This window comes from Mytilus trossulus, chromosome 3, assembly GCF_036588685.1.
Source record: "Mytilus trossulus isolate FHL-02 chromosome 3, PNRI_Mtr1.1.1.hap1, whole genome shotgun sequence".
Lineage (NCBI taxonomy): Eukaryota > Metazoa > Mollusca > Bivalvia > Mytilida > Mytilidae > Mytilus > Mytilus trossulus.
In genome coordinates this window covers 93,278,856-93,406,528 of record NC_086375.1, presented here as the reverse complement: position 1 = coordinate 93,406,528, position 127,673 = coordinate 93,278,856, and the positions used below count along the sequence as shown (strand labels likewise).

General features: G+C 31.5%; 2 protein-coding genes across 2 annotated transcripts; one reads left to right on the top strand and one right to left on the bottom strand.

Moving 5' to 3' along the window:
* Window positions 1-10,683: 10,683 nt before the first annotated feature.
* On the bottom strand, window positions 10,684-42,500 carry LOC134711160 (receptor for retinol uptake stra6-like). The gene is made up of 19 exons (XM_063571606.1): window positions 42,488-42,500; window positions 38,755-38,831; window positions 36,012-36,087; window positions 35,199-35,284; window positions 34,194-34,327; window positions 31,081-31,250; window positions 29,055-29,299; window positions 28,586-28,665; window positions 27,965-28,026; window positions 20,732-20,903; window positions 20,206-20,281; window positions 19,468-19,546; window positions 18,335-18,383; window positions 17,215-17,329; window positions 14,782-14,883; window positions 13,897-14,060; window positions 12,743-12,871; window positions 11,857-12,047; window positions 10,684-10,719 (listed from the first exon to the last, which is right to left on the bottom strand). The coding sequence occupies exons 2-19, from the start codon at window positions 38,829-38,831 to the stop codon at window positions 10,684-10,686; spliced, it is 2,043 nt and encodes a 680-aa protein (XP_063427676.1). The 5' UTR covers window positions 42,488-42,500.
* Window positions 42,501-49,069: 6,569 nt separating this feature from the next.
* Window positions 49,070-107,368, top strand: LOC134712879 (CD109 antigen-like). The gene is made up of 36 exons (XM_063574865.1): window positions 49,070-49,138; window positions 51,419-51,582; window positions 53,072-53,097; window positions 53,953-54,112; window positions 55,209-55,279; window positions 55,997-56,122; window positions 62,956-62,995; window positions 63,461-63,545; window positions 64,372-64,468; window positions 67,702-67,914; window positions 69,196-69,474; window positions 70,445-70,546; window positions 71,191-71,253; window positions 71,860-72,054; window positions 73,959-74,108; window positions 75,975-76,085; window positions 76,756-76,813; window positions 78,814-79,009; window positions 83,949-84,066; window positions 84,438-84,551; window positions 87,160-87,249; window positions 87,999-88,136; window positions 88,554-88,692; window positions 89,343-89,519; window positions 90,228-90,309; window positions 96,478-96,634; window positions 97,391-97,480; window positions 97,961-98,138; window positions 98,597-98,817; window positions 99,576-99,731; window positions 100,660-100,722; window positions 101,359-101,468; window positions 104,094-104,250; window positions 105,234-105,336; window positions 105,775-105,866; window positions 107,167-107,368. Exons 1-36 carry the CDS (start codon window positions 49,083-49,085, stop codon window positions 107,173-107,175), a joined length of 4,386 nt encoding a protein of 1,461 aa, XP_063430935.1. The 5' UTR covers window positions 49,070-49,082; the 3' UTR covers window positions 107,176-107,368.
* Window positions 107,369-127,673: the final 20,305 nt, after the last annotated feature.

The window sequence follows — 127,673 nt, the reverse complement described above, 5'->3', positions numbered from 1 at the left end:
ATCTGTACTAACCTGTCTTGAGTACTTGTGTTGTACTCTGTCGAGTTAATAGCTGACTCTAGTAGTACGGTGAGTATTGACAGAGAGATCTACACACAGAAATCTGTACTAACCTGTCTTGAGTACTTGTGTTGTACTCTGTCGAGTTAATAGCTGACTCAAGTAGTACGGCGAGTATTGACAGAGACATCTACAAACATAAAACATGTCTACGTAATTTGGTGTCTGGTGGATCTAAGCAATCAGAACATATCTTCTTTCAGGAACTAAAGATACCAAATATTTTAAACAAAGATACAAGCAATAATAGTATGTTGACTGTCACTGAAATTTTTTTTTTTTCAATTACTGTAGTTGTAATAATATTCGCGGTATATTTGTTTTCACGAATTTGTCGGTTCGTTTATTATCGCGAAAATAAATAAACGCAAATCTAAATCTCCCATCGCTGACATTACATATTTATAACCCTGTAAATGCGATTAATTAACAAACGGCAACAAAGTTTATCGACAGGTTGTAGGTATCCCCATGGGCAATAATTGTGCTCCTCCAAAAGCAGACTTTTTTGTACTGTTACGAATCACAGTTTATGACTAAATCAGTAAAGACCCGTCAAAATTGCATTTAATTGATAAATTTATCAATACTTACCGTTATCTTGATGATATTTTTTCGTTAAATAATCAAGAATTTTCTCAATGTACTGCTGAAATTTACCCCAAGGAACTTTCTTTAAATAAATCAAATTTATTCGGTAATAACTGTCCATTCCTGGATTTAGATATTACGGTTTTTAACGGGAAACTACACACTAAAATTTACGACAAAAGAGAACTTGTTCGTTATGCCCGTGTCTGTTGTGACGTTTTTGATTTTAACGACCGCAACCTATGTATTACTGGTAAATTATTAAACCAGAGATATCGTTACCATAAATTACTTTAAAAAACCTTTACTAAATTTTTCCATAGATATAAAGATTTGGTTTTGAAGTTTGGTTGTACCTGTAGAAAACTTATTTCAAACGAGATAGCACATCTTCATTTTTACGGAAATGTTGTTAACCGTGCCCGGAAATTTAGAAATGATCCATGTAAACTTGTTGCTCTTTTAAATAAACTTATTCTAAAAGGTTACCTATTCAACACTGTAATAAGATCATTGAATATTGTTTTTATTGGTATAAATATTGATTTTGTTATCAGTAGATTAAAAGCTAACTAAATATTACTAGTATGTTATATACATATACATATTCATGGATCTACAATCTGTCGACATCTGTAACTTGGCATTGCACAATGTCATGCTTTTCTCTGGCTGTTTATGACGTCTTTACACTAAATCCATTGGATGTGTACGGATTGATTGTTTAGTCTTAGATGCATGATTTTTTTTTATTAGTTGTTAGTGGCTTTGAATAGCTGTCAGATAACTGCGAGTACTCTCAGATCTGTTCATTGTGTCTTTAGTGTCGGGATGTATAAGTACCTGGCCACGTTCACTTGTATTTTTTGTCTATCTGATGAGTTAAGCCTTTTTCAACTGATTTTTATAGTTCGTTCTCATGTTGTACTGTTATACCACTGTCCCAATTTAGGGGAGGGTTGGGGTCCCGCTAACATGTTTAACCCCGCCACATTATCTATGTATGTGCCTGTCCCAAGTCAGGAGCCTGTAATTCAGTGGTTGTCGTTTGTTTATGTGTTACATATTTGTTTTTCGTTAATTTTTTTACATAAATAAGGCCGTTAGTTTTCTCGTTTGAATTGTTTTACATTGTTTTATCGGGGCCTTTTATAGCTGACTATGCGGTATGGGCTTTGCTCATTGTTGAAGGCCATACGGTTACCTATAGTTGTTAATGTTTGTGTCATTTTGGTCTTTTGTGGATAGTTGTCTCATTGGCAATCATACCATATCTTCTTTTTTTATAGATTGATATCAACAGGTGACAAGTAAAAACAATTAAAGATCAAAGAAACAATGATGACTCGAGATTACCTTGAACAATATGACTTTCTATTGTTGTTGTTATTAATTGATTTGCAAACTTGTGTGTATAAAAATCTATTTTAATCTCATTTAAAACTCACTACCGATGCCAAATTATTCTATAACTAATGCATTAATTAAATAAAGTAAATATAAAATATAAATATGTAAAAGGAAAGTTAGAAAAAAATCTTCACAGGTAACATCCCAAACCACCTTACTTAAATAGAAGTTTTCTTTTATTATTTTAAATTGTAATATTTTACTCTTATAAGTTCTATATAAATGGCTCACCAAATCCATTATGTATTTTAAATTAGAATGAAATTGCTACTTAATATATTATAACGGATTAAATCCAGTTTTTATCACATCTGATCATATTTTACTCAATTTTATCTCTTAACAATAACTGATTGACTTTTATTTTAGACTTATATAAAGCAATAATAACAGATTTTTAACACATACATGAGATAAGATAGTTTTAAAACAACACCCAAGTTCCTGTATATATGCCATGTAAAAAAAAACCCCAAAACTTTCTTTCTTTTATATGCATGTGCTGTACATATTTATAATGTGTTTACAAATTTAAATAAGACATTAAGAGTATATACTCCATTCGGAGGTGCTCTTACTTAAAGGAAGCTAATACACAGAAGAAGAAGTATAGTAGCAGACAATGTTTTGGAAGCTTTACTGTATTCATTTCATAACACACAAAATTGTAATTATAATTAGACTTTATGAAAATAAAACAAACACATACACACGAAGATTATTTACAAATAACCAAAGTTACTACAGTTTCATTTTTACCGAGTGCGACTCTTGCATTATTTACCGGTCTTCACCCAAACGTTTTTTCAAACTGTCATCTTTTATTAAAGTTTTGTCATTTAAAAACAATTTTGATAGTTATCAAATGTACCAGGCTTATAATTTAATACACCAAACGCGCTACGTGTACGCTCAGAAAAAGTACAAAGTTGAAGAGCATTGAGGACTTAAAACTCCAAAAAGTTGTTTGCCAAATACGGCTAAGATAATGTATGCCTGGGATATAAAGGTCCTTAGTATTTCGAAAAATTCATACAATAATAAACAGGAAATTTATAAAAATGACCATGTAAATAAATTGATATTCATGTTAACACCGAAGAGGTGACTACTGGGCTAGTGATATCATCGGAGACGAAACGTCCACCAGCAGTGGCATCGACCCAGTGGTGATAATTGTTATCAAACGTACCAATCTTATATAAATTTAATACACCAGACGCGCAGACGCTCAGATCAAAATAGTGAGGGATAAGAAATAAACTGCTAAAATGAATCATTCCATTAAAATGTTATTGATAAAGGACATCTGGAAACAATGTCTGTTGATTCTGCTGTGACGTTGTTTGCTGTCTACTTAGCATAAACTGACAACTAGGACAATCTCCGGATATATAATGTTACAGGGAATTTGTAAAATCAGGGAATTTGTAAAATCAGGGAATTTGTAAAATCAGGGAATTTGTAAAATCACTGAAATTTCAGGGAATTTGTAAAATCACTGAACTGATTAGTGATTTTATGAAATCCCTGATTTTGTGTAGTGACTTTATAAAATCCCTGAAATAAATAAGATCTTTGTTTCAGATTCACTGATTGAAATCAGGGAATTTGTAAAATAAATTCATTCACTTTTATAAGAATTTCTGTGAAAAAAAGACCATCTTGTTGTTACATAAAAAAGTGTTGTAATATCAAAATTTGCTGCCAACAAAATAACAATTACATTCACATTTAATAATAATATAAAAAGACAATAGAAAATATAGGTAAGAATACTTTGTTTTGTACTTGCAAGTTTATAAATAGGTTCTAACCAAGCAAAAATGAATTAAGTTTTACTTACTTTGGTCATATATCAGTTACATGTATTCTACCACAAAGTGAAATATCTGTTAATGAGTTTCTAAACTTTCTCAACTCTTTTAATCAAAGTAAAAGTTGATAATTTGGTAAATGTAGGTATGAAGTTCTTTCAATGTGGAAATTTGAAAAATCGTTAAAACGGTATAATTCGTTACAGAATAATGTCTGAAAAATATTATGTAAGTCTAGAAGTCTAGAAGTCTAGAAGGTCATGGTGGTAGGGACAAAATGTTATTGAAAGTACGCAAATAGAAAGTGTACAAATGTTTCAAACAAAGCTTGAGAACTCTTCAAAATTTGAAAGAAAAGCCAACTAAAAAACGTGTAGAGCTGCTACAGTAAAGTTATTGTCGTAAAGTCTATAATAAGCAAAGAGTTCAATTTTCTGAAGGACAGGTAGATTTGATACAGACATGCATCGAAAAGCAGAGCAATTATGTAACAGTAGATGTCATCCAAACTTGCCATGCATAAATAATTAAATTCACAGTGGTCTAAATATCCCGTGTATATGCCTTTTAGTCATTAGCATTACTCACTAGTTCTAGCTCACAGTGTTTATTAAACAAATATATTTCAAAATCATTAGTGATCATTAGTCTATTTTTATATTGAGAAAAACACATTTCTAAAAGAAAGTTATACTTAATTGTAATCAGGGATTTTACAAAATCCCTAGCCCTATTTTCAGTGATTTTGTAAAATCACTAACAATTTCAGAGATTTTACAAAACCACTGAAACTGTTAGTGAATTTACAAAATCACTAAATAGTCCAGTGATTTTACAAAATCCCTGGTTTTACAAATTCCCTGTAACATATCTACCTTAGATATAATTATATATAAGTTTATTAGATATTGACTTACCTCAAATGTTCAAGATAACGGGAAATGGTATCGTTTAAAACGAAACTAATGATGTGAAATTCAGTTTCAATTAAGTTTCCAATAGGAAAGGAAATTTAACCATTATTCATAAATACTTATTAGTTATTAGAAATAGGGACAGATATTATACTTTAAATCAATCTAAACTGTTAATGCGGATTAAATATTTGTTATTCATAATACATAATGACTAAAACATGCTAGTGAAATATAATGTTCTAGTTTTTGATCTTAAGTTCATGATCAATTAAAGTTTAGTTACACAATGTTTGTATATATCAAACAATAACAAATTTGGTTGACACATTCTACAATACCTACTGTTATCCTGATGATATGTTTTAGATAAATTTTCTAAATTCAGTACTGAAATTAATCCATTTAAAACTTATTTTTAATAAATCTGACATAAACAATATTTTTTTTTTTTTTAACAACATAATAATATTTATTCATCTAATCTTGCTTGTTACAAGTTTCACCAAGAGTCCAAGCTTCTCTTGATTTACCCTGTTACACTCCACTGATGATCCAGGGAAATAAACAGCTGATCAAACTTATTAAGTTATAAAAAATAATACAAAGTTGTATAGTTGTCTTATGCAGAGATTTATCAATGCTAAAAATTCTTTCTAATTGACAATAATATTGGACATCTTGATTTATATGCATCTATTCTTTTATTAAATTCATTTCCAAAAATGCTAAAGACATCAACAGTTTTTGTTCTCTGCTCGGATACATAGTATGACTTATATATAGAAAAACTTAATAAACAATAGTTAATGTAGTTGTTCTTTTCTAGATTTCGACATATTAATGGCAAAATGGAAACTTCATACTAATGATTACGGCAAAAAAGACGGTTTGTCATTCCTTCTTGTTAAGGAAATCCTTTTTTTTTTAACTTTTAGACGGCGATATTCATTTGGTTCCCTCATACTGTGTTAATATAACCCAACTCGTTCGTTATGCCCTTGTGTGAAGTTGTGTCATATATTTCAACGAACGTATAATCAATGCATCACTGTCAGGGATTTCGATACCATAAATTATTGAAAACATTTACTAAATTCTTTCATAGATACAAAGATTTGGTTCGTAAACTTGGCAGTACCTACAGCAAACTTATTAAATTGGGTATTTTTAATTCTAAATTGATCGGAAATGTGTTTTTGCTAAAATCGCTGGAAAAACTATGTTATCTGTGTAAATTCATCTAACCAAGGATTTGTACACTGACTATACAAATCCTTGATCGAACCTTTAAACACAATTATTTTGAGTTTGGATTTTCCTTTTTGAATTTTCCTCGGAGTTCGGTATTTCTGTGTTTTTTTTTTTTTATAACATATTATCTTTGAATAGTGTTTACATTGGCACAGATATCATGAAATTATAACATAACTTAATTTGTAATTTTTTTGAATTTTTTATTTTGGATGATAAAAAACCGACCGAATACATATCAACTTTTATTTTGTTTCTAGCGATTGCTTTATCTATGGTATATGACAGTCACCTGATATAAATTGATTATAACTTAAGGTTAAAGAATCAGAAACAGAATCATTTATTATAGTGCCACATACCAATATAACAGAATGAATACATAATGCATAATATGCAATTAAACAATTATTAAACTTTACAATTAAAATATTGGTACCCATCCAAATTAGTGACTTATGAGACACTTTAAAAAATATCACGTTATAAACCATTAAAACTTATGCACTAAAAATATCATAACTTACGTTACCTTCCCCGAAAAAAATTGCATCATTGAATTGACATAACGAAAACATTTGTTCTGTAAACCAAGTTAATTAAAAATCTTACAATAATCACCAGATTTATCATTTAATCATAATGTCTTAAATATGCAGAAAAATCGCACACTAACAAACAATAAGTTTTACCCCCAACACAATTAATTCTCTGAACAATATATATGAATATACAAATTCGCTTATTTTAAGGTTTATTCGGCTTGGTGTAACTACCCATTTCAGCTGCCATTGGTAAACACCACTTCTAAGATTTGACAAAATCCCTCAGAATGAGTGAATGCTGCCTATTGCGAACTAGATTTACATAAGAAATACATTCTTATCAGGGCCTTTTAAAGCTGACTATGCGGTATGGGCCTTGCTCATTGTTGAAGGCCGTACGGTGACCTATTGTTGTTAATGTTTGTGTCATTTTGGTCTTTGTGTGGGTAGTTGTCTCATTGGCAATTATACCACATCTTCTTTTTTATATTAAATATTTATATACTTCCTATAAAAAACATAGTTTATTACCATTACATTCATTAATGTCAATAAACAATTTTTCATCCCACCCATTTGATCTAATTAATGGAATTTGGAATTGATTTCTTGCATCTTATGTTTAATGGAAAAAAAGTATCAGTAATAAAAAAACCCAACATTTTCAATATTTTAAACTTATGCTTTCTTTATTCAGTTTTTATCCCATGACCTAGAACAATCCTTACTCCACACATGGACCTTATATATAAGTTTCGTATCGTAAATTTTGCTCACTTTAAAATACGGACGAAAAGTTTCTGAATGTCTGCTGATTACGTACATACAAATCTCATGTCACCCCGAATAGCTACATTTGACGTATTTTAAACACTTGAGGTTGAAAGCTGATCATCAGTAAACCCAACCAATAACTGAAGGTTAACGATGGTCCTCAATATCTGCGGTTGAATGGTGATTCTTAGAAAAATCACATAAAATTAAGGATGCAAGCTGGTTATTTGAAAAATCAATATATAACTGAGGTTGAATACTAGTCCTTAGAAAATTGTTGTTCGAACTACGATCGTATTATGAGTCTACTGCGATTGAACCACGATTCCACTACGTTGTCCGTACGCTCTTCGTGCATAACTATATCTTGACTTTTTATATGTTGATATTAGTTCCCTTTAGAAAACCATGCCACTAAAAGTATAAAAAAACACTTGTAGTTGTGCTAAAAGTTTAGGTTCTTAAAGAATTAGCGTCAACTATGCATCTTATGTTCAAAAACTCATTTGACTCTGTGCAATCTCCTATAGACTGGAAACATGCCAACATTGCTCCAGTTTTTAAAAGGGGGAGACAATCATGAATAAAGGTGACAGTTGTATACACGTGTTCAAAAGCAATGAATCGATTTAGAAAAAAAAAACAAATCTGAGTTACAAACCAAAACCGAGGGAAACACATTAACTATAAGAGGAAACAAAGGAACAAAAAGAACAACGAAGTGCAACAAAAACAAACGCCAACAAACACTGCAACGAACTATTTGATAACAACTGTCATATTCCTGACTTGGTACAATACATTTCAAGAAGAAAATGGTGGATTGAACCTGGTTTAATGGCATGCTTAGTTTTAATCATTAAAAAGCTGTTGATCATCTTTTTTGTCACTACTGAGAAATGAAAATTTAAATTTAGTCATTAGAAATTTAAAGAGAGAATTTAGTGGAAGTTTATCAAGAACAATTACGTGTTTTGAAATTACTTATAAGTCCCTAATACCTCAGACCAGGTAGTCATATATCGTAAGTGACCACCTATGGAACCGGTCAAGCTGTAGTTGACGTCATTTCCATCAATTCAGGCAACACCATTTGCAACAGATTATAACGGCTACAACGTCATTTTTTTTTTTTACCAAGTCGTTGATTGTCATGGCAGGTAGATTTACATCAGCAACGTGTCTCGTATGCATAAATGCCAGATTATCCCCTTTAGTATTGTTTATAATGATTTCAGTGTAACTATATTACTGCAAAAAAAAAACCCAGACTGATATTGGTGGAAATGGGAAAATCAGATAGTGAAAAAATTGACTCTCGGCTGGTCGTGAACCTGCAAGATCATTTAGACTTTGCACGTACTTACAATGATCTTTCAACGACTTCCAATGTTTTTTTCATAATTTATGAGGTCGTAGTGGCATCGTGGTTGAAGTGTGATATACTTCAATGAGACTGATTTTAAAAGGGACACTACTAAGGAAGAAAGAACAGAAGTAAGTAGTATTCTTTAACTTTGATTTCTGCTATATAGATACGAACCTAACACATCGCAACTGAGATAAAGGATACCGCAGATTCAGTTAAGTTTGCCTTATATCTTGAATAACATCTAGAAATTGACAATGCGGGTTAGCTGAAAACAAAACATTTTGACAAAAGAGATGATTTCAGCTTCCCATTTGTGAACTTTCTTTTTCTATGTAGCAACATTCCAGCAGCACATGCATACGTAGTACACATCTCCCAGTTGATACGATATTCTAGGGCTTGTATTATGCATATCATGATTTCCGTGATAGAGGGTTGCTGCATACAAGAAAGCTTTAAAACTAAGAGTTTCAAGTGGTGAAATATGATTCATCCATTCGTATGTTTTACGGACCCCATCACAAGTTGGTTTATTGTTAAAAAAATATCTGTTTTACGTGACTTACCGAATAAGACTTACATGTTGTCATTTTAATGTTATATTGACATAAAAGCAGAATGTTTTGCATGCCACAACACCAGGTTCAACTTACCATTTTGTTTCTTAAAATGTCCTGTACCAAGTTAGGAAAGTGGCTAGTGTTATATTATAGTGTAAGCGTGTGTTACATTTTAATGTTGTGTTTCTGTTGTGTCGTGGCTCTCCTCTTTTGTAACCCGGATTTGTTTTTTTCTCAATCGATTTATGAATTTCGAACAGTGTTATACTATTGTTGTCTTTATCTATTACCAGGACTGTAATAACATGAGCATTATGAACAACTCCACTAGTTGAGCAGGATATACATAACCGTCCGGAGCACCTGAGATCACTCCAAGTTTTCGATGGGATTCGTGTTGCTCAGTCTTTAGTTTTCTATGTTTTATTTTGTGTACATACTATTGTTTGTCTATTTGTCTTTTTTCTGTTTTAGCCAAAGCGATGTCTGTTTATTTTCGACATATAAGTTTGCGTGTCAATCTGGTATCTTTCGCCCCTCTTTTTATAATGTCAGTTTCAGAAATTGTTTGCATGTATCAGTTTGACTTTGTACTAAGCACGATTCATCACTCCCTAAGTAAATATACGTGTGTCTACATTGACCATTCTTTTGTATGAAACAAAGCGATATTCAAAACGGAAATTCCGTAGTCAAATAGCAAAATCAAAAGTTCAAACACATCGAACGAATGGATAACAACTGTCAAATTCCTGACTTGGTACAGGCATTTGCTTGGTTTTAAAATCTAGCTAAACATCTCACTGGTATGACAGTCGCATTGAATTTCATTATATTGACAACGATGTGCGAACAAAACAAACACACACAATAGGTAAAAACGCCATCGTAATTATTCGTTATTTCCAAAGTTCAGTCGTGTAACTATTTGTTATCCAAAGTTAAGTCGTGTAATTTTTCATTATCCAAAGTTCAGTCATGTAATTTTTCGTTTCTCCATGCTTCAGTCTTGTAATGTTTTGATAATTAGATGTTCGGTCATGCACTTTTCTATTTTAATGTTAAGCTATGTAATTATTCGGTATTTCAATGTTCATCCGTGTGATCATTCGTTATTCCAATGTCCATACGTGTAGTTTTTCGGTATTCCAATCCTGTGATTTATCGTTTTCAACGACAGTTCGATTTTTTTCGCGCCTTATGAAGTTATGATACTTTTACAACTTTTCTTTTCACTTATCTGGGACTATTAAACTAACTTTAGTATAATAGTCCCAGCATTGATATACAATTTTTTTTTTATTTTAATATGTTCACTAAATATTATATAAGTTTCAGTAAAAAGGCTGCTGATAGAAATGCATTTGTGATTTATTTTGTCTGGGTTCAAACTTTCATTTGCACATCTTTTTCTGGAATTGTCTGAAAGTAAAGTAAATAAAATAGATTAATGTCAATATGTTCAACACGTACTTCGACGAATATTTTAAAAGTTCAGTTAGTGACATAAAAATACATTCTATTTGGCGACATCTTTTCAATTGAGTTTTTCGGAAATTGTTAAACATATAACCCATTATTTTGTATTTACATTGTGTCATAGATAAGTGTATTTGTTCAGCATATGTTCACTTGTGTTAACATGTCGTTTGATTGAGTTTAGCCATTTCAATTGATATTTTATAGTTCGTCTTCTTTATATTGTAATGATATACTCTTTTTCAGATAAGGGCGAAGGTTGTTACATAGTTTATAATTATCAAAAATACCAGGATTATAATTTTATACGCCAGACGCGCGTTTCGTCTACATAAGACTCATCAGTGACGCTCAGATCAAAATAGTTAAAAAGCCAAACAAATACAAAGTTAAGAGCATTGAGGACCCAACATTCCAAAAAATTGTGCCAAATACGGTTAAGGTAATCTACTCCTGGGGTAAGAAAATCCTTATTTTTTCGAAAAATTCAAAGTTTTGTAAACAGAAAATTTATAAAAATGACCATATAAGTGATATTTCATGTCAACACCGAAGTGCTGACTACTGGGCTGGTGATACCCTCGGGGACGAAACGTCCACCAGCAGTGCCATCGACCCAGTGGTGTAAATAGTTATCAAAAGTACCAGGATTATAATTTTATACGCCAGACGCGCGTTTCGTCTACATTAGACTCTTTAATGACGCTCAGATCAAAATAGTTAAAACGCCAAACAAAGTTGAAAAGCATTGAGGACCCAAAATTCCAAAAAAATGTGCCAAATACGGCTAAGTTAATCTACTCCTGGGGGAAAGAAAATCCTTAGTTTTTCGAAAAATTCAAATTTTTGTAAACAGAAAATTTAGAAAAATGACCATACAATTGATAAGGGCGAAGGTTGGTACATGATAAAACGTTTAAACCCGCTGCATTTGTTTGCACCTATCCTAAATCAGGAATCTGATGTTCAGTAGTTATCTTTTGTTGATGGGGTTCATAAGTGTTTCTCGTTTTTCATATAGATTTTTTCATTTTTACATTTTCACTATAATTTCAAGACATTTAATACATTAATACATACCACTGACACAGAATGTTTGACTTGAGCTTTCGATGTAACATCATAAGTCTTGCTAGGTTGAAGTTTAGATAGATACTGTTTTCTCATTATGCGTAGTTGTGGATTATAATGCAACATACATGCAAGCTGCCATCTACGGATGGCTAATCTATGAGGGTAACCTTTCATGATGTATTTAACGTCATAAAGTTCTACAATACAAATTTGAAATTTGACAGATAAAACATACTAATTACCCACCCATATAAAACCACATCAAAATCTCCCTCCCCCAATACCCCGATTCCCCCCGAAAAAACCAATAAACATGTTTATTTCATTGATGTACTTGGTGTAATTCCGGTTAGAGTTTATTCACTACCAATTTCCTTGATGTCATACAGTTGCAAATTTCTCTGTTCATTCCTGGATACTATTTGTTCGGGCAGATTTCTCTGTTCAAACCTTGATACTATTTGTTCAAGCATGTTTTTTTCTGTTTGTAACTGGACCCTATTTGTTTGATAAAGGCAACAGTAGTATACCGCTGTTAAAAACTCATAAATCCATGGAAAAAAAATAAAAATCGGGAGAACAAACTAAAACCGAGGGAAACGCATTAAATATAAGAAGAGAACAACGACACAACACTAAAATGTAACGCACACAGAAACGGACTGAGCATTAAACAAAATCACACGAGAATAACAAATATAACATCATATTTGAGCAAGTTTCACTTTTCAAGTCTGGACAATATATTCTAAACTTGTTTCTTTATTCATACCTATACACTATTCGTTTGGGCATATTTGTTTCTGCTCAAATCTGGACACTATTCGTTTTACATACATCAGAACAACTGTATAAACCATGTTATATATGTATATAAATAGTAGAGGCTTACCATTGTCAATGTCCTTGTTATTTTTTGTGTCACTAGCTGTCTTCCTTTTCAAAAGAGACAGAAACGTCAGCACAATTGGATTGAAATGAGCGTTCTCCATATGCATGAATCCAACATAGGCGTCAAATCCTGATAAAAGTGCAGATATCTTTAAAACGACCCAATCCATTCCAATTATCAATCCATTCCAATTATCACAATATAGACGACCCAAATCTTGTGTCGTTATCGTATTTGATATTTACAGTTTCTCACTTTCCATTTAGTTTTAGAAAAATCTCCCATATTAATTTGCAAACAAAATCGTCTTTCAACTGCAGTAACTCCTATAAGGAGTCAATGTCGGATTTATTTATTTTCTTAATTGTTGAGGTGAGGATCATTGATGTGTATAGTTTCTCTTTATCTATTATTGTTTTAAAGATAATCGTCAAACTTTAAAAGTGTTGTCATTTCAGGAAAATAAGAAGTCGTCCTGACAGTTTTAGTCAAAATGGACGATATGTGGATGATTCAAAACATTTCTACTTTGTTATATATTCTTTTTCCTTGATGGTTTACAATTTTCTTTGTTTCCTTGTGTTTTATTTCTATCATTGATTGATATGTGCGATAAAAAAAGAGATCGTCAGACATAATCGTTCAACTAGATACTCCTTAGATGATTATGACTAAGTTTTGTTAAATTCGGCCCAGTAATTTTTTAGGAGATGATTTCTATAAAAGATAATTTACGGCGACATACGACATAAGACAGAGAAAGTGATGTAAGACGTATATGAATCAAACACAAACTCATCAAGTTCACGGTCTAGTACAATACTTCAGCGTCTTCAACTTGTTAAGCTTAAAGTAAAATGTAGTCATGGATTTAACCTAGACTAGATATGCAATCAACACCAAACTTCCTTAACTAAGACAAAATAAAGTAATCAAAAACATAAAGATAAGATAAAAGATAACTGAGAAGGAAAAGGTAAAATATATTGTTAAATGATCAGATTATTATATTTTATAACACACACAGACTATTTTTCATTTTTTTACAATAATTAAACAACTTTGGTTTACATACACGTTTTGTTTGAGACATTTACATATATCAGAAAATAGTTTACAGGGAGAAGATTTAATTCCATATATTATATTTTTACCTGGATCCATAAGTTGGAACCTTCGAGGTAATGTACTATGGTCAAGGCGTCCCAGAAATAATGCACCAATCACAATAGCTTTGATTATCCGAAGGAGACATGATATTACCCCCAAAAAGGTGTTGTAGAAGAAAACAAAATAGGTTAAAAAGAAAAATCCTCGTCTGAAATAGAAGTGAGTTCAAAGTGGTCGTTATTTTTGATTTTTTTAAATAACAAATAAACGCTAAGTCCTTTGCTACTTTTATCAATTTTTTTCGTTAATTGAGCATTAGAAGCCAAAAAAAAAGGCATATTGAATGACACAATTAAATCTGGATAATTATTCAGATACTTAAGAACCAATATTGATGGTATTTGATTGTCTTTCTTGCTATTTAGTGTAACCTACGTTACCATTTACGTTATAAACATGTATTTGCATAATCACATGTGTAGGTTTAATTTTAGTTTGTCTTGTTATATAAACACTTTTTGGAATTTTGGGTCCTCAATGCTCTTCAACTTTGTATTTGTTTGGCTTTTTAACTATTTTGATCTGAGCGTCACTGATGAGTCTTATGTAGACGGAACGCGCGTCTGGCGTTTAAAATTATAATCCTGGTACTTATGATAACTATTGAACTATATTTTCAATTTTTACTCTCAAAACTAAAATGTGTATGCCGTCATACCAATGTAGCATAACATTCAATAATAAAGTATATAAACACAGCCAAAAGAGTTTAAAATAAGATACTCCGTACTATCGCTATTGTAAGCCAATCCTACTCTGTCGAAAGATCAATATCTTTTTAAATAAAGTTGACCTAACTTGTCAAAGTTCCCCCATTGTATGTACATATATATCATCCTTATCCTATAATTATGTACATCATTCATTACCTATTATCTATTGCCAGAAGGTTTCCTCTTTCCTGTAAAAACACAAACTTTGCCAGGAGTATCTGGATCAAGTTTAATGCTAGAGCTGTTATTGGTGCAGGCCTAACAATAAAAATATGATGATATTACAGTGTTAAGTAGGAAGTTTTCTTCTAGATAAATTAAATTAAGGAATTTGGTAGCATATTTTCAGAAGTCGATGTTAAATTCATTTAAAACGTATCGAAGCTGTGGCGAGTAAGAGGTTGACATATGAAACGGACGATTGAAGTTACTTTATTTAGCGAAGACATTCCGATGTTTTAATCTACAGCGCCGTTTTTCGTTGATGTTTACCCAATTCCTTATCTGATAATTTTGTATGTTAGTGATCATTGTAATTATAATACCAGCATGTGTTCTTTTAGATTGCTTTCAATCTCCAAAACAACTCATTCACACGGTATTATCTTTTTGTTTGCCATTTGTTTTGTTGTTTGTTGAAGTCGAGCGTTTATTTTTTTCACGTTCCATGGACGTCCTTTCTTTTCGATATATTTTGAATCTGTTACACCTTTTTATACTGAGATAAATGTTCACCAATTACTGAAATGATGTAGTTTTCAATTCCTATACATATATTGCATCATATGCGGTACTAACTTGTTAGAGAATTGGTTTTCTAACTGACTGGTTTCCAGCACCCTTGATGTACAAGTTGTTGACAAAACATACGCATCGAACGCCTTGTATCTAATTTTATTTTCTACTTTTCATTTTATTTTTTGTATATTTTATAGGCATTGTAGAGGTAAAAGATTTAGTAATCATATTTCTATCTTGTAAGTATACGTTCTGCAAATGTTGAATTTCACATGATCAAGTATATAAAGGGAGGGTTAGGTTATTTTCTATTTATGAGTGTGTCTGTCCCTCTAGTATCTTTCGTCCCTCTTTTCTTAAAAGATATTTTAAACCCGTTACAAATAAAATAACAAAAATACAGAACTCCATGGAAATTCAAAGCAGAATGTCCCTTATCAAATCAGAAGCTCAAATGCGTCAAACAAAGGGGAAACATGATATATTCCTCACTTACGGTTGCTTATAATGACCAACATCCTCTCCATTTTTTTTTTAAATTTGTTGGAAAGTAGTCTCATTGGCAATCATATCATATATCTTCATAATTATTAAGATGCATGGGTAACTGTTCCTGTTTTTAGAGTATCTTTTTCCTGGAATACATCTCTGATAATAGGTATTTGGCTTCCTTTGAGAGAAAAACAAGCGTAGAGACCTTTGTTTTTTTTGTTGTTGTATTTTTGAATTCATCCTAAAAAAATCTACAAAATATGGGGAAAATAAAAATTATCTCACAAGGGTCTGTAGCGGGGTGAGCTCAAAATATAATCAAAGCCAAATGAATTCAGAACCTGTCATAGTTTATCGATTTTTTAGAGTATCATGTTTTAATTAACAATTTTGCTAGTAAGCACAAAATAAAAATGGGGTTTTGAACAAATATATCATCTAAAGGAGGGGTATTTGCAAAAAATACCAGTCGAGAGAATGTTAAATTTCGCGAGCTGTAAGGCGAGGGAAATTCATACTTAATAAAATTGAGAAAAGAAAGTGGGAATGTGTCAAAGCGACAACAACCCGACCATAGAGCGGACAACAGCCGAAGGCCACCAATGGGTCTGCAATGTAGCGAGAGACTCCCACACCCGCAGGCGTCCTTCAGCTGGACCATTAAAGATATGTATACTAGTACAGTGATAATGGATGTCATACCAAACTCCGAATTATCCACAAAAAACTAAAATTAATCAAAACTGGTATATTTCGCAAATACCCCTCAAGAACATGCTATATTTGTTTAATTACACTTAATGTTAACGTTCACAAACGCATTTATGATCGTAAAGATACAAGCGTCCAGTCGGATAGAGTAATTTTTGGTTCTTACCACGACAGAGAGGGTAAAGAAGCATATCCTTTTGGCATATACCAAAGCGGCGTTAAAAATGAATGATATTCATTTGATAACAGTAAATTGGTGAAAAATAAAATGGCTTAAAATTAATCAAAAACCAGGATTCTTACATAAGGTGTAATTAGGATTGTAACACAATGTTGACTGCTGTATTTTGACAGCTTTACCTATTATGTCTGTTAGTTTAGTTCACGTATCGTTGGCAATATAATGGAAATTGATGCGACTGTCATACAAGTGAGAGGTTGAGCTAGCTAAAAAAACAGGTTCAATTCACCATTTTCTACATCAGAAAATGACTGTACCAGGTCAGGCATATGACAGTTTTATCCTTTTTTGTATTTGTTTAAGCCTTTGATTTTGCCATTTGATAAGTGACTTTCCGTTTTGAATTTTCCTCGGAGTTCAGCATTTTTGTGATATTATTTTTTATAGTCATCTTCACACAATCTTACCATAACTGTTTGATAAGAATAGTTATGAAATCTGCAGATCCAACTCTGTATAAAGTAATTATTAAGGCGATGACGTTGAAAATCAGAAAGAATATTGACCACTGTATAAGATATCCTACAATATAAAGCACGAAAGAATATTGACTACAATATAAGATATATTAAACTACATAACACAAGAAAGAATATTGACCATTGCATAAGATATCCTACAAAACAATTCAAAGGGACGAACATATTTAGTTATGGTTACATTTCAATATAAATTATAAACATGTTAGTTAATGTGATACTTTGCACTCAGAGTCTTAGAGAAATATACAGTGGTGAAAAGTTAGGTAATTGTGGAGTTAAATTTGAACCGATTCAGTTCAGTGTTGTAAGCTATCTTTTGTATCATGCTTCATTCATCGTAAAAAAAGACAATATGATGTTTAAGCTTTAACTTTTATGTTGTGTTTTGTGTACTTTTGTTTGTTTATTTGTCTTTGTCTTTTTCTTTTGTTAGCCATGCCGTTGTCAGTTTGTTTTCGATTTGTGAGCTTGTGTCTCCTTCTGGTATCTCTCACCTCTTTTAAGTTGAAATCATGTCTTCGTAAATTCTACAGACGCCATCACCAGTTGGTTGACCGTCGTAACTATAATCCCCTTCTCTTTCATAAATGTTACCCACCGAATAAGACTATTTACCGAATATGATATATTCCAAGCAACACGACGGGGGCCACATTTGGAGCAGGTTCTGCTTATCCTTCCGGATTACATGTAATCACCCCTAGTTTTTTGTGGGGTTCGTGTTGTTTATTCATTCGTTTGCTATGTTGTGTCGTGTGTACTATTGATTGTCTGATTGTCCTTTTCATGTTTAGCCATTATCAGTTTATTTTCGATTTATGAGTTTAACTGTCCCTCTGGTATCTTTCGTCCCTCTTTTTAAGAATGTATAATGGATCAGGCCATATATAACAATGTAATAATACAATTGTTGTCTACTTGGTGTGTGTTCCTTTTCCTCCTTTCTTCGTATTAATTATTCTTTATAAATACTAGTTTTATCAGATCTTTTTTTTTAAATTTTTGCTGTTAAAATTTGAATATATTTTATTTTTGATGTACTAACCCCATAATATATACCCTACTTGATATCCTGTATACCTCATTGTTCCAACCTACAAAACATCCAATGCAAACAACAATTAGGAAATTGAAGTTAATTGATATAAGTTTTATTAATCCGAATGGATGATATTTCATTGTGTAGTATTTTTTTGTATACGTATCCTGTATCTTTAATGGAAAAAAAATATAATCAAAAGGATACCAGGCGAAAAAGTAAATACACATCTACAATAGCTATGCAATAAAAATGACAACTATAATCAATGTTATCTACTGTTGGTCTGAATGATTCTAATGCTTTTCGAAAGATTCGTTTATTATATAGTTTAATAGAGATCAAGCAAGCATAGCTACATCCAAAAAGTATTATTTCAGACCTAAACATACATTTAGTAAGGGTATTAGTACGTAACACATGTGCGAAAAAAATGTTCTTCTGTTAAATTAATCCATTTCTTAATCCAATCAGTTCATGTCTTAATGACAGATTTTGCGCATGCTGTGCGTGTGAATCAACAAAAATATTTTTTAATAGCTATTCCTAATATTTTGTAAATAGTTAACGCCCTGATCAAATTACATTTCACTGGATCAGACGGAAAATGATCTAAGACGTATAAAACCCGTCGTTACATCGTATCAGTATTCGCAATATCTTATAGTCTCTCCCTATACCCCTATTTTTGATATTTTATCTATAATTATGTCTGTTTTTTTGTTTACATATCGTGATGAACATGATGCAATTTTAGGCGTTTGTTACACAAGAGAGAGATTTAGCTAGCTATAAAACCAGGTTTAAACCATTATTTTCTACATTAAGTAAGAGCCTGTTCGAAGTTCGGAATATGACAGTAGTTATCCACTTATTTGATTCGTTTGTGCTTTTGATTTTGCCATTTGCTAAGGGTAATAGCTTTTAGAATTTTCGTCAGAGTTGTGTAATATTGTTATTCACTATTGTTCTAATATACAAGAAGAAGCTTGTGAAATCACGTTACAATTAAGGAAGAGTTGAAACAAATATGTTTAAAATTTTCTCGAGCAGTACTTCAACTAAGAAAATTAAAATAGAAATCCATGCCAATCCCTAGATTTGTATATTTTTAATTTCTAAATATACGTATATTTTACCATTATGCTAGGGTTACTTTTCTCCGATCGTGGAGGTATGTGTATTTGGGAGCCTTTATATAATCCAATAAGATTCTTCCTAAAGAAAACAAAATATTAAGTCAATCAATTCATTAAGGAAAACAGAAAGGGTACCTCAATATCATCGCATAACATTTCTCCGCCACGGATATGTGTAGACTTTAAATCGAATTCTTTACTCTCAAATTTCCTGACTATAGATTCTGATTTAAATAAAAAAGTAGATAATTGATCAACCTCTTGGCCTTGTTAAAAAAAACCCGAATAATTCAATAAATTGCGACACACATCCATTCACGATTTCTAAATATGTTTACAACTCATTTTATAAAGGTATGACTAGTAAACGGTCCTAAACTATTTTATTTATATTCAAATACACAATAATTAAATATATTAGATATCACAAACAGTAGCAGGGTATATACAAAAGTCTTAATGATTTTAAAACAGAAACTTCAAAACATGGGCTGAGATTTTTAGTATTTTGTAACGGATTTTAATTTTTTTTTATAATATTAATAATATTTTGGAAAATTGATATTTTGACGTAAATGTTCATTCCTAGACATAAGTTTTGTTTCAAATTAATGTATATGGTAGCTGATAATTTGAACACAAACATGCAGCACAGAAGAAAAAAAAACACGGTTTTAAACAAACCTGCAAATAAAAAATCATACAGAAAACTGTCACAATCAAAAGTAAAACCTTTACCTGTAAGAAGATATCATGTGGAAGATTATCAAACAAGACAGCATTACTTCAATGACACAGGCGCAAATAAAACATACTGAAAAAAGATAATCATACAAGTCACCATTACTTCAATGATACAGGCGCAATGAAACATACTGAAAAAAAGATAATCAAACAAGACAGCATTACTTCAATGACACAGGCGCAAATACAACATACTGAAAAACATTAAAATAAAAGCAGTTAAAGTCAGCAAATAACTGCTTTGAAGATTATTCCAATAATAATTGAATTTGTTGTTTAATAGAAATAAGTTGTAAACTACTGATAACTTACAATCGAATTCCCTTAATCATATTTGATTTTTTTTTATAGATAAACAAATTCTGTAGCAAAATAAGATAATTAAAACTTCAAAACTTCGCTCGTTTTTGTTTTACAAATATACACTACATATAGCAAAAAAATTAAATAAACCATGAACTGCGCTAAGGTATGAAAAATATTATTACTAAGTTTTATTTAAAAATTAAAATTGACGTACTTTTCATAGAGTCAACAGAATAGTATATAATATACAGGAGATTTCTTGCTGATTCTATATCTGGCGTGTCATAAATACTCGGGTACCATCCTATATACTCCATAATGGCTGCTATGTACAACAACAAATAATCAAACAGGGGAACCAGAAAAAAGAGAAACTCTGCAGATATCTACAATGAATGTGTATTGTTCAGTATAGGGATATCTTCAATGAATGTGTATTGTTCAGTATAGGGATATCTTCAATGAATGTGTATTGTTCAGTATAGGGATATCTACAATGAATGTGTATTGTTCAGTATAGGGATATCTTCAATGAATGTGTATTGTTCAGTATAGGGATATCTACAATGAATGTGTATTGTTCAGTATAGGGATATCTTCAATGAATGTGTATTGTTCAGTATAGGGATATCTACAATGAATGTGTATTGTTCAGTATAGGGATATCTTCAAAGATATGTATTATACAGTTTAATGTGTATTGTTCAGTATAGGGAAATCTTCAATACATATGTATTATACAGTTTAATGTGTATTGTTCAGTATAGGGAAATCTTCAATACATATGTATTATACAGTTTAATGTGTATTGTTCAGTATAGGGAAATCTTCAATACATATGTATTATACAGTTTAATGTGTATTGTTCAGTATAGGGAAATCTTCAATACATATGTATTATACAGTTTAATGTGTATTGTTCAGTATAGGGAAATCTTCAATACATGTGTATTATACAGTTTAATGTGTATTGTTCAGTATAGGGAAATCTTCAATAAATATGTATTATACAGTTTAATGTGTATTGTTCAGTATAGGGAAATCTTCAATACATATGTATTATACAGTTTAATGTGTATTGTTCAGTATAGGGAAATCTTCAATACATATGTATTATACAGTTTAATGTGTATTGTTCAGTATAGGGATATCTTCAAAGATATGTATTATACAGTTTAATGTGTATTGTTCAGTATAGGGAAATCTTCAATACATATGTATTATACAGTTTAATGTGTATTGTTCAGTATAGGGAAATCTTCAATACATATGTATTATACAGTTTAATGTGTATTGTTCAGTATAGGGAAATCTTCAATACATATGTATTATACAGTTTAATGTGTATTGTTCAGTATAGGGAAATCTTCAATAAATATGTATTATACAGTTTAATGTGTATTGTTCAGTATAGGGAAATCTTCAATAAATATGTATTATACAGTTTAATGTGTATTGTTCAGTATAGGGAAATCTACAATGAATGTGTATTGTTCAGTATAGGGATATCTTCAATAAATATGTATTATACAGTTTAATGTGTATTGTTCAGTATAGGGAAATCTTCAATACATATGTATTATACAGTTTAATGTGTATTGTTCAGTATAGGGAAATCTTCAATACATATGTATTATACAGTTTAATGTGTATTGTTCAGTATAGGGAAATCTTCAATACATATGTATTATACAGTTTAATGTGTATTGTTCAGTATAGGGAAATCTTCAATACATATGTATTATACAGTTTAATGTGTATTGTTCAGTATAGGGAAATCTTCAATACATATGTATTATACAGTTTAATGTGTATTGTTCAGTATAGGGAAATCTTCAATAAATATGTATTATACAGTTTAATGTGTATTGTTCAGTATAGGGAAATCTACAATGAATGTGTATTGTTCAGTATAGGGATATCTTCAATAAATATGTATTATACAGTTTAATGTGTATTGTTCAGTATAGGGAAATCTTCAATACATATGTATTATACAGTTTAATGTGTATTGTTCAGTATAGGGATATCTTCAATACATATGTATTATACAGTTTAATGTGTATTGTTCAGTATAGGGAAATCTTCAATACATATGTATTATACAGTTTAATGTGTATTGTTCAGTATAGGGAAATCTTCAATACATATGTATTATACAGTTTAATGTGTATTGTTCAGTATAGGGAAATCTTCAATACATATGTATTATACAGTTTAATGTGTATTGTTCAGTATAGGGAAATCTTCAATACATATGTATTATACAGTTTAATGTGTATTGTTCAGTATAGGGAAATCTTCAATACATATGTATTATACAGTTTAATGTGTATTGTTCAGTATAGGGAAATCTTCAATACATATGTATTATACAGTTTAATGTGTATTGTTCAGTATAGGGAAATCTTCAATAAATATGTATTATACAGTTTAATGTGTATTGTTCAGTATAGGGAAATCTTCAATACATATGTATTATACAGTTTAATGTGTATTGTTCAGTATAGGGAAATCTTCAATACATATGTATTATACAGTTTAATGTGTATTGTTCAGTATAGGGAAATCTTCAATACATATGTATTATACAGTTTAATGTGTATTGTTCAGTATAGGGAAATCTTCAATAAATATGTATTATACAGTTTAATGTGTATTGTTCAGTATAGGGAAATCTTCAATACATATGTATTATACAGTTTAATGTGTATTGTTCAGTATAGGGAAATCTTCAATAAATATGTATTATACAGTTTAATGTGTATTGTTCAGTATAGGGAAATCTACAATGAATGTGTATTGTTCAGAATAGGGATATCTTCAATAAATATGTATTATACAGTTTAATGTGTATTGTTCAGTATAGGGAAATCTTCAATACATATGTATTATACAGTTTAATGTGTATTGTTCAGTATAGGGAAATCTTCAATAAATATGTATTATACAGTTTAATGTGTATTGTTCAGTATAGGGAAATCTTCAATACATGTGTATTATACAGTTTAATGTGTATTGTTCAGTATAGGGATATCTACAATGAATGTGTATTGTTCAGTATAGGGATATCTTCAATGAATGTGTATTGTTCAGTATAGGGATATCTACAATGAATGTGTATTGTTCAGTATAGGGATATCTTCAAAGATATGTATTATACAGTTTAATGTGTATTGTTCAGTATAGGGAAATCTTCAATAAATATGTATTATACAGTTTAATGTGTATTGTTCAGTATAGGGAAATCTTCAATACATATGTATTATACAGTTTAATGTGTATTGTTCAGTATAGGGAAATCTTCAATAAATATGTATTATACAGTTTAATGTGTATTGTTCAGTATAGGGAAATCTTCAATACATATGTATTATACAGTTTAATGTGTATTGTTCAGTATAGGGAAATCTTCAATACATATGTATTATACAGTTTAATGTGTATTGTTCAGTATAGGGAAATCTTCAATACATATGTATTATACAGTTTAATGTGTATTGTTCAGTATAGGGAAATCTTCAATACATATGTATTATACAGTTTAATGTGTATTGTTCAGTATAGGGAAATCTTCAATACATATGTATTATACAGTTTAATGTGTATTGTTCAGTATAGGGAAATCTTCAATACATATGTATTATACAGTTTAATGTGTATTGTTCAGTATAGGGAAATCTTCAATACATGTGTATTATACAGTTTAATGTGTATTGTTCAGTATAGGGAAATCTTCAATACATATGTATTATACAGTTTAATGTGTATTGTTCAGTATAGGGAAATCTTCAATACATATGTATTATACAGTTTAATGTGTATTGTTCAGTATAGGGAAATCTTCAATACATATGTATTATACAGTTTAATGTGTATTGTTCAGTATAGGGAAATCTTCAATACATATGTATTATACAGTTTAATGTGTATTGTTCAGTATAGGGAAATCTTCAATACATATGTATTATACAGTTTAATGTGTATTGTTCAGTATAGGGAAATCTTCAATACATATGTATTATACAGTTTAATGTGTATTGTTCAGTATAGGGAAATCTTCAATAAATATGTATTATACAGTTTAATGTGTATTGTTCAGTATAGGGAAATCTTCAATAAATATGTATTATACAGTTTAATGTGTATTGTTCAGTATAGGGAAATCTTCAATAAATATGTATTATACAGTTTAATGTGTATTGTTCAGTATAGGGAAATCTTCAATACATATGTATTATACAGTTTAATGTGTATTGTTCAGTATAGGGAAATCTTCAATAAATATGTATTATACAGTTTAATGTGTATTGTTCAGTATAGGGAAATCTTCAATACATATGTATTATACAGTTTAATGTGTATTGTTCAGTATAGGGATATCTACAATGAATGTGTATTGTTCAGTATAGGGATATCTTCAATGAATGTGTATTGTTCAGTATAGGGATATCTACAATGAATGTGTATTGTTCAGTATAGGGATATCTTCAAAGATATGTATTATACAGTTTAATGTGTATTGTTCAGTATAGGGAAATCTTCAATAAATATGTATTATACAGTTTAATGTGTATTGTTCAGTATAGGGAAATCTTCAATACATATGTATTATACAGTTTAATGTGTATTGTTCAGTATAGGGATATCTACAATGAATGTGTATTGTTCAGTATAGGGATATCTTCAATGAATGTGTATTGTTCAGTATAGGGATATCTACAATGAATGTGTATTGTTCAGTATAGGGATATCTTCAAAGATATGTATTATACAGTTTAATGTGTATTGTTCAGTATAGGGAAATCTTCAATAAATATGTATTATACAGTTTAATGTGTATTGTTCAGTATAGGGAAATCTTCAATACATATGTATTATACAGTTTAATGTGTATTGTTCAGTATAGGGAAATCTTCAATACATATGTATTATACAGTTTAATGTGTATTGTTCAGTATAGGGAAATCTTCAATACATATGTATTATACAGTTTAATGTGTATTGTTCAGTATAGGGAAATCTTCAATAAATATGTATTATACAGTTTAATGTGTATTGTTCAGTATAGGGAAATCTTCAATACATATGTATTATACAGTTTAATGTGTATTGTTCAGTATAGGGATATCTACAATGAATGTGTATTGTTCAGTATAGGGATATCTTCAATGAATGTGTATTGTTCAGTATAGGGATATCTACAATGAATGTGTATTGTTCAGTATAGGGATATCTTCAAAGATATGTATTATACAGTTTAATGTGTATTGTTCAGTATAGGGAAATCTTCAATAAATATGTATTATACAGTTTAATGTGTATTGTTCAGTATAGGGAAATCTTCAATACATATGTATTATACAGTTTAATGTGTATTGTTCAGTATAGGGAAATCTTCAATACATATGTATTATACAGTTTAATGTGTATTGTTCAGTATAGGGAAATCTTCAATACATATGTATTATACAGTTTAATGTGTATTGTTCAGTATAGGGAAATCTTCAATACATGTGTATTATACAGTTTAATGTGTATTGTTCAGTATAGGGAAATCTTCAATACATATGTATTATACAGTTTAATGTGTATTGTTCAGTATAGGGAAATCTACAATGAATGTGTATTGTTCAGAATAGGGATATCTTCAATAAATATGTATTATACAGTTTAATGTGTATTGTTCAGTATAGGGAAATCTTCAATACATATGTATTATACAGTTTAATGTGTATTGTTCAGTATAGGGAAATCTTCAATACATGTGTATTATACAGTTTAATGTGTATTGTTCAGTATAGGGAAATCTTCAATACATATGTATTATACAGTTTAATGTGTATTGTTCAGTATAGGGAAATCTTCAATACATATGTATTATACAGTTTAATGTGTATTGTTCAGTATAGGGAAATCTTCAATACATATGTATTATACAGTTTAATGTGTATTGTTCAGTATAGGGAAATCTTCAATACATATGTATTATACAGTTTAATGTGTATTGTTCAGTATAGGGAAATCTTCAATACATATGTATTATACAGTTTAATGTGTATTGTTCAGTATAGGGAAATCTTCAATACATATGTATTATACAGTTGAATGTGTATTGTTCAGTATAGGGAAATCTTCAATAAATATGTATTATACAGTTTAATGTGTATTGTTCAGTATAGGGAAATCTTCAATACATATGTATTATACAGTTTAATGTGTATTGTTCAGTATAGGGAAATCTTCAATACATATGTATTATACAGTTTAATGTGTATTGTTCAGTATAGGGAAATCTTCAATACATATGTATTATACAGTTTAATGTGTATTGTTCAGTATAGGGAAATCTTCAATACATATGTATTATACAGTTTAATGTGTATTGTTCAGTATAGGGATATCTTCAAAGATATGTATTATACAGTTTAATGTGTATTGTTCAGTATAGGGAAATCTTCAATACATATGTATTATACAGTTTAATGTGTATTGTTCAGTATAGGGAAATCTTCAATACATATGTATTATACAGTTTAATGTGTATTGTTCAGTATAGGGAAATCTACAATACATATGTATTATACAGTTTAATGTGTATTGTTCAGTATAGGGAAATCTTCAATACATATGTATTATACAGTTTAATGTGTATTGTTCAGTATAGGGAAATCTTCAATACATATGTATTATACAGTTTAATGTGTATTGTTCAGTATAGGGAAATCTACAATACATATGTATTATACAGTTTAATGTGTATTGTTCAGTATAGGGATATCTTCAAAGATATGTATTATACAGTTTAATGTGTATTGTTCAGTATAGGGAAATCTTCAATACATATGTATTATACAGTTTAATGTGTATTGTTCAGTATAGGGAAATCTTCAATAAATATGTATTATACAGTTTAATGTGTATTGTTCAGTATAGGGAAATCTTCAATACATATGTATTATACAGTTTAATGTGTATTGTTCAGTATAGGGAAATCTTCAATACATATGTATTATACAGTTTAATGTGTATTGTTCAGTATAGGGAAATCTTCAATACATATGTATTATACAGTTTAATGTGTATTGTTCAGTATAGGGAAATCTTCAATACATATGTATTATACAGTTTAATGATAAATTATTTTAAGAATGATGATATCTACAGTAAATGACTTTTGTTCTATAATACTTGTGTAGTTTATGTTTTCAGAGGTTACCATACCGTAAAGTCTTTTTTCGATGAAAATTATGTGTGATAAAAAAACAAATTATTCGTAGACAATCAAAGGCTAAATTGCATCAACAAATATTCCAAATTTTCAATTGAGGCTTTGTAATAAAAAGAATACAACTTCAAAATACTGAATATAAAGATTCTCTCAATATTTTTTTAAATTAATCCACCTTTTAGTTATCCTTTCTCGCTGATATACAATGTTACATACCTTATAAATCAGAATAAAACATACAAAATAAACGGACAATATTCTTGCAGAGTATTTGAATTCTGAAAAAAATATTAATCAACATTATTCAAACGATGTATTACTATATTTGTATAACCCTATGTGAGCTGAACTATTGCATCTTTTATTAATATTGCGTCAGAAACTAAGGGGATGATTGCAAACATTAAACTACAAATGTTTAGCCTGTTATTTGCTATGTTAATTTTCAATAGACTTTGACTGATTGGAGACAGAACAGGACAAGACATTAACTATTAATTACTACATATAGATTCAATAGACTTCGACTGATTTGAGACAGGACAGGACAAGACATTGATTATAATTTACTATTTATAGATTCAATAGACTTTGACTGATTGGAGACAGGACAGGACAAGACATTGATTATAATTTACTGTATATAGTTATCAAAGGTACCAGGATTATAATTTAGTACGCCAGACGCGCGTCTACATAAGAATCATCAGTGACGCTAATATCACAATATTTATAAAGCTAAATAAGTACAAAGTTCAAGATCATTGTTTAGACTTTGACTAATTTGATGTTTACCTAACTGTAAGTATAACAACTCACTTCTTTTACCTTGCTTACCCGGATTATTTTTGTATATCCATGGCTTCATGAGATCTTTACAGCAACTTAACAACTTCCCTCTACAGCCATCAATAACTCTAAAAATAATGTTTTCATACAGTTATTTAATCAGTTTTTGTGATTTTAATCCTTTTTTATTGGAATTTATCCCTGAAGTTTATTATATATCAACTTAAAAGTCATTATTAATGAATGTGTTTCGTAAGAGTTTTGCTTTGATATTTAAATTGATAGTCTCTGTTAGATTTATTCAAAACTGATCTAGACCTCAGACGATTTGTCTTTTTCATTAATTCCATACTTTTAGCTCGTGTATCTATTTTTATAGCATAAGAAATTTCTGTTATATACTATATTGGTACCAATTCTGTACCCAGTGTGACTATATATGCCAATTAATTGTTTCCTATACTAAAATCGACCATTTGTAATAATAAAGACATACTCGAAACAAAAAAGGACTTACTTTTCTTCTTCAACAGTTTCTACCGGTTGATCTAGTATTTTACGAATATATCTGCCATGAATTGAACATCGAGTTTTCTCCAATTCATCTTTCATAGGTCCAACTGTATTTTCTCTTGGATTTATCATTGGTATGTGAGGGAACAATTTCATAGAAATTAAAAATCGAACAGGCATGGCGATTGCTAAATATGATATTGCAAGGAGTTTAGGCCAGTCTCTTAACACAACAAGAAACTGGTCCAACTGAAAAAGCGATATTTCTTATTTATCCTTTAGTTTCTAACATGGTATGCATACAGTATTACTCATTATTGTCCCGAATGTTGGCGTGTTATGTGTTGCTGAACACAAAACCTTATATACATCGGAATATCAATGTTGAAAATAATCGGAAATCTGATGAATCATAAAAACACAGCAGTGAAAAGTGATCGGAATGCCATACGCTTCTAACAGAGCGAGATCATGTGCGCAAACAGTAAGCTTGTAATGCTATGTGTAAATCACCTGTTATAGAAATCTAATGTTACACCCAGATGCAAGTGTCATATCCAGGACTACCCTACTGCTATAAAGGTTAGATGTCATAGTTAATATAGAAATAGAGAGTTGAGAAATAGACATACAATAACGGTCTACAAAAATTTATGAAGTGCGATTAAATTTTTTTATGAAAAAAAGAAGATGTGGTATGATTGCCAACTGTACACAAGAGACCTAAATGACACAGACATTAACAACCAAAGGTCTTAAACAATGAGCAAAGCGCATACCGCAAAATGTGGCGGGATTAAACATGTTAGCGAGATCCCAACCCTCCCCCTAATCTGGGACAGTGTTATAACTGTACAACATACTGTAAACCAACTTATTTTCGCGGATACTTTATTTCGCGTTCTACTCTTTATTGACCACTTCGCGCCTATTTTATTTCGCGATTTTCTTATTTACTTGAAGGAAAGATCTAAGTTTTACATGTTTGCGACGATTTATATTCGCGTTATTTTTCTACTCGCGAAAGTCGAGAAAATAAATCGCTCGCGAAAAAAAGTTGGTTTACAGTAATAACGAACTATAAAAATCAGTTGAAAAAGGCTTAACTCTTCAGATGGACAAAAGTACAAGTGGACGTGGCAGAGTACTTGTACTTCCCGACAACAAAAAGACACTAGGAACAGATCTGAGAGTACTAGCAGTTATCTGACAGCTAGTTCAAAGCCACTAACAACTAATAAAACAATCATGCATCTAAGACTGAACTTTCAATACGTACATTTTGATGAGGTGACAGCCAATATCCAATGAATTCAGTGAAAAGACGTCATAAACAGTCAGAAAAACATGACTATGTGCAATGCCAAGTTAAATGTATCGACAGATTGTTGATCAATAAATGTGTATATGTATAATTTTGTTTGGCTTTATTAAAATGTATGTTTTGTTTCTGCATGATTCTTTTGTTTTTGATACACTGTTCGAAAAGCTTACTATATGCTTTATACTATGTCAAATCAAATAAAGTTTTTTTTTTAGGTTTATCTCTATCACAATTCATTTCATTAAATCATTGAACATAACATTTATAAGTATGCACACCATGTTACAAACAAATTGTTTGGTTTGAAGTTGAAATCATCCACTCGTAAATTTTACATACGCCATTGCGAGTTGGTTGACCGTTATGGAATAACCGTATCACAGATAATATCGGATATGTTCCTTATGTCGTAATTACAACCCCCTTCCCTTTTATGAATGTGACTTACCGTATTAGACTTTTTACCGAACTTTTTATAACATGAGCAACACTACGGGTGCCACATGTGGAACAAGATCTGCTTACCCTTAGGTTCATGTTGCGTTTTCTTTAGTTTTCTATGTTGTGTCATGTGTACTTTTGTTTGTCTGTTTGCCTTCAAGTCAGTTTAATTTCGATTAATGAGTTTGACTGTCCCTCTGGTATCTTTCGTCCGTCTTTTATAATTTCTTTCCGTTTGATTTGAACTAAATCACTTCATACTTACACTGTTTATTTCGGAAGCACATCCAAATGTATCATCATAAGCTTTATATGTAAACACCCAAACATGTAATGATCCAATGGCGTATCCAATCGGGGATTTCAAGGTCAAGGCTGCAAATATTGGGAAATAGATGAATCCATAGCACACTACTGAGAATAATATCACAAAAACTAAAATACATAAAAAATACATGTTATTCAAAAATATACCTTAATATGCATTTATTGTTTAAAAAAGTACTATATTTAATAAACAAATTTCAATAAACATAATAACACAAAATATCAAATGCAAATGCCTAGATTTTGAGAACACTATGAAAAAGATTCCAACGACAAACACGCACACACATACCAGTGAACACACAAGCTTCTTAATGTCAACACACGGTCTTCGATATAACATTTTCAACGAATTTTTTTATTTGAATCTGAAATAAAGGACACATTAGATACAGTCAATCTTCCTCATATGCGTCAAAACAGAGACGAAAAACGTTCTGTTGAGAACAAAACTTAACTACAAATTGTGAACTGTTTATTTTTATGTAGCAACATTCTATCAACGCGACGGATGTAATTGACTTATGAGTTTGGATATTTCTTTGGTGTCATCTTTCTCAGTGATCTCTTTGAACAGCGATTTTACAAAACACTCGCCACCAAATATATACAACAGTTACAAACAATTAAAGGCATACATGTATATTTAGGACACATTATCAATGATCTTCCAGCAATACCACTTTCCCTCAAGGACAAAGACAGTGATAAAAATAACCAATTTCGATGTTTTTAACTAAGAACATTAACATGGAAACTGATTGTTAGAGCATTTTTAAGATCTTTTCGGTACCACGCATTTAATTGAACATTGATATACCAGACGAGATATTCAAACAAAAATCATCAAGCAGTGCTAACAACATCGGCTTGATGTGTGATTTCGTTTAGGATGTATACATACGCTTCAATAGTAAGCACCATAAATTCATAACACACACTACAAAAGTCTAAAAGACTGAAAAGACCAGTTTTTGTCTTGATTTGCATGAACTTTTACTTGACATTCTCAAAAAGTATGACATATGTCTTAATTTTTCTTGACAAATTTTCCTTTACATCAAATTTGTATGAAATTAGCTTGACATATTCTTGACATTCTGAATATAGTCTTAAAATTTCCTGACATTCTGAATATAGTCTTAAAATTTCTTGACATTCTGAATATAGTCTTAAAATTTCTTGACAAATTCTTGACATTTGAATACTGTCTTGAAATTTCTTGACATGTTCTCTACATTCTTATTTTTTCTCAGTATGGCTTGACATATTCTGAACATTTTGAATTGTGTCTTACATTTACTTGATAGTTCTGAGTTTTACAAATAATGACCAATATTCATGGTATAACTTTAATCTTTATACTGTTTCAAGTTACACTTCAAAGAAAAAGTTGGGCATGGATATCATTGAAAATTTTGGTATATAAATATTTTACAAATGCAAATTATGATGGCTATGAAATCTTATGTATGAAATAATTTAAATGTTGGTGTTGATATAAAACAATTTAAAATTGGGGTTTTAAATAACTACAAATTTTGAGTCCTAAATCTTATAAATTAAATGATTAAAACCAATCATACTGTAGACATAATTAATTCTATATTCATAATATTCAATGTTTATATGGTTAATAATTATTGTACCAAAATGTGGTTTATATAAATAGCAAATTATGATGATATACAAATCATTAATTTAACAGAAGTATTACACATGGACAGGATGTTCCCCATAAAATTAAGGTATTCCACACCCAAGAGTAAACACAACTGTACAATGGAAATTACTGCTTTACCTGTAATAAGCCATACAACTTATCAGTTAACCAACCCCGACCGACCATGCCATTACAATTTAAAAAGTTTGTTCATACATAAAAATGAAAATCATTATTTTGATGAGGAAAACAAATTAACTAAAATTTATTTTCTTCATCCAAATTATAAAATTAATTATTTAAACATAAACAAAATTTGAATATTTCCCAAAGATTAAAAGAAGAGTATTATCAACTCCAGGAATTATAAAAAATAGTATTTATAGTGGGTCCATTTTCTATACAAATCATTGTGAAATGGATCTCAAACAGACATGCATAATATAGATCTAAAAAAAAATCTTTTCCTGAAGGAGTTATCCCAAATATTTATTTTTGTTAAAAAATTATAAAATTCAACACCCAAAAGATACACATGGTCACATTTTGAAACTGCCTACAAGACACCTATTTTAGTAAAGCAAATTTGACTGGCAGTTTTGCAAACGGCAAAAATCTAAATGTTGTTTGTCAGTAATTTTAACTTAATATATTCCTAGTGAAAACAATTATTTAAACGTTTAATAAAAATGAATCATATTCAAATTACATCGAGGATTATTCAGGGTATTCCAACTTAGTTACACCAAAAGGATATCTTACTATACCAAATTAATCAAAGTTTAGATTAGTCATAAAAAGTATATAACAGCAATAGAATGTCATAAACAGTGCAGAATAAGTCTGTTCACATTTTAAGACCAAATTTATACTGTTGAGATAGTGACAAATCATATTTAAGACTGTCAAGAATGTGTCGAGACATATTCAGACATTATCTAGAATGTCAAGAATATGTCAAGACATAATCAGACATTATTAAGAATGTCAAGAATATGTCAAGACAGATCGAGACAAATTCAAGACAGTCAAGAATTGGTCGAGACTAATCTAGACTCTTATCAGATGATACAGGAAGTGTCGAGAAGTTTTAAGACAATGTTCATACTGTCAAGACACTTGTCAAGAAAAATCAAGAATCTTATAAGACACATTCATACTATGTCAAGAATTTTTAAAAGTTATTAAGACAACTTGAGAATGTCGAGTAAAAGTTCATGCAAATTCAGACAAAAACTGGTCTTTTCAGACTTTTTTACTTTTGTAGTGACATTTTCCATGAAACTGATGAAGGATAACTGTAATTCGACATATTTACTCCTACGGTTTATATTAATTTTTGTGTTGTATTATATATAAATAAAGATACGTTGATAGATGAAACTTACATCGTACACCCACATGTCCAGTAAAAGGGAAGATATATCTACTGTTCAATATAACTTCATAGAACAGAAAGGAAATAGCACCAAATGCAGCGATAAAGGATAGTCTGTTATTCATTTCGTATATATCCATTGGGCTGCAACGGAAAGGAAATACAAATTCACAGAATATTATAACAAGATGTAGGACATTGCATTGAAGGAAAAACATGATATATTAAAAATATTGAGTTAGTTTTTTCTTCTTCAAAATAGTGCAAACATTTCTGCAATGTTCGTTTTGACAGCAGATTTGTGTCTGATGAAAACTTATTTCAATCGGGGAAGCTCAGCCTTGATTTTTCAAAGATGCTGTTTTCCGAGTCCTGAAATTTTTAAACGATCCGGGTAAACTAATCTATCTTCTGAAAAAACTTCTCCGTAAAGGTTAACAATTTTTGCAATGTAATTATATCTTTCTATATTATTTCTATAGATATACACATTGATGTTGTTACCAGTTAATTAAAACTAAATTAATACTATTTTTATATACATTCTACAATCTGTCGATACCTGTATTTTGGTATTGCAAAAGGTCACTTGTTTTTCTTTCTGACCTTTAATGACGCCTTCACACTAAATCCATTGGATGGTGGATGTTTGTGTATTGTTACTTAAGTCCTAGTTCCATGATTTGTACTTTGTTATTATTGGCTTTGAACTACATGTAGCTGCCAGTATTTGCGGGCACATCTATGTCTGTTTTGTAATATGGATGTTTTAAATACCTTTCAACGTCCTATCTGTTACTTTGTGGTATGAGTTTTACTCATTGTTAAAGGCCGTTCGGGGATCTTTATTTATTAACATCTGTTTATTTATCTCTTGTCCTGACCATCATTTGTCCCAATAGACTTACTATTAAAACTTACTATAGTAAACCCTGTTCTTACCAACAATTATTTTACCATATAACTTACTCCAGTATATCTAGTATTGACCAACATTTATCTTCCAGATACTTACTACAATATACCAGGTCTTGACCAACATTTGTCTAGCCATTTCGTTTGTCTTGTAATCATGAAGGACAATAGTATGAACTCTAGAACCTAAAGATATATATTGACATCAGTCATTTAAAATTGATTGGGATGTCAAGTAAATGCAATGGAAACTATAGGATATAAGAAAACGATTCACAAAATAGTTCCAATATTGAAAGAAAAGATTGGATTTTTCGCTTTACATAATTAAAGTAAATTCACTGTCATAAAATATTCGGGTAAAGAAATGTCACAACGCAGACAAAAATTCAAAATGTTCCCTGTAATCAACAGGCACAGATTATGTGATAAATGTCTCCTGTGTAGTTGTTTTACTGTATATGATTATGTTAAAATCAAAATCCATACCATACAACTGGATAACTTTCCACACTTCTATGATTCATTGTTTGTCGTAGTAATTGGCTAAGACTTGAAAATACGACACGGATGATACAGGTTTAGCAGGATATGTTTTTATTTGCGATTCACATGTGTCTGTTCAAAGTCAGATTTATGAGATATCATAACATAAGTCGAGAATACTATGTTTGTTTTTACACCTTGAATGTCATAATATTTCACAGAAGCTATGAAAATAAAGAAGTTTTTCTAATAAATGAAAAACTTATCATATATATGAGAACAATACAAATTCATCTCAAAACGGTAACTTATAAAAAAGATACTCTAAACTAAGGTAATTGCTCGCTTTACTTACTGATGGTATAACTATTGATTGATAAAATGAATACACTGAATTAGAACTAAGGTCATTGTTCGCTGTACCTACCGATGGTATTACCATTAACTGATAAAATAAATACTCAGAATCAGAACTAAGGTCATCATACGCTGCACAACCTGTACTGTAAATGAAATAAATATATGCAACTGTAGTATACCACTGTTCGAAATTTATAAATCGATTGAGAAAAACAAACAAACCCGGGTTACAAACTAAAACTGAGGTAAACACATCAACTATAAGAGGAAAAATGTAAAATGTGTTCAGATTGGCAATTAAGTGTAAACAATATTTCATTATAAAACAAATACATCTCATACAAATCTAAAATAGGATTCGGAAACATAAAAAAAAGCGCTTATATTTATCTGTGTTGATGAAAAATTGAATGAGCAATCCTAATATACATAATAAGTTAATATGACAATAACTCGCATTCAGCAGCTTAAACTGTGTAAACAGACATGACAGAAAATCACCACATTCAAACAACTATACAAATAAATCTAGCAAATACGCCAACAAATAAGTTTTAATTAAATGAATAGTAAAAATAAAAAAAAAGCAGATACAAAGGTTTTCGTTGTTGAAAGTTCACACCTTAGAAAGTATACACTTTTTGATACATTTGAAGTTAGGTAGATATAAATACATGAATACAATTAACAGAAACAACATGGTGAGAACCTATACTTTCCGATGATACGTCCTGTTAGGTAGATATAAATACATGAATACAATGAACAGAAACAACATGGTGAGAACATATACTTTCCGATGATACGTCCTGTTAGGTAGATATAAATACATGAATACAATTAACAGAAACAACATGGTGAGAACATATACTTTCCGATGATACGTCCTGTTAGGTAGATATAAATACATGAATACAATGAACAGAAACAACATGGTGAGAACATATACTTTCCGATGATACGTCCTGTTAGGTAGATATAAATACATGAATACAATGAACAGAAACAATATGGTGAGAACATATACTTTCTGATGATACGTCCTACAGAAACAACATGGTGAGAACCTATACTTTCCGATGATACGTCCTTCAGAAACAACATGGTGAGAACCTATACTTTCCGATGATACGTCCTACAGAAACAACATGGTGAGAACCTATACTTTCCTATGATACGTCCTACAGAAACAACATGGTGAGAACCTATACTTTCCGATGATACGTCCTACAGAAACAACATGGTGAGAACCTATACTTTCCGATGATACGTCCTACAGAAACAACATGGTGAGAACCTATACTTTCCGATGATACGTCCTACAGAAACAACATGGTGAGAACCTATACTTTCCGATGATACGTCCTACAGAAACAACATGGTGAGAACATATACTTTCCGATGATACGTCCTGTTAGGTAGATATAAATACATGAATACAATGAACAGAAACAACATGGTGAGAACATATACTTTCCGATGATACGTCCTGTTAGGTAGATATAAATACATGAATACAATTAACAGAAACAACATGGTGAGAACATATACTTTCCGATGATACGTCCTGTTAGGTAGATATAAATACATGAATACAATGAACAGAAACAACATGGTGAGAACATATACTTTCCGATGATACGTCCTGTTAGGTAGATATAAATACATGAATACAATGAACAGAAACAACATGGTGAGAACATATACTTTCCAATGATACGTCCTGTTAGGTAGATATAAATACATGAATACAATGAACAGAAACAACATGGTGAGAACATATACTTTCCGATGATACGTCATGTTAGGTAGATATAAATACATGAATACAATGAACAGAAACAACATGGTGAGAACATATACTTTCCGATGATACGTCCTGTTAGGTAGATATAAATACATGAATACAATTAACAACATGGTGAGAATATATACTTTCCGATGATACGTCCTTCGACATTACTTTCATTCATTTATTTTTAGCTCAGACACAGATGGCGATTTATAAGTCTGAAAAAAAGCTGCAGTTAATTTTTGTATGAAGATTAGGGTGAGAAATTCTAAACTGACAACACTTACATTTTAAATGGAATTTTATTCAGAGAGAATCAAATGTGCTGCACTAATTCAATGTATTTATTTGTCACGTACTCGGTGTAGTGGCTGCTGAGTTTTAACCTGGATATTGGAAGATCCACTATTTCTTCAATATTTATCGTTTACTTGTTAGTTGTGCCTTTGCCTCCCGCTATCAATTTGAAGACGTATTCCTGGCTTTGCACAGCCAGTATGTGTCGTGCAGTGATCAGTTCAGTACATTCTCTGAATCATGGTTAACGTATGCACTATATTTTATGGTCGCCTATGTGCTCTAGCTATTCACCTATTACCAAGTGTCATATTATATACCAAACTACTTTCTGTAACTGTATTCTGATACGCAGAAAAATACGTGCTGTGTTTCTATTTGATAAGTTAATTCAATAATCACCTATTTCTTCTAATTTACGAGTTAAATATTGATTAAGAAACCCTTTTTATACAGTGCATCATATTTATACTGTGTACTGGACTATTACATTTACTTTGGACGATACCTTATATCTTATTTCTTTCAGTGTTTGTAGAATAACTAATTAAAACCATATTTTGCTAAAACGTTTGAATGACAACCCAAACTTTCAAATACCGAAAGAAATTTTTCGGGGTTTGCCCACACCAACCTATTAGTTCTTGATTCTAAGTATTATAAATCATAGATATATTGCATCAAAAGATGAGTTATGAAATATCTGTTTAACACTTCTTACCTCGAGTCCGGGTATGTTCCATCATAAGATGAGTTCTGTGCAGAATTTAGAAGGATCTCAATTATTGAAAGGGACATCTACAACAGAGATGAGACAGTGATATATAAGGACTACAAATGTTTTCTATGTAAGATGATTTTTTTATTTGGGAAAAATAAGGGCTAAACTAGAATGTAAGTACACTAAACAGAATGTGTTTGCAAATTTCAAAAAGGAATTTCTTAAACTGTACGAAACATTGATAAATAAAGAAGGCAATTGTGAAAACTTCCAAAGTTTGTTTGCAGAAAAAAATAAATCATTTTCTTGGACTAGAATTTATAAAATTTTATATTATTCAGTTGCATAATTTTAATAGCCAAATCATTATATATATATTGTGCATTAACGAGTACTAGCCTTACCACTGATATGCTATTTACTAACGTTAACGAGGTTGGAATAAGGTACCAGTACTTTATGTATCTCTAACAAATTTAAACTTCAAACAAAGTTATTTATCGTTTGAAAAAAATGGCAACATAAAAGAAATCCGACATTGTGAGAGAATCATTTGAATTTTAATAATTGTTAGTCTTGTTGTATTCGCATGCTTTTTCATTTATTTATAAAAGAAAACTTGATATATGAAGACATTTCCAATTGTTTCATTAGCAAAACAATAATGGTACTATTTTTAGGTTACTATATTATTCATTTTTTGTGATACTTGTATATGTCTTAAAATAATCATCAGTTAAAAATCGAAAACAAGATAAGAATTATAATAAAAAAAAATTTAACTTGGAGTTCATTATTTTTGTGGTTTATAACTTTTGTTACATATTAGGAACGAAAAAAATAAACCTTGATTTTGATAGGTAAGTTCTACAAGATTGACTTTGATAGGTAAGTTCTACAAGATTGATTTTGATAGGTAAGTTCTACAAGATTGATTTTGATAGGTAAGTTCTACAAGATTGGTTGATCACGACAAAGGTCAGCAAATGTGGGAAGCAATTGAAAAAGGAGAAAGCAACTTAAGATTCGGTGTCATGGTTGAGTCCATTAGGGGCATAGTTCAGTTCTATGATTCTTGTTGTGTATGATGGAAATATTGATAAACAAATATATTCGTCGATATTATTTTTCCGGGTTTAACCAGTTTTACTCTATTTTGGGGCAATATATTGTCGCGATTTTCTATTGTTGTAGTTCCAATAAGAGTAGATCTGACATATCAACGTTGATCTTCACATCGCTCGAGTGAATAAGCCGTCTACAGTAAATTTAAGATGGTACCACTATAGCTATCCCTATATAATACGCAAAAATGCGGCGTGGTTAAAGATGTTTTTGAGATATCTATATATCTAGCAAATGTAAAATTAACAAACACAGCAATACGAACGATAAAACTCAGTTTAAACGAAGTCCGAATCCTATGCCAGAAAAGGTAACAGAAGAAACTAAGCAAAATGATAATGAAACATAAAAAGAATAGTACAGGTACTCCTTCTCCCAAAGATCAACCAGCAATTGAAAGGATAAAGCCACAACATCAGCTACACTAGAAGAGTTGAGGGCCAGCCTAACCATCCTACCAGATACCTTGATAGGAGCTTTTAACACATATAACTTATTATATCCAAGATGCATATAGTTTTAATTTGTAAATAATTATTTCTGTAAATAGTGACTGCTTGTTTTGATAGTGGAGGAGAAAAGGCAGCATGGTTATACGAGCAAGAGTCAGTATACACTCTAGAAGAAGAGTCCTACTGAGTATTGAAAGAAGAAGAAGAACAAGGGCTTGCATCAGTAACTGACATGCTAGCTAAAGACTTCAATTAAATTCATTGAAAAAGTAATGCCTTCATTATCTTCAAATCAAGCACAGGTTAGTGTAAAGTTTGGCGCCTGTTAAAACATATCAATCCGCTTCATTTTATGCACCCCTCCTAAGTCAGAAATGTGTTGGTGTGTCTCAAAATTGTTTCATGTTTCTCCTTTTATATATTCGTGGGACCGTTGGTTGCTTTGTTTAAATTGTTTTTTTACTAATTATTTTTGGTGTTCTGAATAGTTTGCTTGTTTGTGTGAGCCAAGGCCCTGTGTTCAAGCCGTACTTTGACTTATAGTTATAAGGTTTTCATACATTGAGACTTTGATGGTGGTTTGTCTAACTGGTACTAATATTACATCTTGTAATATATATTATTGTATAGCAATATAATATTTCCCACAGAACGTAACCAAAAGTTAGCGTGCAATAAATTCTAATATTGCACTAGTGCAATAAATCTTCGAAATTCATGACGTCATCAACTTTTAAATCTTAGTTTAAGGGCATACGATACAGTTTTGATTCTAGTTCATGAAAATTTGCACAAAGGCTATTGTTTACCTGATTAAATCAAATATGTTATAAAAAAAATACCTTCATGTGCTACTTTTTGAGTAAAATGAGGTCGAAATTTTGTATATTTGCTCAAAATTCAGATTTGTGGCCGTTATTTCTTTTTTCGAAAGAAAGACATAACTTTTTTGTCATAAAAGATAAACACAAATTGTTTATTGTTAGATAATCGGTAATTTCTGTATTTTATAAATATCCTAAAAAAATATGCAATTTTTTAATCAGAAATAACGCATATTTATAAGGAAAAAACGTCATTTTTTACTGCATGTTTATCAAAATTAAAAAAAAATCCTCTATTTACAGTTTTATAAATTTTGGGTCACATAATCTCCCTGCAAAATGAAACAAAATGCCGTTTTGATAATAGAGGTCCATGAACTCGTTTTCAAATTAAATCAGTTTGAATGATAAAAATCAGTCGAAAAATGAATCTTTTCCCGATATGACACAGTTTGACGTCGCGAAAAGAACAAATTACGTTAGCAAACGTCATTAACTTCCCTGTAACTGTATCGTATGCCCTTAAACCAATTTTTACTTTCAAATATTATATTGCTATACAATAAAAGGGTTATTGCATGAATATTGGGAAATATTGTCCCTCGTAGAACATATATTGCACTCGCAAGCTCGTGCAATATAAAATTCTACTCGGGACAATATTCCCCAATGTTCATGCAATAACCCGATATTATTTATGAGGAAGTCAATATCAATCCCAAAATATGTAAATTCTAACGACAGTACTTCTAAATAAGTTTGATTAAGGGTATGGTGGGGTTTAGAGGCGCATGCCGAGATTGTTAAAAATATTGCCATAACAGCTAGATTAATGTGAAATACTTGAACGTAAAATATTTATACATGTTGATCATTATTTACGAATGATGTTACTCTACCGATGATAATCATACCAGATTCAACTTCAATTTGTCTCCAGGCTCAAAATATTTGTCTCCAAGCTCATTAACAATGCTCAGGGTTCAGTAATTAGCTAGAAGAAATAACTACACAAGATACATACAAAGGCAAACGGCGTCTAGTATCATTTACAAGCTTCCCTTGTTGTGTGAAACGATGACAACCCATTATGTTATAATTATTGCTATGAAATGATGCGTGAATCAGAATTGATTTTTGTGTCTCATAAAGGTTTATAATTCGATTTATCTCGGGATTTTGTTTCTCATAGCAGTATTCCACTTACGTTTTTTTTTTATTCGAAAAGATCCTGGAATAAAAATTAGAAGGAATCGATAAATGATTGTTTAATCTACCCAAGACAACTTTTTTTTTATCATAAATATAAAAATATCATAAATAACGACCTACCTTTTAACGTCACTCACACTTTTAAATACCTGGCCTCGTATTCAATTATGTTTAAATTTTTAATGTGTGTTGATCATAATAGAAGCAAACAAAACTGTATAATAATTATTTGCTATATAGAGAGTTAATACACATACTATTAAAATGTACACAATAATGACAATGTTCGTACAAGATAAAAATACAGCACACATATAAATTTTAACAATCAACATATTGTCTGATAATAAATTAACGAAAAAATAAACAAAGAAACACTCTCATTTAAATATAATCGCTTAATATTTATATGGCAACTGTTATATATTTTTTTGTACAAACCACTTTCAATATCAAGCACAAACTCGAGCTGAATTCCTCATTTGACTATTGACCCCTTCTTTAAGTAGACAATTTAGCAACAATTCTTTAAAAGCTTATACCTGAAACAGATTTAAAGACAAAAACATCCATTAACGCGAAATTATCATAATTAAATTTATGCTTTTATCTCTCCATAAAAATTAACATACCAAAAAGTGCAATAGTTGAAAAAAAGGCTAGCTTAAAAAAAAACTTATTAAAGTGTCTTTTAACGATATTTAATAAAATAAAAAACATATTTTGTATTATCCTAAAATTGGACCACTGTTAAAGATATTTCTTTTGAATCTACAATTAACTGTATACAAAAAGTGAGTGCGTATCTAAAGTATAGACTGTAGATTTTACTCAAATTATCAAATTTCATATGTTTTAAAGTTTTTATTGATAAGGTGAAACATAGACGGTTTATTTATTTTTATTTTTAAAGTCGTAGATGGCATAGACATATCGGAAGTTCTCAAATTTGAAGCGCATTAAACCCTACATTTGTTGTTGCTTGTGTTTGGAATATATATTTAAGATTTATTGATAGTAATTTTATTATGAAATTTTTTGAAAGAATCTAAAACTTATTGTATCTATTTCCAATTACCTGCAGACATAAAATGCGTGCATCGGAAGTTGTTTTTGTGTACATTACCTCAACCCCCTGTGACAATATATCATCTCCCTAACAATCCTAATAGTCTGATAAAAAGGACAGACATGTTCACGTCAGACATGTAGATGTCATAGACATCTGCACGTCATAGACATCTGCACGTCATAGACATCTGCACGTCATAGACATCTTCACGTCATAGACATTAACACGTTATCTATTGGTAGTGTACTGATTGATATTTCAGACATTTGTTTGTAAGTTACAGTTGGTTTTAAACTGTTTTTTGTAGTAGCTGTGAGTGATCTTTGATCTTTTTATAAGTTGTTTGTTATGCTTTCTATCAGTCGGATGCCTTATTCGACTGATGATACCAATTTAATCTGGCGTTGTGGTATAGTAACTCTGTCACTGAACGGAGGTTGAATCATTATGTGAAAGCTTGACCATGCCATATGCTTTATGTGTCTGGTCAAAGTTATGAGCCTGTGATTCGTTGGTTGTCATTTGTTTTTCGTAAATTTTTTCGTACACAATCAGGACGTTCATTTTCTAGTTTTAAATGTTAAGATTTGTCTTTTGTCATGGTTGGCCCTTGTAATGCCCCCGTACTGTGAACGTTGGTCTCTAACACAAACGCTAATTGGTCTCATGTTGAAAGCGTTCTCATTGCCCATCACACAATTTCCTTTTATAATTTTCAGACCTTTTAATTGTTAACTGCTAAAGTTGAGTAATTTGATTCTTTCGTACGTATTTTTTTTTTAGTTAATTGATGATTATGAAGGTTGAATTAACATTTTAATCTTTCTCAACTGTGTAGTCCTAATAGTTTTTCTGTTGTAGAGCCTTTTTAATGTTGTAAGAATGAGTTTATATTAACCGTAATTGAGGTCTGTCACAGAAATATGCATCATAACATTCCTTATTTTTATATTCATACATGCCCATTAAATTCTTTATTTGCAGATTAATTATTTTCTGATTATCCTGTTAAAGATTGGTGCACATGAATGATTAAAATAAGTACATTAAAAAGTATCAGTAAATCAATTCTCTGATGCAATCATAATTTAATTTTTAATACAAATTGATAAATAGATTACAAATACAACCGATCAGATACAAAAAGAATGTGCCATATGTTTATATAAAACTAGGGAAAAGTACATTGAAATACACAAAATGTGTATCAAACGTGACGAACACGACATTAATCAAAATCAATCATAATACTGAAGGACAAAACATGCAACAATGCTGACACGCTTTACCTATATTTACATTTGCTTTACATATTATTGACTGATTACTTCCGAATGGATAATAGAAAACGCATATGATTCGTCTTAAAATGTATGGAGGCTTGGAAGGATTATTCGATTTAACACATAGTTTCCATTACTGGAGTATATTATTTGATGAAATTATTTCCAATCTAAACCGCAACATTTCTCGGACTTTCATGACACATATTTCTTTAGACAGCAGTATTTATATTTTTGAATCTTGTCCAACATATTTTGAATTAGGGTTTCAAACTTCATCGTTGGTGTGAAACTGCAATTTAGAATGGAGCTAAATGGCTTATGTCGAAAACATATTTTTGCTACTATTGTTTTAAAACTCCGTTATAAAAAAAGATGTAGAAAAGCGTTTCGAAATCTTGAAATAGTTATCAAAGGTACCAGGATTATAATATAGTACGCCAGACGCGCGTTTCGTCTACACAAGACTCATCAGTGCCGCTCATATCAATTACTTTTGAAGCCAAACAAATACAAAGTTGAAGAGCATTTATTGTGTTATCATCATTTAATTCCTTTAAAACTGGAAAATTACATAATAAGCTAGGTAGAATTTAAAAGGTCTTAAGATTAAATTTGTTTAATACTGCTGAAGTTAAGTTATGAAGTTATTTGGGTGATATTATTTATACACATAATCTAATTTTAACCTAATGTTTCGGGTATTTTTCAAAACATGTGTAATGAATATTTGATAATTCTGAAATACCTTCGCGGTTAAGAGACAAATAACCCATAATGATAAGCATGTAGGCAACTCCGAAAGGTTATGCGTCTTGATATTTCTTTACTATTTTTTTTATATATATATGAAAAGCGAAAAAAAATTCTGTAATATCCTGAGCACTCATCAATTTTACAGTATCTTACGTAGTCAAATCATATATTAATCCATGATTAATCCAAATAATTGTATCAAGTGCGAGATAAAAACCTATTCCTATATCAAAAACACCTATAAGTAAGTGCAAGTATCTCAGATATGTACTTTTGTTGTTGGGATGTGCAAGTACCCTGCCACTTCCACTCCATGTTTTTGTCAAATGTTTTTCTATTTGTATCCATTTGATAATTAAGTAATTTAAGAAGTGGTCGTATGAGTGCCAATGAGACAATTCTCTCATCTAAATCACAATTTATAAAAGTAAATCATTATAAGTCAAAGTACGCATTCAACATGGAGCATAGCCTCACACCGAACATTAAGCTATAAAAATCATGTGTAAAACCATTCTAACGGGGAAAATATAACAGTTTAATTTAATTAAAAAACGAGAACTTAATTTTAATAGCCTTTTTCTACTGATTTTTATACTTCGTTCTTATGTAGTACACCACTATCTCAGGTAAGACATGTAAGATGGGATCAAATCCACTGTCCGCCTATTTGCTGATGATACAATAGCATATCTTCCCATCTCATCTGACAAAGGTTTAAATGACCTTCAAAGCGACCTCGACAAACTGGGAACATGGGAAGTCAAATGGAAAATGTCCTTCCATCCGGACAAATGCAACGTTCTCACCATCAGCCGCAAAAACAACACCATTCCGACATCTTAAACCTTTCCTTTTTAAAATTGTTATACGATGATGACTGATGTACCCATATTTAGACTATTTTATTTACTGTGTCTGTTTAATTAACGCATCAATGTAAATATAACGGAATTTGATGAGACTGTCATTAAAGTGAGAGGGTTAGCGCTATAGAACCAGGTTTAATCCACCATTTTCTACATATAAAAATGCCTGTACCAAGTCAGGAATTTGACAGTTCTTGCCCATTCGTTTTTGATGCGTTTTGTTATTTGATTTTGGCATGTGATTATTGACCTTCCGAATTGATTTTCCTCTAATTTCAGTATTTTTGTGATTTTACTTTTTACACATTGCATGGCCACAAAATGGAACCTGTCAAAAGTGCTAAATACCTTGGCTGCACCTTCACATCCGAACTGAAGTGGAATGATCATATCAATAATATATGCAACAAAGCCAATAGGACAATAGGCTTCCTTAAGAGAAAACTTAACATAGGAACAACTTCATAAAGAGAAAATGCATACAAAAGCCTCGCAAGACCAATAATGGAGTATACAAGTCCAGTATTGGACCCATACTTTAAAACCGAAATAGATAGTTTAAAAATGGCCCAGAGAAGAGCAGCAAGATATGTTTCCAACAAACACCATAATCACTCAAGTGTCAGCAAAATGATTAAACACCTGGATTGGCCATCTCTGGAAAAAAGTCGAAAAGACGCTAGGCTAACTATGCTCTATAAAATAGAACACGACAAAGTGGCTGTAACTGATGAAGGTCTTTAAAAGCATCACAGACAAAGATGAACTAAACTATCGAATTGGGAGAGGGGGGCTCTGTATGCGCACCTAAGTCATGGCAAAATAATCAGCTCGTTGATTGTTGCCATTATCAGGCAGAAGCAGAAGCAGAAGAAGAAGAGAAGAATAGGGAGGGTTTAATTCCGCTTACATGTTTAACCCCGCCACATTCGGTATGAATGAACATGTCCCAAGTCAGGAGTCTGTTTTTCAGTGTTTGTCGTTTCTCACTGTGTAAGATATTTACTTTCGGACATATTTTTTATTACATAAATAAGGCCGTTAGTTTTCTCATTAGGATTGTTCAACATTTGTGATTTCGTGGCCTTTTGTTTGCTGACTATGCGGTATTAGCTCTGCCCAATGTCAAGACAGTACGATGACCTATAGCTGTGGAAAAAGAGTAAGTAATTTATATTTGTAGACTATTATATACATTGTAAATGTCTTAAAAACAAATGTTTAATTCATTGTATTGCATACTAGTTCATTATTTGAGTAAAGTCATAAGTTCTGTCATATTAAAAATAATCATGACTGTTAAGAATTATTCAATTAAACATTTATGAACACATATTTTCTGTGTGAATCATTATGCATTCGTTTTGTGGTAAATCTATCTAAATCAAGTCAAACTTTATTTTAATAAAGCTGCATCATTACCATAAACAAAAAAATATATATCCGATTGACATTGTTATCTCAGGATTAAATAGCTTGTGAATACAAGCACAAAGAGATTAGTTATACAGCAATGCACCACGCAATTGCATTCTTACCATAAATACTTTTACAACTTAATCGCCTTACAGGATGCACTTTAGTCACGTATACAGTGATGTGTTTCCGGCATTGCTTATTTTACGGGACTATTTTGCGTTTTATAAATGATTACTTTTTTCCTGGACGAAAGTGTTTTTTCCTTACGACATATAAAACATGTTGCCAAAATACATTATAATTACTGAATTTGAATATAAAATTAGGTGAAAAGATATATTAAATACAATATGTTACTAATATAATCATTTTCTAGATTGTTTAATAAACAATATTTACTAACGATTAAGAAGACCTTTGATTGAAGTGAAAGCTTACATATGCAACCAGTGTCAAAGGTTTAGATATATTGTATGTATAGATATGTGTTCCACACAGTTTGTTGATTAAATGAAACTGTTTCTCTTCTTCAGCAGACGGCATTCAAACAATATACCTTAACAGTTAATAAGGTAGGCTTTATTTGATAGTGATATTCTGGTTTAGCATTTCTTTATTCCGTTGTTCTTCTATTTTCACAGAAATACTGTATTTTATATAACCTTATACTTACAAGCATGTCAACTGTAACATTGGCAAGACATACAGAAACTGTTTAACAGTTCAGCACACATCAATCTAGCTATAATTTATACTTCTAATTAAAACATACTTTTGATTTTTTAACTCTGTATACTTACATTGCCTTTGTAAATTTTAAAACTGTTTGTATGCACATTGAACGACAAATTTATGTGACGTATACAAATTTTATGACGTCAGACACTCAAGTCAATCCATGTGTTCGTAGATAGATGTTTTTGTGTTCTGTTAAATTGTCCCTTTTAAAATTGTTATGCGATGATGACTGATGTACCCATATTTTGACTATTTTATTAATTGTGACTGTTTATTTAACGCATCATGTAAATATAACGGAATTTGATGAGACTGTTATTAAAGAGAGAGGGTTAGCGTTATAGAACCAGGTTTAATCCACCATTTTCTACGTTCGAAAATTGCCTGTACCAAGTCAGGAATATGACAGTTCTTGTCTATTCGTTTTTGATGCGTTTTGTTATTTGATTTTGCCATTTGATTATGGACTTTCCGTATTGATTTTCCTCTGAGTTCAGTATCTTTGTGATTTTACGTTTTATAATTACAAGAGTATTAAATTCTTTATATTATATTTCACAGATACACAAGGAGTAACCATGCGACTTGTTTTAAGTCTGCTATTGGCTCATGTTGGGCTCGTAGTGGCCAAAAAGTAAGTTAACTGTATTTTTTTAACCCTCTTAAACCCTAACCAGCACCTGTACCTATACAATTCCAAGATTGTGTTTGGTGTCCTTGTTCACAAACTAGTACTGCATACTTTTCCAATAAACTAGTCAATATAGGAACCAGTGATTTGGAATATGAGTAGTTAAGGTAGCTATTACCCGTTAAGCTCACCGTTTTATCAGAAAGTACCCGTTCCAAGTCAGGAATGTAAGAGGTGTTTCGTTGGTTAATTGCGTCAGGTAAAATAGATTTACCCCTTTTTGGAATTACCTTGAAATTCGGAGATTTCGTTAATAATTTTCCCCATTTAATTTAACCTGCTAATTATTTGCCATTTAATTTTAAAAGAAAGTAAACAATATGAAACGATTCTAACAATAACGTCAATGAAAACGGAGTATGCGTTTTCTCCGTCGCTTATGGAATCCGCCGTGTTATCAATGACGCGAAACAACAATCGGTTGGTATTACATTTGTTGTTATAATAAACGCCAGAAACATGACGGAAATATGATAACGACAAATAAAACATATCTCTCGACATCTTCGATACAGATATTCCATATATTGAATAACGATCAACCAAACTATCATGGCGTCCATCCACCTTTCGAATATATGACTCTAACTGTATTATTTAGAACCCTTTGGTGAACTTACTTCTTTGTATGCAGTAATCCTCTCTCAATGAAATCCTGAGCACAGCTGTGAAATATAATAACAACTCAGAGATTTCATATGAAAGGGTTACTACATAAAAACGAAAGGTTCACAATTTAAAATCAAATTCGAACTTTTTCTAAAGTTTATTTTCAACCGACCCATGGGAAATTTCTAGCATGAGTGTTTGTTCAAATATGAAGCAGACATAAGTTAATCTATAATGCACATACATGAATTCTTTCAATTGGGACAACTAGATTTATGTAACATAATATTTTCTTGAATGTTTAATAAAAAAATAGCTCGTTTATTTGGACATTTGGTAGGAAATGGCGAGTAAATAAACACAGAGTTTGGTTTTATGTTTGCTTTTATCTATGAAAAAACCTTAATGAACAGCAAAGCTATTTCCCTGCGTATTTACAGACGATTAACCACTATCAATTTCCACCCAAGTTTCTGTTCTTTTTACATGCATAAATGGGAAATTCTTTGATCAATATGCAATCCACTCAAATTAAAGTGATTAGAGTTATGAATGGAAAACTATTGATTAGAGTATTGATTTATTTTCTCCAACCGGAACTTTTTTATTTATATCCTATTTGAACCGATAAACATTAAGTACAATTTACCAGCTTAAAACCATAATAACTGATATACCAGAGCAAGTAACCTGACAAGTACATGTAATGAATTGTGTTCGAAAAAACTATCTTTTGGATCTCATTTTTTTTATATAGAAATCGCATTCGGATGTATCTAAAGGGTTCATATGTTCTAATTAAATCATGATTAAAAATAAAAAGGGATTCAGAAGAACTAAATAATAATTAAATTTAATTCTGCTGTTGTCTGTTCTATGGTTGTTGCCTCTCTGACACATTCCCCATTTCCATTCTCAATTTTATAATGTTCCCTCTTTTCAAAAACAATTATACAAATTTACCATAGCACAGGATGTATAAGTACCAGGACTCGTCAAACGGATATCAATAAACAAGACTCAACAGTAAAACTTATACAACAGTCTACAGCTGCTTCTCAGACTTAAACGGCAACAGTGTGTGAACAGAAAGTTAAGGAGCCAGGCGTATGTCAAAGAATGTCTTCTGCTTTTTTTGGTAGTAACAATTTGACGTGGATCGGTACATAAACATCCTATTATTGTGTTTTTGTGCTATGGTGAAATTTTGTATTCTTTTATTTCTTGTATGCTAATCTGCTTTGTCCATATGACTTTGTGTTTTTTGTTGTTGACATAGTTGTTTGTTTTTATGGTTATAAAGATTTAAACACAATGTTGAACTGCTGTACCGCTGTTTCATACATTTTTACCTATTTAGTCTGTTTATATTTTGTCACACATTGTTGTCAGTATTATGGAATTTTATGTGACTGTAATACAAATGAGAGGTTGAGCTATCGATAACAATAGGCTTAATCCACCATTTTCACCATCAAAAGAAAATGCCTGTATCATTGCAGGAGCCATTTGCTTAGAGTTCGGTATTTTTGCTGATTTTTTTTTTTTTTTTTTTTTAGAAAACTCAAACTTTAATAATGTATCTTGTATTTATTGCTTGTTTTTTTGTTTCAGTACATACATCGCAACTGTACCGAAACAGATAAGAGCTGGAGCATCCGCTAGAATTTGTTTATCAGCTTTAAAGAGAAGTGATAGAAAAGTGACAATTTTTGCAACTATACTAGACAAAGAAAACAAAACAATAGCCAGTACACAGGCACAACGCGTGTTACGTCGTGAGTTTAAATATATATATATAATTGTTTTTTATAAAATACATTTTGATCTAATTGATAAAATCAACAGCACATTATCACTATAGATTTATAAACAGAATAACAAAGTTATCTTTAAAGTGGTACCCAACACTTTGACTAAGAATAATTTGGCTATTTTAATTTTCTTAAATTTTTTACAAAGTATTTACTTTAACCCATTGGCAAAAATATAAATTTTTTAGAAAATTTTAACCAACCGTTTTATCAGAAAAATTACACTGGTTATATTGCAGTTTGACAAACACTAATTTTGATAATTGAGAAGCGTATTATTCCCTTAACAACACAACGTAATTAAAACGTTTAGCTGATTTCACAGAGTTATCTCCCTGTAGTGTTAGGTACCACCTTAAGACACAATTGTAAGCTACACGTCAGGGTAGAATGACGAAACCATACTTTACACAAAGAACCAGTTGAACTGAATTGTGACAGAAATTGTAAAAATAGAACACATGCAAAGAGAATAAGAAAATTGAGGAAATCGCATTTATTCCAAAAGCAAAAGGCGATCAAACAGTTATCAAAGGAACTAGGATTATAATTTTGTACGCCAGACGCGCGTTTCGTCTACACAAGACTCATCTGTGACGCTCATATCAAAATATTTATAAAGCAAAACAAGTACAACGGTTGAAGAGCTTTGAGGATCCAAAAATTTCAATAAGTTGTGCCAAATACGGCTAAGGTAATCTATGTCTGGGATAAGAAAATCTTTAGTTTTCGAAAAAAGAAACAGAAAATTTGTAAAATATGACCATATTATTGATATTCATGTCGATGGAGAGTTGTCTCATTGACACTCACACCACATCTTCCTATATCGACACTAAACATATGATCAAAATCACTCAGAAATCTTTGATATTATCATAGATGACAACAAAGTGATATATTGTAGCTCACAAGGAAGCTATTAAACCAAGAGTTCCAAATGGTGAAGTTGAAATCATCCCTTCGTAAATTTTACGGACGCCATCACGAGTTGGTTGACCGTTATGGAATAACCGTTTCACAAATGATATCGGATATGTTCCTTACGTCGTAACTAAAATCCCCTTCCCTTTCATGAATTTGACCTACCGAATTAGACTATTTACCGGATTTGTAATCACATAAGCAACACGACGGGTGCCGCATGTGGAGCAGGATCTGCTTACCCTTCCGGAGCACCTGAGATCACCCCTAGTTTTTGGTGGGGTTCGTGTTGTTTATTCTTTAGTTTTCTATGTTGTGTCATGTGTACTATTGTTTTTCTGTTTTTCTTTTTCATTTTTAGCCATGGCGTTGTCAGTTTGTTTTAGATTTACGAGTTTGACTGTCCCTTTGGTGTCTTTCGTCCCTCTTTTGTAAGCGTTTACCATAATTCTACCTTTACCCGTCAACATTTTATACATTGACGAACTTATCGCTATACAATTGAATGTATTTTTTTCTTTTTTTAAAGAGGGACAAGGAGTTGTTCATATAAAAGTAAGTATAGAGCCTTTGAATAGATGAATATGCGGGGTCAAATTGAATAAACTTTACACAAAAAGTATTTCGAAGCAATGTTGGGTTATTGTCCCTTTTTAAAACATTTTACCTCTTTCCATGCACAATGTCATACACAGGCAATGAAATTACAGTTACACATGCAAGTATATCAACATAATATAGACAAACAGAGGTGATTACTAAAACGTATATACAAAATGTACACATACTAGTGTATAAAAATAATAGAAACACAAAGAGGCGATGAACTAATTTAATTTTACACATGCATTACAAAATAAGACAAATTCTATCTTATTTAAGTATGTAATTGCTCATGCTACCTATTTTAAGGCAAGGAGGATAACTTTAGACACATTACAATTTACTCGCATAGAGATTTGCAAATACACATTTGTAAAGATATATAGAAAATAATTATTTAAAATAAACAGGAAACTCTTCAATAATTACAAAAATATCCACAAAAAACATAAAACAAGGGAAAACAAAGGGAAAACAAATTAAGAATGGGAACAACAAAGCTATTACAGCTATTTATATAATGAATATTGACATAATTGTTTTCCCTTATGAATAGAGCTTATCAAAAGTTCCTGATGAAAAGGATTCTTGAAAACAATTAACCATAGTACTTTCTGAAATTGGTCCAATATCACTCGACTTAACATCGATATTAAATAAAACTGACCGTAATAACGTTAAACGCATTAAATATATAGCAAAGCGTTTAATAAGTTAATTTAAACAAAAACCACATTTATATCATTCTTTGTATTCAATGTGTTTTTGAAATGTTGAATTTAAGTATCTATGTGATATTCATTTGAGGTACCAGGAAACACCCCCGCAGGATATGATTACAAGATCCGAGTGCGCGTTATCGGTGATATTACATTTGACCAAACTGCTACAAGAGTCCAAGTTTCAAGCAAAGTGTCGTCCATTTTTATCCAGACTGACAAAGCCATTTACAAACCAGGAGATCTAGGTATTTATGACGTCATAATTTAAGAAATAACATCAGTCAAAGGTTGCAATGGAACAGAAAGCTCATAAATATACATGAGCCAAGGCTCCGTGTTGAAGGCCGTACTTTAACCAATAATGGTTTACTTTTTAAATTGTTATTTGGATGGAGAATTGTCTCATTGGCACTCACACCACATCTTCCTATATCTATATAATAATACATTATAACCATGTTATAAAAATAAATTATGTTTTTTTTATCATAAAAGTTGCCGAATAAGTAAATTGTAATAAAGACTATTTATCAAATGAGAATTTGAAACAATAAACATTGAATACCAGAATTTTGTTCAATATAAAATATCCTGTGCCAAGAATGGTTGGTCAACTTATTGCGAGGAAAAAAAGGTACAAAAAAAGGGACCAAAGATACAAGAGGGACAGTCACACTCATAAATCGAAAATGAACTGACAACGCCATGTCTAAAAATGAAAAGGACAAACAGACAAACAATAGTACACACGACACAACATAGAAAACTTAAGAATAAACAACGCGAACCCCACCAAAAACTTAGGGTGATCTCATAGTAAAAAGAAATGTCACCTGTAAATAAGAATATTTACTGAAGAAATTCAAATACTGACATATTCATTTGAATCAAATTTTATGTTAGGAATCAATTTTAAAAATCAGCTGCTTCAAAGGAAAAAGCTAAAATATCTGCATTTCAATATCCATTTGACAGCAAATACAAAGTCTGTTTAGCGGTCGCTGAGATGCATTCAGTGTGCTATGTGCATTTATAGAAAATAAAAACAACAGCAGTGCACTCATGTTCAAGGGTATACATTGATTGACAGAATCAAATCCTGATTTAAAATTAATCGTGTATCTATCTAAAAAAAAATGTAATAATGAGGCTTAACTAAATAGCATTCTTTAACAACTTTATATGTTTGTAGAAAATGAATTTTAGGCACGTAGATCGGTTTAATAGTTAGAGCTCCTATAGTGAGGACATTGAAATCATGATGATATTTGGTTTTGTAATAGAAATGTTAACATATGAAGCATTCTGTGTTATATATAAACTGTATTTATTCTTCAACAGTTCAGTTTAGAGTTTTTGGTATTAATACAAGATTAAAAGTTCTCACAGCTCCTTTGACAATTTATATACAAGTAAGTTTATAACATTAACGGTACCAATACTACTGCACCAGATGCGCATTTCGACAATACATGTCATATCTATGAATATGTCATTAAGATAAACTTCTTTATAGATTGTATTTAACTTGAGAAGCAAAATTAATAGGACTCCGATGATAACATCGCTGAAATGTAAAACAAAAAGTCGTTTATATGAAACCGACAGAGAGAATAGAAAATCAATATTGATAATGGGAGAGAGGAAGAATCGACTAAACTTAACGGACGTAATACAAAATATACCCACATGTATAAGAAAAAATTAAATGATGTCGATATAAATAGTAACGTTCATGTTTAAGTCAAAATTATCATAATAGTACCAATGTACTGAGTACTGATCTGATGTAACCACCTGGGGTTGAAGTCATACAACTTTGCTCAGTGCTCAAAGCACAAAAATCATCCTGGAAACCAGAAATCCAGCATTTTGATTTGTTGATTTTCGAGTACGAGTACCAAAAAACTAACTCAAAAGTTTTATGACCGCAAGGCCTAGGACTGATAGTACATCAGCTAAGGTATTGACTCTGTGCGATTACAATGAAAACAACATGTTCCAATATATAATCCATGTACATATATAATCAATTGTCATTTATTCAGTGAAAAGTCAAACATTTTTAACGTTCAGTTTCTTAAATTTAAGAACACAAAGCTTATTACCAGTGCAAATATTTCTTTCAGGATCCCAAAAGAAATAGAGTAAAACAATTTCTGAATGTTCGTCCATCGTTTGGTGTATTTGCCGGGACATTCCAATTATCTACATTGACAAATCTGGGAAGCTGGACAATCAGAGTGGAGCAAAAGGTTTATTTTTTTTCTTAACATCTTCCGATGATCAAATCTCAATATTGATCAGATTTGTCTTAAGGACTTTAGATTCAAACATCGTTCAGGAAAATATATCAGTTGGAAGGCAAACGCCTGAATCTGACAGATAGAGGTCAATTTGTCGACAAAAAAAGAACCCGTATGTAAAATGTTTACGCCCACAAACAGCGCCACCTATAATTTTTTCTACGGCATCTTTGAGAACGATGTCCCATTCTGTAGTAAATTAAAACATTAAATTAACTAAAACATAGAAAAGTAATTGTAAAACACAAATTAAAAGATATATTTGCAGATGACTGTTTATGCATGATACGCTGGCAATGTGCGCAATGTCCTTTAATCCAAGACTGATAATTAGTTTGTTTCCTACGTCAAGATGGCGGATTTCAATGTTTACAATTTTTCACCTATTTATAATCTGACACAATTTCGTATCCAATCATTTATTAGCAATTTTATTATTGATCTTTAAATATCATCCAATTACATTTGCCGTTAGAAAGTGGCTACACGTTACCAGCCGTCGTTACAAAGTAGCCATGTGTTTTGTGGGGATACCTTGGGAATGTTGTGTATTCAAAAGTTACGGTAAAAATCAATGTTATCTTCCTTATATTTCCATGCATACACAATTTATAACAGCAAATCCATTCTTAACAGACCCCATAAGGTAAACGGACATATTTAACTGTCTGATTGAGCAACAATTCGTGTAAATAAGCCTGATGGGTCGTTTTGAATTCAAGCACAGCAGACAAACACGTGGTAGATTGTTTATGTTTGACAGTTTGTTTACCTGAAATACACGTTGATGTTACTATATACTTACCAATAACCTTTATCGTGTTATACTTTCAAGAGTAATATAATAAATCTTACTCAAGAAATCACAGGCACTTGTTTCTATCCATTGGAAGAACCACTATCAACGTATATATATACGTTTATAGTGGTTCTTCCAATGGATAGAAACAAGTGCCTGTGCAAGAAATACGTCTAGGTAGGCGCAGGGACTTCCTTTTCTTTGTCCTTAACTAATGAGAGTGTAATGATACATTACAGCATTTTTTTTTGCATTTGATATATTTCATGTACATGTACATTTTATGTACACAAAGAACAATAAAGTAAAAGAACGTACATGGGTTTAATTCCCACCCTAGGTATACGTTTTGACTCTCATAACAGGTTGGAACAAATAGAGCAGATAGCAATTGACAATAATGTAATGCTAAAATGCTGATTGATGGGGTCAAATCATCAACATCATTTTTTCTAGTATACATCAACTCCCCTAAGGATAAGTCATACTTTACTAAGAGTCCAGTGGCTAAGTCCTGTCTTTTTTGCCTCTGATATTTACTTATTTATATTTTAATTTCTAATATTCTCTTGTGCATGTAGTAAGGCAAAAGCTATTGTTACTCTTATTTTACTCATTTGCCTTAAAACAATGGAATGTATTGATTGTTGATGTATGTAAAGTGACTTGTAATTTAACTGTCACTGCTAAAAGAGACTTGGACTCTGATAATAAGTGTCCAGACTGCTATCTCATTGGCAACTATATCATAAATGTCAGTTTCCCATTTATAAGTTAAATTTTTTAAGAAAAGAATTTAATAATAATATAATAACAAGTTGTAAAAAATTTGAAAAGTTCAGCACAAGGGCCAAATCTTATTGGCTTTTCATTCAAGAAAACCTAGAGGCATTGAAAAGTGTTGCAATTTAAAATAAATGGTTTGAACTCAGAAAACTATCAATATATAGAGTACAGATATTGTTTTAATTGGGCCTTTGGGAATATTTGCCAGTTAATTGAAGATATAATTGTTATATGCCTTTTCAAATACATGTGTGGCTCTGCACTGGCTGTGGTTAAAAATCTAAGAATGAAGTTGGTTATCTTCATATTTATCTGATTAATATCAACATAATTGTTCCATTATATATACATATATATAAATCATTGTAATACATGTACATTACTTTGCTCTTCATATGCCCTATAACAGTGTTTAATTGGAATAAAGTATCTTGTCTTAACCACATTTCTTTATTTTAGTATTGACAGGTTAACTTTTAAAATCATTTAAATTCAGCGAGTTGATGACAAGCTCAGTCAATGATTGTAAATCCAGATAATATGAGTTTTTTTTATAAAAATAAATAATGTGATTAAACTGGTTATCTCAATTTAAAGAACTGACATTCTGCTTTGATACTATGAGATTATTTCTGATATATCAGAATAATAAATTTCCCATTGTTGTCCTTTTTCAATAAAATTCTAAACATACTGTTTTTAAGTCAGTTTTGTTTTTGTCTGAGACTACTATTAAATGGGAGGTGACCACAATCTCTATGTTATACATTGAAGTATAGTCTCAGGTTTTTGTAGTCCAATTGACTGCATTTTAGAGCAGGTAAATGTGAACTTGGATTAAATTTAAAGTCATTCAGTATATCTAATGACATCATACCACTATTTCATTTCATCAAAGCATTTTCAAATTTTATTTACTGGCCAGCTTAGGTTATCATCCAATCAATAATTTAATTGAAAGGACTTACAGTTGGTTAGTTGGTTGCAGGACTTTTGAATTCAAATATAAGAAAGAAGAAAAAATATAAAGCAAAACTTCAAATATTAAATATAATAGGATTCATGATAACTGCAGGATAGCAGATTGCAATGCTGCTTTTGTTCAGTTATCTTTGTGTTGATTATTGTGTTTTAAATCCCTTTCTGGGTCTTTGAATTTGATTTGAATGTTCAGATTTTTTTCTCTTGTCAGATTAAGACAAGCAACAGAACTTGTACAACTTATGTAGTTTCTTATCTCAGGGTGAATCCAGAAAATTTAAAACATAAGTGGTGGTATTCTCAACCATAATAACAAGGATAAAAAGGTGGTTCCAACTATATGCATGATCCCATTCAAATACATTAATCTTCCATAAAGATGAGGTTCCAATCACCAGACTCCCTGAGATCTGCAACTGTATCTTAAAGCAGCTATAATAAAACAAAAATTGTACATGTACTTCTGGCCACTGCAGATTGATTTTATTTTCAATCTATGGTATTAAATGCTCACAATTTTGAAGACTATTTCCCTTTTTCCATATTTTTGTTTAAATGTAATCTTCTGCTTCTGCATCTATTGTAACACAGATTCTTCTGACAAATGACTGATAAACCCATCTTGTATCCTTCTATCTACCAAAAGGGTGTTTGAGAATATATATATACAATAAGTTCAAGTATTTTGTCAAGAAAAAGTCAGTCTGTTATAAAATGTAGGTAATTGTCTTCTATGGAAGTGTTCAAAAACCTGTAAGAACTTGAAAAAAAATGTCATATTCAACCTTTCCATGGCTATTTTAATGTTACAACAGTAGAGGAACATAGAATATTGAAAGGTATTCAAGAACTCGTCGAAATAGATCTGCAATCATTAATTTTACTCAAATTTACTGTTGTGAACTTGCAATATCATACGATGCGCGTACCGAGTTATCTCCCTTTGATCTCCGCTTCGCCACGAATAAACTGACACAATTGCGTATCCGGGGTTTTTGTGATCTGATATTGAAATAGTAGGAGCAAAAAATGGTTTTACTTCATATTTTATACCCCTCAACACGTTACCAAACCTATTTAAGGATTTATTACGGATTTTCCGTGGACCTATGCAAATTTTCAGAAAAAAAAGTTTCACTTCACTCGTGAATTTGTAACATTTTAACAATACTTTTTTATTATAATTATATAAAATAAGAAAGCTTATTCAATCTAGAATTGAACACTTTGGTTTTTATTAATGTACGAGTTCAAATAAGACGATACGAGTCCAAAAACCACGAGGCATGCACGTTTTCAAAAAAATCGTAAACTCTGACCTTTTATCACGTGACCAATGTCTTGAACTTAGAAGCCATTAAATCGTTTGCCGTTCAACTGTATATTATCATGACTTTAAGACTAACAGTAATATACACAGGAAATAAAAATTTTCATTTTTTATCAATATTTGTTTTGGAGCGGAATTTCAACTCCCAAAATAACATTTCCTTAACGAAGATTTATAACTGGGATGCTATAATATAAAAAGTTTTGCGCTACAAAATTCATTGTACACTGACAGGGGGGTATAAACAGTTTTAGACCTTATCAAGTTATTGCTGAAATGATGAAATTGTGAAAAACTCTTAAACATTATTTATGTTATAATAATAAAGAGTTAATATTAAGACACATTAAAAAAAAGGAATGACAAGCATCAGTATCGAGGGTATATAACCAGTTATCACAGGTACCAGTATTATATTGTAGTACGTCAGACATGCGTTTCGTCTTCATTAGACTCATCAGTGATGCTCATATTAAAAAAGTTATAAAGCCAAACACGACAAAGTTGAAGAGCAAAATTCCAAAAGTTGTGCCAAATACATTTGAGGTAATATATGCCCAATACGGAAGGTATCCCCTCATCACCATACATGACACACATCTGAAACATTACTCATTCAAACCGTCAAACTAGTGACTAGTGACTGCAATATGACACATATACAGCCATGTTCAGTTCTCCTTAAATACATTTTGGATTTTGATGACTCTTAACGCTGTCGCATTTCGAAATGTGAGACCAAAGGATGCAAAACTCCTGAAAAAGATCTGAATTGTAAATCGATAAATGTCGTCTACGGATTAGAGTGCAACATCCGCGGAGTGCTATACGCTAATGAAACGAAAGGAAGGCTAAAGAAACGTATGTACGGTCATAGATCAGACATTAATCTCAATGCAAACGACATATCTTGAAAGCATTTTTATCAGCCTCATAATTCAAACGTTTCTATGGCAGTTCGCATTATCGAAAAATATACCACAGCACTAGTAGTCCTCACATTGCAACGCCTCTCCGTAGATAATGGTTGCAATGACAAAATTGATGGTATAGGTATTCTATCTAGTCCTTCGTGTAGCTCGGTGAATGTGATGAATATTTTCACCTCTACTCCTCGACGTAGACGCAGTCAAGGTCATCGTCATTATACATCACATATACTGCATGCTGTCTCTATTAATGTCTTGCTGCCATTTCTACAAAAGCCGTTATGTATTCATCAAATGTGCAAACAACTTTGTTCATTACCCTTTCAAAACTTCATTCTCTGTTAACTTTAAGTTTGAAAGCCACTGTTACAAACCCTCATTCAAACCAATACAAACTTTCAGCTATAATTTCGGATATTGCAAGTCACAGACCTTTCAAACCAGACATTAGAAAAGATGAAAAAGAGAAAAGATCTTTTCGTAATATTTCCATTGCTAACAACAGTTTCGATGGCGTCAACTTAGACAATATCCTTCATCATAAATTAGTTCAATCGACAATACCTCCATTTTCATCTATTACACCTATACCAAACATTTTACAATTACAAACACGCTTTCCAGGATCTTAAAATTGACGACTTCAAGTTTTAACCTCCAGGTTGTACTTGTGCTAATTCCGAAGTTACATATAATCCAGCTGGCCACGTTATAAGCGGTGAACTCGAAATTGTCAATAACACTACCCTGCGAAATATGATATCTTAAGGAGAGAAATATTGTGATCATTCAACATTTTTATGAAATCGTCATTACACTCCCATGCGAAATATGATATCTTAAGGTCCGAAATATTGTGATCATTCAACATTTGTGTGAAATCGCAAATAACACTCCCCTGCTAAATATGATATCTTAAGGTCCGAAATATTGTGATCCTTTAACATTTTTATGAAATAAGTCTGTGAGGTCGTTGATTCAAATAATAATTAATAAATTGAATGGTCTATCAATGCCCATGCTACATCAATCTAAAAAGATCCACTTATCCTACTTCCATGACAAATATGTTGTTTTCCTCGCAGATAAAGCCCAAAAAATTGAGTAAAAGCTCATTACACTAACTGATTTTTACCATTCAATTAGAAATTCAACTTATACCCTCACGACACTTACCAAAGTGTCGTGAGGGTATTCTTCATTTCGAACTAAAACACAAATGGGAAGAGTTGGTACTGCTTTGTTTCATCAGGCTTGTCTTAAGGGGGAATATATCCTACTGAATAAGGTTTCGTCTGTTGTCCCTCTTCGCCATTTTATAGATTTCATGCGCCCGAATCGCTTGTCGTGATTTGACTTGAACAGAAATGTTTTAGTCGTATTATGTTAGAAAGGTTTGATATCAATCAAGTTTGTGTCGATCTCGGAGTAGTGACTAATAACAATGTTTACGTCCTAATGACTAATAGTATTTTGTTATGTCAAGCGAGGGTCAAATCCATTAAATACAAATGCTACCTGGAACTATATAAGGGTGAACTTTGTAAATACAGCTGTTTCTCAAACCACGCCTCTTTTGGGGAGATCCAGAATATTCATAGAAAATTAATTTTGTTTACATACTGGTTCCCAGTTATACTCTCTGTGTTCCATCTCACATGTACAGAAAAAAACTTGGGAATGATACCAGTAAATATACATGTGGTCATTGTGTATATTGAAATCTGTGGTAACCCTTCCTTTAAGGTATAAGTTGTTCAGAAAATCAGTTTTAGTTTAAATTGTGGGAGGTTCAGGGCTTAGGAACGTTGAAAATATGCCGCACAGCACTATATTTTGAAAAAAATTTGTGACAATTTTTTAAATTTGATAATAATTTCAAAATATATTTATTTGATGCCGGTTTCTACTTATTTTGATAGTCTTGAAATACGAATGGCTTTTAATTTGTTTTTAGAGAGAAAAGAGCACTAAGTATTTTGAGGTGGAACGGTTTGGTGAGTATTTCTTACGTGTTCGTAAAACAGTGGAACAGGTTGGTGAATATTTGGAGATAATATACTAGAAACATTCTGAAATGATAGAAATACAATCCATGGCACATATAATATGATTAATGTTTAGAAATTCTGTATTTAATTTACCTGGCAGGCTCTTTGTCTATCTAGTTAGTAGTGCTCATCAAGGGTCCTTGAACAATTCCATTATGATATATCACGTATAACACCTGTTGTGCGATAGAAATCAGTTATATTGTCTATATCTATTGTTAGATGGTAAAATATTATAATAGAGAATGTATAACGTATAAAGCATTCAACAATAAAACAGAATATACAAATTACTGTCGATTCGTTAATTGTCTGTCAACATATATATACATATTGAAACTTTTTGTTTTACTTGCACTTATGTTTTTATTAATACAAATGTAGAACTAATATCTTATGTTTTTTATGTAGTTCTACCTAAATTTGAAGTGAACGTTGTATTGCCTCAATTTGAACTGAAAACAGACAGATTTTTCAAAGTAACTATTAACGCACTGTGAGTATGCTGACTTTTTCAGATTATAGACGACAAAGCATATAATTGAGAAAAAACGCCGTATATACATTGTAACTTCTTTGCGGGGTCATACAAATAAACGATCATTAGGCAAGGTTACATCATCATGATCATGCTCATATAATATGTTGATATCTATAGTTGCATATTTGTTTAGCGTTGGTTCAATTACTGTAAACGTCTTCGAGAAATATTGTTCTTCCAAATACCGATCTTATAATATGATGATTATTATGTTAAAACCCATAATCAAGCTATCATCAGTTGTTCACAAGGTATTTAAATGGTATCAAATTTGACGAAAAAAGAACATTTCAGGTGCAATATTTAAAAAAACCCCACATTTTAACCAAAAAATCTAGGTAAATTAAATAAAAAGGAAGCCATTAAAAATGGCAAAATCAAACATATCACTTGATAAATCAGAGGAATTAATAAAAATCACTGTCATATTCCTGAAATTGTATAGGCATTTTGTGAAGAAATTTGAGTGTTTAGTATAGCATTGAAAACTCGCAAGTCTTATTTCCCTGAAAAATGTGATCTTTGAAAGTCATTATTGATTTGACGAACGTCGCAATCTTTCGTTTTATCATCCTGATAAAACGAATCTGTTAAAGACTATTCCAGATAACTGTGCTGTGCTGAACAAACAAGGACCATTTCACACATATAAGTGTTTTGTAACAACAATTTCACCCCTTGATTGTGTAAGAAATATCAAACCAATTGCTTAATCTTCTTCAAAACTGAATGAATTATATGAAATATATCAGTAATTCTATCTCATATAAATGATATTCAGGTACACTTTTGGGAAGCCAGTTCAAGGTGATGCAGAATTGACTATCAAACGTCGATGGGGACGAAATACTAAAGATCAGATTGTAAAGAAATTCAAGGTATATATATGAGAAACAATATGATAGAAGCTCTCAGACAGTAATGTTGATGAACATATGTTCATATGTACTGTAAGCACAGTTTCTGTCGAGTCATCATTATTTGGAAATTTTTTCTAGCGCTCACGGAACAACCATTTGACTTCAAAAGGGGGATGGGTAGTGGAAATATTCCGATCCTCAATTTGATAAAAAAAAAAAAATGGTCATACAGATGATAAAAAAAGTATTCTGAATCCAGAGTTTCCCCATACATTATAGTGTTAAATATTAGAAAAAAAAGTATTTGATCACCAGCATCGAAAAAAAAGGAATAAAAACGTACGCGCGAAAAAAAATCTGACTCAGATAAAAAATAACCCTCCCCCTTTTTTTAAGTTACGTGGTTGCTACTTTATGAAAGCCATTTTTATAATTTGCAGTAATTTGAATATACTAGAGATGTCTAGATACTGCATTAGAAAACGTTAGCTGCAACAGCGTGCTTACAGCCGGAATTAAAGGATTGATATATTAGGGATCACTACATTTTTATCTTTTCTGTTCGTTTCAAATGGTATTTCTTCTCCAAGGAGTATTTGGTAAAGGAATAGGGTAATGTTTTTTTTAATTTATTTTACGTACGCGTGTTATTTAACGGATCTGAGATACAAGACAAACATATAAATTACCTCAATCTTTTTTAAGTCGTGCATTTATGCGTGAATCGTTTTTTGAGTAAAGACCAGTGGCGAATATTTCTGTGTACGTGAAGTCGATTCGGGAAGACCTTTTCAAATGAATTAGGCAGCAACTATTTACTTCATTTTTTGTGGAGGGGGAGGGGGATGTGAGCTATTGATTTTTTTCAGGACAAATTTTTGTGACAAGTCGAAATCAATTTTAGCATTATATATTGTGGCAGCTGAGGGTGAAACAAACAATTTCTTTTTCAGGGCCAAAAACTGGAAACATTTTTTGTTTCCAAAACAAAATCCATAGCTCAACACCCACCCCCTTGCCCCCCCCCCCCCGAAAATCAATTGGTTGCTGCCTTACGGGTTCGGCAATGATGCTGCTTTGAGTCTTGATTAGGGGTTAATAAAGTACGTTAATTTTTTTTAACAAAAAAAAATCTGTAAAATTTAGACAAATAATAATTATCAAAAATTTCAATTTTACTCAAAAATAGTTTCCCCCTTAAATATATATGTTACAGTAAATAGGTGAAATTAGGAATTACATGTAATTACTAAAATTTAGGAATTACAGGTAATTCCCGGTGCACTTAGTAAATACAAGTAATTCCTGAAACGGCCCAGTTATTACCAGTAATTACTAATTTTAAAATGAGTTTTTACACCTATTTACTGACTGCTAAAACAATGTTGTATTATGGTCAGATGATCAAAAGTTATGGTAATACTAACTAGAAGATCAGTTAGTACTTTTAAAATATTGAATGGTTAATTTGTATTCAAAATATCTTGAATAAATATGGACTTTCAAGTATTTGGTTAAATCAGAGTAACTTTAGTTTTAATCCAAAATGGTTAAAGTTGAGCATTATACAGATAATTTTTGACCAATCTCAGCAGACATGGAAATCAGAAATGGAAAATTCTCCCAAAGCATTATGTTTTAACTTTTTTTCAAAAAAACTTCGAGTTTGAAGAATATTTAGACTTATTACCTTAATATAAAGATCAGATAACGTTGTGAAGGGTTAAGAACTGGAATGAACTGTTATGTGCATTAGCTTCGATATATAAAAAAAAAAAAAAAAAAAATTTTGTTTGTTAAATCATTAATAAAAATAAAATAGTGGAATTATAATTCACTGTTAGTAGCCAATCTAGTTCTATTTTGTTAAATTAGCTGAGAAACAAGGTTGATGAGTTGTGCATTTGCAGGTGAATATTTGGACCTCATTGAATATGTGTTCATGTGACCTTCAATTCAACCCCTAACAGAAGATGGGTTATTGGTGTATTAAGCTATTAAAATTGTAAGGGTTTTGCAGAACAAATAGCCTCGCCTACTTTTGCTGTTAATCGCAGGCTCAACAAAACTGAGGAAAAAATATTAAAATTCTCCTCTAGATACTATCCTTTGACTAGTACTATAAGAAGCTTCTGTCAAAATTGGGTAAAAATCCAGGATGGTTTATAAAATCTAATGTTTTAAAAACTTTAACTGCAGAGTGTATGTAATGTTAACTGGGAAAAAAACTAGTCCATTTATCATGTTTATAAGTACAAATGTAATATAGGGAAAAATGGATTTTTTTTACAATCTTTACTTTCGGGTATTATCTTATGATCATAAACATTTAGCTTCTGTCAAAGTTTGATAGAAATCCAAGATATTTGGAGAAAGTTATTTTAAAGTTTTAAACCACAGTGCATGATTGAGATTTTAGTTTAACAAAATTATGATTATCAATTTGGGATTGATATCATTGTCTTGCATGCATATATTTACGGAGTTTCAAGACCTATAAAACAACCATTTTCCAGTTTCAATTCACAAACACTAAAGAACATGCACTTTTGATGTGCCTTATATTCCTACATCCTTAAGTAAGCTCCCTTAAAATACACGATAAAACTAATGTCCTAAATGCCTGGTTTTGTGTCACCTAACCTACACAAGGCCTACATCGACTATCGACTGTGTGTAGGTAAAACATGATTTAAACTACATGTAAACATTGAGTTTTATCAATGGGAACGCAATTGTGTTTAGTTTACGTGTGAGTTACACTAACACAACACCGAATTTAGGTCAATGTGAACACGGCCTAATACATAGACATACAATGTTCAAGTTCAAACATAGACTGTTATTGTTATTAGTCTGTACAAATAATACAAAAGTGAATCCTACAATTAGAATTGATAACAAGCATAATTGATTTGCATAATTTATTTATTGTTTTGCATAAACAGGTATTTTAGAGCTACCATATCATGCTTTTCAGCCTTTTCAGAATGCCCATTATATAATGAGGCTAATAGACAGTATCATGCTTTTAAGTCTTTTCAGAGTGGCCATTCTATAACGAGGCTAATAGACAGTAATATGCCTTTAAGTCTTTTCAGAGTGCAAATTCAATAATGATGTAAATAGACAAGATCCTGCCTTTAAGTCTTTTCAGAGTGCTAATTACATAAGGATGCTAATAGACAGTCTTTCGTAAGATAATTAATCGTAGACATTCTACTGTTGATTTTTTTTATTATATAATGTAGATAAATGGAAAAGCTACAATCCGAGTTTTGATGAGTGAAATTGTACCGAAACTGGGAACTTACATAGAAGTTATAGCTAAAGTAACAGAATCAATTACAGGCATCTCAGCAAATGATACAGGAAATGTCCAAATCTATGACACACCAGAAAAACTTACGTTTTCCTCAAGTATGTCTAGCAATTTCAAACCTGGATTGGACTATACAATAATAGTGAGTAGATATTAAAAGTCACTTATACGAATTTATTGACCAATACGATGTGTAGATCGTCGACCTCACTAGTGGCATTTTTTCGTGGTCTTTATCCTTTTCGTAACTGTGACGTTTGTTTTCATTGAAGTGTTGCACTGCGGATGATGCATGTTTTGAAGGTGACGCTAACAACATGTATATGTCGAAGTATGAGAAGACAAAATTAACAATAGTGTAATGTTAATTGATCGCTAATGTTAAAAAAACGAAGTATCTTATTGTAACGTTACATCTTGAAAGCTTGAGAAAGAGCATACGATAAATTACAGGGGAAATAATAACGTTGCTAACGTCAAACTGTGACTATCGGGAAAGGATGTATTTTTTCGACTGTTTTATCTTTCAATTTGATTTTACTTTTAAACGAGTTCATATATCCTCTTTTTTAAAATAACATTCGGTTGGATTACGTATCAAGATTATTTTGCAATTTTCATGAAAAAGTGAATATTGCGGTTTTTAAAAAAAATTTGATTTAGACTTGTGTCTATTTAATTTTGAGCAAATATCTGAAATGTATGTCTCATTTTACCCAAAAGTAGCTCATGATGGTATATTTTTTTTTATATTAAATGTAATTTTAACAGATAAAAAATAAGCTATTAGTAAATTTTAATTATGGGATCAAAACTGTATCGTATACATTAAAGACGTTGAACGGGAAAGTCACTAAAAATTCAGAATGTGGTGTTACTCAGTCTATAGTATATAGTCATGTCGATTTGTTTTCGACTTTCGAATATCATTTAGTTTGTAGACTTTGGTTGATAAAGTTTGCACATATATTTATATTTAATATTTGTGAATATAATTGAAAACTATTAAAATATTGACGGCATGAAAAACAATTTGCGCTGCAAATTTGGTTCAGCTTTTGGACACTTTCTGGGTACTATTGTTCAGTAGTTTCCTCATTCAAAAATTGGCGGTGTTCTTAAAGGATTTCCGTGAAAGAGTGATGATACAAGAAATTCATTCTAAAACATTACTCACTAAATACGTCAATATTTGATAAAATAAAATGACTTGTAGCTGACCTAAAGATACTTACATCCGCACAATTCGGTCACTAGCAGACAGTTGTCATAGTGATAGTCATCCTACAAATCCTTACTTGTCATTGTTATTTGAGTGACTGGTACTTCTCAATAAGGGTGTTTTCAATGTTAAATGTATGTATTTTACCTTAAAATGTTTAAGTGTTCGTCTTTATCTTTGTATGTCAATGGTACATTTTAGTTAAGAGCCACACAGAGAGACGACAGTCCATTAAAACCACCATTGGGATTTGTAAACATCACGGTAACGTATACAGTGCCTGGTAAACAGAAACCACAGCCTGGGCCGCAAGGGGCGCCTGGATCTCGTGGTGATCAGATTAGGCCTATTCCGTCATTTCCACCACCAATAAACACAGACAGTAAAGTATTGTGGACACGTTTGGAACAGATCCCAGAATCAGGAATAATTGTACTCTCAGCTAAATTCCCTAAAGCAGCACAGTCTGGTATAATAGAGGTATTTAAAGATATATTAATCAAACAGATATTATTCGATTAACAAATGACCATTATTTCTAGTCTATTTATATAAACATTCGTAACGGCGTCAGCGAATCCCTGTAGTGTCTCATCTGTTATTACTGCTATCAGTGATAAAGTGTTATGTAAACTTAAAGTAAGTTTATTTATCAGTAACTATGACATTGTGTTATAGATGCTATCTTTATATTTTAAAGATCAGCTTGGGTCTAAAAAGAATAGTACTAAGAGTGAACACAATATAAGATGTTTAAAAAGTTGAGAGTATAGAAAATAGTCTTCTTACTAGTAAAAGATGGAAAAATCAAACAAAATTTATCTTCCAAATTTTACTTCTAGACTATATCCCGCTGCAAATGTTTGCACCTGTCCTAAGTCAGGAATCTGATGTACAGTAGTTGTCGTTTGTTTATGTAATATATTCGTGTTTCTCGTTTCTCGTTTTGTTTATATAGATTAGACCGTTGGTTTTCCCGTTTGAATGGTTTTACACTAGTAATTTTGGGGCCCTTTATAGCTTGTTGTTCGGTGTGAGCCAAGGCTCCGTGTTGAAGGCCGTACTTTAACCTATAATGGTTTAATTTTTAAATTGTTATTTGGATGGAGAGTTGTCTCATTGGCACTCACACCACATCTTCCTATATCTATATATATCTGTTTCAAAAACAAGCTAATACAAAATTTCTTAAAATTCTTTGAAAGTTTGACAAATTAGTTGATGTGAAAACATTATAAATCTAGACTATTTATATCCTTCTTAACTATAAAAACGTTTGGTTCATTAACAGTAAAATACATGAAACTAAAAATAAATATTTTCAAATCTTTGTTGCGATTAAACAATTATTAAAACTGTACAAATGCTTAGTTTTTTTCAAAATTTAAATTTGAATCGGTTGTGTCTATGTACTTATATACAATCCCATTATATACATTTTTTTAAACAGGCTGTCTATCGCAAATCGAGAGCGTCCAGATATTTGTCCCGTGCAGAATCCCCTAGCAGAAACTACATACAAGTTGAAGTTAAAAATAACCAAAAAGCTCAGGTAAACTTCAAAAGGAGCAGGCATTGTTGATAGTCAAATCAATCCTGTTTATTCAAATGAAACTTAAAACAGATTTCAAAACAATTCTTTTCATATATTCAACATACAATAAAAACTTACACTTACGGTTTTTTAGTCACATTATCAACAAATGCAATATTTCTTTGAGAGTTAAATACGAAGACATCATATCAGGCTTCGGAGTACCTAACACAACGCAATAGAATAAATGATATGAAGAAACAAATACATACATTAAAGGAAGAAACGAATGCATACATAAATACATATAAAAATAAAAGGAAGAAACAAATACATACATTAAAGGAAGAAACAAATACATACATAAAAGGAAGAAACATACGAGCACCGAAGATGTATTCAACCTCAAGTATTCATAAATACACGTTACGAAATAATTTTCGCTGTTTATTTGAATATTGAAGAAAAACTTATAAGAAAAAAATCATCACCAATTCTTTAAAGTGTTGATGTAGCATAATGACCATTCATACCGAATTCGAATAGAAACTTTTCTTTAGACAGATCACTGCAAAAAGGCAATATGCAATGAAAAAGGATATCTCTGTATCAATCACATTGTATTTATTTGTTTAAAAGTATTTATTCTCATTTATATTCAGCCTGGTCAGAGATTACCATTGGTTATAAAAGTAACAGAAATGATCCGCTTCTGCAATTACAAAGTATGTTATTGCGAACGCCACGAAATATTTATCTGAAATATTAATTAAATGGAGTATGCATAACTACTATAATTCTATCGATTCATAATTATGTTTATTGGTTTAATGTAAGGGGTAGATTTGTTTATACGTTTCAAGTTGTAATCCGCAAAACTAGTACATACTAGTGGCTTTTTAAATGATAACTACAAGGGGTCAGAATTTTACCAAAATAAAAAATAGGCAACCTTATATCGTTATAAATATTTAAAAATGAATATAATGAGACCTAAATTTAACACCAGGAGATTTGTTAGGAACATAGTACTATAAAATATTCTCATTTTTCGAGGAAAAAAAGTACAGAAATATTCGGGCTAGCCGTAAATGAAATGACACGTTCAGGGCTAGTATTACACGTTTAATTTCATAGAGCATTCAACGGGTTACCAGTCGGCATTTTAATGTCACCAATAATGTGTGAGCTTTTTATTTTGTCATGAATATTGTTTATCAGATATGCTTTTCATCATATTTTCGAAAAGAGTTCATACGAAATATATGTTCGTCTTCTTTCAGGATATCTTTTATCAAAATTATTCATTCAAATCAAAATCATTCCCATAGGTTTTTTCAAAAGGATCACTTGTACAAAATGGACGATTCGGTATGAGAAACAGAAAGCAGCATGATCATACCCTCAGAATCAATTATGCAATGATTCCTCAAGCAAAGTTACTGATTTACTATGTAAGACGACGAAATGGCGAAGTTGTAGCTGATGCCATTACGTTTCCTATTGAGGATATATTCAAAAATAAAGTAAGTTGTAGTTGATGCAATTACAATTAATATTAAAGATATGTCTAATATTAAAGTAAGTTGTAGAAGACGGGCGAAAGATACAAGAGGGGCAGTCAAACTCAAAGATAAAAATAAGCTGATTGCAATTACATTTCCCATTGTAGAGGGCATATTGAATAAGTAAGTATTTGTTGTAGTCGGTTAGTAATCATTAATTGAATACATTACTTTTAAAAATAAGTTTCGGAATTGCTCTATTTCCATAGTAATACATGTTAATTTGTTTGTAATTGCTTTAGTACATGTTAATTTGTTTGTTCTATCATACGATGTAGTACGGAATTGTTTTGTTTTATTAGTTTTTCGTGTTGTCTTGAAAAGTTTTATGGAGTTCCTCTATTTTCATGTTAATTTGTCGTTTTCCTATTATATAATGTGGTACAGAATTGCTCTATATCCGTTAGTTATTAGTAATATCTTATAACGAGGTACCAAATTGGTCTATTGCAATGTAAATTTCTTTGTCCTGCCTGATTATGTGGTACAGGATTGCACTGTTATCATAAGTTATTAGAAATATCGATATTAAGTAGCAATAGTAACAAAAGCCAAGTTACAATACTAGTTATAGATGATACAATATGTATAACATGATGTTATCGGTTACTGCTGATATGAAGTTTTAACATGCCATATTACACACTTTTATTTGGTAAAGATTTCATACAGAATCCTCAAACACTTGAACATTTTTTTTATATCTGTACTTCTGCAGGCAAATGATTTCGAAATGAATACAAAGTAATAAATAAAATGGTTCCTTAACCTTAAGGAAAGCATAATCACAATAGAAGGAAATAAATAAAGACAACAGTAGTATACCGCTGTTTAAAACTCGTAAATTTATGTACAAAAAGCAAATTCGGGGTAGCAAACTAAAACTGAGGGAAAAGCATTAAATATAATCATGAGCATTACAAATATAACATCAAAACCAAATACATGTATTTGGGATACAAAAGTACCGTGACACGTCTTATAGTAATGTGACTTCACACTCAAATATAAGAGACACGACGGAAACACAAGGTTAAAATGTAACACTCACAGAAACGAACTATAATATAACAATGTCCATGTTCTTGACTTGGAATTATTATGTTGTTATTTCAATGTTATATTCAACTTTGCCATTAAGGTGCGAGGTTTGGCATGCCATAAAACCAGGTTCAACCCACCACTTTTATTCCCCTTTAAAAGTGTCCTGTACCAAGTCAGGAAGATGGTCATTGTTATATTATTGTTCGTTTCTCTGTGTGTTGCATTTTAACGTCGAGTCGTTTGTGTTTCCTCTTATTTTTGAGATATTGAGATAAGACGTGGCACGGTACTTGTCTATCCCAAATTCATGTATTTGGTTTTCATGTTATATTTGTTATTCTCGCGGTGTTTTGTCTGATGCTTGGTCCGTTTCTGTGTGTGTTGCGTTTCGGTGTTGTGTCGTTGTTCTCCTCTTATATTTAATGCGTTTCGCTCGGTTTTGGTTTGTTACCCCGATTTTGTTTTTTGTCCATGGATTTATGAGATTTGAACAGCGGTATACTACTGTTGCCTTTATTTGGTACAGGACATTTTTAAAGAAAAAAAATGGTGGGTTGAACCTGATTTTGTGGCATGCCAAACCTCGCACTTTAATGCCAATGTTAATTACTCGTTACCCATCTGTTCCTTTTTCAAGCATAAATATATAAATGTTGAAGGAAAACATCCCTTCACTTCTCACTTCACCTTCTTGAACAATACATGATACTTTATTCATTGCGTTCATATTGTCATTATAGATATGTTAAACATATTAAGTTAAAAAATGTTATTTTTCTATAGTGTTAGATCACTATACTGATTGTTTGCGTACTTTGTAGGTGAACATTAACTTCAACACAAGACGAGCTAAGCCAGGTGATGACGTAGAAGTCGGATTGACAGCGGATCCAAACTCATTAGTCAATGTTCTAGCAGTCGATAAAAGTGTTCTATTATTGAAATCAGGAAATGATATCACTTCACAAGATGTAAGCTCTCTCTCTCAATATTCTAGCAGTCGATAAAAGTGTTCTATTAATGAAATCACTACACAATATGTAAGTATCTCTTTCTCTCTCTCTCAAAGGTCTAGCAGTCGAGAAAAGTGTTCTATTAATGAAATCAGGAAATGATATCACTACACAATATGTAAGTATCTCTCTCTCTCTCTCTCTCTCTCTCTCTCTCTCTCTCTCTCTCTCTCTCTCTCTCTCTCTCTCTCTCTCTCTCTCTCTCTCTCTCTCTCTCTCTCTCTCTCTCTCTCTCTCTCTCTCTCAATGTTCTAGCAGTAGATAAAAATGTTCTATCACCGAAATCAGGAGATGATATCACTACACAAAAATACTCATTTAGTGATTCGAAGCAGCTAACAAAACATGACGCATTAATTTCGATTCCTTTACGAATTGAAACGGAAAATGTGTCAAAGACAACAACCCGAGCCCAAGGACAGTGAAAACAATAGCCCAATGCCACCAATGAGCATTAAACACAATGAGAAAATATCGCACCTAAAAGCGGATGGCACTCTAATCAATAACATAACAAATTCACCGAAAATGGACACCATTAAACCATGAATCCAATAATGAATAATGAACATTTTTTTTTCATGATGAATAGGGAATATCATATAACGTTTTCAATATCGCATCCGTATTAACCCGAGACAGCAATATAATCACAAGAGCTCTGCTCGAGGGGTTATATTGGTTGAGGGTAAATACGGTGTGTGATATTGAAAAGGCCATATCATATACACTTTATTATATACATATACCTCAAGTTGATGTTTTTATGTGACATGACGTCATACAGATGATGAGGTTTGAAATGACGTCATACAGATTATAGGTTTGACAACAGTAACTGCTATCGATGACGTGACGTCATACATATTAAAGATGTTATAAAGCTTTTGCAATCGTGCTGATAATGATATCATCACGGGTGGCTGATACAGCACACTTGCCATTGATTGTATTTCACATACAATATATCTGTATTTACTACTAAGTATATAATAAATTTTATTTATAAAACTATTAGTTTTTACTTAATGATATGGTACAAAAATCAACCAAAAAATCGATTCGGTTTGGCCCCAGATCACTCAAAAAATGTTTATATCAATGAAAAAGTCCAAATTATCTCCCTTTGGTGCAAAAATGACATTTTTTGCAATAAAATTTTAATATCCTTTTGAACTCATCGGTGACCTATATATTTTGTTAATGTTTTCAAATAAACTTTACACACACTAAATATTTGTAAAAGTAAAGACATTTCTGTAATAAGGCTATTTTTTTATTTCGATTTTACCTCTATTTCTCCTATTAGTCCAACAGAAAAAAAGGACAAAAATGTATGCTTCTTTCGGAGGCAGATTGTGAGCTTTAATGAACGGTGACCTCATTTTTTTCCATTTTTCTGTTAAGTATATGATAAAATTCATTTATAGAAAAATATAGCGAAATCTTATATTAGAAAAAAAATGATTTATACTCGCGAGCACTCTTAAATAGATATAGGAAGATGTGTTGTGAGTGCCAATGAGACAACTCTCCATCCAAATAACAATTTAAAAAGTAAACCATTATAGGTTAAAGTACGGCCTTAAAGACTTATTTGGATATTATATTTTTTATAAAAAAAAAATCAAAATATGTGGTATTAAAAAGCAACAGTAGTAATCCGCTGTTTAAACGACATCAATCGATTCAGAGAAAAATAATCTGAGGGAAACACATCATCTAAAAGAGAAAGACAACGAAACATCAGGAACACTGAAGTTTATAAGTTTTATTGACTGATTTCATTGTATTTAAAAAGAAAACACTTTTAAATATTCATAGGTATTGAATGAACTTCAAAGTTATGGCAACTCGGGATTCTTTTCAAGAAGTAGTTGGGACTTCTGGTTACCAAGACCTGTTTACGGCAGGGATGCATTCTCGATTTTTAATGTAAGTATAACAGCACATTTTATAAAAAAATACAATTAAGCTTTAGTTCTGAACAATTTCAAGTACATGTATTTAAAATACAAAAGAAGGGGTATACAAAGAGAGGCGAAAGATACCAAAGTGATAATAAAACTCAAAAGTCAATAATAAATGACCAGGCAGTTGCAAAAAAACAACAATGACCAAATCTAAATGTCCTTGTCAGATGCATTTTTAGATAAAATATTATTGCATAGGGGAAAAAAGGTTTGCATAGCAAAAATAAATATAATGATATATGCTTAAGTTTTTTTCAGGAACATTTCATACTATATACTATATACGGTATACTACTGTTGCCTTTATTTATTCATAATTGTCGAACTGTTTTCAGAATAGTTTGTCACTAAAAACTGATAAAGGAAGATAAGGTATCAGTGCCAATGAGACAACTCTCCATCCAAATATCAATTTATAAAAGTAAACCAATATAGGTCAATGTACGGCCTTCAACACGAAGCCTTGGCTCAAACTGAACAACAAGCTATAAAGGGCCATAAAATTACAAGTGTAAAACCATTAAAACGGGAAAACCAACGGTCTTATCTATATATAAAAACGAGAAACGAGAAACACGTATATATTACATAAACAAACGACAACTACTGTACATGGTTTATTTTATCAACAGGGAGCTGGTGTTTATGTATTAACAGATGCTTTGCTTTATCAGTATATTCCTCCACAATGTAAGTATGTTAACCCATAACACTAGGAAAACATTAAAATGTGACAGCCCAAACAATACACCGGGGTTTGAAATGGTGGTTATTGCTCAGAACTGGGTGCCCTAATGAAACATAGGTTAACATCGATAATAAAACGCTAATATCTCTTTTGTTTATTCATGTATTATAAAAGATAAAATAACAAAAATATCGAACTACGAATAAAATACAAAATGGAAAGTCCCGTATCTGCTAAACAAGTGTAATACATGTCACTAAGTTAAAAAATAAATAAATAAGAAGGCGGTCTATCAATAAAATAGCCAAATAAGAATTGCAAAGAAGACACCAATAAATACCAAAAAAATAAGAAAAGACTGAGAAACACAGATCAGAGTTTCATAAAACAAATTCGTCCTCCTCTGGTGACATTCGTCGTGTTACGTTTTATGTTTCGAATCGAGAAACCTATTTTAAAGAGTATAATTCTTCAAATAAGTATTTATTTTAAGGTTACTTTATCTTTATCTGCAAACACATACATATATAATTTTGTAACAGGGATAACATAATTACCTACATGACAAGATAAGTTGTTATAACCCGTCCGTTTTTTTTAAACGAAGCGGTTTTATCAGACAAAAATCCAGTTAACACTTGAATTTTTTATTATAGAATTAAAATGTAATACTTCGATTGTTTCTTTAGCCGGTTGCATTGATAAGGCAATTGAACTGTTAAACTTTAGAGTGTTATTCATATAAGGTTACTGATGGACTTTCAAATATTCTATCGATTATCTGATACTTGCAGAAAACAACATCAGTATTTTTTTCCAATTTTAGAATTTAGAGTATGTGATCTGATTATCAGGTTGTCTGCATACCATTATAACAAAATATCAGATCCGAGTCTTAATATAGATCTTTTTGTCGAGTGAGAGTAGCAAACGACCTAATGGTTTGAGAAAATTGATTGCTTTTCACTTTCAAAGTTAAGTCATGATCTGTTTAAATTCTTGCATTTAGTTTTATGTTTTTACCGTTTGTATAGTTTTATCATATATTCTTAGATTTCTTTGATAGTCCAATAAATTATAAGTTTTTCACTGTATAAAGGTTATGTACACTAACCATACTTGATTAATTAGGGACCAAAATTGATTTTTCATTAAGGTTTAATACAAAAAACAATTGATATTCCTTCTACAATAACATTTGGTGTTATATAGCTTCCTTTTATTTTCCTTAAAATTAGCTTATTTAGTGATTTAGTGTGTAGCATGTTTTTTCATCTTATTTGCCAGAGTGAAGTTGGATTTACGTGTAGCTGTATATGATTTATACTGGTGATTGTCGTCCTGTTGGGCTATATAAAGCAATGAAGAAGAAAAGTATTTGCGAATTAAAATGACTGAATAGCAAAGGAGTTGGTCCAGTAAGACCCTTTTTGGCCCCAAAGTATAGCTGTTTTACAAAATTGTTAAAATGTTAACTTTTAGTTATTTATTGCACAGTAAAATGCTTCTGCTACATTAATATGGGCTGTATTGACCCTACCATGCACAAGTATCGGGTACTAGCACCATTAAGTCATGCGAAATTACTGAAAACTTCACAATTCTAGCATTTTAGTTAAATTTTAGACGGTTCTCGTGTAAAACGAAAGTGGCAGCATTCGTGTTCATCCTTAATATTGAAATGCAAGTTGTATTTTACGATAGAACATAATATATATAAAGGTTGAGGATGAACAAGGATGCGACCACTTTCATTTCAGACAAAAACTAGTGCGTTTTTAATGACTAAATCAGTTAAAAGCTTTCACAGAAACTAATTGATTTAAATAAAATAGACACTTAAGTGTTTAAAAAGTGTACACAATTTTTCGTCAGATGAATCTTAAATTTGAGGATAATTCGGCCTTTACCGGACCTTCTCCCTTGTTTAAACTAGGAGTATTTTTTTACAGCATAATAATGGATAAATTCTGCATGCTGGTGAGCATTCATTTAATTTCAGCCGTGCGAATGTTTTCTTCTGGACACCGTGGCCAACCTGGACCCTCTGCATCCTTCGCTGATGATGGTGGAGGGGGCTTAGGAGGGGGCTTAGGAGGGGGCGCTGCAGGATTCGCAGGAAGTGGCAGTCTTGCTAGTCCCACACGAACACGGAAGAATTTTCCAGAAACATGGTTGTGGGTAAACAGCACTACAGGGTGAGACATTACCATTACAATTGATCAATTTCTGTAATATGATCATTATAGGGTTTATTATTGACTTTTCTTCTCAAGTTGAAAGGAAAGTAGTACGCATAACATGGATATGGGACAATACAAGGTGAATGTGCTTGACTATAAATTTTGCCTTGCAAAGGTTGAATGTGGTACATATCTGTTTGCTGGATACGCATGCATTATATATAATAAAAAATCGTTCCTTTCACTTTTCAATCATCAAGAGGTCCTTATCGATTGCTATATTTGGAAATACTAGGGTAAATTGTTTCAGCTGAATGGGCACGTTGGGCATTATCTGCTGAGAAAGGAGCAGCATCTGCTCAATTGGCATCTGTTGGGAGAACTCGAAAGAAATTTCCGGAAACCTGGATATGGGTCAATAAAACAACAAGGTGAGGAATGAAGCTATTATATGTAAACCTTCTGATGATAAATATCCATTTTGATGATTTTGTAGATATGAAAATTGATATGTTGTGTAAAAATGTATACCCAAGGTTTTTCCAGGGGTTCGTGATTTCCAGTCATTGGTTTTCGGTGGTCACTATGTTTTTCATGTATAATAGAATTCTAACGGGATAACCCGATTTCAAGTAAGCAGATTATGCATTTCGTGTTGATTTAGGAGATTGTGAGTATTCTTTGAGTTGGAATATTACTTTAGTTCTTCAACTTCAATTTTACTCAAATGGTCAACACCAGTTGTACAAACCTGCAAGAATTGGAACAATATAAAGTCTAAATAAAAAACTAAATAACCTTATGCTGACTTTGTTTGATAATGTTTATTGAGGTTTTAGATTTTGATATTTGCTTGGGAACTTTCCGTTTTTTTTTTTGTGGTTCGGTATACTTTAATTTTATGAACAACGTATTGTAGAGTGCAAGAGCTTTATTGTAAATAATGTATTGTTAAGCTACGTTCTAAACCAATAGATTAAAGCAGATACAGTACTACAAACAAGCTGTTACCTACATCTGATAACAAACTAGACTTTTAAAAAAAAAAATCAGTTTCCGAGACTTTAAAAGCAATACTCCAACTGCACCTGCATATTGGATATACTTTTCCCAATGCATTAGGTACTCACTAGCCTGAAGTTGCAACTCAGACCTTCACTAGTGTCTTAACAGGAATGTGATGCATCAGTTATGTTTAAGAACGTCTATTATTTTTACTAAAATAGTTTTTTGAACGATACAAAGAGCTTTTTGATAAACTTGTGTATTAACTTCACACATTATACACAACGGTCTTGAAGTCTAGTTTCTGGGTACGACGATGTTTTGTCTATCATCTTAATTAAATGTTACAGTTTTTTTTCTTTCTAATTTGTCTTTGTAAATTATAACTTGTTACTTTTGAGTCTAATTTTGGTAATATCCATTTGACGTGGCTTGATATTATACATCTCGTCATTGTGTTATAGTATTATGGTAAATTACCCGGTATTGTGTTCGTCTCTTTCGTTTTTGTTAATGAGCTTTGTTTATTTACCTTTTTGTTTTTCTTGATTTTGTTTTTATGTTATATTTGTTATTCTCATTGGATTTTGTCTATTGCTTAGTCCGTTTCTCTGTGTGTTACATTTTAATGTTGTGTCGTTGTTCTCCTCTTGTATTTAATGCTTTTCCCTCAGTTTAAGTTTGTACCCCGATTTTGTTTTTTGTCCATGTATTTTTGAGTTTTGAACAGCGGTATATCAACTTTTCAAATAATACACGATGGTCTTGATGTATAGATTTTGCGTACTGATGTTGTGTATCATCTTAACAACATGTTTTATTGTTCTTTTATTTGTTTTTGTTCTATTATTAAGATTACTTTTACTGTTGAATGGTTTTATGTGATATCCGTTTGACGTGGCTCGGTACTTATACATCTCGTCAATGTGTTTGTATTGGCTTTCATTTTTTGGTGATTTGTTTTGTATATGTGACTCTTTGTATTTCTTTTGTGCTTATAACGTGACTCTGTACTTTAAAAGATCCCGTCAGTATGATATTTGTCTATAATATGTCATTATGATATATTTCTATTATGAATTACTTGTATACATTGAACCACAAACGTCAAAATCAATCAATGGCGTAGTGGAATTGACAATTTTTGGATTCTCATAAATTCTATGTATAACTTTTGAACTAGTTTGAATCTCGGTCTATTTCTGTAATTTATTCTTACATACTTTTGATTTTTTTAACTCTGTATGCGTACATTGCCTATGAAATTTTTTTTTAAATTGTTTGTATGCACATTGAACAACAAATTTATGTGACGTATATAATTTTTCTAACGTCAGACACTCAAATCAATCCATGTGTTCTTAGACAGTAGATGTTATTGTGTCCTGTTAAATTGTTCCCTTTAAAAAGTTTTGGATTCTCATATATTCTATGTATAATTTTTGGACTAGTTTGAATCTTGGTCTATTTCTGTAATTTATTCTTACATACTTTTGATTTTTTAACCCTGTATGCGTACATTGCCTATGTAAATTTTAAAATTGTTTGTATGCACATTGAACGACAAATTTATGTGACGTATATATTTTTTCTGACGTCGGACACTCAAGTAGATCCATGTGTTCGTGGATAGGTTTTTGTGTCCTGTTAAATTGTTCCTTTTAAAAGTTTTGGATTCTCATAAATTCTATGTATAACTTTTGGACTAGTTCGATTTCTGTAATTTATTCTTACATACTTTTGATTTTTTAACCCTGTCTGCGCTCATTGCCTCTGTAAAATTTAAAATTGTTTATAATCCAGGTACTTTTGATAACTATTGTATGCACATTGAACGACAAATGATGACTGATGTTCCCATATTTTGACTATTTTATTGATTGTGACTGTTTATTTAACGCATCATGTAAATGTAACGGAATTTGATGAGACTGTTATTAAAGTGAGAGGGTTAGCGCTATAGAACCAGGTTTAATCCACCATTTTCTACATTTGAAAATGCCTGTACCAAGTCAGGAATATGACAGTTCTTGTCCATTCGTTTTTGATGCGTTTTGTTTTTTGATTTTGCCATGTGATTATGGACTTTCCAAATTGATTTTCCTCTGAGTTCAGTATTTTTGTGATTTTACTTTATACTACTGTTGCCTTTATTAATCTACTTCTTTAATGATTATAACACACTAATGACTGCTGTCTTCCCCCTTCCTCTTCTTTTTTTATTAACATTTGTACTTATTATATTTGTTAGCTTTGTTCACACATTGCTGCTAATTCAATGGCATTTTATGCCACTGTCATATAAGTGAGAGGTTTATCTTGGTTAAATTCAACATTTTTTCTAAAAACATAATAATGCCTGTATCAAGTCAAGAATTGACAGTTGTTATCCATTCGTTTAATAATTGATGAGCTTTTTATTTGATTTCGCTATTGGATTGAAGAACTTGTTACTTTTGAGTCTAATTTTGGTAATATCCATTTGACGTGGCTTGATATTATACATCTCGTCATTGTGTTATAGTATTATGGTAAATTACCCGGTATTGTGTTCGTCTCTTTCGTTTTTGTTAATGAGCTTTGTTTATTTACCTTTTTGTTTTTCTTGATTTTGTTTTTATGTTATATTTGTTATTCTCATTGGATTTTGTCTATTGCTTAGTCCGTTTCTCTGTGTGTTACATTTAAATGTTGTGTCGTTGTTCTCCTCTTGTATTTAATGCGTTTCCCTCAGTTTAGGTTTGTACCCCGATTTTGTTTTTTGTCCATGTATTTTTGAGTTTTGAACAGCGGTATACTACTGTTGCCTTTATTAATCTACTTCTTTAATGATTATAACACACTAATGACTGCTGTCTTCCCCCTTCCTCTTCTTTTTTTATTAACATTTGTACCTATTATATTTGTTAGCTTTGTTCACACATTGCTGCTAATTCAATGGCATTTTATGCCACTGTCATATAAGTGAGAGGTTTATCTTGGTTAAATTCAAAATTTTTTCTAAAAACATAATAATGCCTGTATCAAGTCAAGAAATGACAGTTGTTATCCATTCGTTTAATAATTGATGAGCTTTTATTTGATTTCGCTATTGGATTGAGGATTTAAAAGTAAAAAAATAAAATCATTCTGTAACATTTTCAACAAAATATTTTGAATAATCTTATTCAACCATTAAATCGCAGACAACATAACAGAAACATCGGTGAGTAGTAGGACATACAAAAAAAAATCATCTGTTTCACCTATTATCGTTTCGTTTCGAAAGGTAAGATTAATTAAAATATCATATTTGATCATGTCTTAGTTATGAAGGTGATTTGGTTAGATTATGATTTCTCATGCATTATGAATTAGCAAAAGAGGAGAAGCGCACATTTTTTGAATGTCGTAACATTGGGAATATTAACAAATCAAGAAATAATCAGCTCATACCGCAAAGTTAGTTATAGAAGTCAGGAAGCTGATGTACAGTAGTTGTCGTATGTTTATCTAATTTATACGTGTTTCTCTTTTCTCGTTTTTTTATATAGATTAGACCGTTGGTTACCCCTTTTTTATGGTTTTTCACTAGTAATTTTGGGGTCCTTTATAGCTTGTTGTTCGATGTGAACCAAGTTCCCGTGCCGAAGGCCGTACATTGATATATAATGGTTTACTTTTTTAAATGGTTATTTGGATGGATAGTTGTCTCATTGGCACTCACACCACATCTTCCTATATTTGTTTTCCCGTTCAAAATATTCTCATTTTACGAAATATATTTGTTTATAATGCTGACTATATGTGGATAGTTGCCTTATTGTAACCATGAAACATCTCCTTATGTTTATGTACGTGCCTAAAGTTTTTATGTTGTTACATTTCCAAAGTTTAGATTAATTATAATGCGGCTATACTGTTGAATCTATTCAATTATACCTAATTAATAAACATAATTTCATTTCAGTTCGGATGGAACTGCAACAATAAGAACAACAGCTCCGGATACTATTACAGAATGGATTGCATCAGCATTTGCTGTTAATCCAAACACCGGTCTCGGAGTTGCTGCAAATACTGCAAATGTAATTAATATATTTTATAAGTTTACATCTAAATTGAATTATATTTTATTAAACAAAGGTATGTTTATAAGTCGGTTATTCGTCTGGGTGTTATGAAGATCCTGATTAAATTTTGCACCATTCAAATTCAAATTCAATTACATTTGTATTTTTTGTAAAAGAGAAAATTACATATAGAGAAATATGAAAACTGAAATTGTAAAAGAAAAATTTGCAGTATTTATCATTTTATATTACGTGATCATGTAATTTTGTAGCAGCACACTAATTTTATATTATGCAAAACAAATTGTAGAGAATTTATCATTTTATCCATTCAAGAGCACTTATAACACACATACCAATAGGAAAGTTAATACAATATATTTCAGTTAACAACTTTCCAAAGGTTTTTCATGCGCTTTGAACTTCCGTATTCTGCCATACGAGGGGAGGTTATTATAGTTCAAGCCACAGTATTCAATTACTTAGACCAAGATCAACAGGTACAAGTTTAATTATTTAAATATTAAATGTATAAGTTGATGTAAAAGTATATTGATTTTAAAGGTTCTCTCATAATTTAGATGAGACTATTTTTTTTAATAACATAAACACACTTGTTCATTACTCTTATCTGTATGGATAACTAACATTTCTAAGGTTTCTATAACCTTGCCCCAAGTGGAGCTAAAGAAAATCAGTACAATAACGGGTGTTACACGGACACTTGTTTATGGAGTTACACGGACGCTTTTAAAGAAAAGAGTCACTTGTACCTTAACTGAGTTCATATGCAATTTATCGTCTACCTTGTAACCCAATTATTATTTCAACTGATCTGGCGGAGCTAACGTTTTAAAATGTACAATGACAGTCTATTCGAAGATGTGTGTGATCAGAATGATTGCCGTTATAATTATCATTGATTTGTGATCATCTATCAGTGTCTCCAAACGAATTTACTATGACCATAAATGGACACTTTATTGATGAGTTTATCCAAAAACAACTATCAGTAGATGGACTGGTCAATGATGAGCGAACCGTTTTAACTCCGCCCAGTTAATTGAAATAAATCAAATGATACATTGTTTTATAAATATGATTCATATGAAAAGTGTTTATTAATACTAAAAAGGCTTATTATTTCAAATAGTGCTGAAAATGAATGGATGGAAATATGTCTTAATGGTAATAATACCACATATTTCAATATCTAGAGAACGTTTTGATTGCTTGTCCCTCAAAAATTCACCGCAATACTCCCTTCCCAAATCATTATTCAAGGAATAACAGTACAGTTGTCACCGTCAATTGAAGATTTGACGGTCGCAAACAACTGTTTTGCTGATTCTAATGGATAACAAAAAGAAATTGTACGTGAGAGCTTGAAAATGTATAATTTTGAAATAAAATAATTTCTGCGAAACATTATGAATGATTTTGGTGCCAAGACTTAACTTAATGTCATACAAATGAAAACTTATATTGCATTACCTCTGCGATTCAAATTTGGATAAAGTCATATAATAACATCTTATTATTAGGTTTTAAGATTTTTTTGTACCCCTATTTGTGACATTTTGTTCACGCAAAATTGTCAATATAATTGAAACTGATGCGATTGTGGTACAAATGAGAAGTTTAGGATTAGAAAACCAGGTTCAATCTACCATTTTCTACATTGGAAAATGCCTGTACGAAGTCAGGAATATGAAGTTGTTGTCCATTCTTTTGATGTGTTTAATCCTTTGATTTTGTCATTTTATAAGTTCTTTCCGTTTTGACTTTTCCTCGGAGCTCAGTATTTTTGTAATTTTACTTTTTAGTAATCAAACATATATTTATTCTATCAATTTGAAATAGTTGGTCACTCCTTGGTTATGACATGTAAGCATGTAACCTATGGATTTGAGGGTAACTTTTTTAACAATAAAAAAAATTATTACATAAATAATTGCATTAGATTTTTCAATCTACTCCTTTACCATTGATATGTTTCAAAGCATTGCACTACCAGGTATGCAAATATTTTGTGTTCAGAGTTAAAATTATTCAATCGTATTTAGTGCTAATTGTATAACTGTATACCTGGTGTCGTCTAGAATGAGAGACATGGAGAAACAAGAATGTGTCCATAGAACACGGATGCCCCACTCGCACTATCATTTTACATGTTCACTCGACCGTGAAATTGGGGTCAATATTTTAATTTGGCATTAAAATTAGAAAGATCATATCATAGTTAACATGTGTACTAAGTTTCAAGTTGATTGGACTTCAACTTCATCAGAAACTACCTTGACCAAAAACTTTAACCTGAGCTTCACACTATCTTTTTCTTTGTTCAGTGGACCATGTAATTGGGGTCAATACTTTAATTTGACATTAAAATTAGAAAGATCATATCATAAGGAACATGTGTACTAAGTTTCAAATTAATTGGACTTCAACTTCATCAAAAACTACCTCGACTAAAATGTTTAACCTGAAGCGGTACGAACGAACGGACGAACGAACGGACGGATGAACGGAGGCACAGACCAGAAAACATAATGCCCCTCTACTATCGTAGGTGGGGCATGGAAAGCCAGTTAGAAAGAAGATGTCATTTAACGTTATACATAATCTAAGTTTTGAACTACATCCCATTGTCAGATAAATTGAGGAGTAGTCCTAGCTTGAGTACAAATTACTAAAATTTCATTTCTTATCATATTTTTATTTTGAATTAGGGATTATCTACGTAACATATCATTTTCTTTACCAAGTACTCTTTTTTTCTTTTATTCATACACTCGAAAGTGAAAAAGTAAAAATACTGAACTCCGAGGGAAATTAAAAACGGAAGGTCCATAATCAAATGGCAAAATCAAAAGCCAATACACATGAACAACAACTGCAACTCCAAAGAAACGTTTACCTTTGTGGTCATATCCAAGTGTCTTCAAAATATGTTGTTTTATTTACAAATACGAATCAGCTACGGCTCAAAGTTTAAATCAAGCAAAACACGTATCACTAAAATTCCTTGCTTGAAGATTCTTACGCTATATAAACTTTTAGGTTAGTTATATATCCATGGAAACTGAACATGTGGTTTATTTCCAGGTTTCTGTAAAGCTTGCTAACAATGTTAACTTTACCTTTGTTGATGCTAACGGAAACGACTTCAATCCAGGCCCAGACGGGTGGACAAAGGTAGCTGTATAATGATTTTATAGTGTAGTATCAATGAATAGGTATACTAATTATTATCATGTACAAACATATAAAAACACTCAAGTTTGAGTGTTCTATTATAGAGTACTGCACTTTTGTAGAGTAGACTCTATTTGAATAAGGCGTTGTTGTCCACAGTAGGTGACCTATATTTGTTAACATATATGTCATTGTGTATGTCATGTAAAAGAAGTATACAATATTTTTTGTTATATTTGTAATAGTAGAGTTTTTTATATTCATTTTTCAAAAGCATTAGATGTTGTTTATTTTTATTTAATGTCGTTCCTTATAAACTCCCATATATATAACATGCATATTGAGAGAAATTTAATTACACGTTTGCTTAATAGCCCAACATTTTTGTTTTTTGTAAGAATCAAAATGACTGAACCCGAAAGATCAGCTAGAAGAACAATATTATACAACTCACATTAAAGACACAAAGCACCAATTTAAGAGTGTTTGCAGTTCTCAAGAACATCATCCTTAAAACTATATGTTAAATGCCATTTTTGATTTTGCTCATGTACAGCCAAAATGCCAAATCTGGTTGTCTATGATTGATTTGGTATGAGTTTTAAGAATTTGGTTACGAAATCCCTAGCTTAAACTGTACTAGTTATAGACAAGTTATAGGCACCTAAATCTTAAACGTCCCTTCAGACACTGGCATAAAGAATAATTTCCTTCAAACTTACCAATAAAACTTACTCGTTTTTAAACAGTCTGTGTTAGTGAAGGAAGACAGTGTGGCGTCTGTATATTTTCCTCTCAAACCAACAGCTCTTGGTAAAATACTTTTGGACGGAACTGCAAGATCTACTATTGGAGCCGACGCTGTACAGCGTGAATTCCTAATAGAGGTAATTTAATTACTCACAGAATTATGGATACTTGTAATTAAAGACGGGTGTGCATCATATTATTATTTTTCATCTTTATTCTTTGATTTGTTTTTTTACGTCTGTTACGAAGCCTTAAGATATGAAAAAAATGTTTGAACAGTTTACTTGAACAGAAGAATAAAACTATGCCATCAGTCGACAAATTTGTTTCATTTGAAATTTATTTCTATTTCTATTTTTATATTTAAATAGAATATGATGATGTACTTTCAGTCAATGAACATTTGGAATTTATTTTTGAATTGACTGCAGTTTTTTCTCTTCAAATCTGATAGTGAACTCCTTTTCGTGTAGCAAAAAATCGGTCACAACCCCAGTAAATTGAGTTAATTTAAACTAAGCCTAAAATTAGATATATGTTATTGAAAATTGTAGGCCGAAGGTATCAAACAAAACTACAACGTTCCATTACTTATTGACCTCCGACAAGGGGGAAGGGTTCGTGAGACCATTTCTTTGTCTTTCCCGCCAAATCTTGTTGAAGATTCAGAATTTATCAAAATTCAAGTTATTGGTGAGTATTGACTTTAATTATATTGAACAACATGTTTTTATTTAAACACCAGTATCTTAATTCCATAACAATCATAGTTTCAAAAACAGATTTCGGGTTTTCTTAACAAGTCATGCTTTAATGCAATAAAAAGTAACAAAAAAAACCTACTGGCATACGACTAAGTGAGGCAAAAAAAATGAAAAAAGTTTCATTGCAGTTATAATGTACTTAATACACAATAAAACTTAAAAAAATAACTAACGAAAGATACAAAATTAGTTAGAAGAAGAAATTTCAGAATAAACCAGCAGAAATATTGTGTTACTTGAACAATTACAGTAAGAAATTGCCTACAAAAAAGTATAATTACAAAAAAAATGACCTCCGAGGAAAATTCACGTCCCTAATTAAATGGAAACATCAAAAGCTCAAACATATTAAACGAATGAATAACAACTGTCATATTCCTACCATGGTAACAGTTTTGTCACAAGAATAAAACGAATCAGAAATCAACTTTCCTAAAATAATTGAACACGATTACACCGTTCACTTGATACAACATAATTTCGAATGTTTATTTTATTATTTTATTTTCTGGTATTACAATCTGTGAATCAATTCTCTAAACGTGTAACATATTTTTACGTGTAACATATTTTTCACAGGTGACCTATTAGGGGCAACACTAGCCGGCCTGGAGGATCTCCTTCAGATTTCATACGGCTGTGGAGAACAGAACATGATCAGATTCGCTCCAAATGTTTACGTCAGCTCTTACCTGAAAACAACAAACAGACTTACAAATGATGTACGAAATAGAGTAGAGAGCATTTTAGAGGGAGGTAATACAAATAAGTCGATAGACCTAAAATATCAAACTTACAAGCTTATCAGACTTAATGGGACAAAATAACTGCACGTCTGATTTACGACTTATTTTTAAAATGATATGTCATTCATTCATAATGGTGTGAATAATTTACGCCTTCTGCCTCTGTTTAATAAGCCACTCCACGTTAAATGCATTCATAATTAGTTAAAACGTATGTTACATTAGTGCTTTAATGTAGAGCGATAACCTATGGTTCTTTGTATTAATGAGTTATCAATATAAAAATGAATTTTGAATAAAAATTCATCGAAATAAACGAATGTTCAAGATATATATGCTTCATCAAAAAGCAAGTGTCTGCATGTTCCATAAGTCAAAACTTTCTTTCAAAAATAATAAACGTTATATTTTCTTCTTCTCTTAAATTCATAAATCAATTTTATTTTACAGTGCCATTTTATCCCCTTCCTGCTATTTAAGACATAACACATCAAGAAATAAATTTGCAAGTAATACATTGTCCGCACTATGGACTATATTCGTGGACAACGAAAAGGACAACGAAAATCAAAGGACGATAACTGTGTACTCAGATCAATAACTTATCAATGTTATGCAAATTTGTATTAGCTGTTAGCTATTAACAAGATGTACTTAGATGTAGCTAAGCATATCTCTAAAAATGCATTAACGTTATCATAATTGTTCTCTTCAATAGGTTATCAAAGAGAACTGTCCTATGTTCATGATGATGGATCTTTCAGCGCTTTTGGAAACAACGATAAAAGTGGAACTACCTGGTAAGGTTTATCCTATATTATGCCTGCTTATATAATGAAATCTCTGAAGCCATCGTATATTATTAATCTAATAAGAATAAGTGCAGAAACACAAAACAACAAATACAAAATAATAAAGGCAACAACAATGACAGGTGATGATGTGAGTGATGACGATTAATATATATGTATACATAAATATGATGTAAATACGAACCCTGATTGACACACTGAGGGGACAAAATAACTTTCAAGTTAAATGTATGTAACTATCCTTACATGGGTTTGTTTTGCCATAAAAAACCCCGGACGTCAAACCATACGTCGATCTGTTCGTCCGTCTGTTCGTTAAACAATCGTTTTGTCACACCTTTTGTCAGAACTACTAACTACTATCAGAATGACTTTATTATACTGTTGTCAACGGTTAACCAGTTAACCGGTTAATCGGTCGAACGACCGAATACCGAATACCAAAAACGCTAACCGGTTAACCGGACTTTTTTCAACTTCGATAGATTTGATAAAAAATTGTGTTGAAAATCAAATCATTAAATAGTTATGTTTTATTTATAAATTGTCGTCGTGGTAATTAGTTTGACAGATCAAGTGTCCAGTATATTGGTTGCTATTGTCCAGACTTAACTAATCGATCAGATCGGTAATCGAACACTAATCGATCATATTTGATCAGTAATCGATTGATGACATGAAGTCATCGATCAGTAATCGATCAAACTCTCTCGGGAGTTTGATCGATTAGATTACTGATCGATTTAAGACTGATTACTGATGGATTAGTGATCGATTAGATTACTGATCGAGTTAAGACTGATTACTGATGGATTAGTGATTGCATGATTAATGACAGATTAGTGATTTAATTATTATTGGGAAAACAATGCTATTCCAGAAATAAGCCACCCCCTTACGGAAGACATCAGTTGTGAAATAAAAATTCCATGGAAATATTTTCACCATTGCCAAAATTTTCTGGAATTCCAGGATTTACTCAGTAATACATGTTTATACAATATGCAGTTGTAACCAAGAGAAGGGTATCTAAAAGCTTAGTCCTAACCTATTACTGATTAAAAACTACATTTTTGTAGGTTTACCCGTGTATATTGATATAACGGGGCTTTCTCTTGTGTTTTTTGTGTGTTGGCACTACTTGTCATTATCCGGGAACGAGAACAGCATCTTGTCCGTTAATATAGGGAACTAGCTATACATGTAGTATATATATATCACCACAAAGTCACAGAGTTAATGTTCACATGTTTAATCGTATTTATAAAAGTACATGTATATATAATATATATTTGATGTTTCACATATAAAACTTCCAATATAAAACGTTACTAAATTCCACTCTTAAAACAATGTGTTACTTCAAGCTAATATAACTGACCAAATCTATAAAGTTTCTCACAAGGTCGTACTATAAATATGTTCTTAATTTATGTGAGGCATTGATTAATGTCTTAGATTATTTGGATAAACTATTGCAGTTCAACTGTGCAACTAAAGTATCGTATAAAGTGTCACATTAAACAAGATGAAAGATCATTAAACTGATAAAGAACTGACCATCAAATCTTAGATGGAATTGATTACGCCATATTTGTACAATAACTATGAGGTCTTGAAAGGCTATTGTATTTTTTCTTTTACGCCTTTCAATGACGGAAGGTTTAAAGCAAAATCTAAAATAGCCTTCAAAGATGTCATAATTATTTGGACTACCGTTTATATAATTATATATGATGTACAACATTATTTCCATGAGAATTTGGATCCAGCATGTACCCAACCGTTCCCATATCACATTTTTACTTATCAAAAATGTAAATCTGTCATGAAAGCATATAAATGTTTTTTTTTATGAAAATAAGATAAAATTAAAGTATAATACATGTATCTAACAGATGAAAGATACATTGCCATTTCTTCTAAACACATCAGAATTTCTTTTCAGGATACATTTGTAGTAATGTAATGGTTCATTATTATATATTGTTAATGTTAAATAGGTTAAAATGTCAAAATAATAGGATCAAAAGCACAAACAGCAAATAAATAGCTTGTAAGATTGCATGTGAAAATTGATTTAGAGATAATTGATTTGACCACACTGATGGAAACATTAACAAACATCACAAGATTCTGACATCTAATTAATTTCAGACACTTGTGAAATAAACAGGCAGGTTAAAAACTTCACCTCCATCTAAATTTCAAGATTTTTTTCATGAAATATGTAATAGAGCTCAAAATAGTGACCATGGTGACCAGCTCATCCCTACCACTCAATTTATTCAACAACACTACCTGCTAAAGTTTACTCAGAAATGCAATAATCATTCCATAAAATTTCTAGACCTTGAAATACTCAAAGACAAACACATGAAAAAACTGGTGTTACAGAAAAATTCCAACATCTCCATAAAAACCCAAACCAACCCAATTCTATATTACAGGCAAAGGTATTCATTTACATAAAAACACAAACCTGAAAGAAAACTCTTTATTGAAAGACTATTTTATTAACTGAAATTGGTAAAACAAATTCTATCAAATTCCTTGACAGAAAAGATAAAATTAAGAAAAAGGAAAAACTTTAAAATAGATGTTAAGTATCATTTATTACATATTATCATCTTCAAGCAGAATAACTTCAAAAAGTATTCAGGAAATACTGGCATCTTATTAAAACAGATTATTCAATTGGTGCTACATTGTGTATCATATCCCATTAAAACCTATCCAGAGGATTCAAAAGAAATAGAACATTGGTGAATTAATGAAATGACCTATAAAATAGTTTGTATGAAGGTCACAATTCCTTCAAAACATTTCACTGTGCAGAACTAATTAATGACCATCATCAAGTAAACCTCACATATAAACTGATATTCTTATAAGACAAAATTCTACCAGGAAACACTTAATTCAACATTTATTAAAATAGGTTGAAATAGTTAGAAAATCAAAAAAAAAAAAAATCTAAATTCAAATTAACAAATTTTTCAAAATTATAAAAAAATCAATGAACTAAAACAGTTATAAAAAAAATGACAAACAGAAGGGGTGGTCTCTGCTAAAAGTTTCTCTTTAATCAACATATTTTCAGAAAAAAACTCTAAGCTTGCTACACAATATCAATGAAAGGCCAGAACAATGATTTGTAGTTGCACTATGCAACTACAAATCAAAGGTGAATATAACGGCCTTACTTATATAAAAAAACAAATATGTAACACATACACAAACGACAATCACTGAATTACAGGCTCCTGACTTGTGACAGACACACGCAGCAGGCACATAATCAATTCTTTTTAAAAACATGTTTAATTTCTTATTTATAATCATTTTACTTTATATCTTTAGTTATATATGCTTTCATGTGAAAATAAAACACTAACTACAAATACTCCACTATTGCCTTGTATTAAGACTATTTTAAAATTTTAGAAAAAAGGGGGGATCTTCTGTATGTAAATTCAAAAGTCAATAGACAGTTTTCCACTGACTCCTGACTGATAACAATCTCTTTATTTTTAACAGTATTTTGCAATACATAGTAGAGTAATAGTCCACAGCTGGTCATTTCTGGTCAGTCTTCTACAATATTGTGGTAATTAGACAATATCCTGCTGTGAAGACAAACAAGTGTGTTTGAATAAATGATGTATCAATTTTCTGTTAATTGGTAAATTTTCTGGCTATTTAGTTGTGACCTAAAATCTGGCATTTGTAAATAATGTTTGAGGACAAAACCTAAATCTCATCTAAAGTTTCAAATTGCACAATTTATTTGTGTTGATTAATCCTTATTTATGAAAAATACAGATTTAAATATATATAACTTGGTTTAAATTTTCATCTTTAACATCACAAGTGTCTGAAGCTGATATTATATGTCAAAATTAATTTTCATGTGTTAACAAAGGTCATTTACTTAGGCAGCAACCGTTTGATTTTCGGGGGGGGGGGGGGGGGGGATATGTTGATTATAGAGAAACTTTCAGCAGAGACCACCCCTTCTGTTGGTCATTTTTTTTATTTTTGGAAAAAAAAGTTTGTTTTCAGTTTTTGTAGAAAAAAATAATTTGTTTTTGATTCTGAGAAAAAAAAAATTGTCCAGAAAAAAAACCCATAGCCCCCCCCCCTAGAAAATCAAATGGTTGCTGCCTTAAAAGGCATCAAATATTTATCAAACCATGGAAGCATATATATACTACTATAATCAAGTCAAATGTTATTGTTTAAATCTATTTTTTCACTCTTTTGGTCTTTTGGAAAATGTAGTTGTGCTGTATTTAGACCCCTCTACAACCAAATTTGTTACATGCACACATATAATAATTAGGTTTTTATATCAATAATTATGACATCTTGGATGGCTATTTTAAATTTTGCTTTGATGCCGTCCGTAAATGAAAGGCGTAAAAGAAAAAATACAATAGCCTTTCAAGACCTCATAGTTATTGTACTAATATACACAGGTAAACCTACAAAAATGTAGTTTTTAATCAGTAATATGTTAGGACTAAGCTTTTAGATACCCTTCTCTTGGTTACAACTGCATATTGTATAAACATGTATTACTGAGTAAATCCTAGAATTCCAGAAAATTTTGGCAATGGTGAAAATATTTTCATGGAATTTTTGTTTCACAACTGATGTCTTCCATAAGGGGGTGGCTTATTTCTTGAATAGCACTGTTTTCCCAATAATAATAAAATCACTAATCTGTCTTTAATCAATCACTAATCCATCAGTAATCGATCTTAAATCGATCAGTATTCTAATCGATCTCTCATCGATCAAACTCCTGAGAGAGTTTGATCGATTACTGATCGATGACTTCTTGTCATCAATCGATTACTGATCAAATATGATCGATTAGTGTTCGATTACCGATCTGATTGATTAGTTAAGTCTGGTATTGTTAATCCTAAAAACATAAAATTAATTAGAGTTCGGGGCAGCATCTTTAAGAAACATAATTAGTAAATATGTTTTTTTTTAACAGTAACTTTAAATCAGTAATGAGATTTAATTTTACCAATTACTTCATTATTTCGTTTTCGAATACTTTTTTTCTCATAAAACTGCAATTACATAGTTATAGAGAACAAACATAAATATAACTATAAGGTACAATTTTTACAAGCATGTGTGAACAATACAATGAAATGAACTTGGAGGACTGACTTTCACATTTATAATTTTGATAAATTTACATATTTATTTTAATATTACAATATTACACGAATTAAACAGTTGACCAAACTTATAGATATTAGGGTTAGATTAGCAGTTTGTAGGCAAACATTTCTTTCTTTCAAACATAAAATATAATTATCTTATATTGTGTAAACCTACATTTAAATGTGCAACCTCCGTAGTGCAAGGGTTAGTCTTACTTTAAATTAGAAAATTGTGAAATGCAAACCAATGTGAATGTACTCAATGTATACGTGAAAGTATGAGTAACATGCTAAAGGAAAAACTTCAATTCTAAAAGCGTATTTATGACTTGGATGAAAGGTTGTCAAATTAACACGCATACCACATCTTATATCTATGTATAGGGTTCTATTGATAAGGTTTTCAAACACCAACTTGAATTACCGGTTAACCGGTTAATCGGTCGAACGATTATCCGAGTAACCGGTTAGGCAAAAGTGTACGATTTGACAACACTACTTTATTATAAGTCAGCAGTTAAATAGTGTATAGTCGTTGCTTGTGTGCTCTTTTCGTATCTATCAGACACATTATTCCTGCTTTACACTTCATTAAAAGACGAGTGGGGTATGTTACATAGGGAAAAAGTGTAATTGTAGTCAGAATTGGAACTGTCAATTGTTTCACCCAATACTGACTTCTTTGCAGGGAGCAGTAAAACCCAATTAGGTTTGACATGATCTGGAATTAAAACACTTACTAATCTTATTCAAGGCTAGCACGCTTATACGAGACAAACGAGGAGAGTATAAACGAAGCTGTAAGACAAAACAAAAATGTAAACCAGTTGCAAGAAAAAAAAAAGAATGTATGGAAAAGAAAAAAGTAGTTTTCTGGTGAAGATTTTATGGACGGCAATAATATCTTCTTTTTTATAATAATATTTTAAATCTGTTTAAACATAAAAACAAACTTTCAATTTCATAGGTTGACTGCTTTTGTGATCAAATCGTTTTCACAAGCTGTAAGTTTTACCTATATTGATATCAATGTCATAACAAAGGCTGTTCAATGGATAATTAAGCAACAAGAAACATCCGGGGCCTTTAACGAACCAGGAATTGTTCTTCACAAGGAAATGCAGGTACAATATAATCTGTTGCTACCATTTATATTTATAACTTTCAGTTCTAATTTTTCATTGTCATGGGTTATAACCGATACGCTTTTATTGGTTCACTTTATACCAGGAGCTCCAAAGCCAAAATATTTGAAAGCAAAAAACTGACATAAGAACTGAAAAAGTTGCAAAGGTGTACGACTAAAAAGGAGCCAAATCATATTAAGGTTATTTTCGCTTGATTAGGGGAAACCTGGGTTTCTTATATTTGTCTATAAACGGATTGGTTTAGAAAGTTTTTTTATTATTAATTTCAGTACCGACGTTCTGACTACTGATTCGATGATAGCAAACGAGAAACAAATCAAAACAAAAGGCTTTAAAGTTGATTCGTCCGAAACGCTTTATCGAATTTACTTTCATCCGAAACTTCGTTTCTATTTTATTTGCACAAAAAAATTATATGTCAAAAAAATTGTTTTTACTATTATTATTTTATCTTAAATTTTCTAATACACATGCAAGATTGGATTTGCATGATAATTACTCAATTGAATCAGCTATATACATTTGCCGTTATCTACAAAGCTATTTGTTTTTCTAAACATAGAGCTTTTGTGTTTTATAACTTTCATCATCGTTGTTTCAAAAGTAAGGGACAAAATAGCAGCCTTGTTATACCATCTAGAAATTCTTATAATATTGTCATTCATTTACATGGTATGGCATCACATTTAATTGTAAGTTACACAGTTAACACTGATTTCCCCTGTTTTTCAGGGAGGATCAGTGTCTAGTAAAAGAAGTCTGACTGCATTTGTCCTCATAGCACTTCTTGAAGCACGAGATATTAATCTAGTAGCCAAGGAGGTAAGTAAAACATAAGATAGGTATTGTGATGTGATGTAACTGTCCTGTTTTAACTAGTTTTACACTACATGCATCGATCGGGGGGATTTTAAAATTTAAATTTAAATATTTTTTTCTCTGACTGCCTGTTATTGATATACTGATGAATTGACCGATGTTTTTCATTTCTATTAGTATAAACAAGCATTCAAATGGTCAGACAGCAAACCTCAACAAAAACAAAATTCAAGTCCAAATAAAGTCCAAACAAAATGTTTATAATGAATGATTGGGAGATGGTATGATTGCCAATGAGACAACTATCCACCGGAGTACAAATAAAATCGATGTAAGGAATAGGTTATAGTATATATAAAGCTTAGAGTAAAGAAGCTTATTAATTGTTTAACTTTGTTAATGTGAATGCAGTATGCCTGTTTTTAAAATTAAGATAAAGAAGAACACATTACCAACAAATAATGAATATATATCTTGTTCCAGGTACAGAAGAGTGTAACCGATTCTATAAATAAAGCAGTTACATTTGTGGCAAACGGTGCACCTGCATCCATTGCTAATATTTATGAACTTGCTATATCATTCTATGCATTATCTCTGGCGAAACATTCGATAGCAAGTGCAATTTTGGCAGAACTTGAGAAACAGGCAAAGGTCAATGGTATGTATTGCATTTATTAATTTGTTTTGCTGTTGTCAGAAATAACATCTGCCGATTCGAAGATGTAACCAGTCTTAAACTGGAACAACTGAAATATCATTGATACGATTATCTTTTAAAAATGAATTGTTTATTGAATATTTAATCATAAGAAGTTGGTTTTCTACCTTACGATATTGTAAAGTAATTCGTATTTGACCCAACTTATTTGTTAATTGTTTTCAATTAGCGCTGTTTGATATCGATTTGGATTTAGCCATTTGACTGTTATATTTCGTGCAAAGCAGAATGAAAATAAATCTGTGCAGGTTTCTATGAAGATATAAAAGTTGTTTTTATTCAAATTATGCTAGAAGTTAAAAAATAAAAACAACTGAAACAACCTTATTTTCTCAGAATAAAAGAATGATAATTTGATATGATATTATTTAAAAAACAACATTGTTTAAACCATAAAGGCGGTGAAAAATATTGGACTTTACCTGAAACCGAAGCTGACAAACTGCAACCTTGGAAAACCTGGAGACCACCCCAAACTAAAGTTAGAGCTATAGATGTCGAAATGACCTCTTATATACTGTTAGGATACAATCTGAAGGACGATACAGACAACGGCATTCGAATAATGAAATGGTTAGGTAGACAAAGAAACCCACGAGGGGGGTTCATTTCTACACAGGTATGATACATTTACTATATGAACTACGTATTTAGTTTTATAAAATAATGACATGCAGTATGCTTACCAATGAGACGACTATCAATTAAATTTCGTGATCGGGCATAGTATTCAATGTTAAAACCCGACCATAGATTGATTGATACATTTGGATTGTTTTCTCTTTGACACATTCCCCATTTTCATTCTCAATTGTTGTTGAGTTTATAAAGTTTTTATTTGTAGGGAAGCCGACGTGCTCGATCAAAACCATTGCCATTTGTTGAGAAAACCTACAATTAAAGTCCGTTAAATTGCTATCAATTGCGTGTTTCGTCTTCAAAAGACTCATCAGTGACGCTCGAATCCCAAAATGTTAAAAAGGCCAAATAAAGAGCACTACGAAATTGAAAAGTATTGAGGACCAAATTTCAGGTTTTGCCAAAAACAGCTAAGGTTATTTTTCCTGATGTACGGAAGCCTGTTATCAAGGTTAATTACACATTCAATATTCAATTACTTTTGTATTTCTTTTACTAAAAGTTTACCTTTAACTGTAGGCGATTTTAATATATGTTTACTTTTATTGATCAACATAACTTCGGCAAATAAAAGCTGTTGGCTGAAACCCTTAATTTACATTAAATTCTTAAAAGAACTGTTATTGAAATTCTTCCTCATAGTTCTAAATGAAAATACAACCATGGAAAAGCAACATTATTTATTCGAAATGCATAATATTTCTATGAACTAGTAAACTATAATTATTACTTATTTAGGACACAGTTATAGCAATTCAAGCACTGTCAGGGTTGGGAGAAAAGATTTACGTGCCTAATTTTCAAATGAGTGTAAATACTGTTGGTGACACGTGGACTCAAGGAAAAACATTTGATGTAAACAACAGGAATGCTCTGGTGCTACAAATAGAAGATGTAAGTTAAACAAAACAACAGGGTTGCCCTGATAATATACTGTCGCCGACAGTTGAAATGTGGCGCGATGTTTTTGGTGGTAGGTTTTTAATCTTACAACCACATTCTTTTGAAAATGAAATTTTTCAATAAGCGGAATTAAAATTCTTACGTAGAAACCAGTACGGTCCTAACTTTTGTTTTTGCACTGTATGATTCTGACTTTGCATCACCCAAGATTATTTTTTATTGTAAAACCGCCATTTTGGCTTTTTATCATTACATTCGTTATTCTCCGTAGTATCCTTGTCATTGACGTGTCCGTTTTACTCGTAATTAAAAAAGAAGAGGAAAAGATCCAACTGATCAGAGAAAAATATACTGCACGTGGAACTTTATGGCACTCATGTCAGATTCCACCATTCAAAATAATTTGTGAATGTGTGAAGGTCAGGATTATACAGTGCAAGCACATGAGAAAGTATGAGAGTGGTTGATTTTTGGAAAGATATATTTGATTTTTCCTTGGTTATAAAACAACACATAGATTTAATTGTTTTATTTTTCAAAAAGTATGAATTTTCATTCCAAAAGATATATAAATATTTATCGCTATTTTTTTCATTTTCCCTTTTGATTTTTTTTGGTAATATTTTTCGTATCATGCTACTCGCTTGAGATGCAAAATTATCGCTAGAAAATTAGCAGACACTTGGCGTTGCTAACGACATTTACATGAAATTGGCAACGTCGTCATATGTTAAATAGCGATAAATAGACTATCAGCGATCATTTCAACTCTATAGCGGTTCTCGCATGAGTCGACAACCGCCTTGTTATGAATTAGCAAATCATTGAATTCATCAGTATTAATATGTTTCAATATAAACCATTATTACGTAATACATATATTTGATACTTTAGTAATGTATTTGTTTATGTCATTAAGATTCCAAATACAGTACGAAGTGTATCGGTGAATGCTAATGGAAAAGGACTGTGTCTTATGGAGGTAATACAACATCTTATTACATAAAAACATCTAGAATATTGCATACATGATCTGACTTAACATTGCTTTAATTGATCTGACTTATCATTGCATACATGATCTGACTTAACATTGCTTAATTGACCTGAATTAACATTTCTTAAATTATCTGACTTTACATTTCTTAATTGATCTGACTTAACATTGCTTTTATAATGATCTGACTTAACATTTCTTAATTAATCTGACTTAACATTGCTTTAATTGACCTGAATTAACATTTCTTAATTGATCTGACTTAACATTGCTTAATTGACCTGACTGAACATTGCTTAATTGACCTGACTTAACATTGCTTAATTCATCTGACTTGACATTGCTTAATTCATCTGACTATACATTGCTTTAATGATCTAATTACCATTTCTTAATTGATCTGACTTAACATTGCTTAATTGATCTGACTTAACAGTTCTTAAATGATTTGAGTAACATTGGTTCTATCAAGATATCTTTGAAATTATTATCTAAAACCATGATAATCTGTGAAATATTTAAAATAGTGCATGTCAAATAACAAAATTTTTAAGTAAGGTCTTAAGAAAGAAATATCACTGGAGAATAAATAATGAATTTACTCATATATATCACCTCTAGGTTGCAGTTTATTTCAATGTTAACAACGACTTACGAGAGCCAGCATTTGCTCTAACAACAACAGTACTCAATGACTCAACTAAAGGATTCAGACTCAGAGTTTGCTTCAAGTAAGTAAATGCAAAATGATTCAGATAAATAAATATAAGCCTGCTCCAAGTAAATAAATACAAGCCTGCTCTAAGTTAATAAAAACTAGCCGCTTCAACATACTCAAAACGAGATTGGACTGGATTTTCTTTCGTGTATATTGGTTAGCTATCTAGCTTAGTTGATCGCCACGGGATACAAGGGTCAGTACAGAAACATCAAGGTAATAATGTCTAAATATAAGAAGTGGTATATATGTTACAGTAGATAGGTGAAATTAGGAATTACATGTAATTACTAAAATTTAGGAATTACAGGTAATTCCCGGTGCGCTTAGTTAATACAAGTAATTCCTGAAACGGCCCAGTTATTACCAGTAATTACTAATTTTAAAATGAGTTTTTACACCTATTTACTGACTGCTAAAACAATGTTGTGTTATGGTCAGATGATCAAAAGATATGGTAATACTTACTAGAAGATCAGTTAGTACTCTTAAAATATTGAATGGTTGATTTGTATTCAAAATATCTTGAATAAATATAGACTTTCAAATATTTGGTTAAATCAGGGTAACTTTAGTTTGAATCCAAAATGGTTAAAGTTGAGCATTATACAGATAATGTTTGACCAACTTCAGCAGACATGGAAATCAGATATGGAAAATTCTCCCAAAGCATTATGTTTTAACTTTTTTCAAAAAATCTTTGAGTTTGAAGAATATTTAGACTTATTACCTTATAAAGATCAGATAACGTTGTGAAGGTTAGGAACTAGAATGAACCGTTATGTGCATTAATATTAGCTTCGAGATATTTTTTTTTGTTAAATCATTTATAAAAATGATATAGTGAAATTATAATTCACTGTTAGTAGCCAATCTAGTTCTATTTTGTTAAATTAGCTGAGAAACAAGGTTAATGAGTTGTGCACTTGCGAGTGAATATTTGGACCTCATTGAATATGATTGTATTCATGTGACCTTCAATTCAACACCTAGCTGAAGATTGGTTATCGATGTATTAAGCTATTAAAATTGTAAGGGTTTTGCAGAACAAATAGTCTCGCCTACTTTTGCTGTTAATCGCAGGCTCAACAAAATTAAGGAAAAAATATTAAAATTTTCCTCTAGATACTATCTTTTGACTAGTACTATAAGAAGCTTCTGTCAAAATTGGGTAAAAATCCAGGATAGTTTATAAAATCTAATGTTTTAAAAACTTTAACTGCAGAGTGTATGTTATGATAACTGGGGGAAAAAAACTAGTCTATTTATCATGTTTATAAGTAATATAGGGAAAAAAGGATTTTTTTTACAATCTTTACTTTCGGATATTATCTTATGATCATAAACATTAAGCTTCTGTCCAAGTTTGATAGAAATCCAAGATATTTGGAGAAAGTTATTTTAAAGTTTTAAACCACAGTGCATGATTGAGATTTTAGTTTAACAAAATTATGAAAATCAATTTTGAATTGATATCATTGTCTTGCATGCATATATTTACTGAGTTTAAAGACCTATAAAACAACCATTTTCCAGTTTCAATTCACAAACACTAAAGAGTATGCACTTTTGATGTGCCTTCTATTCCTACATCCCCAAGTAAGCTCCCTTAAAATCCATACCTCTTTACTTTTTTATTTGGTATCTTGAGTTATGTTTTTTTTCAATTTTAAAACAAAAACATCAAGTTAGTAAATAGCTGTAAAAATGACAAAAAAAATCAGTAATTACCAGTAATCACTGAAACAACTAGTAAATACATGTAATTACTAAATTGGCTAGTAATTACAGGTATTTACTGAAATGTTTAGTAATTACGTGTAATTCCTAATTTCACCTATTTACTGTAACAATACCAATGAGACAACTTTCCAAGTCGTAATCAAAAAGAAAAAAGCCAAAACAGTGGACCAAATAAGACTTATTTAGGGATAGAAACACCGTAGTATATATCGATAAATTCAACGATATATATATATTTGAAAAAAAAAAAAAATCATTTCACGATTAGGCGAATTTCTTAAGTCTTATGCAACCACCCTTGGCTTTATTAATTATAGTATAACTAATCGCCGTATTTGAATATCAAAAATAAGACAACGCGTGACCGAACGACGCATGGATTAAACGAGTGCGCAGCACGAGTTTAATTCATAGCGGCGTTCGGTCACAAGTTGTCTTATTTTTGATATTCAAATACGGCGATTAGTTATACTTTTTATTACATTGTCAAATTGCTTTTTTTTTATTAAATTAATGTAGAAAATGTAAGGAACTATATGGTTTTCCTACGCATGTTTTGTTTCGACGTTATCGACCTCTTGACAACGCCTATTGTTGTATGACGTCAGAGAGTGAAATAACCACGTTTATTTCAAATGTGAAATTATCGGATTTATCTAACTGGGAAATCAATGTAATTCATTGCAACCAATGTAATAATTGTGTTTATTACTGACAGCATGAATGTCAATAATTTCATTATTTGAGTTGGTTAAATAAGGATTTGACTTCCATTAACAAAGCAGATGTACAATTAAACATAACAACATAGATACCAGAATCTCTAAAGTAAACTGGTGCGCAATACTTTGTATATTATGTTTACAGGTTATACAATAATATATTTATATTACAGTTGGTTAAGAGGAGGACAGAGTACTATGGGTATATTAGAAATATCTTTACCATCTGGAATGGAAGCTGACTTAGACTCAATCGATACTACCAATACAGGAGGACAGTACAAAAAAGTGGAGAAGGCTTTCCGCCAAATTAATTTATATTTTGATACGGTAACGTTTTAGTCATTATATGTCTCAATCATTTGTCTCTATAAAATAAAAGAGTACCAATACTCAACCGCCAATACATACAACATTTTAACAGGTCTTCTGCATCATATCTTCATGTCTAAAAAAGAAGATGTGATCTGATTGCCAATGTGACAACTATTCACAAAAGACCAAAATGACACAACCATTAACAACTATAGGTCACTGTACGGCCTTCAACAATGAGCAAAGCCCATACCGCATAGTCAGCTATAAAAGGCCGCATAAATACAATGTAAAACAATTAAAACGAGAAAAATAACGGCCTTATTAATGTAAAAAAAATGAACGAAAAACAAATATGTAACACATAAACAAACGACAACCACTGAATTTCAGGCTCCCGACTTGTGACAGGCACATACATAAATAAAGTGGCGGGGTTAAACATGTTAGCGGGATCCCAACCCTCCCCCTAATCTAGGACAGCGGTATAACAGTACAACATAAGAACGAACTATAAAAATCAGTTGAAAAGGCTTAACTCATCAGATAGACAAAAAATACAAGTGGATGTGTTCGTTTTAAAACATGCGCTTGTGGTTAACTTTATACGCAAAGATTTTCTTTTTTTTTAAACCTTCACTGCAACGAGTATGTTAAAATATTTGTATTCTCGAGGCTGTTACATTTTAATATCTCAAACGATACAGTTAACCCTTATCTATGGGAGGATATTCCCTACATAATTCTCCAAATTCTGACTTTTCTACGTTCAATATTTGTGTTGTATTTCTTCAGCATATATTTATTCACTGGTAGTTGCTATTTTGTACCTAGTTGTATGTTGATATGCTTTGAAGTGTGACACAAATCATTGACGTTGTGTATATCACCATATTCAATTAAATACGATCTATAGGTTTGTAAATCGTTTTCACTCGATATTTTGATAATCTTATTACACTGTTTGGTCAAATAACTGTTTGTCTTTTTTTCTATAGATTTTGTCAGAGCAAATGTGTATTGAAGTCGACATTAGGAGGGTTGCACTGGTTGCTCGACATAAACCTGTATGGGTCAAATTGAGGGAATATTATGAGCCAAGTAAGAACCGTATAAAATAATAACTCTTTTTGACAAACAATCTGCTGAGGTGTGGTTTCACATTGAGCATCGTCAGATTTAAAGGTTTATGATTTATTCATCTCTTATATATGTAATTTGAAAATAAAGATGTATTCTTTTGTTTTTCTTTATAAAGATAAGACTATATAAACTGATATGTCCATCTTTAACAAAAAGCAGATTCAAAAGTTGAAATGATCTGTAGCGACAGAAAAAAAGCATTTACCACGAAATAAAAGTATATGCAAACTAGATCAGTTGTAAACCTAAAACATTTCGTAGCTGCTATATATACATTGTAAGGTAATGAAAAAGTAAAGTTTTCCAATCGAAAACTCTTGCCTATGCTACCATTATAGAAGTATTTATTCCGAAAAATTGTGAAACACTTGGTAATTGATGTCTATCTGTTGTTAGGTAATGAAGTTGTCAAGTTTTACCAATCGAAAGCTCTTGCAAATGCTACCATTATAGAAGTGTGTGGTCCGAACAATTGTGAAGAAGTGAAGGTGAGTTATTTATCATGTGTCTTTATTTTTGTTTATATGTGTGCGTTGTTGTTGTCATTCCGCAATTGTTTCTTAACTTTTAATCTACAATTGGAATAGCAAAACAAACCTAAAAAAAAACAAAAAAAAATCCCAACACAACATTTTCTGACCATGGACTTAAATTTGATACTCGTAATTAAAAGTGTTGAACAAGCTATTTATGTTTTGCAAACAAGTAATCAATTATGTCTTGTACTAATATTTATTTAGTGTGTTTATATTTCAAATAGTAGCTTTGTTACTTTATTATCTGTTATGTTAAGGTAGATGGGGTGTCTTAATTATAATCCATAGAATCTCTTAATAATTTGCCAAAATGTAGTTTATATCCTGCTTGTTAAAGAACATTAATAAAAGGAATGGGTCACCGGACTTATTTTCACACCACAGGTTGTGCAAAATTATCACATTTTGTATAGATTATGCATGGAAAACCCAATTTTCAGTCATAAAACGAAAACTACAGCATAGAGTTTTGAGATAAAATAGCTCAAATACTATTCTTTTAGATAAGAAGAAGAAAAAATGGGGTCCCGCACTCTTTTTCTTGCTACATAATAAAATGAGTAAATTCCTAACACATTCTATTGTAAAAGTAACACTATGCGAATTATCTGCCCTTGCATTTAAGTTGTCTCCCCTTATTTGGCCAAGTTGGAAAAAAATAAATCAAACAAAAGTATTTGTTTTTTGGTAAAATACAACAATAAATATAATCAAACATGGCATTTTCTATATCATAATGAAAATTCTTACACATGAAATACCTACTAATTTTAAAATTTGCACATTTTATTTAAAAAATCTAGACCTTGTTTTCTGGTATTTCAAAATCCAAAATTGAGGAAGAACCTATCTACCTTAAATAAGTACCAATAATGTCTCAGTATCTACTTATTTATTATCAGTATATAAAATTGATAATGGAAATTGGGAATATGTCAACGAGACAACAATCAAACTAAAGAGAAAACAACAGCCGGAGGCCACCAATGGGTCTTCAACGTACCGATAAAACCAACAATCGGAGGTGATTATCAGCTGGTCCCAAAAGCAATTGTTTACTAGTGCAGTGAAAAAAAGACGTCACACTAAAATCAAAAACAAAAACAGAAAATAAAAAACCCAAACATACAAGACTAACTAAGGCCAAAGACTTATGATTTGGGACATGCGCTTAACTGCATATTTAATTGTTATTAAATAATAAATGATGAAACAGGTCAGGTTCTTATGATATATCTTATTTCTTTTGCAGAGACGATAATCCTGAAATACGAGAAAGGAAAAAGTTTTCCAAACAATCTTTAGATATTATTTTTCTTTTTATATACATAAATAGAAATTGGGTTTTACAGGATATCTTATGTCAAGCATTATATTCAAAAATGTATAACTTGTACTTGAAAATCCTAAAGCGGATCTGTGATTGTATCAACTGTTGCTACATGTTGTTTAAAATTAAAATACTAGTATTAGAAGTTTCTTTGTTTTAATAATGTACTAAGTTACAAACGAACACTGACATAAACCTTTGCAATTGACGTCAAATTGTTAAAAAATGAGCTGAGATTAATGGGTATTCGAATTAAAACATAAATCACCCATCCACAGCATCAGTATAGCTGCTGTTCGAACGTTGAAAAGACCAAATGGAATGTTCATATTATATATAATGTTTCAGAATTTTGATCTTCATAGAATCTGCAAATATTGAGAAATTCACTAAAACGGACTTTCCGTTGGATTTTCCTCGGAGTTTAGTATTTTTGTGAATTTACTTTTTTTATTTAGTCGTGTCCATATTTTTTAATGTGTTTAGTATATTTGACTCCTTGAAATTCAGTACTGTTTAGACAATTCCTTTGCAGTCAATTTACTCTTAAAGCTCTCAAGTGAAATTTCAGAAAATTGTAAAATGTTGTAAAATAACAAAATAACTGAGCTACGAGAAAAATTCTAAACGGAAAGTACTGTTGTGCTTCTAATATGGTATAGATAATTTCTGATCTAGACAATGGTGTACTTAATTTAGTATGTTTATGTTTAGTATAGCTAGCTTTACCTATCATGGTAACTTAAATCAATGACCAAAATCAGAACACATAAATAATTTCAAATCGTAAGTCGAACAAAGACAAAGCAAGATCATGGAGCTCCAGAATATTAAGCAGATATAGCTTCACTTGTGTCAGCCGCCGTGTTACAAAAGTAAAACCGATGTTTAGTTTAAATCGATGGATTACATTCCAGAAGAAGACGAGTTTTAGGTAATAACAATTGAAATATATCAGTCTTCATAGGTGAAAAAAGTATTCTTTGATGGTCACCCAAATAGTAAAGGCGACCAAAAATTATCGAAGAGGATGATTTTATCATCAATCTTTGTAAATAAAGGCAACAGTAGTATACCGCTGTTCAAAACTCATAAATCCATGGACAAAAAACAAAATCGGGGTAACAAACTAAAACCGAGGGAAACGCATTAAATACAAGAGGAGAACAACGACACAACACCGAATCGCAACACACACAGAAACGGACCAAGCATCAGACAAAACACCACGAGAATAACAAATATAACATGAAAACCAAATACATGAATTTGGGATAGACAAGTACCGTGCCACGTCTTATCTCAATATTTCAAAAATAAGAGAAAACACAAACGACTCAACGTTAAAATGCAACGCACACAGGAACGAACAATAATATAACAATGGCCATCTTCCTGACTTGGTACAGGACACTTTTAAAGGGGGAATCAAAGTGGTGGGTTGAATCTGGTTTTGTGGCATGCCAAACCTCGCATTTTAATGGCAAAGTTAAACATAACATTGAAATGACAACATAATATTACAGGACTACAATACAAATAAAAAGTAGAACATATTAGACAAAGAAAAACATGATTAATAGATAACAAAACGCATCAGGTTTAAAATTCAATTCAATACGCCAAAAACGCGCCTTGTCCACACAAGACTCGCCAGTGACGCCCAGATATAAAAGATCGAAAGTGAAAAAAGTACAAAGTTGTACAGCACTGAAGATCAAAAGTTGAAAAGGTTTCGCCAAATACGGCATTGTTTTTATGCCCGGGATAAGAACATTCTTATTATATAGAACAATTCATGCTATTGCAAACAGTAAATTTTATCAAATGAATATGAAAGAGATATACATAATATATAGATATAGGAATATGTGGTGTGAGTGCCAATGAGACAACTCTCCATCCAAATAACAATTTAAAAATTAAACCATTATAGGTTAAAGTACGGCCTTCAACACGGAGCCTTGGCTCACACCGAACAACAAGCTATAAAGGGCCCCAAAATTACTAGTGTAAAACCATTCAAACGGGAAAACCAACGGTCTAATCTATATAAACAAAACGAGAAACGAGAAACACGTATATATTACATAAACAAACGACAACTACTGTACATCAGATTCCTGACTTAGGACAGGTGCAAACATTTGCAGCGGGATTAAACGTTTTAATGGGCCCAAACCTTCTCCCTTTTTCTGAAACAATAGCATAACATCACAACATATAAAAACATACGATAAAATATCAATTAGCAGACTTAACTCAATCAAAAAACGTATGATTACACAAAGAACGAATAAATTTGATCTGCGATATCTGAATACAAATGCACAGTTAATTAAATATTAGAGACAAACAGTCATGACCAAAAGGCTATCAAATAAATTCAAACACACTGAGAAATATTTAACCAATCAATGTTCACTTTAGAAAAAAAACGGTTTTTTATAATCTTGAAGTTTATACAAATGTTGTAAGAATAAGTGAAAAATTGAAGATATTACAAATAATCAAAGCTGGTATACAGCCAAGATCCATATAAATAAAAAATGACAAAAAAGCATTATAAACAGTATCAACAGGTCGAATTAACAAGAAAATACGATTTGAGAGTACTCGCAGTTACTGACAGCTAGTTAAAAGCCAAAACCAATTAATAGTAAAAAATCATGCATCAGAGGGATTTAGTATTTTAACGTCATTAATAGTCAAAGAAGACATGACTTGTGCAATGCCAAAAATAAATGTATCGACAGGTAGTAGTATAGTGAAGAGCGACTTCTATAGAAATAAAAGTTAACACTTGACTTAATTCTATCTTAGGTATCCTATATTTCAAGTTCATTGACACACAAAGTGTTCAACATAGTCATTTATTATATATATAGCGGAACATCATGTTAAAAGATAATATTAGTTTCTTGCAATACAATAAGCTCCTATAGAGAGTCGGCCTCATGTGAATGAAGAAACAAATAAGCAGAAAGGAGACACAATTGCTTTCCAATAGAATGACATGGAATGGAATACTTTTTGACGTAAAACAGATCCACATAAATAATATGTTAGAAAGAACTCGCTAATATAAGTTACACAGATGAGTTTGTTACATTCGGAGTGTCTTTAAAAGTACGCTGTATTACTTCCTACACCTTAATCTTTTCAACATATAAACCTTAATTCTAAAAATATATTTTCAGTCTTAGAATGTATATGTTGTGTTCTGTGTACTTTTGAAAGCCTTCTCTTTTTTTTTACAAAGGCGCTATCGTTTTTCTATCGACTTCTGAGTTTGTACAAGGTTATGTTTTTAATGACTGTTAAAGACGTTTCTATACTTAATCCATTTGATTGTTGTTGTGTTCTGATTGATGATGTCTTAAATGCCTGCTGATTATTTTTTGGTGTCATTTTGAAACTTGTAAAAGCTAAATATGCTGTATTGGTTTTATTCAGTGCTGCAGGCCTCACGGTGACATAAAAGGTGTTGATTCCTGTGTCATGTGGTCTCCTGTGGAGATTTAATCATACCTCACTATGTATTGCCAAACAGTTATGGAAACTAATTGTCCGGTCGGTCCTTATAGTGAGCATTGTTTAAGGTCTTTCTATTCTAAGAATATTTATGATATGTTATCCACTGAATAAGTATTGATTGATATTTAGATCTGGGTATAACACTTTACGATTAGCATATATTCATTTGTTAACATACTCTTCCTTTGAGAATTTTGGAATATGGATTAAATACAATTCTTATAATCAAGGATAATCAATTTTAAGTAATAGTTTAGATGAGCCAAACTGGAGAGACAAAGTGAAATAACAAAAATACCAAACTCCGAGTCAAATTTAAAACGGAATGTCTCATAGCAAATGGTTAAATCAAAAGGTCAAACATACCATATGAATGGAAAACAACTGCTATATCGCTAATTTGGCACAGGCATTTCTTATTTGAATGTCTTTTTAGCTAGCTAAAGCATTCACTTGTATGACATTCTAAAACAATTTCATAGAATTGACGACAATCAATGATTCAAATCAACATAAAATCATCTTTAACAACTGTGACCACCAAAAAAAATAAAAGTAAAAAGACAAATAAACAAAGCACACAGGCAAACATCAACGACAAGGATACACAAAAATAAACATAAGATTATAACCCCTTGGCAAGATGTACAACATATATAAGTATTAAGCCACACCAAACAGATATTACCGAAAATTTATTACACAGTAAAGGATTTTAATTAACAAAGACAACTCAAAGAACACTATAACATGTAATTGGTATGATGTCTGTACTTGACTTCAAGACAATCGTGTATTATGTTTCATATGGAATATTTATAAACAAGGCCTTAGCATCATCCGATGAACTTTTTTCAGAAAAGGAATACGAGGTTTTTGGACATAACCCTGGTTAATCCTATTTCTGATGAGACACTGCTGATGTTTCAAAAAGTCTTGCAGCTGTAAACAGTTTTAAAATAAGACATATACAGTCGTATCTATTTTGTCATTAATATCTAGTTCTGGAGGGTACTGGATAAATTCCGATCAGAAAAAAATGTATTCTTAATAGATAGAACATCACAAATTTAAATGAATGTAAAATTAAAGGATCTGTCTTCTTTGATCTTCCTTGGTCTGACAGGTGTCTGATGGAACATCGCCTTTTACGAAAAAAAAATGTACAAGGATGTCGACAAGAAAAGTGTTTGTTGTGATAGGAATGCCCACAAGGAGAGATGCTTTGCTAGTTTTGATTGAATTGCCGACAATTTGTTGAAAAAGTCTACCTCCAAATTCCAACACATGGGTTGTCAATACAAAACTTCGGCAAACTGATCACTTATTCCTCCATAAAGCATATTTTACCTCTGTTTTACTATAAAAAATATACCGTATTGCATCTTAAGGTAATAAATTTAAAGCGTAAGCTACCATCTTTAAATTGAAAAGCATCAATTGTTGGTTATTTCTTTTATACGACATTACAGGGTTGAAAAATCTAAAGTTGGAATAAAACTATTCCAAGGAGAGCCGTGGTAATATGGTTAATGCATTGGACTATTAACACAAAGGTTCCTAGTTCGATTCCCGATCGATATGAAAATTTCAGCAACTCATTTTCGGCTCTCCCTTGAGACCATTTGCGAGTACGGTATTGAGGAACTGATGATAGTCCGTCGGAAGGGAACGATATAAGGCTGGCTAATGTTAAGAGAGAGCCACATATCTTGCACGTTAAAGACACCCATGTAGATTTCAAAAAGGGTAGGCTAATGCCGCTACAATGCAGAATTACACTCACAAAGTGGAAAGGGATTAATATAAGTTGCCAAACTTGAATCACAATCCACTATAAATACATTTGTTTAAACTAAAAAAAAGGATGTAGATTTAGAATTATCAAATTTTTTGAGGAGTTTTAAAGACTTTACACTTGGTTAATAACACTACACGGGTGAACAGTTCATAAGGATCATCTTTCATAAAGGTAATTGATTTTATCAATCAAATAGACCATATTTCCGTTGGGCTAGCTTTTTACCGTTGTTTGTACGGAATTTAATGGAGCTAAGGCATCCAATTCAAACAAGGTAAATGTTGAGATTAGATGTCCAATGTAATGTTCATTGACGTCATACAGGCTTTACAACAATTACAACCTTATCAAATAATTTTTGTTTTTTTTGTTTGGTTCGATGACATTAGTACTCATGTTTTCCTCATTCTTTATCAGCCGTCAGAGTAGTACGATTTACAAACAGAGACAATAGTATTTTTTGTAGAAATTCGTCTGGCAGATAACTACGTTTAAAAAACGACCGCAATTCAGTTTTTTATAATTGCCTTGGTTATCTAACTTTTAAGTGTCTACTGTTCATTAATATGACAATAAAAATATCTACATACTTATCTCTCTGAACGTGTATAGTCAGTAGAGTATGATGTTTGATGTATGATGCCCTGTACCAATGCAGGGAAATGGCCATTGTTATATTATAGTTTGTTTCTGTGTGTGTAACAAATTTTTAACATGTGTTTCTGTTGTGTCGTAGTTCTCTTATATTTGATGCGTTCTCTCAGATATGTTAACTCGGATTTGTTTTTTTCTCTATATCGATTTATGCATTTCGAACAGCGGTTTACTACTGTTGCCTTTATTGGATATTTTCAAGACTTATTTAGGTGTAATACCACGATAGATTTTCCACTATAAGTCTTTGTTAATTTGCACTTTTCAAAAAAATGTGTAAAATTTATCTTTGTTTTATTCTGTCCAGTACTATTGACAAAATTTTACATAAAATTCTATTGCTTATAAAAAAATAAGATTCATTGCAAATTATCCAATCAAATTGTCATCTTCTTTTCAACTGTGAACAAGCTAAAGTAACTATGAAACCTTGAGTTTCCAAAATGTTCTATAGAAACCCGAAATGAATAAAAAATAATGGTGCTTTGAAATACCTATGATATATGTTTAATACTAAGAAATGTTTTACTGCAATAAAATGTAGGATTCATTACCTACAGCTGTCAAGTTTAAGGAAACATTTTTTACGACCTATTTTCGTATGCAACCGACGTTCTAGTATGATTTAGGGGCATTACACCTAAATTTGATAATGTTGTTGGTATTAATAATGCTTGATTCTGATCGAAGAATGTTATATAATTATGCATTTTGCAAGCGCACTAAATTTACAGGTTTATGAATATTTTGTTTATCCTTTAAAAGGTTCCTCACATGAATGAGTAAAATAAACACCCCTTACAACTTATGTTAAACTTATTCTATAATAAAATTATGTTTTCATATAATTGTAAATAAATTAATATAAATACAGTAGAGTATACATGTGAATAAGACTTACCATATGTTTATATTTATATCTATAAAAGATTATTCTCGAAAAGTACATTTAAAGCAGAAAAATACATAAGTTCTTTGTAAACATTATTATATATTCTTATTTTAAGATTTATCGTCACTTTTATCACTTTCAATAGATATTTGCAAGTGTACGTTTTCTTACTGCTTGTATGATTTCACCTAAATTTATGAATACAACTAAAGGTAAGGAAAATCACAATATTGAACCCTTTTTTAAAATTTAACAGGACTAAGGTAACACAATCAACGAATTCTTAAATTTTCATTTGAATTGTTTTACATTTTATTATATCGAGGCCTTTAAAGTTGTAAATATTGGTTAAAAGATACAACCTGTATCCTTTCGATGAAAATTTAGTTGATATTTTAGATGATTATTCAACACCTTGGTTACTTTATATATATATATACATATATATACGGCCAGCGAAAGCTCTTTTTTTGAGAGCCCAGCTGGTCGTGTGGTCTAGCGGGACGGCTGCAGTGCAGGCGATTTGGTGTCACGATATCACAGTAGCATGGGTTCGAATCCCGGCGAGGGAAGAACCAAAAATTTGCGAAAGCAAATTTAAAGATCTAACATTGTTGGGTTGATGTTTAGACGAGTTGTATATACATTATGTACACAGCCATGTATCACCATCATTTATGGTGATCCAATGGATACATCTGTTGTAGAGTTGTCACTGACTCAGACGTACTTATAACACTGTGTCTAAACCACACCGGCAAAATTTGTTCGGACTCGATGGTATCTAACATTCGGCACAATGACGGAACATTAATAGTCAGAAGAAAGCTAGATTTCTCCTTATTTTCTTATTTTTTTTATGATATCGAAGAATATATTATACATATACACCTATTTTCTATTGTGATATGCAATATTTTCTACAACCGTTCTATATTAACGAAGAAATAAGTAAAAATGCTTGTCAAAATGACGAATTGAGTGAACCTTGCCTTGAAATTGTTTAATTTCTCGTTAAATTGTTCACATTGTACGAAAAGAAAGGTACGGGAAGAGAGATACTGACACAGAGATTGTAAAACTTGTTTTTATGAACATATCAATACTTGTATTTCTGAGTATGGAACGAAAGAAATGGGTCATGTCAAATAGAACTGGCCGGTTTCGTCAATGCTTACCACCCGGTTTGGTCATATATTTCACAATGCATAACCCGGTTTGGTCAAATAAAAATAAAATCTTAATCGCATTGCATTGTAATTGATAATTTAACTTCAGTGTTAAAAGAAGTTTTGTGACCGGGGCGTTGGAAAACAAGTTCTTTAACAGAACAACGGCTTATTATTTATATGATTAGTCTCAGATTCAAATAAATTATAAGCAAACACTAGAATTCCTACTCTTATGTGGAACACAATTAATTTTAATTTTACTTTGCATTCCAAATTTTTTAACAGTAGAACAGATAGAAATGAAGGTTATAACGATAATTGAGGTTAAAGCTCTCAAATATGCGTTTTCTATATGAATTTTGGAAAACATGTTTAAACTTGAAATTAGAGTTAAACTTTACGGTCTTAAAAAATCGAAACACACAATTGATATGTGATTTTCTCATACAATAGGATAGGCAACTTTATAAGTAATCTAATCATTCTATGTATGTAATCTTTTCTATGATCGTTAAAAATAAATCTTCTTAAGGATAAACGTTGATGATAAGACAAATGTATATATGCATGCACAATCGACATGGAAATTGAATGAGGATTACAACTACCATGCATCAAAGGTGTTTTTTTTTTGGGGGGGGGGGACTATACGTCTTCTAGATTCGCCACTTATCTTATAAAGTGTATACCGAATTATAATATTGTAAGAAATAAGAAAACAGGGACACCCGCGAAATCGGATTATGTGAGTTTGATTATGTTTATTATAAAGATTCTTATTAATATTTTTAAACAAGCGACACTAAGTGATTCGAATTCATAGCGTTTTGAACTATTTGTATAAAGCTGCATATATATGTCAACAGTTAGAAGGTTTGACTGTAACATATACAAGTATGGAACACAGATATAACGACCTCCCCCCCCCTATTTGCCATATGTCCATTGCCCTTGCCCTTGACCTCATTTCCATGTGATTGTTCCTTCGGCCACAGACATTCATCAGAAATTGAATTGCGACTATTTAAGCATTTGTGACATGTCAGTGCGTACACTTAAATATAAATAATACGTCTTATTTTTTTTTATTGAAAAAAAAACTGCCAGTCAAGTTTGCTATGTCCGATCCGGTTCGTGAAATTTGAACTTTTCAGTTGTCAAACTTTTTTTTTTAAATTCAAGAACGGTGTAATTATGTTTGGAATTTTTGATTGTTTATAGATCACTTGACCCAACATGAATTTTTTTTTCATCACTTGGCACCGGTCGACCGTCGTTCATTCTCTTTCAATACAATTTTTTACATAAATGTTCACATCTAAAATTACTAGGCTGCATTTATCAAAGTTTATTTAAAATCATATGTCTTTTTTAATCATAATAAGGGTATCTAGTTTAAAAAAAATGTTAACTGTGACCCCGCTTGTCAACCAAGAAATGAACAAAGGGGGGAGGCATGCAAGTGCATGATGTCAATTAATAAAAAAAAAAACAGCCGTAGACATTTCGACAGGGCCAGACTATTATTTTCAAAATGTTGAGCTCTACTATTTGTCCATTTTCTATAAAGTTATCACATTAGTTCTTAAATGTGTTATTGCATTGCCTTAAATGACGAATTTTGAAGTTCTTTTTATCAATTTCTATCTATTATTTTCAAACATATATATAAAAGTCAAATGTTTGCACCTGTCCTAAGTCAGGAATCTGATGTACAGTAGTTGTCGTTTGTTTATGTAATATATACGTGTTTCTCGTTTCTCGTTTTGTTTATATAGATTAGACCGTTGGTTTTCCCGTTTGAATGGTTTTACACTAGTTATTTTTGGGCCCTTTAAAGCTTGTTGTTCGGTGTGAGCCAAGGCTCCGTGTTGAAGGCCGTACTTTAACCTATAATGGTTTTCTTTTTAAATTGTTACTTGGATGGAGAGTTGTCTCATTGGCCCTCACACCACATCTTCCTATATCTATATAGCAAACTTAGAATATATACAAATAAATCGACTTGGCCGATATCCTCATAAAACTTATTGACCTTTAATTTAGAGGTTGTTTGTTTCATTTCATTGCGTTTTTACACGCCCGTCAAAATTTTTACAGGACGTATTATTGTACACATCCGTCCGTCCGTTCCTCCATCTATCAGTCATTCTGTCCGTACGTCCGTCCGTCTATCTATCCGTCTATTTTTTTCTTGAAATGGTCAAACGATCTGTAAACTTTTTTAATGAAAATCAAATTTAATCTTTTTGAGTTACAGAACTTTGTAAGTAAAACAAGAGTGGTTTTTTTTAACATGTCGCGCCATATCTCAAAACGAATTATTATTATTGCATCAAACTTTACACACTTCTTAGAAATATAAATTTTCTGCATACTTTTTGGTGATGTTTTAAATTTTGTTTATTAAGCGTTATTTAGGTGTTTTTTTTTGTAAAAATAAGGGGGGTCACATATTGCGATGTATCTCAAAACCTATATAAAAGATATCATAAAGTTAATGTTAAAAAGGTAATTAGATATCAGTGTTTGCTATTGAGTATTTATATTCCATTTAAAATTAGTTTGGAGATCAGTGAATAACTGATACGCCTTTCATTCGGAAAATGTGCAGTACTATAATTACCTAAATAGATAAATGTAAACACGCCGAGTTTACTTTATAATAAACATATATTCAAATTCTTTCGAAAGACAATGTTCAGATCCGTGTTAACGTAGGTTTTCATAAATTGTTGGTTGTAAAAAATAAATAAAAAACCGGGTGATATATAGAGACGAAACCGAGTGATTGGAAAAAACCAACAATGACGAAACCGGTGTATTTTAATTTGACATGACCCATTTCTTTCGTTCCATACACAGAAATACAAGTATTGAGATGCTCATAATGACTAGTTTTGCAATCTCCGTGTCAGTATCTCTCTTCCCGTACCTTTCTTTCCGTATAATGTGAACAATTGAACGAGAAATTAAACAATTTCGGGGCAAGGTTCACTCAATTCGTCATTTTTACAAGCATTTTTACTTATTTCTTCGTTAATATAGAACGGTTGTAGAAAATATTGCATATCACAATAGAAAATAGGTGTATATGTATAATATATTCTTCAAAATCATAAAAAAAAATTAGAAAATGAGGAGAAACCTAGCTTTTTTCTGTCTATTAATGTTCCGTCATTGTGCCGGATGTTAGATACCATCGAGTCCGAACAAATTTTGCCGGTGTGGTTTAGACACAGTGTATAAATATAATTATTTTCTGTGACTGTATATTACATTAATTTGTAGGATCCTTTACTATAGATAATTTAGCTGATCTGTAACAATAACATCTTCATGCCTTATATATCATGTACTGTAGTACGCCGCTAGATTAAAACTGACGTGGAAAGGTAACATACGGCCAGCGAAAGCTCTTTTTTTGAGAGCCCAGCTGGTCGTGTGGTCTAGCGGGACGGCTGCAGTGCAGGCGATTTGGTGTCACGATATCACAGTAGCATGGGTTCGAATCCCGGCGAGGGAAGAACCAAAAATTTGCGAAAGCAAATTTACAGATCTAACATTGTTGGGTTGATGTTTAGACGAGTTGTATATACATATATATATATACCCTTTGAGAAATAATATCATTCTTTTTATGTTCAAGTTCAATTTAAAACTCAAAATACATGATACTCGCTAAATTTAAAATAAAGAATAAGTATAAAAAACGTTAAAGAGAGGTAAAACATAACAGAAGGATATTCAAACTTGTGTGATAAAAATGAACTGACAACGCCATGTCTAATAAATAAAGGCAACAGTTGTATACCGCTGTTAAAAACCATGGACAAAATACAAAATCGGGGTAACAAACTAAAACCGTTGGAAACGCATTAAATATAAGAGGAGAACAACGACATAACACTAAAATGTACCACATATAGAAACGGACCGAGCAGTAGACAAAATCCCGTGGAAATAACAAATATAACATGAAAACCAAATACATGAATTTGGGATAGACAAGTACCATGACACGTCTTATCGCAATGTGAATTTACACTCAAAAATAAGAGAAAACAAACGACTCAACGTTAAAATGTAACACACACACAGAAACGAACTATAATATAACAATGGCCATGTTCCTGACTTGGTACAGGTAATGTTGAAAGGAAAAAATGGTTGATTGAACCTGGTCTTTTGGCATGCCAAACCTCGCACTTTAATGGCCATGTGGAATATAACATGAAAATGACAACACAACACCACAAGACTACAATATAAATAAATTGGAGAACACAATTGACAAAGAATCACACGAGCAACAGCCAACAAAAGACAACAAGTTAGAATTTTAATACGCACGAAGTGCATTTTGTCCACACAAGACCTACTTGTGACGCCCGGATATAAAAGTTTGAAAGCTGAAACAAGTACAAAGTTGAACAGCACTGTTGACCAAAAGATCCCAAAAAATTGTGCCAAAAACGGCAAGGTTTTTTCTGTTAGATACTAGGACATCCCTGTTATTTAGAATAATTTATACTTTTGCAAACAGTTAATTTTATGAAATTACTATACAAAAGATTTACATGATAGAACTGAAGTATTAACTTATAACAGAAAACAACTGAAATACATTACATAACAGACATTTGCATCACTATTAGGAACATCTAGATAAGTTTAAACCTCAACGCTAAGTGACGTCATTTTTGAAACTTTAAAAAATGACGAATAAATGATGTCATTTGAATTTGTAAAACAAATCATCAAAAATTAAAGAATGACGTCACATTATGATGAATAAGATAGAATTAGGATTGATTTTAGATTATACAAGAACTAAATACTGATATTGCATTTAAACACAATGGACATTTCAATACTGATTAATAGTAAACTAAGGTAGCAATAAGCTATATAAAGCTATGTCTGGTTTGTTTTGAATCTAACTTCAAACATAAAATATCGTACTGAGTACTTTGAACAAAATCAAATCTAATAAATGAAGGCGGTGATTAATTTTCTTAACCATTACGCATAAATATAATACAATGACGTCAACACATTTGACAAAATCCGATGAGAATTACAAATATAACATTTAACATTTAAACTAAATACATGATTTCGGGATAGACAAGTACCGTACCACGTCTTATAGTGATACGAGTTCACACTCAGCAAAACAGTCACAATCGGGAATAAGTCACGTTTCGTAATTAAAAGATTAGACGACATAATGACAAACTACAATCTATCATGTGGTAAAAATGTCCTTAGTTAGCTTGGCCAAAGACACTTCCTATGGTTTCACCAATTCGTGATGGTGTCCTTAAAATGTACGGAGTGTCTTTTTAATTTGTCCCCCTCATAACTTTGCTTGAGCAGTTTCTGTGTAAGGAGCACACTCCTGTATATGAAGCCCGTATAGTGTGAACAAGCACGAGAATAGCGTATCAACTGTGATATGTAAACACCATTCAGATTTTGCGGAAGAGTAAGCCGATTCTGCTGATAAAGTAAAAACACAGTAATAAGTCTATATCGATACGTCAAATTTGGAAAAAATATACATTACTTAGCCAAAATAATCATTCATTAGATATTTTTATAAATAACGTTAATGAATAAAATCGATTGAAGTTGATGTTTAATATCTGCAATCGGTTACATATTGGATCCAAACTATAAAACATGTATAGAATTATTCTCGACAAAGTTGTTAATTATTTAACACTGTATTTTCTTTTTTCTATATACAACGGCTGTGAAAAAATATTAAAAGAAATGTAAAAAACCTATCGGGTTGTGATTTATATTTTGGTTCAAAGTGTCTTGCTTAATTCAACTATCTTCTTTGACAACATTTGTTTTTTTCCCTCTTTTTTGTTGAAATTGAAAACCAAACGTTTAAATAGTTATGATGAGTTATAAAACTGCATTGTTGTAATATATTCTTGTACCATATAACTATTACTTTATCCTAGGATTAATCATGAGACTTGTGTTTAGCTTGTTGTTTGCTGTGATTGGGTTCGTAACGGCCAAAAAGTAAGTAACAGTATTGGTTAAGCGTTTTCCAAAAATCTGTATACAATAGATATAAAACAATTTAAAATATATATACCATACATAACCCCAACGTAATAAATATTGTTTTTCAATATCCATGTTCATTTGAAAAATAAAAAAATATTTGTTAAGGAATGACTAATTTGTTTTATGTCTATGAAGAAATAACATAACAACTTTGGTGCACACTGAATAACCGGCATAGAGGGTTATTTCAAAGTGTGCATCAGAGTTATTTCTAATATAGACTTACTTTAACTGTAGTGTTTTTGTTGGTTACAAAACCAACGCAAATCCTATATATTACTGGATGTATCATGTTTATGTTTTATGTTTATTTTTGTCATTATTTCTTTTTAGTTGAGAATTTGTGGTCTTTCATTTTGTTTGTTTTTCTTTTACAATGTCATATCCTGTTACCGACTATTATTACTGCAGATGCAATACACCCTGTACTGATAATAATTGTCAACAAGTAATAGCTTTTCTAAAAAGCTTGCCGTATTTTAGCTGATTATATTGAGATGAGTGGTTTGTGAGTAGTTTATTTTTATTGGAATATTGCACTTCAAGCCATATGAAAACAGCGATTTTTTTCTACTAATATGTAATTTTTGTTGTATTATTGGTGGACCCGTGTTATAATGGAAGGAGACTTAAAAAAAATGAGAATGAAAATGGGAATGATATTATAATAAAATGTATTCTGGGTCTATAATCAACTTGATAAAAATAGCATATAATGTAAATGTACTTTTGAGTATTACTACTTGACAAAATGGACAACAGAAGGCAGTGGCGGATCCAGAGGGGGACGTAGTGGGCGTACACCCCATTCCCCCTTTTTGCTTGTTTTTAAATGATTAATCATACTAGACTATGTGAACTTCTCCATTTCATGTGTACTCTATTTTTTATTTTTTATGCGACAATTCTTTACTCAAAAAGATATTTTTCGCCATAATTTACTGATTGTCAAAGTCATGTGATTCGCTATGGTGGAGTTGACCAGTGGTTCGAAAAACATTGCTCAGTCATTTTGAAATTCAAATTACAGTAACACATTGCTTAAGCTGAGGATGACAATCATGACACCTTTAAAGCGACATAGGATTGAGCAAGAACATATTGACTTCTATTTCATTATTCCACCAAACAGGAAGTAATACTCTATAGACTATTAACACTCTCATGAAAAAAGTTCCATGGCAATATTATTTACCTAAGAAAACATGTTTAACCCAATTGCCATTGTCATGATTGATATGGACTATATAAAATTGCTGTTTGGTGTGAACCAAGCTTTGCCTTGAAGACCAAACTACAACCTTTAATAGTTTACTTTTATAAATTGTGACTTAGATAGACAGTTGTCAGTGGCGGATCCAGGGGGGGGAGGGGGGAGGGGGTTGGAACCCCCCTTATTTGGCCAATCAATGCATTTGAATGGGAGCATATAGTTGGAACCCCCTTTTACTCAGGGTTGGGACCCCCCCCCCTTTTTTTAAATGGCTGGATCCGCCACTGGTTTTCTTTGGTACTTACATGTATATGAGATCCAGTAATATCTATCTACAAGATTGAGAACACATTTTTTTGTAATAAATTTAAAACATATTTAATTCTGTAATAATTGATAATATGTATCAGTTATTTGTGATTTTTCATTTGATGTGTACTCTCTGGTAATGTCAGTATCAGCATGATTTCATAGTTGATTGGTTGTGATAAAAAAAAAATTGGCAGTTGTCATGTGACGGTACACCACATGTTGATCTTCTTTCCCCTCTCATTTATAAAATTGTGCATGATATTTATCACAGAAACGCACCAGCATTTTGGTGAATGAAACACTTGTCATATTAAATTAAAGTCAGAGGTTGAGTTAGAGGGTTTTTCTGGGGGCCTGGGCCACCCCTTTTGTAGGAAAAATTTTGTTGTTTTTATAGGGAATCACTGAAGCATAACTGGAGTTGGCCCCTTCTTAGGCAGTCAGTGGGCTCCGATTATGAAAATTTCTGGATCCACCACTGAAAGTTTGAGTGTAGTTAGATAACAATTTAATTTATGACAAATTATGTTGAAATTTGCACAGATAATGAATGAAAAATCTAGTAAATTAAAAACTAGGCACTATTATTAAAAGCTTTCCTTGCTTATTCACAAGGACATATCATATCCTTCATGCTATTCTGATCAGAATTTTTATTCATACATACATGTAGTCTGGTGCTGTTCCAAGTAGTCTTCTTTTTCTGTTTCTTGAGAAGTATTTGTTTTACCTGTTCAATCACTGTAAAGTGTTACAATTCATATTTAAAAGCAACACATAAATAGTGACCAAAAAAGGTACGTCTATCACATGAGAGAAGCTAGAAAAAAGTAAAATGTATACATTTTAAACATTTTTGTGGAACCATGAAAATGTGGTATATAGATAGATATGGATAGATAGACCATAGAACAAATAAGCAAACAAATTCAAAGGAGATGTACATGTAAGATGAATTATGAAAAAAAGGGCCATGGCCAGGGGCCCTAAGCTTGACAGCATTTGGTGTTGAACAGGTAAAATGTTTGCATTGACAATAAATATAGCCTTTGTTAGAGGTAACCCAGGTGGCCTTTCTCTAAATCAGCTATCGCCATAATAGGCTCTATTGTCCGGAACTGTCAACTATGTTTTAGCTCGCTCTCTCTCTTGGCTCTCCATTGTAAACCAAAGATCATTGTATACATGTGTTAATCTAAAGCTGTATTAAACAAGTAACATTCAATTGCAGTTAAGTAATGACTTAATGCCCTGGTGTAGTTTCATCTTAACTGTCGTGGTGGCAGCGTGATACGAATTTACGCCTACAAGAAAGGTTTATTATTCATCATATTGTTGAGACGAACATCGGGACTGACTAAAACCTGTCTAGGTCATCCGTAAATAAATATTTACCGTGAAACTTAATCTGCATTATAAATAAGCAAGAGCATAATACAATGGCAAATACTCACAGAGCACCTAAACAGTGGTGCCTTACTAAAATTGAAACTGTAAATTCATTTGAAAACTGGAGACAAAACATAATATACACGTTATCATTAGACCCACATTTTTCACCATTCTTAGGAGACAATGTACAATGGGAAAAGAAAACGAGATTTGGTCCCAATCGTGGCTTTTTGAATGATGGTGAAGATGTAGTCGAAGCAAATAGGCGTACACGTGAACAAAAAGTCAGCATGTTAGAATTAATGCTTGGTCAAATAGCCAATTATTGCCCAGTTATATCTAGAAACACAATAGTAAAAACTTCTACTTCTATTGAAAATATATGGCAAACCATCCGTTTACATTATGGATTCCAATCAACGGATGCTCATTTTATAGACTTTGCAGCAATACATTTTGAACCGAACGAACGTCCGGAAGATCTATATCAACGAATAATGGCATTTGTTGATGACAACCTGCTCCGACGCGATACCCAAATAACGCATCACGGGGGCGCAATCGTGGAAGATGAAGAAATGACACCTTCACTTGAAAATTTTGTCGTTCTAACATGGTTAAGACTTATACATACAGACCTACCAAAACTAGTCAAACAAAGATATGGAACAGAATTGAGATCGCGAACATTGTCGTCAATAAAACCGGAAGTTTCACAAGCGCTTGACTCATTACTTGAGGAACTCCGTAATTCTGAGGATGCAAAAGTTATGCGAGCAGCTACTTCTAACTTTCCTGCAAAATCCAAGTTTGTTCATGAAGAAAAACTCAAATTATCTTATCCACGCTCTATTAAAAGTTGTCTGTTGTGTAAAGCAGCAGGTAGACCCGACCGCCACTTCCTCAGGAAGTGCTCCTTTTTACCGAACATCGACCGAAAATACATGGTTAAAGCCCGACAAATTGCCGGAATATTAGATAATTCAGATGACGAATTGTCAGACGTAGAAGTCGACACTGTTTCTAAACCTATGCATTCAGTAAACCGAGTCCAAGTCCGCCAGTCTCCGTATCTTGACGTGTTCCATACACATTATAACACGCGTCTAACTATTGATAGTGGTGCGACCGGCAACATGTTGCGTGCTTCCGCAGCTAAACGAATGGGTATTAAAATAAAGTCTAGCTCACAATCTGCACATCAGGCCGATGGATCTTCACCCCTCAAAGTCATTGGGGAAGTGCACACTAATTTCACACGTGATGGACGTGAACTACATTTTGAGGGTTTAGTCGTCGAAACTTTGGATGTAGACATCTTGGCTGGTATTCCTTTTATGGAAAAAATGACATTTCTATCCGTCCCGCTAAACGTCAAGTAATACTGGGTAACAATACCGTTTATACTTATGGCTCCGTTCAAAACACGTCCGAACATCATACAGTCCGTCGGGCACACGTTTTACGTGCTCCAGCTCAATTTACAACTATTTGGCCTGGTGATTTTCTTGAAATGCAATTACCATCTGATATTTGCTCAACTGATGATACATTCGCCATTGAACCAAGATTAGAGTCGCATGTTTCATTAATGCATGCTGTAAAGGATTCAAACGTGTGGCCCCCGCCAAATTTGATTACAAGCGTTGCCGGCAGAATTCGTATTCCAAATTTGACACAGGAACTCCATAGTTTAAGACGCAACGAACACTTTTGTCAAATACGATCAACATATGTTCCTGAGTGTAAAAGTGATGTCGTCGAATCAATTAAAAACAGTGATAAAATAAATCAGCCAAGATTGACAAATCATTCAGAATCAGTAAAAATTGACCCAGATAATTTGTTGTCTCAAGAGTTAAAAATAAAATTCAGGGATACAGTAAAAAACTTTGATGATGTTTTTGACCCACATTTCAAGGGATACAATGGTGCCGCCGGTCCATTTCAAGCTAGAGTGAACATGGGACCAGTCCAACCACCGCAACGCAAAGGCCGTGTGCCGCAATATTCCCGTAATCAACTAGTAGAACTTCAACAAAAATTTGATGAACTTGAAGCAATTGGTGTTTTCAAACGCCCTGAAGATATTGGCGTATCTGTAGAGTATGTTAACCCGTCCTTTTTAGTTAAGAAACCAAATGGCAGTTTCCGTTTAGTTACCGCATTTGCAGACGTAGGTCGATATAGCAAACCCAAACCGTCACTCATGCCAGATGTTAATTCAACCTTACGTCAAATAGCACAGTGGAAATACATAATAGCTACAGACCTTACTAAATCGTTCTACCAAATTCCACTTTCGAGTGATTCAATGAAATACTGTGGTGTTGTAACCCCCTTTAAAGGTGTGCGTGTGTATGTGCGCTCTGCAATGGGCATGCCAGGCTCAGAAACAGCACTTGAGGAGCTAATGTGTCGTGTTTTAGGTGATCTGGTAGAAGAAGGTGTTGTAGCTAAAATAGCTGATGATCTTTATTGCGGTGGAAATACCCAACTCGAATTACTACAAAACTGGACAAGGGTTCTCCAGGCTCTGCAAAAGAACAGTCTAAATTTGTCTGCTACTAAAACGATTATCGCACCTACAACTACAACTATTCTTGGATGGATTTGGCAATTAGGAACTATCAAAGCCAACCCGCATCGTATTTCTACCTTATCAATTTGTCCACAACCAGACAAAGTATGTGGTTTACGGTCTTTTATTGGAGCGTATAAAGTACTCGCACGTGTAATACCAGATTGCGCTTCATTACTAGGTAAACTTGATGACATTGTAGCCGGTCGAGAATCTAAAGAAACTATAAAATGGTCAGACGAACTTACTGATATATTCTCACAGGCCCAGAAAGCTCTTTCAACAAATCGTTCAATATTTTTACCTCAACCAAATGATCAACTATGGATCGTTACCGATGGTTCTGTAAAAAAACATGGCTTAGGCGCTACCCTTTACATAACACGTGATGATAAAATACATGTTTCTGGATTTTTTAGTGCAAAACTGCGAAAACGCCAACTAACGTGGCTGCCTTGTGAAATCGAAGCACTGTCTATTTCCTCAGCTATTAAGCACTTTAGTCCGTATACCATACAATCAAAACATAACACTTGCATATTGACCGATAGTAAACCCTGTGTTCAGGCATTTGAGAAGCTGTGTAGGGGAGAATTTTCAGCAAGTCCACGTGTTTCGACATTTCTTTCAACAGCCTGTAGATATCAAGTAACAGTAAGACATGTAGCAGGAGCTGCTATACTTCCGTCCGATTTTGCAAGTCGCAATGCTCCAGACTGTGAGGATTCAGCCTGTCAAATCTGTACATTTGTGCAATTTACTGAAAATTCAGTTGTTAGACA

Bases quoted from the DNA above. Each gene is read 5' to 3' on its own strand.
- LOC134711160 (XM_063571606.1), bottom strand. From the start codon at position 38,831: ATGTCCCTTTCAATAATTGAGATCCTTCTAAATTCTGCACAGAACTCA. The intron at 34,328-35,198 runs GTAAGTATCTGG...TTTCCGTTGCAG, and splicing joins TCAAGACCTGGTATATTGTA to CCCAATGGATATATACGAAA. The intron at 20,282-20,731 runs GTACGTCAATTT...ATCTTTTTTCAG, and splicing joins TTCTGTTGACTCTATGAAAA to TATGTTTTATTTGCGCCTGT.
- LOC134712879 (XM_063574865.1), top strand. From the start codon at position 49,083: ATGCGACTTGTTTTAAGTCTGCTATTGGCTCATGTTGGGCTCGTAGTG. The intron at 72,055-73,958 runs GTAAGTTGTAGT...CGTACTTTGTAG, and splicing joins AGGATATATTCAAAAATAAA to GTGAACATTAACTTCAACAC. The intron at 87,250-87,998 runs GTAGCTGTATAA...GTTTTTAAACAG, and splicing joins GCCCAGACGGGTGGACAAAG to TCTGTGTTAGTGAAGGAAGA.